This window comes from Ruditapes philippinarum, unplaced genomic scaffold (assembly GCF_026571515.1).
Source record: "Ruditapes philippinarum isolate M1 unplaced genomic scaffold, ASM2657151v2 ctg1150_1_1_1_1, whole genome shotgun sequence".
Taxonomy (NCBI): Eukaryota; Metazoa; Mollusca; class Bivalvia; order Venerida; family Veneridae; genus Ruditapes; species Ruditapes philippinarum.
Window position 1 is genome coordinate 61,400 of NW_026860971.1, and position 144,179 is coordinate 205,578.

Below are 144,179 nucleotides of genomic sequence, written 5' to 3' on the forward strand. Positions count from 1 at the left end.
TATTTACGATGATTTAGTAGGCGGGGAAATGGGCGGAGCTTATTTTATCTCCTATTGAAAAATGTGTAAAGCTGGGTTATGCTGATCTGAATCATGATGGTTCGACAGTGTAAAGCTAAGAATGTAACTTCTGTTTTGAGTATTCGAACACTTGGTATTGCTACTATCACTTAATGTTTTGTCGTTTAACAAAATGTATTTTGTTGAAATGCATGTTTACAATGTTAAATCGGCAAACTCAATCCAAGTATGCAACATTGGAGTTTACATACAAAGAAATACAATTGTATTTTTTCCATTAACAAACTGTTCAACTCAGATCAACAAGGCTGGATTTTTGGCAACGAATAGCCTCCATATTATATGCCCGTAAGTACTTTATCTGTAGGTTGATTAATGCTTGAATTATTGAGCGAAAACTGTTTCCAGTTTAAAGGTGATAGTAACCTTGATCTTTGACCTTGTGACCCCAAAATCAATAGGGGACTTCTACCCAATATGGACAATCATCCTATGAAGTTTGAATTCTGTGGACCAAATGGAACTTAAGTTATGCTGCGGAAACCATTTTCAGTTTTAGGGTTACAGTGACCTTGACCTTTGACTTTGTGACCCCAAAATCAATAGGGCTCTTCTACCTAATATGGACAATCATCCTATGAAGTTTGAAAACTGTGGGCCAAATGGAACATAAGTTATGCTCCGGAAATCATTTTCAGTTTTACGGTAATAGTGACCTTGACCATTGGCCTTGTGACCGGTCTTCTACCCAATATGGACAATCATCCCATGAAGTTTGAAAACTGTGGACCATATGGAACTTAAGTTATGCTGCGGAAAACATTTTCAGTTTTACGGTAATAGTGACCTTGACCTTTGACCTTTTGACCCCAAATTCAATAGGGTTTTTTTACCTAATATGGGCAATTATCCTATGAAGTTTGAAAACTGTGGGCCAAATGGAACTTAAGTTATATTCCGGAAACCATTTTCAGTTTTACGGTAATAGTGACCTTGACCTTTGACCTTGTGACCCCAAAAACAATAGGGGTCTTCTACCAAATATGGGCAATCATCCTATGAAGTTTGAATACTGTGGGCCAAATGGAACTTAAGTTATGCTCCGGAAACCAAATTGCTAACGGACGGACGGACGTACGGACGGACGGACGGACGCCAGGGGGTATAACATAATATGCCCGAAATTCTTTCGGGCATATAAAAAGTGGGGAAATATATTTAATATAAAAAAATGCTTTCACTGATGCCTACCTGGTAAGGAAGTAATTCCATTGAATACAAACAAGACTTACAAGACTTGTAAATGTTATGTGACATGACTGTACTGTGTTCTGTTTGTGTCACTACTGTAGTCAGTAACATAAGATGATAAAATTTATCAAAGTCTGTTATTATTATAATTGTAACAAATATACAAATAGTAACAAAAGAGACTAATATTATAATACAGTAATATAACAAACTCGTGCTGCCCCCTATCGGAAGTTATTGTATAATATGTAAAGTTTTTGTCGAATAGAGTGATGTATGTGTTTTTTCTTTGATCTTAATTTGGTATTTTTCCCCATGAACCAGTAAAATAACTACATAAACCAGTCGGTTAATGGGATTTTCTTAACTAAATTATGGACGGAATGAAGCTCATAGACCATTGGATGTTCGCCCGGATGGACGGACAGACGGACGGAGCCTATTTCTATATCCCCTTTTTTTCTTCTTAAAGGCGGGGGACAAAATACATAAATATACATGTTAACATTTGTTCAACTAACAAATTCGCAGTAAATATAAAAATACATGTAATAATAATAATAATGTTCACAATGCAAACATGAATTGTTGAAAAAGTTGTGGGTCCGAAGCATATAAATGCTTTGTTTTTAAGTATTCTAGCCCCACTTAAAAACCCAATCAACGATGAACTTGTTTTTTTTATTTAAAATTGAAATCTGACACCTGTTGATAGTGTCCTTAAATGAGTAAAGAAAGAGTTATTGTTCTTGTGCTCTGCACTTTCTCTCAATATACTTGACCATTGTATGAAATTGTTTTGAATTCCAACTAGTAGTTTTCAAGTTATGCTCTGGACAAGAAAAAAGCAATTGAAAAGTAACAAAGGGCAATAACTCTATACAAAGGACAATAACTCTATAATTACTCTGGACAGAGTTATAGTTCTTGTGCACTGCACTTCCTCTTATTGTGCTTGACCATTGTATGAAGTTGTTTTGAATTCCAACAAGAAGTTTTCAAGTTATGCTCTGGACAAGGAAAAGTATCAAAGGACAATTACTCTGTAATTAGTCAAGATAGAGTTATGGTTCTTATGCACTGCACTTTCTCTTAATGTGCTTGTTGACTGTATGAAGTTGTATTGAATTCCAACTGGAAGTTTTCAAGTTATGCTCCGGACAAGGAAAAGTAACAAAGGGCAATAACTTTGTAATTAGTCAAGATGGTGTTATGGTTCTTGTGCATTGCACTTCCTCTGAATGTGCTTGATCATTGTATGAAGTTGTATTGAATTCCAACAATCAGTCATTAAATTATGGTCCGGACAAAAAAAGCAATGGAAAATAACAAAGAGCAATAACTCTGTAATTAATTTAGTAAGAAATATGGTTCTTGTGCACTGCACTTCCTCTAAAAGACTTATTGTGTTTGATCATTGTATGAAGTTGTTTTGCATTCCAGCCAGTAGTTTTCAAGTTCTGTTCCGGACAAGGAAAAGTAACAAAGGGCAATTACTCTGTAATTAGTCTATATGGAGTTATAGTTCTTGTGCACTGCACTTCCTCTCAATGTGCTTGATCATTGTATGAAGTTATATTGAATTCCAACCGTTAGTCTTCAAGTTATGGTCCGGACAAAAGAAAAGCAATGGAAAAATTATAAAGGGCAATAAATCTGTAATTACTTTAGATAGAGTTATGGTTCTTGTGCACTGCACTTCTTCTTATTGTGCCTGACCATTGTATAAAGTTGTAATGAATTCCAAGCATTAGTCTTGAAGTTATGCTCCGGACAAGGAAAATGCAACGGACCGCTTGACCGACCCAATCTGATTTTTATAGGTGATGATGAAAGGCTTAAAATAGTTCACTCTATGCGACCTCATATCTAATAATAACTGAGCTTTGCCAATGACCTGGACTGTTAAGTAAAGAAATTTTGGCCAGATATACAATAATAAAAAGTGCTTCTTTTCAAATTTAACAGAATTGTAGCTATTATAATGTTTACTGTCATTTCTTTTTTTCGAATTCGCTTTTCACATAACAATAATTAGATTTATTCGGACATTCACAATGTTAAGGTCTTCTAGTTATTTATAGCTTTCGAATTCATGTACACATCAATACTATTTTCCGGTTCTCATTCACTTATATGACATGCTGCGAATCACCGAAGGGGAAACCAATATATGACTTTACATAATAGAAATTGAAAGGAGTTCGTGAATCCGAATTTATTTTTAGCTGTAAATCGAAGGGATTAATTGTTAAAAACCGGGCCCAGCGACAAAAAAGGTAAACACAAATAGCTCCGCGCCTGTAGGCGCGGAGCAATTATGTCCACTTAATTGATGAGTTCACGCTAGTACCATGGTGTATCATTACACTTAACAGTCACTAAATTCACACTGACCTAAAAATGATAATATTTGTAGTTTTCAGGACGTACTGCAGAAATATTTGCAATACTTCGTGTAGATATTCACTGTCTGCATTTTCAAACAGGGGTGATTGATGTTTAACAGGTGAGGTTTGTTTTGGTGTATGGGGCTGTAAGACAACTGGGGTTTTTGAGAATTGGCGTCTTGACCTCACCTGGTGTCAACATTTTATTGGCAGGGTCATTTGTACTATGAACTTTTGTGTTAAATGATTTAATTTCTAAAGGTGGTTGATGTAATGCAAAATTTGAACTGTTTTCAGTTTCAGAAAATGGTAGTTCATTTGATTTAAGTAGATGGTATCTATTTCGTCTATATATTGCACCATCTTTTGTTCTAACATCAAACGATCTGTCTTGAACTTCATGTATAACTTCTGCAGGTAACCAACATTTTCCTAACATTCTCCAATTTCTAGAGGTTTAAGGGATTTAGTTGACCTGTCATTATAATATTTTGACCTTTGTTTAGCATTAAATATGCTGTCTCTAATAACCTGTGAGTCAGGAACTTTGGGATTAAGTTGCTATGACATTAATGGCAATGTTGACCTTAACTGTCTGCTCATAAGCAGCTATGCTGGGGATTTTCCACAGGGTAATGGGACATTGCGATAATTATTCCAGTATTACAAGATAAGGATCTTTTACAGCTAAACAGAGTTTTGACAGTGATTTCTGCCAAACCATTGCCTGATGAATGACCTGGGGATGATGCAACATGAGAAAAATAATACAGTTTTGCGAAATGTAAGAAACTTTGGGCACTGTAACATGGGCCATTATCTGAGTATAATAATTCAAGTATTCCATGTCTCCTAAAAGATTTTCAATTTGTTAATGACTGTACAAAATTTTATACTTGAGATTTGACTAACTTCAAAGTACTTACTGTAAGCGTCAACTAATAACACATAATCTAAATTATTCCAATGAAAGAGATCTGTAGCACAAATTTGCCACGACCTATCAGGTATTTTATTTGGTCTCAAGGGTTCCTTTGGGGTTGAACACCTATGCTCTATACATATAGGGCATTCCAGGACTTTTTTCTTTATATCTGTGGCCAAGTTTGGCCTTTCGAGCTCTATTTAAGCATTTTTCTACACCCAAGTGTGCATCATGAACAATGTCAAGCATGAGTGATTTGAGCTCAATTGGAACTAGAATTTTAGTATTCTTTAAGATGAAACCATTTATAACTGATAGTTCATCTCTGAAATTCCAGAATTCCAGGATGCTTTGTGGCAAATCTGATCTATAATCAGGATAAGTGATGAAAGAATTTTCATTTGTGGGTCAGATTTGGTTGATAACCTAATTTGTTCCATTTTTTGGTCACACACTGGTAATTTTGAGTACATGTGTTTCTAGATTAGCCGATTCGGCAATTTCGGGGCATGAGTCTGATAAGAATTTCCATGACAAGTATCTGCTAGGGGTATATCTTTCCCGGGGATGAAAACTACATCAATATCGTACTGCTGAAAATGCAGTAATATGCGCTGCAGTCGCGGAGGTACTGAGTTCAAGCCTTTTTTCCATATAGCTTGCAGAGGTTTATGATCACTTTGACATTTTTTACTTTTAACGTAAATATACTGGAGAAATTTATTACATCCGAAAAGGATAGTGTACAATTCCTTGAAGATTTGGGCATAATTGACCTCTGTAGGTGTAAGTGTCTTAAATGGAAACCAACTGATTTACCCTCTTGCACGAGTATTGCAGCTAAACCATACTTTGACGAGTCGACTTGAAGAGTAATTTACTAATTTGGGTTAAAGTAAGAGAGTATTGGATCAGGGCTTTGTGTAATAATGCTTTTAACCTGTTGTAGGGCATTTTCCTTGGGTGCATTCCAGCTAAAATCTACATCTATAGATAGAAGCTGTCTCATGGGTGCAGTGCTCAATTTCTGAGAGTCTGGGTGCAAATCTCTGTAAGTATGTGACCATGCCTAGAACTGTTTGCAATTCCTGTTTAGAAGTTGAAGATAACTTATCTGCTGTAGCCTTGACCTTTGTAGGATCTATTTTGTAAACTTTGATCAGAAATAAAGTGGCCAAAGGAAGGTAACTCAGTTTTCCCTATTTACGTTTTGTCGAGATTGAGCTTGATGCCTGTTAATCGACATCTTCTCAAGATTCTGTCCAGATTTTTGTCATGTTCTGCCCTTTCTTTGCCGTAAATAACAATGTCATCGACAATTGTTCTTACTCCTGGCAAATTTTTCCAGACACTTCTCCATTTTATGCACAAAATGCATCATTTGCATTCTTTAGGCCATATAGACAATATGTCGTCGAAGGTCCTATTAGGGTAATGAGGTCTTTTGATGGCATTGTTTAGATTTTTCGGATCAAAGCATAACAGTAAAGAGCCATTATGTTTTTTTTTACTACAACTAGACTATATACCCAGTCTGTAGGTTCTGCGACTTTCTTAATAATACCATTTCCATTCTTTCAAGCTCTATTTTAAGTTTGTCACAAATGGCAATTGGAACTCTGCGCGGAGGGTGAACTATTGGTGTGACATTGTCACGCAAGTGATTTTCAAATTTCCCTGGCAGTTTTCCTATTCCGTTGAAAACATCTAATGGCCCTTGATTCGTTATGCATTATGTATAGAGCAAAACTCGTTTCCGCGCTACTTCTCTGTAACTACTGGCTGGAATTTAACGAAACTTTATGGGAACCTTTAATACCAAGAGGGTATGTGCATATCGTAGGCTTGTTCCAGTCAGACATTATAACTCAGAGTTACGGCCCTTGATAAGTTATGCAGTATGCATATAGTGCAAAAATCCGTTTCCGCGCTACTTCTCTGCAACTACTGCCTGGAATTCAATTAAACTTTATAGGAACCTTTAATACAAAGAGGAGATGCGCAAAGCGTTGTCTTATTCCGATCAGGCACTTTAATTGTGAGTTATGGCCCTTGATTAGTTATGCAATATGCATATATAACAATAATATCTGCAACCACTGGCTGGAATTCAATGAAACTTTATGGGAAGCTTTAATACCAAGAGAAGATGTGCATATCTTCTGCTTGTTCCGGTCAGTTACTATAACTCAGAGTTATGGCCCTTGATTAGTTAAGCAGTATGCATATAGCGCAATAATCGTTTACGCGTTGCTTCTCTGCAACTACTGGCTTGAATTCAACGCAACTTAATGGGAACCTTCAATACCAGGAGGAGATGCGCATATTGTTGCCTTTTTTCGGTCAGACACTTAAACTCAGAGTTATGGCCCTTGATTAGTTATGCAGTATACATCTAGCGCAATAAACGTTTTCGTGCTTCTTCTCTGCAACTACTTTCTGGAATTCAACGAAACTTTATGGGAATCATCAAAATCAAGAGGGGATGCTCATATCGTCGGCTTGTTCCAGTCAGACGTTTTAACTCAAGTTATGGCCCTTGATTAGTTATGCATTATGTATATAGAGAAGAAAACCTTTCTGCGCTACTTCTCTGCAACTACTTGCCTGAATTCTACGAAACTTAATGGGAACCTTCAATACCTAGAGGAGATGCGCATATCATTGCCTTTTTTCCGGTCAGACACTTACTCAGAGTTATGGCCCTTGATTAGTTATGCAGTATGCATCAAGCGCAAGTATCGTTTTTGTGCTTCTTCTCTGCAACTACTCTCTGGAATTCAACGAAACTTTATGGGAATCAACAATATCAAGAGGAGGTGCTCATATCGTTGCCTTGTTCCGGTCAGACTTTATGGGAACCATTAATACCAAGATGTGATGTTCATAATTTGTTGCCTTGTTCAGACAAGATCCTTCATTACAGAGTTATGGCTGTATTTGCTGACATCTGTCCTCCTGCTTTGCGTCCAAAACTGCTTTAATGATGGTGCTGTTGCTGCCGAGGATTTCTTGACTGCATTGATGGATTGGCTTGGCCGCTTTTATCCCCTGACTGTGTCTGACTAAATGCATAAGTGCAAGAGAAGTCAATACAATTTTCAAGAGTCAAGTTCGATTCTTCATTTATAAGACTCTCTCTTATCTGGTGGGAACATACACTAAATATAGTGTGATCACGGATCATCTCACTTTGTATGTCGTCTGGATAGCCACCGTCCTTAAAAATAATTTCAACTGACAAATTCTTCAAAGGTTTGTCCTTCAGCTTGTATGCATGATATAAACTTATATCTGGAGTATATGTGGTTGGCTTTTGGCGCACAATATGTTTCAAAACCTTCATAGTACGTCTGATGTAGTTTTCATTGATCAGCAGTAACTGTCCCGGTTGAAAAAAATTGGCGACCCTTCTCACCAACCAATGGCATTAAGTAGTTGCACTTACCTTCCTCTGTTTTCTTTTCTAGCGGCCCTCCAAACATTAACTCACAATGTTTGTTAAATTTCTTAAAGGCGTTTGGTAAGTCTCTAGCTTCCCTGTCCAAATTTTTGATTTGTTCGTGAATCCGTATTTTATCAATGATAATAAATCCAACAAGCAACTTCGTTGAATTTATATCCCCCTCAGAGAAGTGGTAATAACTCACACAACAACTGGAGACATAGACATAAGGCTTTATGTAAAGTCATTATGGCATGCAAAGTTCCTTTCGTATTAATGATTCTCATTAAGTGTTGTTCAATCCAGTAATAAAAAGAAACAGCAGTTTTGCTCTATATGCATACTGAAAAACTATAAATCTGTCTTGAAGGCTCTGACTGGAACTAGGCAATGACATGCACATCTTCACTTGGTATTTATTGTTCCAATAAAGTTTCATTGAATTCCAGCCAGTAGTTGCAGAGAAGTAGCGCGGAAACGATTATTGTTCTATATAAATACTGCATAACTAATCAAGGGCTATAACTCTGTGTTGAAGAGTTTGAGCGGCACAAGGCAACATACACATCTCTTGGTATTGATGGTTCCCATAAAGTTTTGTTGAATTCCAGCCAGTAGTTGCAGAGAAAAAGTGGGAAAACGATTATTGCTCAATATGCATAAGTTACATAACTAACAAATGGCCATAATTCGTCTTGAAGGGTCCGACCAGGACAAGGCAATGATATGCCAATCTCCTTTTGGTATTGATGGTTCCCATTAAGTTTAATTGAATTCCAGCCAGTACTTTCACAGAAATGACACAGAAACGATTATTGCTCTATATGCATACTGCAAATCAAGGGCCATTTCTCGAAGTTCAAGGGTCCGAATAAGGGGATAATATGCGCCTCTCCTCTTAGTATATTGATTGTTTCCATAGTTTTGTTGAATTCCAGCCAGTGCTTGCAGAGACATAACACGGAAACGATTGCCCTATATGCATGCTGCATAACTTATCAAGACCAAAAGTCTGAGTTAAAGGGTCTGGCCAGAACAAGGCAAAGATATGTGCATCTCCTCCTGATATTGAGGTTCCCATAAAGTTTCATTGAATTCCAGCCATTAGTTGCGGAAACAATTATATACATGTAGCTCTATATGCATTCTTCATAACTAATCAAAGGCTATATATCTGACTGGAACCAGGCGATGATATGCGCATCACCTGTTGATACTTATGATTCCCATAAGTTTCGTTGAATTCCAGCAAGTAGTTGCAGAGAAGTTGCGCGGAAACGTTTTTTGTTCTATCTGCATATTGCATAACTAATCAAGGGCCATAACGTCTGACCAAAACATGGCAAAGATATGCGCATCTCCTTTTGGTATTGAAGGTTCCCATAAAGTTTTGTTGAATTCCAGCCAGTAGTAGCAGAGAAGTAGCACGGAAACAACTATTGCTCTATATGCATACTGCATAACTAATCAAACTAATCACTCTGAGTTAAAGGGTCTGACTGGAAGGAACAAGCCAATGATATGCGCATATCCTTTTGATATTGAAGGTTCCCATAAAGTTTTGTTGAATTCCAGCCAGTTGTTGCTGAGAACTAGCGCGGAAACGAAATTCGGATGGACGGAAGGACGGACGGATGTACAACGCCAAAAAAATATCGCCCTCCCGATTCCATCGGCGGGGTATAAAAAAAATATTTTTATTATTCTAATTATTATTATCAATAATTTTATCCTTTTATTCTGATACCATGTTTTATGCTTGTTTATTTGACGTGGATGCAGAGAATACGAGATGTTGATACTATTGAGTTTATTTCTAAGACAGTATAACAATATGAAGTCAAATGGTCAGTACACTAAGTAGGCGGAGCCTAACAATCAAGTTTAAAGGTACTGCATGCAATTTATATTTAATGTAGAATTAAATAAGAAACATGGACAAAACGCCACACAGTTTTTTATTACAAAAATCATTAAGGCAAAATATCATATCAGTGTATCAAAAATATATAAAATAAAATTGCAAATGAAATATATAACATACATAATTAAACAACTTCTGATATGTTATGTAATATAAAAAACATGGGTGAAAATATTGCTCCCAAACACTGGCTCGATAAATCAATACGGTTCATCTTCTAAACATGATCCACCTGAACACCAAACTTAAGGACTAAATTCTTGACCTATGAGTTGGACAAGACTAACATTGACCTGTGACAGAATGTCCTCAAAATCATCAGGGGTCATGACTAGCCATTACAAACTTCCACATTAAAAATTTTGACTTTCGGATATTTCTCAGCCTTTACTGTGTATATTAAGGTAAAATTCAGGACCCCCTGGAAAGGACCAATGTTAACCCCAGGGCCAGAATTTGAAAAATCTTGATTTATGCTACATATCTAAACTCTAGCCCGTAGGGTTATAGAGAAGATGATTTTGAAGGATACATCACTAAAGTGATTGAAAACAATGCCCCCCCAGGTAAGGTCAAACATTGACCTCAATAATTCAAACAATCTTGGTAAAGGTTCACTACAAGATGTCTCATACCAAATTTCTAAGGGCTAGCCCTGCAATTTCATAAGAAATTATATTGTTACGTTTTTATTATGCATACACATAAAAAGAAAAATCCATGATTTCGAACTTGAAAGTCTTGGGAAAAGCATTGTGTCTAAGTTAAAAGACAATCAATCAACAAATAAAATATGGGTCAAAGACAGAAAAGGCCGGGTTGCATTTGTAAACCAGATATCATGATTTCAAAAGGCTATGATAAGTCTTTGCTGAGAAAACTGTTGCGAAAATTTCCTACCAATGACCATTAATGACGAAAATTTCACAAAGTCAATTAACAGAAAGTGGATGAGCGCTAGACCTGAAATTGAATCCCACGGTATGGGACCACATGTCAATGCTGTATGCCAAATATCAAGAGGCTGTGATTAGTAGTTGCTGAGAAAACTGTTACGAAAATGTCCTACCATTAACCATTAATGTCAAAAAATGAGCAACAGACCTGAAATCGAATCCCATGGTATGGGACCATGTGTCAATGCTGTATGCCAAATAGAAGAGGCGATGATTAGTAGTTGCTGAGGAAATGTGACGAAAAATTCCTACCATTGACCATTAATGTCGAAAATTTAACGAAGTGGATGAACAGGAAGTGGATGAGCAACAGACATGAAATCTAATCCAACGTTATGGGACCACTTGTCCATGCTGTATGCCAAATATGAAGAGGCTGTGATAAGTAGTTGCTAGGAAAACTGTTACAAAAAGTTTTCCCTGCCCGTCCACCGCCCGCCACCCGACATTCACCATACTATAACCTAGGTTTGCACCAGTGCAACCCAGCCAAAAATTAAATTCACTGTTATAAGTTTTCAGCCAGCAAAAGGAAAGGACGAAATGACTAGCAATACCTTGAATTTTGTTTTAAAAAATTTGAGCTAAAACACCAGGAACATATCTATCGGAGTTCATCTACTTTTCCGGGAGTATATGTTAAAGCAGGTGAATCAAGATTGTCGTTTATGACGGCTTCTCCAAATCGATCATCATTTTTGTCAGGGTTATCTTGTTCTTCATTTCTTCCTTCATTATAAGATATCTGTAAAAAGAGGAATTTTGCAATATATACATATAATTTGTCCACTTGATGTGATTACCTAAATGGATTTTGTAAAACTACAGCTCATAATAATGCTGCATTCAAACTTGGAAAAGGATTGGTTTCAAGATCTATAAAACTTGCTAAATAACACTAGAACTCCGTGAGTCGGATGTGTCGCCTTGTGAACAATATAGTTTAAAGCTACATTAAATAAATATATTAAAATATTTTTGCCGTCGGCCTAAAAACCAAGCATTCTACAGTTTCATTAACCTTTTTAACAGTATCGTTGTAAATCTCATCAAATTTTGTTCATAACATAGGATTTTAAATGGAAAACCCCACGGTAACACTAAAGTTCGTATACGAATTTTAACATGCAAATGAAGTCTATAATCAGCTCGTGTATGCGCTACGTCACGGTGTTATAGTTGCCATCCAGAACACAGCAAATATAAGATTTTCTTGTGCAAACACACTTTTACCGTTTAAGCTTCACGGTGCACGAGGCCTGTGGTTCAGAAAAAATAATCATCTCATAAAAAAGATTAAATTTGTATGAAAATATCCGTTACAATGCGGAAATATACCGTTAAATTAGGACTGCTACTTATAGTCATGTTTGTTGATTTAATATTGATGTACGGATGATCCGAAGGCGGAGTTTCTCATGCAAACAGAAATTGTACTACCGAATTCGCCACAATGAGGTTGCACATTTGTATGCTCATTAAACTCATTTTGGTTGTCTGGACACCAAAATAAGATCTGGAGTCGATATGAAACCCAATTTATTAATGAAATGTCGCTATTTCTTTTTTATGAAATTTATTTAATGTAACTTTAAGAGAAATGGCTAGGAAAAAATGAAATATGAAAATAAACAAAGGGCAATGACTCAAAAAATAACAAGCAATTATCATAGTATTGCAAGCAATCCATAAGTCCCCTACCGGTTAGAACCCCAGCAACATTCTGAAGGGCCATTGGCCATTCATTTATGTTTCTATTTGAAGTAAATTTGTTGAAAAATTTCTTTAAAAATGAACACAGGAAACAGTTTTTTTGTACAGACAGACAGACGGACTGAAGGACACTCTAAAGTTATTTTTTAAACATCCCTGTTATCAAAATATAACATTTTTAAAACAAGAGGGCCATGATTGCCCTGAAGTCGCTCACCTGTATATAGGCCCCCAGAACGGGGCCAGTTTAAACCCCAGGTCTTTTATTTGAACAAACTTGGTAGACACCCATTAGAAGATATTTCATGCTAAACATCTAAGGTCCAGTTCGTTGAGTATTTAAAAAAGAAGTTTTAACTATAAACATATAGTTAAAAGCAATGACACCCCTGGGGGGCAGTTTTGACCCCAGGGCTTTTATTTGATCAAACTTTGAAGACACTCACTAGAAGATGTTTCATGCTTAATATCTATACTCTAGCTATTTGTTTTTTTTTTAAATAAGATTTTTAAGTTTTTGCTATACACATATAAGGAAAATCAATGTCCCCTGGGGCAGGGCCAATTTTGACCCTAGGGCTTTCATTTGAACAAAATTTGAAGACACTAACTGGAAGATGTTTCATGCTTAATATCTTAACTCAGGCTATTTGGGTTTTTTCAAAGAAGATTTTTTTTAAGTTCTTGCTATACAATTAAATAAAATCAATGACCCCTAGGGCGGGGCCAATTTTGAACAAGGGCTTTTATCTGAACAAACTTTGTAGACACTCACTAGAAGATGTTTCATGCTTAGTATCTAAACTCTAGTTATTTGTTTTTTTCAAAGAAGATTTTTTTAAAGTTTTTGCTTTACACATATAAGGAACATCAATGACCCCCGGGGCAGGGCAAATATTGACTCCAGGGCTCTTATTTGAACAAATTTGGTAGACACCCATTAGAACATGTTTCATGCTAAATATCTTAGCTCTAGCTCTTTGGGTTCTTTAAAAGAAGATTTTATTAGTTTTTTCTATATGCATATAGGGAAAATCCATGACCCCCTGGGGCGGGGCCAATTTGATCCCAGGGCTTTTATTTGAACAAACTTGATAGACACTCATTAGAAGATGTTTCATGCTAAATATCTTAGCTCTAGCTCTTTGGGTTCTTTGAAAGAAGATTATATAAGTTTTTACTATATGCATATAGAGAAAATCAATGACCCCCTGGGGCCGGGCCAATTTTGACCCAGGGCTTTTATTTGAACAAACTTGGTAGACACCCATTAGAAGATGTTTCATGCTAAATATCTTAGCTCTAGCGTTTTGGGTTCTTTAAAAGAAGATATTTTAAGTTTTTTCTATTGGTTGCCATGGCAACATGGCAACCAGAGTTCTACATGGAATTCAATTCTTTGAACAAATTTTAAAGGTGACCACCAAAGGAACATTCCTGTGAAGTTTGGATGAAACTGGCTCAGCGGTTTATGAGGAGATGTCATTTAAAGTAAAAGTGTACAGACGCCGGACAGACGCCGGACGAAAAGTGGTCACAAAAGCTCACCCTATCACTTTGTGACAGGTGAGCTAAAAAGGAGATAACTCTTGAAATAAAGATGTAAGACGTCATACATGATGTGAGTGTAACAAAGAACAATTAGTAATGAAGGTATGAATAATGAATGTTTATTTTGAATTTGAAGTAAAAGAAAGTTAAAAGAACAAATAAGAAAAATTAAATGTTTAAGGAGGAGATAATTCTGGAAATATGGATGCTAGATTTATAAACCTTGTCATATTATTATGATGTGGGAGTTTGAAGAAAATCCTATAATGATTGAAGAATTTGGAGTAAAAATTAGCAATTTCTCGAAAAAAAAGTTCAAAAGGGGCATAATTCTGGAAAAAGTGTTGCTAGAGTATTGAACTTTCTCACAAATGTTGAGTGATAATAAGAAAGATATATATGAAGTTTGAAGTAGATACATTCAGAAAAAAAGAAGTTATTAAAAAAAAACAATATTTTTTTCATGAAAGTTTTAAGTTCAAGGGAGGTAATTCTGATAAATTTTTGTGCTAGAGTTGTAAACCTTGTCACATATGATGTGATTAATGACTAGCAACTTATATTTAAAGTTTGAAGAAAATACCTTAAGGAATAAAGAACTTATAATGAAAAAACTTAAAAACTAGAATCAGAAATCTTGAAATTCAGTCTATTTTTTGCCATAGCAACCAGAATTTTCAAAAAAGGAAGATAAGAAAAGGATGTGCATAATTTCCAGACTGCCATCTACCCATATGTCAAGTTTCATAAAAGTATTTTCAGTACTTTTTGCGTTATCACTGGATCTAGGTTATGTGTAAAATTTGCCATATTTTCAGTCTATTTGTTGCCGTAGCAACCAGAATTTTCAACATAGGAAGAAAAGAAAAAGACGTGCATAATCTCCATACTGCCATCTATCCATATATCAAGTTTCATAAAAATATTTTCAGTACTTTTAGCGTTATCGCGGGATCCAGTTTTGTGGACGGATGGACTGACGGACGGACAAACGGACGGACGAACTGACGGACAGACGGACGGAGGGTAAACCTAAAGTCCCCTCCGGTAAACCCGTAGGGGATTAAAAAGTGCAGAGCAGCAATTCTTGTGCACTGCACTTCTTATCAATAAGATCTATCATCCTATGAAGTTTCAAGTCCATAGCTTTTATAATTTATGAGAAATGGCCTGGACAAAAATAAAGTACGAAAATTAACAAAGGGCAATTATTCAAAATTAAGAAATGCAGAGTACTAGTTTATGTGCACTGCACTTCTGTTTAATGAGATCTATCTTCCCATGAAGTTACAAATCCATAGCTTTTATACTTGAATGTCTATATGAAAACTCCCGAAAACATCTTTAAACCAGAAACCTAGATCGCTCACCTGACCTATAAAACTCAGCAGATACTTAAACAAGCATTCTGACCAAGTTTGATGACAATTGATTCAAAAATGTGACCACTAGAGTGTTAACAAGGTTTTTCCATATTTGGGCAGTGTGACCTAGTTTTCTTACCCCCCAGGTAACCCATATTGGAACTTGACCTAGAAATCATCAAAACAAAATTTCAGATCAATTTCAAGGATACTTTTATCAAAACAGTAGCAACTAAAATGTTAACAAGATTTTTCTATATTTAGCTCCTGTGACCAAGTTTTTCATCCAAAATTACCAATGTACGAACTCATCCAAGCAATTACCTAGAAAGGCATCCTGACCAGGGTTGATGATGATTGACCACTGAAGTGTAAACAACGTTTTTCCATATTTTGGCGGGGTGACCTAGTTTTTGACGCCAGATGACCCATATCGGAATACTTTCAGACAAATGTCCAGGATATTTAGATGAAAACAGTAGCCAGTAGTGTTAAATAGATTTTTTATTTTTTGCTCCTGTGACCTAGTTTTTCATCCAAGATGACCCATGTTCAAACTCACTCGAGCAACTTCCTAGACAAGCATCCTAACCAAGTTTGATGATGATCGAGTCAAAAATGTGACCACTAGTGAGTAAAGCTCCAACGTTTACAATTTCAGGGCTCATCATGATTGAGTCAGCACACATTTTCTGCATTGTATGCCCATTTCACACTTTTGAAAGAACAAAGAAAAATCAACTTTACCAAAAATGTATTATTTCACGAGCGATTTTTTGCACGGAAATGTTGTGTCAAGGGTTGAAAACACTCATTTTCTGTTTCTTACTTTGAAATAAATCATTTAGAATTGATAGAATTCATGAGGACAGGTAATGATTAAGATACTTTGTAAGACAATATGGTCACTTAGATTGAATGGTAAAAATCGTAAACATTAACTAATGAAAATCGATAAGAATCTGTTTAAAAGTATAACCGCGGGGGCCTTACTAGAAATTTAAAAAGGTTTTACCATGATTACCAGTTGTTGAAACTCATCCAAGCTACAAGTATTTCCTAAACAAGCATCCTGACAAAGTTTGATGATGATTCTGGCAAAAATGTGAACACTAGAGTGTAAATAAACAAATGTGGACGGATGACTGACAAAGGACATTCAACATCATTAAAGCTCACCATGAGAGCTTATAAACACTATAAACTAATGATAACATGAGCTTTCACGTAACTGACAAATGCCCCCGAAATGGTGTCTTAAGCATGCAGGTATTATGAAAAGAAAAGATAATGAAAGTACCTAATTGCTTAATTTTGTTCTTGAGAAATGAAGTGCTATTTAAAGCAAACTAGACACCTTTGGACAAGGGTCTTGGATGCGATACAACATCTTGATTTGGTGACATTAATGCCAGGTTATTTTAAAATCCTTCAATGCATGACAATGTTACAGTTTGGAAACTATTTGGCATCTTCAAATTCTTCTTATGAGCATAAGTACCTTCAAACTATTAGAGTGACCTTGACCTTGGTGGTAGGAACATAGGTCTTACACACAACAATTCTCCTTGATGTGGTAGGCATTTGTGCCAAGTTATTTTAAATTCCTTCAATGCATGACAAAGTTATAGACACAAATGTGTGTACCTATAATCTCTAATTGTGATAGCGTGAACCTTAAAAATATAAGTGTGACCTTGACCATTGAAAAGGGACGTGGTTCTTGGACACAACACAAAAATGACATGTGATAGACATTTGTACATAGTTATTTCAAAATTCCTCAATGTAGGACAAAGTTACAGTCTGGACATGATTGTTGTGTAAGTGTGGACAAACAGACAGACATGAGCCTTAGCCACAACACATCGTCCTGATGTGGTAGACATTAGTGCCAAGTTATTTTAAAATCATTCCATGCATGACAAAGTTAGAGTCTGGACATGAATGTGTTCCTTCAAATTATAAGTGTGAATTTGAACTTGAAGCTAGGGACAGGGGTCTTGAATGCCACATGCCCTCTTAATGTGGTTGACATTAATGCAGTTATTTAAAAATTCTTCAATGCATGACAAAGTTAAAGTCCAGACACAAATGTGTGTATCAATAAACTCTAACTGTGATAAAGTGAACTTCAAATTGGTAGTGTGACCTTGACCTTTGAGGTAGGTATGTGATTCATAGACGCGACACATCCTCTTGATGTGGTAGACATTTATGCCAAGTTATTCTAAAATCCTTAAATGCATGACAAAGTTACAGTCAGGACACAAATGTGTGAACCTATAAACTCTTATTGTGATAATGTGAAACTTCAAAATGTTAGTATGACCTTGACCTTTGAGGTAGGACATGATTCTTAGACGCGACACATTGTCTTGATGCGTCAGACATTTGTGCCAAGCTATTTCAAAATCCCTCAATGTATGACAAAGATACAGTCCAGACATGAATAAATTTGGGACACACAGACAGACAGACTGACAGACAGACAGATGGTGCGATTTTAATATGCCTCCCTTTGAGGGCATAAAAATAATTGCACCCTCAAACTTTTCAAATACAACATAACTTTCATGAAATCCTCTACTGAATGTTGATTTATTTCAAAAATAGTTTTCTTTTGAAGGCTATTTTTGGCAGTCCACAAAGAAAACAAATAGTAAATCTCTTCAAAAGGTGTGTCATTATGAGAGCATATAAATACCTGTTTTTCTTGTTTTTGTATTTCTTTTTGTCTCTCCAGTTCTTCTTCTCTCTTTTTCTCTTCAATACGTTGTTGATGTTCCTCTTCAATTTTCCTTTTTTCTTCCTCAGCACATAATCTTTCTTCCTCTTTTTTCTAAAAAACAATAGAAAAATAAGGCTTAACTTTGACACCTATGGAATAGTTGCAGTTACTACCATACCAGCTTACTATGAGGTGAAAGCCTACAAGCTCATCATGAGATGCAAACCTATGAGCTCACCATGAGATGTAAACTTACTACCATATATAATCCTACAAGCTAATGATAAGATGTAAGCCTACAAGCTTACCATGAGATGAAAGCATACAAGTTCACTATGATTTGTAAGCCTAGCAAGCACAATCGGTGATCACATGTGTCCCCAACATGCTGATGATATGCACAACTAGACTTGGTATTGATCACTTCTGTAAAGTGAGGATGAAATTGTATCAGTTGTTTCTGAGGAGTAGTGCAGACAAGCTTCTGTGCAGCTGACACCACAAAACAAGATGCTGTTTAACCGGGTGATCAATCCTGTGAAGTTTCACTGAAATTCCCCCAGCAGTTATGGAGATGAAGCTCAGACAAGATTACAGGACAGATGGACGGAAGGACGGACAGTACAATTACTATATGCCCCCCTTCTTGGATAAATATTATTTTATCAGGATACCTACCCTACGAAAACTTGCATGGGTTGTGGAAGGGCAAACAATGTCAACTTAAAGCTGGCCTTTTATGATAATCCATCTATGTATGTAGAAGTTTTACTCCAGACAAGCATTTTTCTCTTCTTTTTAGTATGATCTTGACCTTTGACCTAGAGTCCTGTTTCATGTGTGCAATACTACATCCCATAATGATGAACATTTGTGCCTAGTAATACTAAGATCCCTCCATACATGTAATAGATATGCTTTGGATTTTAGTATATCTGGTACCCTTAACCTTGCAGATATTGACATGGATTTTTCTGGCATGATTGCGAACATTTTTCAAATAATTCCTCAATTTAAAACTACTCACTTATCTATTTTATATTTAAATCTGGCCTTTAAATATACTTTGGACAAAACCAAAGCTGTCTGAACACCAGTCATGGGTGATTCCATTATACCGTAAAATCCCGTTTTAATGCCCCCTGGGGGTGTAACATTTTTCAGTATAAAAAAAATTATCTCTCTTCAAATGATGTAAAAAACAAGAACATGTTTGTTAAACACAAATGCCCCCGGCTCAGATTCTTGTCAGTAGCAATATTTCAAAAAATGTTTACCCATTCACTCAATTATGGACAGAAAAATTGCCAAAAAATTGTAAACAAGTTATATAGCTTGACAAAGTCATGGCATTTTGTAATTGTGAAAAATATAAGTTGCTCTGACTTGTGAAGTTGAAAAATATTCAACTTCATGCAAGTTATCTTCCTACCAAATATGAAATACATCATTCTGTCTTTAACCTTTTACCCCATGAGCATATTGCGAAAAATGGCCGTTTTCATTGAAAAGCCTCCTGTAACAAGTTCAAACTGCTATGAAACTATGAAAAATGCTTTAATACTAATGAAACTTGGCACAAATGTTGACTACACCATAGCCTCTGTAACAGCATGCTCAATGGTAAATTTCCTGTTACCATGGCAACGGGGGGACGTCTCAAAATTGCCAAAAAATCACTGTTTTGCATTGTTTTTTTCCATCAAAACTGATTTCAAAGTGCTGCAACTTCTCAATAAATTGACATAGAGTAAAAGCCTTTTCAGCGTAGGTTACTTGTTACCCTAAGATCAACCTGAGGCCATTTTTAGCCTGTCACATGTCCAAAATTTTCTTGGCGATGAGGGGGACTCCGCCCCCCTTCAAACCATCCAAACAGAAGGGGGCACATCCCCCTTCTGGCAACCACCTGATGTAATATTTGGATGGGGGACGGCGCCGAAAAAGTGGTCACTTTTTTTGAACAACATTTTCAAACGAAAAACAGTGTTTGGGACCTAAATAGGGCATTATTTCACTGTTTTAGGCCTCAAAAAGGGGGGGGGAAAGCTGTCGAAACACGCTTATATAAGGTAAAAGGTTAAATAAAGGCTGTATGGGCAAAAGTGTAAAAATCTATTTTGAGCACTTGTGACCCTGACCAAACTGACCCCTAACTCTATCCAAAAGAAGAATACCATGTAAGTCATCTTCCTACCAAAAATGAAATAAATATGTCAATAAATAAAGGCTGTATGGGCAAAAGTGTAAAAATCTATTTTTAGCACTGGTGACCTTGACCCAACTGACCTCTTACTCCTCCAAAAGAAGAATACCATGTAAGTTATCTTCCTCCCAAATATGAAATACATCTGTCAATAAAGGCTGTATGGGCAAAAGTGTAAAAATCTATTTTTAGCACTGGTGACCTTGACCCAACTGACCTCTTACTCCATCCAAAGGAAGAATACCATGCAAGTTATACACCTGTAAAAATGTAAAAATCTATTTTTAACATTGGTGACCTTGACATTGGTAACATTGACCTTGACCCAAATGACCCCTTACTACACCCAAAGAAGGAGGACCTCCCTCGGCATGTTTGTATTAAACTAAGACATCAACTAAGAAATAAAGGCTGTATGAGCAAAAATGTTTATATTTCTTTTTTAAACCAATGACCTTGACCTTGACCTTAGAGATCGCTTAATCCAAAAACAAGAACTGTCGGAGGACAGTATTGGCTCAACTATTCAAAAATTGTCACAAGGGTGTTTTATTGAGTGTAATAATGCTACCTATGAATTCATAAAATTGACCAAAAAGGTACAAAGGCTTGTTATTAAGATGTTTTATCAAGTAAATCACTGCTTTATTATTATGAATGCATAAAAATGTCCCAAAAAAGGCACACACTCTTCAGCTTAGTTATGGAGATAACAGCTTACAAGCAAAACTTTTTACCATGAATTTCTAAGCTTTAAAAAAGGGTCGTGAAAAATCAGCCTAAATGCAAGATAGAATTATGGATCTTGGTCAGTGACCTACAATTATGATTCTAATGCATTATGTGAAGTTTTAAATAAAGTATCCTACTTTAATAGTTATTGGATATGTAAAACTTGCATGTAAACATTAACAAGAGACTAAGTTAGGAAAAGGGAGATGAATCAGCCTAAATGGTAAGTAGAGTTATGGAACTTGGTCAGCTGATATACAATTTATGACTTCCAATTATGACCCCAAGTACATGTGTAAAGTTTCAAATAAATATCTTGAAGACCTTTAACCTTTAACCAAAATTTCTAAGTTTTCCAAAGGGGCAAATAATTCTGCAAATATTGCAGGCCCAGAGTTATGCAATTTTGCAAACTGATTACATTGTTACTATAAAAAAGTAATGTAAATTTCAATTGAATATCTCAAGCAATAATTGAGATATTTGATTTTACAAAAAAACTTTTAAAAAAAATTTCTAAGTTAAAAGGGGCATAATTTCTGTAAATATTATAGGCAGAGTTTAATGTAAACTTGTCAATCTGATGTACAATTGTTACTATAAATAAGTTTTGTAAGTTTCAATTGAATATCTCAAGCAATAATTGAGATATTTGACTTTACAAAAAACTTTAACCAAAATTCTAAGTTAAAAAGGGGCATAATTCTGTAAATATTGTAGGCAAAGTTATCCAACTTGTCAATCTGATGTACATTGTTACTATAAACAAGAGCTGTCGGTAGGACAGCAACGCTCGACTATTCTTAGTGCTTGATAGTAAAAAAAAATCCTTGATACAATTACCTCCTCCTGTTTACAGGTTGGGGTAATGATGGTGTACAAGTGTGCAAAGTTTTCAAAGCCATATGTCAATGGACTTTTGAAAATATTTGAACTATTACAAAAACTTTTTTAAAGTAAATTCTAAGTCGAAAAAAGGGGCATAATTCTGTCAAAATGCTTGATACAGTTACCTCCTCCTGTTTATAGGTTGGGATAATGGATGGTGAACAAGTGTGCAATGTTTTTCAAAGCCATTATGTCAATGGACTTTTGAAAATATTTTTGAACTATTACAAAAACTTTACCGTAAATTCTAAGTCGAAAAAGGGGCATAATTCTGTCAAAATGCTTGATACAGTTTACCTCCTCCTGTCTTACAGGTTTTGGGTCATGATGGTGAACAAGTGTGCCAAGTTTCAAAGCCATATGTCAATGGACTTTGAAAATATTTGAACTATTACAAAAACTTTAACATAAGTGGTTACGCCGACACGGACACCAACGCCGACGCTGACGCTTGGGTGACTACAATAGCTCTACTTATTCTTATCGAATAGTCGAGCTAATAAGTATTGTAAGTTTCAATTGAATACCTCAAGCAATAATTGAGATATTTGACTTTACAAAAAACTTAAACCAAAATTTCTAAGTTAAAAAGGGGCATAATTCTGTGAATATTGTAGGCAGAGTTATCCAATTTGTCAATCTGATGAACATTGTTACTATAAATAAGTATTGTAAGTTTCAATTGAATATCTCAAGCAATAATTGAGATATTTGAATTTACAAAAAAACTTTAACCAACGCAGACACCAAAGTGGACGCTGACCCTCACGCCGGGGCGACTACAATAGCTCTCATATTCTTCGAATAGTTGAGCTAAAAATTAGAGGACCATCAAAGGTATCCACCTACTAAATATGAAAGATATCATTAAAGAAATTAAGCAATTAGGATAAATTTAAGATAAATTCAACTTGCCAAAATAGGTTAACCAGACAAGGCCCTATTTTCAGAGTGAAAAAAGGGAAATAACTGGGAAATATGGATGACACAGTTATATAACTTGGCAATATCATGTACTTTGTATTGATAAGTAAGTGTGGAAATTATAAAGCCATTAGTATAGATAGAACTTAAGATATTTCCAACATGCCGTTTTAGGTTAACCATTATTCATTTTCTAAGTGCTGAAAAGGGCAATAACTTGGTAAATATGAAAGTTAGAGTTATGTAACTTGCCCAGATCATGGACTTTGTATTGATAAGTGAGTGTGTAAACTTAGAAGCCATTGGTACAGGTAGAACTTAAGAAAAATCCAACTTGCCGTTCTAGGCTAACTTCGTACGGACAGACGGACGTTCTTACCTGAGCTACATTATGGGGTTTTCTTTTGTTATTTCTTTTGTTCTTTTTAACCCCACAATGCAGAAAATAACCCCACAAGAAAAACGGAATGAATGACATCAAAGACATCTATTGTTATGAAAACAATAGACCAAACACCATAATGTAGCTCTGGTTTGTACGGACGGACGGACGGTTCAATTACTATATGCCCGGGGGCATAAAAAATTCACACAAGTCCTGTGTGAAAACATCATCATCCTGTCAACCCATGACACCTTTTATCTTCACCGAGAGCTCTCTCGATTTTTCATCCATACAGCTGCAGTGGACATCTTTTATCTTGCCGACAATCTGACGTCATCAATGCTTTTTGCCTTATTTACAATGTGTCAACACGCCCTACTTCTAGATCTGTGTATTTGTCCATGCTAGAGGGCAATGCTCTTTCAATGCTAAAATTAATTAACCAATCATGCAGCATTACACATTATCAGTTTTTGTACTGAACTGTCACCTTGTGTAAAACTAAAGTGTCATTCTTTCTCAGTCTCTCATTATGGATATGAAAAATAAAACGCATAAAACGTATAATGTAAACTTTTAATTTAATAGTCATACAGTTTGCAGAGGCACACAGCAAATATAAAGCTGCAAAGCTTTTCTGGTTGACAGAAAAATGGGTTCGAGAATGGTGCCAAAAGAAGGACAGTTTGAACATCTTAAGCAAAACACGCAAACAGGCTCCGGGGGCAGGAAGGCCAGTGTGGTTTGCAGATATTGAAGAAAAACTGATCAAGTGGTTTACCGATTGTCGTGAGGCAGGGGTGCGAGTTACAGGCAAGTCCCTCAAATATGAAGCACTAAGACTGCATAAGGAGAGTGGTACTCAAAGTTTCAAAGCATCGTGTGGTTGGTTCACACGTTTTAAACGCCATCATTACATATCATTTCGCCGTACTACACACATCTTTCAAACAAGAGGGCCATGATGGCCCTGAAGTCGCTCACCTGTATATAGGCCCCCGGAGCGGGGCCAGTTTAAACCCCAGGGCTTTTATTTGAACAAACTTGGTAGACACCCATAAGAAAATGTTTCATGCTAAACATCTAAGCTGTAGCTCATTGGGTTTTTTAAAAGAAGATTTTTTAAGTTTTTACTATACACATATAGTTAAAAACAATGACACCCCTGGGGCGGGGCCAGCTATGACCCAAGGGCTTTTATTTGAATAAACTTTGTAGACACTTACTAGAACATGTTACATGCTTAATATCTAAACTCTAGCTATTTGGGTTTTTTTCAAAGAAGATTTTTAAGTTTTTGCTATACACATATAAGGAAAATCAATGACCCCCGGGGTAGGGCCAATTTTGACCGCAGGGCTTTTATCTGAACAAACTTTGTAGACACTCACTAGAAGATGTTTCATGCTTAATATCTAAGCTCTAGCTATTAAGGTTTTTTCAAAGAAGATTTTTTAAGTTTTTGCTTTACACATATAAGGAAAATCAATGACCCCCGGGGCGGGGCCAATTTTGACCCCAGGGCTTTTATTTGAACAAACTTGGTAGACACCCATTAGAACATGTTTCATGCTAAATATCTTAGCTCTAGCTCTTTGGGTTCTTTAAAAGAAGATTTTTTAAGTTTTTACTATATGCATAAAGGGAAACATCAATGACCCCCTGGGGCGGGGCCAATTTTGACCCCAGGGCTTTTATTTGAACAGTCTTAGTAGACACTCACTAGAAGATGTTTCATGCCAAATATCTAAGCTCTAGCTCTTTGGGTTTTTTCAAAGAAGATTTTAAGTTTTTTCAGGGTTCTGACGGAATGGAATTCTTTGAACAACATTGTTAAGGCTTCACACAAGGAACATCCCTGTGAAGTTTCATTATGATCTGCCTTATGGTTTCAGAGGAGATGTCGTTTGAAAAGTGTGAACGGACAACGGACGACGTACGACGGACGAAGAGTGATCCTAATAGCTCACCCTGAGCATATGCTCAGGTGAGCTAAAAACTAGAGTATAAAATACTGATAAATATGTTCATGTAATGTATACCTCAAATGTTCTTTCTATTTCAACGATGCATTCTGTAGGCCTTGTTGTTGTATGATGATCTTTGTCGCATTTACTACCTGCCACATTCTCTCCTGGAGATGTATTTTGAGTGGAAATTGAATGATTACATGATGGATTTAAGGATAGTGAGACAGTATTCTCTGGTGATCTGAAAATAAATACTTTAACCTTTCTCAACAGTTTCTTTTCAGACTGACTCTACCAATTTCAACAATCTTTTAAAAAATTAATGTATATTATAATTTTCATACATGAGTTTAATATATCAAACTTTAATATAGTAATGGCAGTTGAGTTGAGAGGGAAGCAGCCAAACAGTTGGCTCATAAACAAGAGCTGTCAGAGGACAACCACACTCGACAATTTGAGTTGTCACACATTGAGTATAAAAATGCTTACCTATATGAATGCATAAAATTGTCCACAACTGGAAGAAAGTCTTGTTATCAAGATGTTTTATCGAGTAAATCACTGCTTGATTATTATAAATGCATAAAATTGTCACAAAAAAATTCAAAGTCTAAAAATGAACAAAGGAAAATAACTCCAAAATTAGAGAAGGGAGGGTTACTGTTTTTTTTTCTGCACTGCACTTCTACTCAGTGAAATGTGTGAACCTATAAACTCTTATTGTGATAAAATGAAACTTCAAAATGTTAATGTGACCTTGACCTTTGAGGTAGGGACGTAATTCTTGGAAGCGAACATTGTCTTGATGTAGTAGACATTTTTGCAAAGTTATTTTAAAATCATTCAATGCTGGATAAAGTTACAGTCATGACACGAAGGTGTGTCACATTTTACTCTTATTGTGATAATGTGAAACTTCAAAATGATAGTTGGATGTATGGACGTGGTTCTTGGATGCGACACATTGTCTTGATGTGGTACACATTTGTGCCAAGTAATATTTCAAAATCCCTCAATGTATGACAAAGTTACAGTCCAGACTTGAATGAAGTGGGGACGGACAGACAGACGGATGTTCTAATGTGACAGTAATAATGTGGCTACTCTATTGTTCTCTCTATTGCGTTTTTTAGCCACACAAAAGAAATTGGCCACATAAAAGCATTACAGAATGAATGACATCAAAGAGAAAGAACAGTTACCTATTGTCCCTCTAGCCACATTATTAGTGTCCTGTGAGAACAGACGGACAGCGTACGATGCGAATGCCTCCCTTTTGGGGCATAAAAATATTTTAATGCACCAAAACTTAAATCTGAAATCTGAACGCGGATGCCGGGGCGAGTAGGACAGCTCACCATATACTTTGTAAAGTAGGGCTAAAAATGTGGCAAAAAAGAGTTACGGTTCTTTGGCACTGCACTCTTAACTAAATGCCCCCTACCACTCCAACAAGGGGCATAGCATGAAATAGTTGCACACTTGGTTCATGCGAGAAAATTGGTTGCAAACTTGACAAAATGGCTACAGAGTCATGAATGTTTACAACACCTGCACATATTTTCTACAGGTAAGTGGGTTTGTATGTTATTTTTAAAAAAATATGCCTATTCCTTCAAACAATGTTTATGAAACACTCGGTTTAAGGTATCAGCTTACATGCTTCTGATTTGATGAAGTTATTGAAGATATAAAATGGTCATGTACATATTTTGCAATTTAACAAGTGACAATACTGGTCAAATTTTCTATTCATATATTCACATTTTTAAATTTTGAAGTTCACCAAACAAGACAAAATATGTTTCCGCTGATACTGTGTAAATGCTTGAATTTGCATGTTCCAAATTAAATTTCAATACAAAAAATATCTTGTTAAAGTACATTTTGGTTGCAAAGTTCTACTTCAAGCATTTCTGGTTGCAAACTTATGCATCAGTATTATTGCTTATAATTTTGAGGATTATAGAACTATTTTTTATAGGAATAATTATTCGTAAAAGTACCAATAATAATCAAATACAAAACGGTAATCGAAGTATTTAAAATTTGTAGATTCTGGTTGGAATTTGAAGAAAGTTCCATGAAATGTTAAAAGTACATTTTGTGTCACTTAATTTTATCTAATTTGAATATAAAGTTACAAGATTTGACAAGATTTAAGAAAAGTAGTTCTGAAAATTGTTACTTCTTGGAAAATAAAAATAAACAAGAGCCATGTTAACATGGCCATTACCCGCCGAATTTGTTTGCTCATTGGAAGAATTTATCATGCAACTGCTATGGTAACTGCCCGATAACACTTGCCTGATAATTATTTTTGATATCAGGTCATTAACCTGATATCAAAAATAAGCCCCGCCCATTTTAAATGACTTTTTCCAATTGCTTATATTCTCATTTTCATCAGCATGTGAATTCTACAATGTAATCTCATACCCTTACAAGTCTTTGATCAAGATGCGATATTTATTTATTTATTATTTTGATTTCAAATAGCAATTACTTAAGCACCAACTAAATGAAGTGACATCATAATTTATATTGCAAATGACATCATCGTCGATGTTCATGTCATACTAGACATGTAATCATAACAAACAGGCTAGATGATTTTCTTTGAGAATTTGTAAATGTTTACTTTATTCCGCTGGATTATTATTTAATAAATGAACACATTGTTTCGTTTAAAAAAATAAAACGCATATTTGTGTAGCTTGTGTTTGATTGCCGATTTGACTTTTGAAGTTTTGTTTGATTGAAATTATTGTGAAATTTTGAATTTGACAATTCAAGACAAAAAGTGCAGTAAAGTTTATGTGATTCTTAGGAATTTTAGAATGATTTTTAAAGGTAAGAATTTTATCTTGTTACATTCTGTTGTGTTTTTTATCACAGGAAATAATCTCGAGTCGAAAGAAAAATTGCCGCCATTTACAAATTCTAAGTTTCAGGGGCTGGGGAATTTGTTTTCAATAATTATTTCTTTTAACAACAAGAGCGATCAGTGATCACATGTGGTGCCTCATGATGGCCAATTTCATGTTGGGACAAGTTTTGTGACAGACAGAGAAGTGATCGGAGTAGTGGCGACATAAATTCCTGTAAAGTTAGGATGAAATTGCCCCAGTAGTTTATGAGGAGTAGTGGGGACAAGTTTTGTGACAGACGGACAGACAGACAGTGCACAACTAGACTTTGTACTGATCATGCCTGTAAAGTTTGGATAAAATTGCACCAGTAGTTTATGAGGAGTAGTCCGGACAAGCTTTTGTGTATCGGGCAACACACAGAAAAAAAAACCTTTTTATCAAAGGGCCATAACTCTGCAAAAAATCATTCAACCGGAAAACCTGTGCAATATGCGCAAGGACCTGAGCTACAGATCAATCCTGTAAATTTTCATTGAAATTGCACTAGTGGTATAAGAGAAGTAGTTAGGACAAACTTTAAAAATAAAAATTATTAAAGGGCCATTATACTCTAACAAAAATCATTGAACCCAAAAATGCTGACAATATGCACAACTAGACTTGGTACTGATCATTCCTGTAAAGTTTGGATGAAAATGCACTTGTTGTTTATGAGGAGTAGTCCGGACAAGTTTTGTGACGGACGGACAGACAGACGACGGAGAAGTAATCCGTAGAGGCGACACAAAATGCCCCTTTCTACGAAATTCGCTATTAAACAGTAGATTATTTTGTAATTTTGACAGTTTTTATGTGTTACATGATAAATAGAAAAACATGCTACTGTCTTTTGATATCAATTTTATCATGCTCGGCTGATATGGACAGAAAGGGCTGGGCAAGCCTAGCCTGATAAAATTGATATCAAAAGACAGTAGCATGTTATTCTCTATATATATATATATAAATGTAGTGGAGCAGAATAATTTAATATTAAGACGTCTTTTGATAATGAAAACTAATGCCGAAGTCAGATAACAGAAACCTATTTGACTACTGATGGCTGAAAAAAACAAAGGGCAATAACTGAAAAATAATGCAGGGTAGGCTATCATTCTTGTGTAATGACATTTATCCACCTATGAAGTTTCAAGTTGATACCTCTAACACTTTTTAAGACAAGAATTTGTAACAGAGTTACCAACGTCCTCGCCCCGGGAGTTTTACATGAAGCATAAAATTGTGCTATTTCAAAAGATTGAGGTATGGATCTCAGGACATTCAGTCCAAAATTATGATCAATGCTAGATCTGCAAATGTAACAATAAATTTGTTAAAAAAATAAAACGGAACACAGAATTTAAAAATCTATCATGTAAAGCGTTGACCTCTAAGTGTGACCTTGACCTTGGAGGTAGGGGAGCAGGTGTTGTGCATGACATAACGTCTTATTATTGAGACTATTTGTGCCAAGTATTTTCAAAATCCCTTGAACTATGAAGAAGTTATAGATTGGACACAAAATATACCCTATAACAGACTATGTAAATCTTTGACCTCTAAGTGTGACCTTAACCTTGGAGGTAGGGACACAGATGTTACGCATGACATATCATCTAATCATTGTGACTATTTGTGCCAAGTATTTTCAAAATCCCTTAATCTATGAAGAAGTAATGGACAGGACAAAAAATATACCAAATAACAGACTCTGTTAACCTTTGACCTCAAGGTGTGACCTTGACCTTAAGAGGTAGGGGTGCAGGTGTTGTACCTGACATATCGGCTTATTATTGTGACTATTTGTGCCAAGTTTTTTCAAAATCCCTTGAATTATGAAGAAGTTCTAGATTCGACACAAAATATACCCTATAACAGACTAAGTTAATTTTTGACCTCTAAGTGTGACCTTGACCTTGGAGGTAGGGATGCAGGTGTTGCGCATGACACATCCTCTTATTATAGTGACTATTTGTGCTAAGTATTTTCAAAATCCTTTGATCTATTGAAAAAAAGTTATAGAACTGACACAAAATATACCCTGTAACAGACTATGTAAGTATTTGACCTCCAAGTGTGACCTTGACCTTGGAGGTAGGTGACCGGTTTTTGCGCATGACACATCATCTGATTATTGTGAACAATTATGGCAAGTATTTACAAAATCCCTTCATAGATAAGAAAGTTATGGACCGGACACGACATATACCCTCAAATAGACAATGTTGACCTTGAATGAGCAAGTACGACCTTGACCCTGAAGGTTACGGGTCTGGTTGTTGCGCATGACAACATTGTCTTTATTATAACAAACATTTGTGCCAAGTTATCTCAAATTCCTTTGATAAATGACAAAGTTATGGACCGGACACGAAATATACCCTGTAACAGACTATGTTAATATTTGACCTCCAAGTGTGACCTTGACCTTGAAGGTAGGTGACTGGTTTTTGCGCAAGACACATCGTCTGATTATTGTGAACAATTATGGCAAGTATTTACAAAATCCCTTCATAGATAAGAAAGTTATGGACCGGACACGACATATACCCTCAAATAGACAATGTTAACCTTGAATGAGCAAGTACGACCTTGACCCTGAAGACACTGGTCTGGTTGTTGCGCATGACACATCGTCTTATTATAACAAACATTTGTGCAAAGTAATTTCAAATTCCTTTGATAAATGACAAAGTTATGGACGGGACACGAAATATACCCTGTAACAGACTATGTTAATATTTGACCCCCAAGTGTGGCCTTGACCTTGAAGGTAGGTGACTGGTTTTTGCGCATGACACATCGTCTTATTATTGTGAACAATTATGGCAAGTATTTACAAAATCCCTTCATAGATAAGAAAGTTATGGACCGGACACGACATATACCCTCAAATAGACAATGTTGACCTTGAATGAGCAATAGTGACCTTGACCCTGGAGGTAGGGGTCTGGTTGTTGCGCATGACACATTGTCTTATTATAATAAACATTTGTGCCAAGTTATTTCAAATTCCTTTCATAAATGACAAAGTTATGGACCGGACACGAAAGTGTGACGGACGGACGGACGGACGAGCCAACATTTGATTATTATGAGCTTCATTCCGTAGTTAAATAAAGAACATAAACTCATAAAATTCAAATTAAGAGCTATTTTTTTGCTTTTATGAGCTTATTTTGCTTATGGACGTTGGTCCAGGTGGTGTTTATGAGCTCATTTGCCTCATAAACATCAAATTTTGGTATGTCCGGACAGACGGACGGAGCCTATTTCTATATCCCCCTTTTTTCTTCGAAAAGGCGGGGGACAATAAGCTCTGGAAAAAAGTATGAAAAATAACACAGGGAATTAACTCAAAATATTATAAAGAGTAGAGTTATCATTCTTGCGCACAGCATTCCTCCTCAATAAGATAAATCCACCTATGACGTTTCCATGCTGACATCTCAAAGACTTTTTCAGTTATGCTCCACTCAGGTGAAAAATTAAGTATGAAGAATAACAAAGGACAATAACTCACAAATTATGAAGGTTGAGTTATCGTTCTTGTGCACTGCGCACCTACTGAGTGAGATCTATCCACCTGTTTCATGTTGATATCTCAAAGGCTTTTTTAGTTATGCTCTGGACGAAAATTAAGCATGAAAAATTACAAAGGGCAATAGCTGAAAAATAATGCAGGGTAACTTATCATTCTTGTGTGCTGAACACCTCCTCAATGAGATCTATCCACCTTTGAAGTTTCAAGTTGATACCTCTTACACTTTTTGAGATAAGCTCCCGACAAAAAGTATGAAAAATAACAAAGGGCAATAACTCAAAAATTATACAAGGAAGAGTTATCATTCTTGCCCATAGGATTCTACTTAATAAGATCTATCCACCTATGAAGTTTCATGTTGACATCTTAAAGACTTCGAGTTATGCTCCACTCAGGTGAAAAATTAAGTATAAAAAAATAAAGGGCAATTACTCAAAAATTATGAAGAGTAGAGTTATCATTCTTGTGCACTGCACACCTTCTGAGAGAGATCTATCCACCTATGAAGTTTCATGTTGATATCTCAAAGGCTTTTTGAATTATGCTCTGGACAAAAAATTAGTTTGAAAAATATCAAAGGGAAATAACTAAAAAATTATGCAGGGTAGAGTTATCATTCTTGTGTGCTGCACTCCTCCTCAATATGATCTATCCACTTATAAGTTTCAAGTTGACACCTCAAATAATTTTTGAGATATGCTCCGGACAAAAATGTGAGACGGAAGGATGGACAGACAGAAGACCGGAAGGACGGACAGAGGGAGACCATTTCTATATCCCCCGCCGCCTTTCAGCAGGGGATAGTAATGGGAAAAACAACTGTCAAGATTACTGCATTTGAATATCCGTCAAAGATAATTACTCATGTGCTAAAATATAATTGATAATGGCAAATTCTGTCTGTTTTAAATTTGTATTTTCAGTCTTCCCTCAAAAAATGACCCAAAACATTGTACATAAAGTTACAGGGTTATTTGTTTTGTATCGGTGCTAGATCAAGCGTTGGTAAATGTTGAATGAATAGCAAATGCATTGTTTTCAATTTCAAGTGACGCATAGCCCAGAATGAAAACAAGCAAAATTGTTGAGATTTTCACAAAGTAGCTTAATCTAAAGCTAATCCCAAATCTTCCAGCATAAAATGTCGTCCTAATAGACCACACCCCACCTAACTTTGTTTCACCTTTTGCGATGACAAGTTTTCAATGAAATCAAATACAAAAGTGTTATGATGTCCTTGTTACAGCATCATAGCATACACTTCAACCAAATATGCTCAGTACTTTCGTGCTTGCATTTAATTTATGTCTTTGTTACAAGCCATTATGTCACCTGTGGCACAAAAGCTCAACTGAATTGTATTAAAAATCTCGTATCTGGCTTAACTAATTGATTTTTGTTATAATTTTTAATTATAAGATAATATTATTTTCATCTTTTCGAGACAGTAATGGTATCAGTAACTTAAGATGTCTAATAAAAGCTTTTACTTGTATGATTTATATGCATGACACAAATATGAAGTGCCTGTGCACTGAAAAATTATATTATTAAAAAAAAAAAAAAGAGGAATTTCTGGGATGTAAACCCGCACCAGTATGATGTAAAGACTAGCGCACTACCACTACACTATAAAGCCTCATTGAAAATACTCATTGTGGTCAATAAGTATTACTGTATTATCCATACACACATGACTTATCTATCCTGAAGTGCAATGATCCATGTTATATTTACAACGGTTCCGAAATAAATAAACTTCAACAGTACATGATAACTAGAACTGTGTCCAAAGGACACGGATGCCCCCACTGACAACATATATATGGTATATAGTGAAAAAATCAACAAAGGGCCATAATTCTGTTAAATTTGGTAGCAGCAAAAATTCCTTCCTTTACTACCATCTACACATTAAGGTTGTTCATCCCTGGAAGTTTAAGCAAACTCTGCCATCTGGTTTAAGAGGAGTTGCGTTCACAAAATTTCTACATAGTATATAGTTAAAAAAATCAACAAAGGGCCATAATTCTATTAAATTTGGTCGCAGCAAAAATTCCTTCCTTTACTACCATCTACACATTAAGGTTGTTCATCCCTGGATGTTTAAGCAAAATCTGCCATCCAGTTTAAGAGGAGTTGCGTTCACAAGATTTCGGGACGTACGTACGACGGACAGACGTACGTACGGACGGAAGGAAGTGTGGACAGACAGAGGGACGGACAAGTGCAACGCTATATGCACCCCACTTTGTGGGGGCATAAAAATTCAGGTCAATATTAGAGGCTATAATGTGTCAAAGAGTACTATCTGGACATGCCAATTAGATGCAAATTGCCTTTTTTGTATTGATGGTTCCCACACTTTTGTTGAAATCAATCCAGCAGTTGCAAAGAAATAGCAATATTGCTCTATATGCATACTACATAACTAATCAAGGGCCATAACTCTGTGATAAAGGGTCAGACCGAAACAAGGCAACAATATGCCCATCACCTCTTGGTATTTATGGTTCCATTAAAGTTTCATTGAATTTCTGCCAGTAGTTGCAGAGAAATAGAACGGAAACAATTATTGCTCTAAATAAATACTTCATAACTAATCAAGACAATATGTGCAGCTCCTCTTGGTATTGATGGTTACCATAAAGTTTCATTGAATTCCTGCCAGCAGTTGTAGAGAAGTAGCGCAGAAGTGATTATTGCTCTTTTTGCACAATGAAGGGCCATAACTCTGTGTTGAAGAGTCTGACCAGAACAAGGCAATGATATGCGCATCTCCTCTTGGTATTGATGGTTCCCATATAGTTTTGTGAATTCCAACCAATAGTTGCAGAGAACTACCACAGAAACGAAATTCTGACTGATGGACAGAAAGACAGATGGAAGGACGGACAAGGCCAAAACATATTTTCCTCATGATTCCATCTACAGGGGGATAATAAACAAGAGCTGTCACAGGAGACAACGAAGCTCAACTAATAAAATACTGGACGCAGTAAGAAGATAAAACTATGAAAAATAATCAATTATGATATAAATATTTTCCTACTTATGACAAGAAGTTATAGTTGTAAACATAAATTCCAATTTCAAGGGGAAAAAAATCTGGAAATAGTCACACTAGAGTAATGGACCTTGTCACACAACATGTGTGTAATAATAAGAAATATATATTTAAAATAAAAAAATCTAAGTAAAAGGGGAGATAATTCTTGCAATATTGGTGCTAGAGTTATGAAGCTTGTCACTTGGTTAATGATAAGGAACATATATTTGAAGTAATAAGTTGATTCATTAAGAAATAAAGAAGTAGCAGTAAAAAATAATGTTTTTTAAGGAAAATTCTCAGTTCAAAGGGAGATACATGTATATCTGAAAATATTGGTGCTAGAGTTATGAACCTTGTCACATAAGATGTGGTTAATGATAAGGAACATATATTTGAAATATAAAGATGATTCCTTAAGAAATAAAGAAGTAACAGTAAAATTTAATATTTTTTAAGAAAAATTCTAAGTTCAAGGGGAGATAAATCTGAAAATATTGGTGCTAAAGTTATGAACCTTGTCACATAAGATACGGTTGATAATAAGGAACATTATAATATTTGAAGTTTGAAGTTGATATCTTAAGAAATCAAAAAGTTAAAGTAAAAAATATTTTACTGCACCAAAACTTTAATCTGAAATCTGGACGCGGACGCAGGGGCGAGTAGGACAGCTCTCCATATACTTCGTATAGTCAAGCTAAAAAGGAACTACTGACTAGCGGAAGGAACAAATATATATTTTTTGTGGACAAGATTTTTTATACTTCACAACAGCAGGTGTCACTTGCTGTGTGGCAAATGTAAACAAGAGGGCCATGATGGCCCTGAGGTCGCTCACCTGTATAAAGGCACCCGGAGCGGGGCCAGTTTAAACCCACGGGCTTTTATTTGAACAAACTTGGAAGACACCCATTAGAAGATATTTCACGATGTTAAGTTTTTACTACACACATATAATGAAAAACAACAATCTACCCCCCTCCTTCCATACCCCCCCCCCCCCTCTGGCAGGGCCAATTTTAACCCCAGGGCTTTTATTTGAACAAACTTGGTAGACACCCATAAGAAGATGTTTCATGCTAAACATCTAAGCTCTAGCTCATTGGGTTTTTTTTAAAAGAAGATTTTTTAAGTTTTTTCTATACACATATAGTTTAAACCAATGACACCCCTGGGGCGGGGCCAATTTTGACTCCAGGGCTTTTATTTGAACAAACTTTGTAGACACTCACTAGAAGATGTTTCATGCTTAATATCTAAACTCCAGCTATTTGGGTTTTTTCAAAGAAGATTTTTTAACTTTTTGCTATACACATATAAGGAAAATCAAGGACCCCCTGGCCGGGCCAATTTTGACCCCAGGGCTTTTATTTGAACAAACTTTGTAGACACCAATTAGAAGATGTTTCATGCTAAATATCTTAGCTGTAGCTCTTTGAGTTCTTTAAAAGAAGATTTTTTAAGTTTTTACTATATGCATATAGAGAAAATCAATGACCCCCTGGGGCGGGCCAATTTTTACCCCAGGGCTTTCATTTGAACAAACTTGGTAGACACTCATTAAGAGAAATTTCATGCTAAATATCTTAGCCCTAGCTCTTTGGGTTCTTTAAAAGAAGATATTTTAAGTTTTTACTATATGCATATAGGGAAAATCAAAGACCCCCTGGGGCGGGGCCAATTTTGACCCAAGGGCTTTTATTTGAACAAACTTGGTAGACACTCACTAGAAGATGTTTCATGCTAAAGATCTTAGCTCAAGCTCTTTGAGTTCTTTAAAAGAAGACTTTTTAAGTTTTTACTATATGCATATAGGGAAAATCAATGACCCCCTGGGGCAGGGCCAATTTTTACCCCAGGGCTTTTATTTGAACAAACTTTGTAGACACTCATTAGAAGATGTTTCATGCTAAATATCTTAGCCCCAGCTCTTTGGGTTCTTTAAAAGAAGATATTTTAAGTTTTTACTATATGCATATAGGGAAAATCAAAGACCCCCTGGGGCGGGGCCAATTTTGACCCCAGGGCTTTTATTTGAACAAACTTGGTAGACACTCATTAGAAGATGTTTCATGCCAAATATCTAAGCTCTAGCTCTTAGGGTTTTTTTAAAGAAGATATTTAAAGTTTTTTCTTTCGGTTGCCATGGCAACCAGAGTTCTGCATGGAATTAAATTCTTTGAACAATTTTTAAAGGTGACCACCAAATATTCCTGTGAAGTTTGGATGAAATTGGCTTAGTGGTTTATGAGGAGATGTCATTTAAAGTAAAAGTTTACGGACGGACGGACGACAGACGGACGCCGGACGAAAAGCGATCACAAAAGCTCACCCTGTCACTTTGTGACAGGTGAGCTAAAAAGTTGCCCCATATTTCACTTCATAGTTGTTATATATTTCTGGTCCTTTGGGACCATTGATTCCAGCATTTTAAGTGACGAATAGAGTACCGATTAAGCTGGTGGTAGGGGATGCGAGGGTTGTTGCACTTTTTCATTATCCATCATGTACAGACTCAATCAAACCAAATCTACAATTTTCATGTTATTAAAGCTTCTAAGGGATCACCCTTTCCAGTGTTTCATACATTTTTACTGTTTTTGCTAATTGCATCAGAAGCTCTTACTCATAATGCAGCAATGTCCTTCCCAATGCAATGTTCATGATGAAAGTTTTATTTATGATGGTTTCATTTCTAATTTATATTATTCTTCTTGCAACTTCAGTTAAGCTATTTTTATAACTTCCGATTATATTCCAAATTGCTTTTTCATTAATGAAGTGAGAAACATGCAGTTCAAAGAAATACGCAGGTGTATTATGGATGTGAAACAAGAAAATATAACAAAGATCAACAATAGAAAGCGACATTTAGAGAATGCAGCTCCCGATAAAATCCAGTCACACTGGACAATCACAAAGGCACTCAGGAGGACACCAAACAAAAGGCCATGAAGTGGTCATACCAATGAATGATAACAATTGACAGCTGAATAAAGAAACACTAAAAATGTCAAAGCTATATGAAAACATTTTTAAAAGAGAAAGAGAATTGTATAATATTGTCAAAGAAATATCTGTGAATAATAAATATGATCTTCGCTGAGCCCTTTTGCATTTTTATAGTTGACTCATAAATAATACGATTTAGTTTGCAACAAAAAATGCTTGAAGTACAAGTTTGCAACAAAAATGCGCTTGAAAAACATATTTTATTCCAGTAAAACTTTTTTTGGAACATGCAAATTTAAACTTTTACGCAGTATTGACAGAATCATATTTTGTCTTGTTTGGTGAACTTACAAACGTTAATAAATCAGCAAAAAATCCCTCCAGAATTATCACTAACATAAAGATGAGTTGTTATAGCCAGAAAATAACAATTAAGCATGTTTGAAAAATGGTTATTAGCCCTTATAAGTTGATTACAATAAAAATTTAACACTAACCTCATAAACATTGGTTGTTGTTGAACTTGTGGATGAGTAGATTGTTGTATTTGCTCTTGCTGTATTTGCTCCTGCTGTTGTTGTTGTTGAGATATATCAGGACTACTATCATTCTATGAAGGCAAATTGTTCTTGTTAAAATTAAGTTTACAGGTAATTTTATTCTATTTCAAATCAAATTTTGATACTATGTAAAATTCATCAATAAGCAGATGTAAGGTATAACAAGAGCAATCAGTAATCACATGTGTCGCCTCATGATGGCCAATTTCATGTTGGGACAAATGTTGTGACAGCCAGACTTGGGACAAATTTTGTGACAGACGGACAGACAGACGGACAGTGCACAACTAGACTTGGTACTGATCATTCCTGTAAAGTTTGGATAAAATTTCACCAGTAATTTATGAGGAGTAGTCCGCACAAGCTTTTGCGTATCTGGCAACACACAGAAAAAAACACCTTTTTATCAAAGGGCCATAACTCAGCCAAAAATCATTCAACCGGAAAACCCGTGCAATATGCGCAAGGACTTGAGCTACAGATCAATCCTGTAAAGTTTCATTGAAATTGCATTAGTGGTATAAGAGAAGTAGTCCGGACAAACTTTAAAATTAAAAATTATTAAAGGGCCATAACTCTGACAAAAATCATTGAACCTGAAATGCTGACAATATGCACAACTAGACTTGGTACTGATCATTCCTGTAAAGTTTGGATGAAATTGCACCAGTAGTTTATGAGGAGTAGTCCGGACAAGTTTTGTGACGGACGGATGGACAGACGGACAGACAGACAACGGAGAAGTGATCCCTATATGTCGCCACTACTCCGTAGAGGCAACACAAAAACAATTATTTCATTAAGAAATATCAAACATTATAGCTACCAACAATGAAAAGTGTAAACAAGCTTTTTGTTATGACAACATTTTATAATACATTTTTATACAAATTTACAGGTATATAAAAACAAGAGCTGTCCGTAAGACAGCGCGCTCGACTTTTTTATTGCTTGCCAATAAAAAAAGTTTTTGCAGTAAAAGGCAATACAAGAATCTCTGTATTTTTAAAGTGAACTAGTTGTTTGATACCCTTGAATATTACAGCAATGTTTATATGACATAATTTATGGTAAAGTGAACAAGTGGATAGGAATGAATTTTTTTAGATTTTTTAAGTTTTTTAGTGCTTGCCTATAATACAAAACATTGACAGTTAAGGGCCATAATTCAAATAAAATCTTTGACAGAATTACCTTCTCCTGGACATGTTTGGGAATCATGATTGTAAACAAGTATTCCAACTTTCAAATTAATATCTCAAACAGTTCAGTCAAAAAGTGGACTGGTACTAAAAACTTAACCAAGATTCTAAGTCGATAAAAGGCCTTAATTTTTAAAACAAATCCTTGACAGAGTTACCTTCTCTTGCGTACAGATGGGGGTAATGATGTGAAATAGCATTAAAAGTTTCAAAGCAATATCTCAAAGGGTTAAGGCAATAAGTGGATTTTACCCATATTCAATGTATTTTCTAAGTCAAAAAGGGGCATAATTCTGTCAAAAACCTTGACAGAGTTATGTCCTCTTGTCTGTTGATGAAGGTCGTGATGGTAAACAAGTATGGTCAGTTTCAAAGCAATACCTCCAATGGTTTTGAAATAAAGTGAGGTGGTACAAAAAACTTAACCAAGCTCAATACACTTTCTAAGTCAAAAAAGGGCCATAATTCTGTCAAAAACCTTGACAGAGTTATGTACTCTTGTCTGTAGATGGAGGTTATGATGGTGAACAAGTATGGTAAGTTTCAAAGCCATACTTGTAATACTTCTGAAATAAAGTGGGGTGGTACGAAAAACTTAACCAAGGTGTGACGCCAACGCTAACGCCGACGCCGACGCCGGGGCGAGTAGGATAGCTCCCCTTTTCATAGAAAAGTCGAGCTAATTATTGTTTATTGTTACATGAACCATATGTTTTGACCCCTTAAAATCACATTCATTGCTCATCAAGAGAGAGCAAACAGTACTCTTAAGCATTTAGTTCCATTACAAAAATAAAAGCAATATCTTTAACCAATGTTTATGTGGGTAATTAGAAATATATCAGATTACCATAAGTGGTGCAGGAGAAGGACCTGGTAGAAAAGGTACTCGTCCCCATCTCTGTATTAGTTCACCTGTAAACAGTGAAACAAATGATGAATCAAAACCAGGTGTGTAGAGAAGATCCTAGAGACACTTTACAATGATATACATGTAGCTGGTGTAAGTGATATCGTGGATCAAAACCAAACTTGCATAAGGTCTAATAAATGACACACCTAGGTAACAAATATGGCATGATAATCTATCATTAAAAAACAACTGTCAAAGTTATGTGATATAGTTTCCCGAAAAATAATGTTTTAGTTAAAACAAATTTACAGTTGAAAGACCCTACTTTAAGATGGAAATTATATAGGAAAGCAATTTATCTTATTCACATCAGACTGTAAAGCATATCCTAATAACTTTTCATGAGCAAATCTCCTACTCAAATAGGACTCTATACCATAGTAAAGCAGGTCAAAATATTTGAAACCATGTGTAAACTATGAAGTCTAAAATGTATATAACACTGATTATTCTACAAAAGGAATTTATAATTAAACATAAAGTGTAAATGTGTGTAAAATTTACCAAGTTGTGAAAATTGCTCATCACAGCCTCTGCGAATAGATAAGTTCATGGTAAAATATCCTGCATCGAACCACTCTGCCATTGCAGCTGATAAATAAGGACCTGAAATTTTTATTAACAATTAATATTGACTTGTGTATTTCAATTAACATTTGTTTTTACAGACTACAAGGTAGTACATTGAAATGAGATTATTCTTCTCTTTTACTTCACAAAGTATTTTTGTTCACTGTTTTGAACAGGCAAAACACATATATTTAAGAGATTATTGTTTATCTTTTATCAATCACATTTTTTTTTCTCACTTTTATATTTTTGGATTCTAACAATTATAATGATAAATTCCTGAAATCTCATCTAATAGATTATCTCAGCAACACCCAGTAAACAAAACAATGGTTACTTAACTAAAAGACCTGTTTGATTAGTTGTACTAAAATCAATAAGAACTATGCTCTTGTAAATTCTAAGAGGCTTACTGCCATAATCTTGTGAGTAAACTTCAAAAACAACCACAACCTAAAATACTGATTTATAACTAAATACTTTTATTTTACCTTGCAGGCCCCCTTGTAGGTCTCTGTAGTACCATTCATTGTTGTTTTTATGGTCTGGGGGTTGAGCACTTGGTGGTTCATCATCCTACATACATTATGAACAAATTAATGTACAAATCTTTATTCATTTCATAATAATCATAAAATATATTTAATTTTCAAGTCTTATGGAATCATATATGTAAATTTCTAAATAGAATGTATGAAAATCCAAATAATTTGAGAGGTATTCAAATCTCATACAAAAATTCATGACAATGTTTATAAATGATGCTAATAAATGACACAACTAGGTAATAAATATAGCATGTTAATCCATCATTTAAAAACAACTGACAAAGTTATGTGATATAGTTTCCTGAAAAATGTTTTAGTTAAAACAAATTTACAGTTGAAAGACCCTACTTTAAGATGGAAATTATATAGGAGAAGAATTTATCTTATTCACTTCGGACTGTAAAGCATATCCTAATAACTTTTCCCAAGCAAATCTCCTACACACATGAAGGAATTTTAATTTTTGTTTTGTTTTGGGTTTTACGTCACATCGACACAGTATAGGTCATATCGCGACGTTCCAGCTTTACTGGTGGAGGAAGACCTCAGGTGCCCTTCCGTGCATTATTTCAGGCACGAACGGGCACCTGAGTAGAACCACCAACGTTCCGTAAGCTAGCTGGATAGCTTCCTCACATGAAAGAATCCAAAGTCCCTGTCGGGATTCGAACCCACAGCGGTGAGGGGCAAGTGGTTTGAAGTCAACGACCTTAACCAGTCGGCCACTGACGCCCCATAGGAATTTTAATGAAACCTTACAGAAATGTTCACCACTATGAGAAGCCGTATGGGGCGCATGAACCAGGTCTCTAGGTCAAGGTCACACATAGGTGTCAAAGTTCAAATAAATATATGTTACCAAAACTTTCAGTCATCATTTATTGAGGGATTAAAACACAAATGTTCAATATCATGACTATTGATGTGAAACAAGTGATTTATGTTAAAATATGCAAGGTCAAGGTCACTAAATATGACATTTGTTCCTTAACAAAAATAAAAGCCATATCTTTAACCAATGTTTATGTGAGTAATTAGAAATATATCAGATTACCATAAGTGGTGCAGGAGAAGGACCTGGTAGAAAAGGTACTCGTCCCCATCTCTGTATTAGTTCACCTGTAAACAGTGAAACAAATGATGAATCAAAACCAGGTGTGTAGAGAAGATCCTAGAGACACTTTACAATGATATACAGTGTAACTTCTGAAAACCGAACACCCCTGGGACTTGTCAAAAAGTTCGGATTTCAGAGGTTTCCGGAATTCAGAGGTTTAGGATAATGTGGACAAGACTAAGCCACTAAATGTCCAGGAAAATGTGGCCATTACTGTAATATCATATATAATAGTCTTTAATCAACTTGAAGATAAAGATGTGAATAAAAATAATACATTTATATTTAACACTTTATTTAATACTATATAATAATGATACTTATATAAACAAGCAATTATCATAGTATTGCAAGCAATCCATAAGTCCCCTACCGGTTAGAACCCCAGCAACATTCTGAAGGGCCATTGGCCATTCACTTATGTCTCTATTTTAAGTAAATTTGTTGAAAAAGTTCTTAAAAAGTGATCACAGGAAACAGTTTTTATGTACAAACAGACAGATGTTACACTATAATGTACAGTCTCTTAACATCTTAAAGTCTCTTACAACAACATTCATATTTATGCATCTGACTTTTTAAAGAAGAAATCAATTGTAGACTGTTTCTGCACACACTTTGCTTGACAATTTTGCATTCAGTTAGCATCTGGAGTTCCTGCACAGTATTGAGATAATCACTTGCTTTTTCAGTTGCAAAATTTTCAATCTTAATCAACATTTCAAGCACTTCACTATGAGTAAGTTCACTCCCAGGTAAATGTTGCTGTACATCATCTGTTTCAGTATCAAAGACATCACATGTGGTTTAAGAGGATTCCTTAAATGACTGCACAAGATTGCACTCCCATTCGTCTGAATTATCCTCCATTGGAATTATGATCAAAGTTTTATAAGTCCTCACAAGTGTATCTGAAATATTGAACAAGCACATTAAGGGGTACATCATCATCATCAAACTCATCATCATCAACAAGATTATCAGAAGACATCTCAAAGTGTGTGGAGCTAAATCCCACTGACTTAAAACACTTCACTACTGTGTCAGTCTTAACACTGTCCCATGCTTTTACAACCCAACCGATAGCATCAAGAAGAGACACGGTTTTACAAAGTTCAGTCACTGACTCAGCACTATCCATTTTACTCAACAGTGATCTCAACATTGACTTCCTGTAGTAAGCTTTGAATGTTCGGATTATACCTTGATCCAATGGTTGTAGTTGTGATGTCGTGTTGGCTGGCAAGAACTTGATTTCTACGTTTGATAAAGTATAATCTTCTTGTTTTCCATGTGATGAAGCATTGTCTAACAGCATGAGAATTTGGGACCTTGTCTGCGCATGTCAGAGTTTAAATCCACAAGCCAGTCAGTAAACACCTTATTGTTCATCCATGCTTTTTTTTAGCCACATACTTAACACCAAGTTCTGTTTTTTTGACATTCTTAAAACACCTTGGATTTTCAACTTTTGTAATACCTAATGGTCTCAATTTTTCACCAGACGCGCCACAAGCAAACATTACCGTAATCCTATCTTTTGACACTTTAGTTCCTTTTGATGCTGTCCCTTTCACAGATAATGTTTTATCTGGCAAAGCTCTAAAATACAATCCAGTCTCATCACACTTGAATACCTCATCCAAAGAATAGTCACCAATGATTTCAGGAATTCGCGATTTGAAATTTTCATTAAAAGCTTTGTATTCAGTGATTCCAAGTTCTTGAGCAAACTGAAGTGCTTTCTCTTTAATAATTGGACCAGAGAGTGGCATATTTTTAGCACATACAACACAGAACCATTGCCACACAAGATCATTCAAGTGTTCATACTTTGCATCATAACCAATACGCATCTTACTTGGGGAAGTATTACACTCCCAATGTTTCTTTTAGGTTTCTTTCTTTTTCAACATGTCTGCTACTGTTGACTTTCCTATGCCATACTTTTCAGAGAGTACCTGAAAACTAGAACTCCGCGAGTCGGATGTGTCGCCTGGTGAACAATGTAGTTTAGGAGAAATGGCCAGGACAAAAATGAAATATGAAAAATAACAATGGGCAATAACTAAAAAAATAATAAGTGCATAGCAGAAGTTTCTGTGCACTGCACTTCTTATCAATAAGATCTATCATTCTATGATGTTTCAAGTCCATAGCCTTCATACTTGAGGAGAAATGACCAGGACAAAAATAAAGTAAGAAAATCAACAAAGGGCAATAACTCAAAAAATAAGTTATGCAGAGTATCAGTTCTTATGCACTGCACTTTTTCTTCATGAGATCTATCATCCTATGAAGTTTCAAGTCCATAACTTTTATACTTTCGGAGAAATGGCCTGGACAAAAATTAAGTATGAAAATTAACAAAGGGCCATAACTCAAAAATTAGGAAGTGCAGAGTACCGGTTCTTGTGCACTGCACTTCTTCTTAATGAGATCTATCATCCTATGAAGTTTCAAGTCCATAGCTTTTTTAGTTGAAGAGAAATGGCCCGGACAAAATTAAAGTATGAAAATTAACAAAGGGCAATAACTCAAAAAATAAGAACTGCAGAGTACTGGTCCTTGTGCACTGCACTTCGGGTTATTGAAAGAAGCATGCATACCAAGTTTGAAGTCAATCAGACTTATAGTGACTGAGTTATGCTCCGCACAAGCTTTAGGGGACGACGACAACGACGCCGACAACGAAGCCGACACAGACACCGCCGCCGCCGACAAAAGTAACCCCTATATGTCACCTTTTCAAGGCAACACAAAAAGAAGAAAATATTGAAATAGTGCAATTTTTGTTTGCAAACAGAAATTCAGTAAAACACAAACATTGGTATTTCATTTCAACAGAAAATAAAACATTTCATGCAGATCATTCATTCAAAAAGAAAACAATCTTCACAAACCTTCAATGTTGGTTTGGGAACCATTTCAGACTCACAAATTACCTTAATTTTGTCCTCAAGGGACAGCTCAGTTCTACGACATTTAGAAGGTGTTTCGTTCATTATGACTATGAAACTAATGCAAATTCATGAAAAGACCATTATTTAAAGATTGTTCTGTCTTCATTTTAATCATTTAAAGTTTGCTCATTTTAATCTTACCTGCAAATGCCTTTGAATTTCTATCAGTTTGTAGAAATGTTGTTAATTGCATAAACTTACATATTGTCCGATGCTAGTTAATAATTATTACATCAAATGCAATAAAATCCCTAAAGTGATGCATACATTGTCCCAATTAATTGTCATTTAATCCGCTAATAAACACTTCAAATTAACTGACCTCCGTAAATTACTTCAATTAACCGCATCACTTCAAACATACCATTTCACAGTTTGTGATTTTAATGCGTGTCAAATTACACGATCACCGCTAATTAGTAAACAATCGACAGGGAGATTAAATCTTCCTGCAGGGTAAACCTTCTCGATTTACAATGTATTTCACACCTTTGGATATTTCCGGTTTTTGGAGGTAAAATTGCATTGATTTGACTCTAATTTTACGAAAATATCTACCGGAATTCAGAATTTCCGGAATTCAGAAGTATTATATTTATAGAAAATAGAAGGGAAAAAATCGGGACCGAAAAAATTGTTCGGTTTTTAGAAGTTTCCGGATTTCAGAAGTTCCGGAATTCGGAAGTTACACTGTAGCTGGTGTAAGTGATATCGTGGATCAAAACCAAACTTGCATGATAGCCTACTCAAATAAGACTATATACCATAAGTATAGCAGGTCAAAATATTTTAAACCAATTGTGTAAACTATGAAGTCTAAAATGTATATAACACTGATTCTACAAAAGGAATTTATAATTAAACATAATGTGTAAATGTGTGTAAAATTTACCAAGTTGTGAAAATTGCTCATCACAGCCTCTGCGAATAGATAAGTTCATGGTAAAATATCCTGCATCGAACCACCCTGCCATTGCAGCTGATAAAAAAGGACCTGAAATTTTTATTAACAATTAATATTGACTTGTGTATTTCAATTAACATTTGTTTTTTACAGACTACAAGGCAGTACATTGAAATGAGATTATTCTTCTCTTTTACTTCACAAAGTATTTTTGTTCACTGTTTTGAACAGGCAAAACACATATATTTAAGAGATAATTGTTTATCTTTTATCAATCACATTTTTTTTCTCACTTTTATATTTTTGGATTCTTACAATTATAATGATTAATTCCTGAAATCTTATCTAATAGATAAACTTAACACCCAGTAAACAAAACAATGGTTACTTAACTAAAAGACCTGTTTGATTAGTTGTACTAAAATCAATAAGAACTATGCTCTTGTAAATTCTAAGAGGCTTACTGCCATAATCTTGTGAGTAAACTTCAAAAACAACCACAACCTAAAATACTGATTTATAACTAAATACTTTTATTTTACCTTGCAGGCCCCCTTGTAGGTCTCTGTAGTACCATTCATTGTTGTTTTTATGGTCTGGGGGTTGAGCACTTGGTGGTTCATCATCCTACATACATTATGAACAAATTAATGTACAAATCTTTATTCATTTCATAATAATCATAAAATATATTTAATTTTCAAGTCTTATGGAATCATATATGTAAATTTCTAAATAGAATGTATGAAAATCCAAATAATTTGAGAGGTATTCAAATCTCATACAAAAATTCATGACAATGTTTATAAATGATGCTAATAAATGACACAACTAGGTAATAAATATAGCATGTTAATCCATCATTTAACAAGGGTGCCAATGTCACAAAATACGCCCATTTACGAAAGCTTTAGATGGAGATGGGGGCATTATGGATAAGTGTTATCTAGCAAGCAAGTTTTTATTCTTGGCACCGCCTCCATGGTCGAGGGGTTAGAGTCGATGACTTCTAATCCAGTTACCTCTCTGGCGTGGGTTCGATCCCCGGGAGATGCTTTGGTAGTTTAGCGCGGAGGAAGGTAGTCTAGTACTGGTGTAACTCTCCAGGAACGATGGTTAGGAAACTACCCGCCTATATGACAGAAATACTGTTGAAAAAGGCGTAAAATGAAACAAACAAACAAAACTGTGTTGTTAAATGAACCTTAAAACAAATCAGTAGGGAAGATATGCACAGGATGTGTGACCTTGACCTTGGTCGCAGGGACCTGAATTTTATGCACGACATTCAGCCTCACAATGATGAACATTTGTGCCAAATTATATTGAAATCCCTCTATGCATGTAGAAGTTTTGCTCCAGACAAGCGTTTTTCTATGAGCTCTAACTGTGACCTTCACCTTTGACCTAGAGACTTGGTTCATGTGCAGGGCACTACGTCTCATGGTGGTGAACAATTCTATAAAGTAACATTAAAATTCCTCCATGCATGTAGAAAATATGCTCCGGACAACATCTGGATATTTAATCATCTCCAGTGACCTTGACCTTGCAAATATTAACCTAAATTAAATGTGTCACACCTGTAGTCATGATAGTTACCATTTGTGCTACAATCCATCAATAAATGATGACTAAATGGTCCCTATACACATCTTCAAATTTTTATCTGAACCTTGACCTCTATGTGTAACCTTGACTTTGGTCGCAGCGATCTGAATTTTGCGTGCGACACTCAGCCTCACAATGGTGAACATTTGTGCCAAGTTATATTGAAATCCCCCTATGAATGTAGAAGTTTTGCTCCGGACAAGCGTTTTTCAATGAACTCTAAGTGTGACCTTGACCTGGAGACCTGGATCATGCATGGAGCAATACATATCATAGTGGTGAACATTTCCATAAAGTACTATAAAAATTCTTCCATACATGTAGCAGAATATGCTCCAGACAAAATCTGGATATTTCACCATCTTTAGTGACCTTGACCTTGCATATATTGACCTAAAGTACATGTGTCACAGCCGTAGTCATGATAATGACCATTTGTGTTACAATCCCTCAATAAATGATGATTAAATCGTCCCTATACACATCTTCATATTTTTATCTAAACTTTGACCTCTATGTGTGACCTTGACCTTGGCTGCATGGACCTGAATTTTGTGCGCGACACTCCGCCTCACAATGGTGAACATTTGTGCCAAGTTATATTGAAATCCCTCTATGCATGTGGAAGTTTTGCTCCGGACAAGCGTTTTTCAAATGAGCTCTAAGTGTGACCTTGACCTTTGACCTAGAGACCTAGTTCATGGGCGTGACATGGCTTCTCATAATGGTGAACATTTCTATGAAATTTCATAAAACTCCCTCCATGCGTGTAGGAGATATGCTCCGGACAAAATCTGGATATTTCATCATCTTTAGTGACCTTGACCTTGTATATATTGACCTAAATTATATGTAATCACAGCCATAGTCTTGATAATGACCATTTGTGTTACAATCCCTCAATAAATGATGACTAAATGGTCCATATACACATCTTCATATTTTTATCTGAACTTTGACCTCTATGTGTGACCTTGACCTTGGCCTCAAGAACCTGAATCTTGCGCGCGACACTCTGCCTCACAATGGTGAACATTTGTGCCAAGTAATATTGAAATCCCTCTATACATGTGGAAGTTTGCTCCGGACAAGCATTTTTCAATGAGCTCTAAGTGTGACCTTGACCTTTGACCTAGAGACCTGGTTCATGTGCGCGACACTGCTCCTCATAGTGGTGAACATTTCTATGAAGTTTCATTAAAATCCCACATACATGTAGGAGATATGCTCCGGACAAAATTGGACGCCGCCCGCCCACCCGACCGTCCGTCCGCCCGCCCGCCAGGGACGTTCCCATAATACGTCCCGTTTTTCAAACGGGTGTATAAAAACAACTGTCAAAGTTATGTGATATAGTTTCCTGAAAAATGTTTTAGTTAAAACAAATTTACAGTTTAAAGACCCTACTTTAAGATGGAAATTATATAGGAAAGGAATTTATCTTATTCACATCAGACTGTAAAGCATATCCTTAATTTGGTAAGCCTAATTAACCTAACATATAGTGATAAACCTAGATTATTCATATCTATTTTGAAATCAACTAATATACCCATATTCCTCCTTATGAACTACAGAATCTGCTGATGTAAACACAGATTATGAATTCTATATTGTAACAAGAGATGATTATTTGTGGTGGCTAGTAATGAAAATAGCAAACACTCTAAAATAATATAAAATATAAGACAGGTGAAAAAGAAATTAAACAAGAGCTTTCAATAGGATGGATTTACAGACAAGGATTTTTCTAAAAATAGAATCACTGATAAGAAATACACATAGAAACAGTTGCTGGTCGGACAATCATTTTGTCCGACCTGTGACCAGTCCTATAGAACTTATATTACTTTCAGTGTGGAGTCAATGAAAAATTAAAAGTTTAAACAAATTTTACAATATTAATGTATGAAATGTTAATTCCAGATACGAAGCTAAAACATATTACATGTATTAATGCTTTGGGTGGGTTATGCCCATTATTGAGAGATCATTATAATTTATGTGACTTAAAAGAGTATTTTAAACTGTCATCTAGAAATGTGTCCATAGGACATGGGTACCCCCACACTCCACTGTTCTGTCAATCTTATGACTGTAGGTCAAATATTTTTTGGACTATATGTGCCACAAGTTGAAAACTAAACATTTTTTACTAAGTAAAGGGCAAGAACTTTACAAATACTGTGTAAATCCACAAGCAATTTATACTACTGTAAATCAAGGGCAATAACTCTAACAAAACTGAAACAAGAGCCGGTTAACCCGGATGATGCTCTCTGACTAGGTTTTGGACACAGAAAAGTATATCTTTTGTAGTTTCAGACTTATGTCCCAGATAAAGTTCAAAGTGTGATAATTCCAAACTTAGGCAAGGCAGAGTTACTGTTCTTTGCACTGCACATCTACTCAATGAGATCTAAAAAGTTGTAAATACGACTTCAAATAACAAAAATGTGGGCCTGACACGATTTTGCTGCAAGGTCATGCTGTGACCTTGACCTTCAAGGTAGCCACCCAAATGTTGCTCGCAACACATCGTCTCAATATGGTGATCATTTCTGTAAAATAGTTGTATAATGCAACTGCAAATAACGAAGTTAAGGGTCAGACACAATTTTGCTGCAAGGTCATGCTGTGACCTTGACCTTCAAGGTAGTGACCAAAATGTGGTGAGCAATACATCGTCTCAATATGTGATCATTTCTATGAAATACTTTAAAAATCCGACTTCAAATAACAAAGTCATGGGCTGGACACGATTTTGCTGTAAGGTCATGCTGTGACCTTGACCTTCAAGGTAGCGACCCAAAAGTTGCGTCTGACACATTGTCTCAATATGGTGATCATTTCTGTGAAATAGTTTAAAAATCCGACTTCAAATAACCAAGTTATGGGCCGGACATGATTTTGCAGCAAGATCATGCTGTGACCTTGACCTTAAAAGTAGCGACCCAAATGTTGCAAGCGACATGTCATCTCAATATGGTGATCATTTCTGTGAAATAGTTTAAAAATCCGTCTTCAAATATAGAAGTTATGGGCCTGACTCGAATTTCGGGACATACGTACCAATGGACTGATTACCCGACGGCTATATGCTCCCCCGAAATTTTTCATTCATAAGGTCATAACTCTAAGTCAAATCCTTTTTGAGTAAGATGCGACACAAGTTGAAAATTGCAAAATTTTACTAAGTCAAGGGCAATAACTCAAAAAATACTATATAAATGCACACAAATATACCCAGGTGCACAACTACACATGCTGTTTAACATTCCTGTAGAGTTTCATGATTCTATGTCAAATCCTTTTTGAGTTACATGCGACACAAGTTTATAATTGCAAAATTTTACTAAGTCATGGGCAATAACTCAAAAATACTATATAAATGCACATGAAAATACCAAGGTGCACAACAACACATACTAATTAACATTCCTGTAAAGTTTCATGACTCTAGGTCAAATCTATTTTGAGTTACATACAACACAAGTTGAAAATTGCAAATTTTTACGAAGTCAAGGGCAATAACTCTAACTAGAACTATCACTAAATGTGATTAATACCCCCACAAGACTGCTTCGGAAATGAGGATGTTACTAGTAACAGAATACCTTGTAAAATAATTGAAATATAGAGTTATGGTTGTGGGCAATTAAAGATAGTTGTGGTTCTTGTATGTTGCATTTTCTTTCATTGTGGTTGGCCATTGATGAAGTTTTCTTGAATTACTCTAATAAGTCCAGAAAGACAAGGAAAAGGAACAAAGGGCAATAACTCTATAAATACTGAAGATGGAGTTATAGTTCTTGTGCACTGCACTTCCTCTTATTGTGCTTGACAACTGTATGAAGTTGTATTGAATTCCTAACAGTAGTTTTCAAGTTATGTTCTGGACAAGGAAAAGTAACAAAGGGCAATAACTCTGTAATTAGTCAAGATGGAGTTATGGTTCTTGTGCACTGCACTTCAGCTTATTGTGTTTGACAATTGTATGAAGTTGTTTTTAATTCCAACCAGTAGTTTTCAAGTTATGCCCTGGACAAGGAAAAGTAACAAAGGGCAATAACTCTGTAATAAGTCAAGATAGAGTTATGGTTCTTGTGCACTGCACTTCCTCTCAATGTGCTTGAGCATTGTATGAAGTTATAATGAATTCCAATAATTAGTCTTCAAGTTATGGTCCGGACAAAAGAAAGCAATGGAAAAGTAACAAAGGGCAATAACTCTGTAATTACTTTAGATAGAGTTATGGTTCTTGTGCACTGCACTTCAGCTTATTGTGTTTGACAATTGTATGAAGTTGTTTTTAATTCCAACCAGTAGTTTTCAAGTTATGCCCTGGACAAGGAAAAGTAGCAAAGGGCAATAACTCTGTAATTAGTCAAGATAGAGTTATGGTTCTTGTGCACTGCACTTCCTCTCAATGTGCTTGAGCATTGTATGAAGTTAAAATGAATTCCATCAATTAGTCTTCAAGTTATGGTCCGGACAAAAGAAAGCAATGGAAAAATAACAAAGGGCAATAACTCTGTAATTACTTTAGATAGAGTTATGGTTCTTGTGCACTGTACTTCAGCTTATTGTGTTTGACAATTGTATGAAGTTGTTTTTAATTCCAACCAGTTGTTTTCAAGTTATGCCCTGGACAAGGAAAAGTAACAAAGGGCAATAACTCTGTAATTATTCAAGATAGAGTTATGGTTCTTGTGCACTGCACTTCCTCTCAATGTGCTTGACCATTGTATGTAGATATATTGAATTCCAACAATAAGTCTTGTATAAAAATACTGAATAAATCCACATGAAAATACCCAGGTGCACAACTGCACATGCTGATCAACATTTTTGTAAAGTTTCTTGACTCTAGGTCAAATCCTTTTCGAGTTACATGCGACACAAAAGAGAACGGATGGACGGATGGAAGGACGGACAGACTGACGGATGTTCAAACAAGAGAGTTTTAATGTGGCTACTCTATTGTTCTCTCTATTGTTCTTTTTAGCCACACAAAAGAAAATAGCCACATAAAAGCATTACGGAATGAATGACATCAAAGAGAAAGAACAGTTACCTATTGTCCCTCTAGCCACATAATTACTGTCCGTACTGGGAGTGCGGACTGACTGACAGACAGACAGACGGACAGACAACCCCGACGACTATATTGCATTATCACTGGATCCAGTTTATGTGTAAAATTTGCCATATTTTGAGATTATTTGTTGCCATAGCAACCAGAATTTTCAACATAGGAAGAAAAGAAAAAGAGGTGCATAATCTCCATTATCTACCAGCTATCCATATATCAACTTCCATCAAAATATTTTCAGTACTTAATGCGTTATCAAGGGATCCAATTTTGTGGACGGACGGACTGAAGGACATAAAGCATTACTGAATGAATGACATCAAAGAGAAAGAACAGTTACCTATTGTCCCTCTAGCCACATAATAACTGTCATGTGAGTGCTGACTGACAGACGGCCGGACTGACAGACGGACGGACTGACGGACGGTCAGACCCTGACCCTCTCGGAGGGTAAACCTAAAGTCCTGACCGGTAAACCGGTAGGGGACTAATTATAAAGTAATAAGAATTTGTACCAAAACTCAAGCAAAATTAAAACAAGTGACACTGAAGGTCAGTATCATTCATGAGTCAAGGTCAACTTCAGTCTGGCCTTCTTAGTGGTCTTGTCCAAAAAGTTGTGTCCAAATATGAAGACAATATGAACGAAAACTGAAAATTTCTTATTTTTTTCAAAGTTAAAGGGGCATAACTGTGCAAAAAATCATTGAACAATGACCAAATTCTAACCTTATCCGCACATTTCTATGACGTATAATTTGAGGTGAGTGTGTACAACTGTTGGGGAGATACTAAACAGAAACTGAATATTTTATATTTTTTTATAAGTTAAGGGGCATTATTTTGTCAAAAATCATCGAACCATAACCAAATACAAAATTGACCTACATTTTTCAATGATATATCCATATGAGCTGATGGGGAGTTAATGAACAGAATCTAAAAATTTCTTTTTTTTCAAAGTAAAAGGGGCATTACTCTATTAAAAATCAGTAAAACAACAACCAAATTCAAACATGCCCTTACCAAAATGACTTTAAGTGACTTATATGTTTCTTATATGCAACTTATACTTGACTTATAAGAGAACTATAAGTTGCATATAAGTCACTTATAAATCACCTAAAAACCTGTCTAAGTCAGTTATAGGTATATGCTACATATAAGTCACTTTCGGCCATTTTTCCCCCAACATACAAGTCACATATAAGTCACCTATAAGTGCCTTATACTGGTCAAGTTTGAGGTAACCAGTTTCTATGTTAGGTATAAGTGAAAACTTAGAACTTTTGCGAGACTTTTTATTACTGAGCAAAGCTGAAAAAATTACTAAGTACAAAAACATGAGAAAAATTGATAAAATTTATTGAAGTTGATTTGTAATTCTTTGCTTTAACACAATGGGTATCAAAATACTCAGAATTTAAAATACTATAATCTAAGACCTTAATCACAAACAATTAAGATTTTTTTTAAATGTTGCTTATTAATTTTTGAACACAGCTGGGGTTTTTTAAATAAGACAATAGGAAAAATGATTATCAATTAAGTATATTACCTGTAAAAAATTTTGGCACAGATTCTGTGCTAAATTGGGACAGAAATGGCATTCAATCAGAGATTTCTAGGCTACCATGGACAGAAATGAAATTCCATGTCATTTCTTCTCAGAAGGAAAATATTTCATATAAAAGTCACCCAAGGCATAATTCTACTCTTGTTTTTTTTCTAACTTGAAACAGACATTGAAATCTATACTTTTATAACTCTCTTGTTTGAACATCCGTCAGTCCGTCCGTCCTTCCATCCGTCCATCCGTTCTCTTTTGTGTCGCATGTAACTCAAAAAGGATTTGACCTAGAGTCAAGAAACTTTACAAAAATGTTGATCAGCATGTGCAGTTGTGCACCTGGGTATTTTCATGTGGATTTATTCAGTATTTTTATACAAAGTTTGGGGGGTATATAGGAGTCACCCGGTGGTCAGTTGGTCGGTCGGTCGGTCGGTCCAGACGTCCGTTGCATTTTCCTTTTCCAGAGCATAACTTGAAGACTTATTGTTGGAATTCAATATATCTACATACAATGGTCAAGCACATTGAGAGGAAGTGCAGTGCACAAGAACCATAACTCTATCTTGACTAATTACAGAGTTATTGCCCTTTGTTACTTTTCCTTGTCCGGGGCATAACTTGAAAACTACTGGTTGGAATTAAAAACAACTTCATACAATTGTCAAACACAATAAGCTGAAGTGCAGTGCACAAGAACCATAACTCCATCTTGACTAATTACAGAGTTATTGCCCTTTGTTACTTTTCCTTGTCCAGAACATAACTTGAAAACTACTGTTGGGAATTCAATACAACTTCATACAGTTGTCAAGGACATTAAAAGGAAGTGCAGTGCACAAGAGCCATAACTCCATTTTGACAAAGTACAAAGTTACTGCCCTTTGATACTTTTCCTTGTCCGGAGCATAACTTGAAACATACTGGTTGGTATTCAAAACAACTTCATACAATGGTCAAGCACAATAAGAGGAAGTGTAAGTTAAGGGGCATTACTTTGTCAAAAATCATCGAACCATAACCAAATACAAAATTGACCTACATTTTTCAATGATATATCCATATGAGCTGATGGGGAGTTAATGAACAGAATCTAAAAATTTCTTTTTTTTCAAAATAAAAGGGGCATTACTCTATTAAAAATCAGTAAAACAACAACCAAATTCAAACACATATATGACCTGCATATTCCTTTGATGTATCTATATCTCAAATTTCAGGTGAATGTTTACAACTGTTGGGGGATTTAATGAATGGAAACTGAAAATTTCATCATCGGACCATAACTAAATTCCAATTTGACCTGCATTTTTCATTAATATATCCATATGTCAAATTTGAGCTGAATGTGTGCAACCTTTACCAAGATATTGATCGGAAACTGATGATGATAGAATGATGGAACTTCAGAATGACAGAACTAATAGGAATGACTGAACAGGGTAACACTTTATGCCCAAGCCATTTTATAGTTTCATTTTCATTCATATTTAAAATGAATGAAAAAACATTTTTTCTGTTTACTAGTTAATGGATAAAAATCAAACAACTCTCATTTAAGTATTATCTATGTTAAAAAAACTCACCTGTGCTATTGGTAACAATCCTTTGAAATAATATACTTTTTTCCTCAAAAAATCTCTCAGGTTTTTCAATTGGTTGAAAATTACATTCCTTATGAATATTATTATCAACCCTATTAGAGTTGTGTTGATAATGATAAGGATATCTATATCACTCCAGGAACGATCCTTTAGCAGGTTATCATCATGCAATTTGAGACGTTTAAAATCTGAAAATACAATTACAGTAAACTTCACATATAGCGAACACGGTTATAGCGAACTTCCGGTTATAAGGAACAAATTTTTTGGGCCCGAATTTTGCCCTTCTTTATTTAATGTAAAAAATTACGGTTACAGCGAACACGGTTATAAGGAATTATCGCTTATAAGGAACTCATTTTTCAGTCCCAATGCCATAAAAAGTACAGAAAATTACACTTTTATAACGAACTACAAATATTGGCTATCCGTAAACAGATCAAGCATTTTCTACTTTCGTTTTCATCGGCACAGATTACAACTTGGCCGAATGTAGCGGATATATTAGGAACAAATAATGACGATGACAGTCAATCTTCCGAAGACGAGATCTATTTAGATTATCTGCCGGTTGTGTCAAAAAATGAAGCTATTGATTGTTTGCACTAGATTAGGTTATACTTTGAGTGTAATGCACATGTTTGAAAAACAGTTTTTAAAAGTTTATTGAATATTGAATTTAACCTGAAGAGTTGTAAACATTCCCACACTAAAATTAGCGACTTCTTCAAAGCAAAGTGATTATTTTTGTGCATGATACTGTATCGTTAATAAATAACAATATTGCATATATGGTACATATCATATAATTATCTTATAGATATATTTATACATACAAATTATATTAAAAAGAAACAACATTGCAATTATTCCTTAATCAATATAAGGGAGACAACAATGACGAACTCAAGAGTTATTTCTCTTAATCAAATGCTCTTCTAAATGGAGGACGATGGTAAACAATTAGTTCGTTATATGTAAAACTGTTCGCTATAAAAACTTCTGATACAAGGAACTAATTCGCTATATGCTTACAAGGAACTCCGGATATAAGGAACAGATTTTGAATGTCCCAGTGAGTTCGTTATAAGCGGAGTTTACTGTATATGATAACATTTGCATATGCATCATCCAGAAGGAATGGATGTTATTAACTATACATTGAAAATTTACTATAAGCTGGCATTGCCAGAAATTTAACCTGGATGTCTGGATTACTAACCATTACATCACAACAGTGTCAGAAGATATGTTCAAGGAAAAATAGCTTTTATGTTACACTTATATCAAAACAAACTAGAACTGCCACTGTCATGGTGTGAATACCCCCACATACCACTCTGTCAGAATTAATAGTGGTCATTTAGAGCTCAAAGACAACATCCTGGTAGTTAACCAGTGCCTTGCTATTTTATTTATTCTACATGTTTTTAGTGGCAAAGATAAAACTGACTTTTACCTTTGACCTACTGACCTCAAAACCGAAGCTGCCACTGCATTACTTGAAACCCTTCCTCCCCCCATTCATGCAGCTTTGCCTGGGGTGTTTTATGATGAATATATGAGAAATTAAATTAATTATATGTTTCAAATGTCAAAATGTCAAAATCAATACACTGTGGACATGCATTCTTAAGCATTTGAGCAGACAAGCTTATTGTAGTAAAAACCCCTGTGACCTTGACCTTTAACACAGTCACCAAATATCAATAGGGGTCATCTACTAGTGACAGTCATAACCAACCTCAATACCAAATATGAAGACTGTTGGCCAAAGCATTCTTAAACAGTTGAGCAGACAAGCTTTTTGAACTAAAGGCCCCTGTGACCTTGACCTTTGACTGATTGACTTCAAAATCAAAAGGGGTCATTTAATGGTCATGATCAACCTGAATGCCAAATATTATGACTGTGGGTCAAAGATGGGTGGACAAGCTTTTGATAGTCAAGGTCCTACTGACCTTGACCTTTGACATAGTGACCTCAAAATCAATAGGGTTACCTACTAGTCATAACAAACCTCAATTACAAATATGTAGACTGTTGACCAAAGCATTCTTAAGTTTGTTTGTTTGTTTGTTTGGATTTTTTAGGCACATCAACACATAACTGGCCATATCGTGCCCAATGCTATAGTAATTGAGTGGACAAGCTTTTTTGTCAAAGGATTCTAAAAGTTATTGGGTGGACTAACTTTTTGAAATCAAGGCCCCTGTGACCTTGACCTTTGAGCAAGTGACCTCATAATCAAAACATGTCAGCTACTTGTCGTAACCAACCTCAGTAACAAATATAATTACTGTTGACCAAAGCATTCTTTAGTAATTGAGCAGAAAAGCTTTTTGGTCAAAGGATTCAAAAGTAATTGGGCAGACAAACTTTTTAAGTCAAGGCCCTCCTCACCTAGTGACCTAAAATCAACAGGGATCATCTACAAATCATAACCAACCTCAATACCAAATATGAAGACTGTTGGCCAAAGCAATTGAGCAGAAAAGCTTTTTGAAATAAAGACTTTTTTTAAACTTGACCTTTGACCCAGTGAACTCTTAAGCAAAAGGGGTCATCTAATGGTCATGACCAATGTCTTTGCCAAATATGAAGACTGGGTCTAAGGAATCTAAAGTTATTGGGTGGACAAGTTTTTTTCTAGTCAAGGCCCCTGTGACCTTGCCCTTTGAGCCAGTGACCTCAAAATCAATAGGGAACATCTTATAATCATGACGGACCGCAATGCCAAATATGAAGACTGTGGATCAAAGGTTTCTTAAATTATTGGGCGGACAAGCTTTTTTAGGCAAGGCACCTGTGACCTTGACCTTTGACCTCAAAATCAATAGGGGTCATCTACTAATTATGACCAATCTCAATACCAAATATGACGACTTCGGGTCAAAGGATTCTTAAGTTATCGTGCTTTTAGTCAAGGCCCCTGTGACTTTTGAACTTAAAATCAATAGGGGTCATCTACTTATCACGACCTATCTCAATACCAAATATGAAGACTGGGTCAAAGGAATCTTATGTAATTGGGCAGACAAGAAAAAAACAAACTGACAGCCAGATGCCCGATGGCCAGACAGACAAGCTGATTCCACTATACCCTCCTAACAACTTTGTTGTGCGGGGGTATAACAAACAAATTACAAGCAGTATGATGAATTTCCACTTTAAAGAACATTTAAACAAGAGGGCCAAGATGGCCCTAGATCACTCACCAGACCCATCAAACTCATCCAAACAATTATCTAGACAATATTCTGACCAAGTTTCTTGACAGGTGAGTCAAAAATGTGACCACTACAGTGTTAACAAGGATTATCCATATTTGAGCAGTGTGACTTAGTTTTTGACCCCAGGTGACCCATATTCAAACTTGACATAAAAATCATCAAAACAAACTTTCATACAATTTTCCAGGATATTTGGATCAAAACAGTAGCCTCTAGAGTGTTAACAAGATTTTTCTATTTTTAGCTCCTGTGACCAAGTTTTTCATCCCAGATCATGTTCAGACCTATTCAAGCAATTACCTAGACAAGCATCCTGAGCAAGTTTGATGTCAATTGAGTCAAAAATGTGACCACTAGAGTGTTAACAAGGTTTTTCAATTTTTGGGCAGTGTGACCTAGTTTTTGATCACAGGTGACCCATATTCAATCTTAACCTAGAAATATTCAAAACAAACTTTCAAACCAATTTCCAGGATATTTGGATCAAAACAGTAGCCACTTGAGTACTAACAAGATTTTTCTATTTTCAGCTCCTGTGACCTAGTTTTTTATCCGAGATGACCTATGTTCATTCACATCCAAGCAATTACCAATACAAGCATTCTGACTAAGTTTACTGACAAATGAGTCAAAAATGTGACCACTAGAGTGTTAACAAGGTTTTTCCATATTTGGGCAGTGTGACCTATTTTTGACACCAGGTGACACATATTTAAACTTTAACCTAGAAATCATCAAAACAAACTTTCAGACCAATTTCCAGGATATATGGATCAAAACAGTAGCCACTAGAGTGTTAACAAGGTTTTTCTTTTTTTAGCTCCTGTGTCCTAGTTTTTCATCGGAGATGACCCATGTTCGAACTCATGCGAGCTATTTTCTAGACAAGCATCCTGACAAAGTTTGATGATAATTGAGGCAAAAATGTGACAACTAGAGTATTAACAAACAAGTGTGGACGACAGAAGAGGGACATTCAACGATCCTAATGTTTATTTCTTAATTCAATTTAAGCAATCTATTAGCAAAATGTAATCATTCAACAAGAAGGGCTTTTTATCACAAAAACAAATGTCTCCCAAAATTAGGTATGGTACTGATCTGTGAAGTTTTGTCCAAATCCCGCCAGAAGTTTGGACAAGCTTTTTCTATTTATAGCCAACAAGCAGCTGTTTTGCGCAACAAAGTAGAACATGTTGACAATATGTACAACAAGGTATGGTACTGATCACTTCTATGAAGTAATGTTGAAATCCCGCAAGCGGTTTGACCTGTGAAAGCAAGACAAGATTTTTTATTGATAGCTCTTGTGGCAATCTTGTTAAAAGAAGTGGAACATGCAGGTGATATGCACAACTCAAAGGGATGGAAATGATCACTCCTATGAAGTTTCATTGAAATCCCACCAGGTGAAAGACCTGTGAAATCCGGACAAGAATTTTCTGTTTAAGCTCTGGTGACCATTTTGTGCAGCAAAGCAAAAATAAACGGCAATTTGTCAACAAGGGAATTAGTACTGATCACTCCTGTGCAGTTTGATTAAAATCCAACCACCAGTTTGACCTTTGAAAGCCAGACCAGATTTTTCAATTTTTAGCTCTGGCGCCCATTTTATGCAGCAAAGCGGAACGTGCAGGAGATATGCACAAATAAGGATGGCAATGATCACTCCTGTAAAGTTTGGTAAAAATCCAACCAGCAGTTTGAATTGTGAAAGCCAGACTACCTTAATTTTTGGGAGACATGATTACATATACAAGAAAATTAATCACGATAGACATAACTTTTCTGAATTAAATTTCAACAAAATTTTCATTAAAAACTTGTGATGGCAGTGGTCTGTGTATCGAAGCAGAGGGGACCAATGCTGTCACAATTGCATTGAAACTGAAGATTGTGGGTCCAAATCTTAATAGTGTCAATTATATTTGTTTCCCTTTTTTTTTCTTTTAACATTACTTATGAATCTCTCAGACCATTTAACAAACCTATTGTTATTGATTGTACAAAGAGTTCACATGTCAATTTGACACCTTGACTTAATCATTTATGATCTCAAAATCGAAGGGTCCATCAAGGGCAGTAACTCTACAACACATCTGCGGATCATGATGGCATTTTAAGATTCACCATGCCTTTCTCAATATAATTATATGAAAACATACTTGTGTGTGCTTTTGAAGCAAAAAGACTCACATGGACATTTACGGCTACAGTATTCGGAGTCCATATTTCTAAACTTAGAACAAATATAGGAACATCTGTAACATCTTTGCTCTTTTTCTTCTGTCAGGTATTGATCAACGTTACACACATGTTGGGAGTCTAAATAGCAATAACATAAAACTGTATTTGCAGATATTACACATTTACATAAATGGGAAACAGCAATCAAAATGAGTGAGAAGTTGTTGTGGTTTTTTTTTCACCTGAAAACAATAGCTTATAGTTAACAAAACTGAGAAAATTACTTTGAAAAAATAACTATTTGACTGCAAGAGCATGTGAACAACCAGGTTAAATTTTGAATAAGGTCTAGTAATATCATTTGTAACATCAATTTATCATCAAGTAACATATTTGTACAATTAAAAGTTATAGGTTTAAATCCTGCCAGGAGCTTTGGACTCTTCCATGTGAGGAAGCTGGTCAGATTGGGAGGGGGGCAATTTTGAAAACAAGAGCTGTCGAAAGGACAGCAACGCTCGACTATTCTTAGTGCTTGATAGAGAGTCCTAGTATACTCTCATATGAGAGTATACAATTTCAACTTGTTTCAAAGCCATATGTCAATAGAATATGAATATTTCTGAGGTGGTAAGCAAACTTTAATATAAATTCTAAGTAGAAAAAGGGGCATAATTCTGTCAAAATGCTTGATACAGTTACCTCCTCCTGTCTACAGGTTGGGGTCATGATGGTGAACAAGTATGCAAAGTTCCAAAGCCATATGTCAATGGACTTTGAAAATATTTGAGGTATTACAAAAACTTTAACATAAGTGGTTACGCCAACGGGACACCAACGCCGACACTCGCAATAGCTCCACTTATTCTTATCGAATAGTCGAGCTAAAAACTTGGTAAACACCATTGAAATTGATCAATTTCCACTATCTTGTTTTACATAACCGAATTGTTTTATATTTTTCACCAATTACTGAAAATAACTTACATATTCTCAATCTTTCAAATTGCATTTTTACATTTTTAGAACTTCTTTTTTGTTATTTCTTTTAAGTTTATAATGTCATAGCTTCCTCTCCATTTAATATGGCAACAAGAATATAGCATGAAATGAAATTCTTTTAATAATTTTTAAAGAGAATCATGCCAGAAACATTCCTGCTTAATTTGAACAATATTGGCCTATATTGGTATAGGATGAGATTTTGTTTTAAGAAAAAGTTTATTTAAGTCTATTTGTTGCCATAGCAACCTAAGTTTTTAACATAGGAGGAAATAAAAAGATATGCATAATCTCTAGACTGTCATCTACCCATCTATCATGTTTCATAAAAATATTTTCAGTACTTTTTGCATTGTTACAGGATCCAGTTTCTGTAATATATTTGCTATATTTTAAGTCGATTTGTTTCCATAGCAACCAAAATTTTTCAATATAGGAAGAAAATAAAAAGATCAAACCTGAAGGGGACTAATCACTGACTTGTTGATCTTTATGCCAAGCAGTGTAAGGTCAAGATTTCAACAGGATCAATAAATGCTTTTCCACAGAAGTTTGACCACACCCATCAATATACAATGTACTCTTACATAAGTTTAAGAGCACATTTGAGAATATCGGCATCGTAAGTTTGTAATGAAACAAGAGCTGTCACTGAAAAGTGACTTATGCCCCCGAAAGGAAGCTTTGACATAAAATTTGCAGTATATGCCAAAATACCGGTAATATATGCCCAACAGCCATAAATAATATCATCCTTAAATTTTATTTAATCCAGTAAAAGTGTATATATTAAAAGAGATATATTTTAAAAAAACTTTACTAAGATATTACCATTTTTAGCTCTGGAGCCATTCTGTACAGCTTAGCTGAAGGTGCCGGCGATATGCACAACAAGGGATGGTACGGGCCGGCTTCTGTAAAGTTTCATTTAAATCCAACTAGCAGTTTAACCTATGGAAGCCAGCAAAATTTTTCTATTTTTAGCTCTGGTGGCCATTTTGTGCAGCATACCGGAACTTGCCAGCGAAATGCACAACTAACAGATAGTACTGATTACTTCTGTGAATTTTCAGTGAAATCACACCAGCAGTTTGACCTGTGACTGCCAGTCGGACAATAATTTTCTATTTAAAGCTCTGGGGTCATTTTCTGCAGCCAAGTGGAATGTATGGGTGTTATGCACAATTAAGAATGATAAGAAGTTTCATTGAAATCCCGCAAGCTAACTTTGACCTGTGAAAGTCTGACAAAATTTGTCTAATTATAACTCTAGTGGCCATTTCGTGCAGCAGAGTACGACATGCTGGTGACATGCACAACTACGGATGGTACTGATCACTTCTGTGAAGTTTCATTGAAATCCAACCAGCAGTTTGACCTGTGAAATCCGGACAATATTTTTCCATTTAAAGCTCTGGTGGCCATTTGTGCAGACAAGCGGAACAAACTGTGGGCGATAATGCACAACTAGGGATTGTACAGATCACTCCTGTGACACCCCCCCCCACCCCACCCTGCGGTTTTGGAATTGAAGCACACAATAATCAAAACTAGGTATGATACTGATCACTCCTGTGAAGTTTCACTGAAATCCTCCCAGCGGTTTTGGACATGAAGCGCGGACAAGATTTTTTTACTGATAGCTTTGGAGGCTATTTTGGGCAGCTGAGCAGAACAAGCTGGCAATATGCACAAGTAGGGATGGTACTGATCACTCCTGTGAAGTATCACTGAATTCCCTCCAGTGATTTTGGAGATGAAATGCGGTCCAGATAACCAGATGGATGGACAGTGTGATTACTATATGCCACCCTAAAACCTACAAAGTTCTTCTTTTTTTAATTTGTGTGTGTGTATGTGTTTAATGCAGTGTTGCATCTAGGCCGTGCGATTTGCGCATTTTTTAGACAGATCGCGCATTTTATTGAAGTCAGTGCGCGCCGAGTCGCGCATCTGACAATCTTTTCAACTTAATTCAGTTTATCTTCATCATATCTTAACGCTTCAGCCATGTTTGTTTTCACTTGTGGTTATGACTAAAATACGTACTAAATCGCGTGTAGCAGCCGATTAAGTCATCTCGCGTGTGTTTTGTAGTATTCGTTAATATTTTATTTTTTCTAGTTTTTCTTGTCAAAAATGCCTGAATGTAAAATAAATGAACTCTATTCGGTATGTCATATTGTAAGGTCAATGTATGTCCCCCACATTTTTTTCAAATCCCCCACATTTTTCAATTGAGTGGGGGACAATCCCCCATAATTTTGAAATTCTAGATGCAACACTGTTAATGTTACACCAATGCAATAAAGGTCATATGGAAACTTTCTAGCTTTCTTGGCACAGGGAGCGCAAGCATTATTTCACTGACATATCGTATTAGAGCTAGCTGGATAGCTTCCTCACATGAAAAAATCCCAAGTCCCTGTCAGGATTCAAACCCACAGCAGTGAGGGGCAAGTGATTTTAGGTCAACAACCTTAACCAAATGGCAACGGATGCCCCATTTGAATAAACTTATTGACTTTTTTTTCCATAATAGCTGAGCAAATGAGTTGACTTTTGATTAACCCTTACCAATCTGAAATTTTATAATGAACCTTTCCTGCTTTGAGTTTGCTATCATTCATTGTATATATGAAGGAATTTAATGCACTGACAAGCTTAAATTAAGCAGCTATTAATTGAATAAAATCTGGCCAGATCTCAAAGACAAGGAGGTTACCTTTGCATGACTGTTTCTTCACAGAGTTTACAGCCAATTTAATATCATTGTTATTCTCTCCAAGCACCTGTATATGTTCTTTATCCAGAGCAAGAGAAGTCCATACATCTCCATAATGTTTCCCATACATCACCACATACCTCTTCTTCTTTTTCGTAGCTTCCTGAACCTTTGCTATATCGTTTATGTTTGTGTTTTCATTTGCTATAAAGAAAACTTGTTCTGATAACTTTGGGCTTTCATTTCGGTCAAAGAAATGAAACATTGCATCACTGACTGTTTTATAATTAACTTCATTGTTCATAGAAGTTTTCGAGAAAAGACTTGTAATGTTATGTAAATAACTTATATCTGCTGGTGTTTTCTTAAACTTTAACTCTGACTTCTTATTGCCAACAAATATCACAGATATATGTGATCCATCCGGGGTTGCTTTTATAAAGTCCACAACAAAACGTTTTTGTTGTAACCGGGATATATCAAATTTTTTGTCAACCGAAGTATTCGCAGACCAAATAATCAAAGCCTTAAATGGTGAACACAATGTCATGTTGCCGTCATCTACAATTGATAAAAAATACGATAAAAATAAATTTTGTAAATTATGCAATGACACCACATTGTTAAGCATGAACAAAAGTAGTTTATCATTAAAGTTTGCTTGTATACATCAACTTACAGTTATCAATGTAGAATAGAACTCACAGTAAATGTTTCAGGTATTGCTAAGGCATAATGGATGTACATTAGAGCTGTCCCAAAATTCTGAGACAAATTTTATAAACATATTATTTTCAAAACAAGTAAATTATAATTCACATATTGTAAATATAAATTTATTAATTTACATTACATAAATAATTTAAAGAATACATGTATGGTTATAAATTTATTTGAGATCAAATAGCAAAACTGCATGAAAGTGTGATTTGTTTTTATATTCCTTGTGAGAAGTGTAAGGATATTTTGTTTTTCTAACAGTTAATTATGAGAGGTACACTGGGTGAATGCAGTAGAAGGTGCAAATGTAAATAAACATTTGTATGGACACCTTATTGATAGAGTTATTATTAGACTTGAGTTTCTGAGAAACCAATGTGGCAATTACTTGAAAATCAAAATTGAAAAATCCCACAAATTGCTTTGTTCGTAATTTCAAATATGGTTCCAATCAAATGAATCATTTTTATATGCTTTGGACAAAGTTTTTCTCTTTTGTTTATTTATCATACATAATTTAAACATGTCACTTTAAGCTAACTGAGAACACGTAGGTAAGACAAAAGTCAAATTTTACTTACCTCTATCAGATACAATTATAGCTGTAAAGGTAAGTATCAGCCATGCGATTGTATATAATTTTGCCATTTTCCTAAAAGAGAACAATAAAAAATTTGTATTCATATGAATGATCAAAATACTTTTATTTTTCCTCATTTAGGTCAATTAAATGCAATGGTTGTGTTTGAATAGTTCAATATGCATGTTCTTTTGTTCAAGTTTAATCAATAGTGAAAAGAAAAAAGAACGTGCTTGCTAAACACAAATGCCCCTAGCTCTGATTCCTTCAGAAAAGAAGAATTTTTAAGTTTTTACTATAAGTAAAAAACGAAATTAATGACTCAACCCCCCCCCCAGCCCCCATCCTCGGACGAGACCAATTTTGACCCCACGGCTATAATTTGAGCAATCTTGGTAGAAGTCCACTACTCAATTATTTATGCCAAATTTCTGACCTCTTGCCATTGTCAATTCAGAGAACAAGATTTTTTATGTTTTTAATATAATATTATATACATATAAGGAAAACCTATAACCCCCAGGGCCAATTTTGATACTAGGGGCAAAATTTGAACAGCTTTGGTAGAGAACCTTTGGATGATATTATATACCAAATATCTAAGCTCTAAGCCTTGTACCTCAAGACAAGAGTATCTTTTAAGGTTTTACTATATGTGCATAATAAAAATCAATGACCGCTGGGGCAGGGCCAATTTCCACCCCAAGGCTATAATTTGAACAATCACAGTACAGGTCCACAACACAATGTTTCATGCCAAATATCTAGCATTTGTCAATTTAGAGAAGATTTTTTAAGCTTTTACTATATACATATAAGGAAAACCTATTACACCTCAGGATGGGGCCAATTTTGACACAATTTTGGTAGAGGACCTATAGATGATATTGTATACCAAATATAAAAACTCTTGTACCTTCAGACAAGAAGATTTTTTAAGTCTTTACTATCATGTACATAATGAAAATCAATGACCCCTGGGACAGCCCAGTTTTTGACCCCAGGGCTATAATTTGAACAATCTTGGTATAGGTCCACTACACATTGTTTCATGCCAAATTTCTAACCACTATTACCTTGGTCAATTCATTCATTTTTTTTAAGCTTGTAGTATATACATATGTATAAGGAAAGCATATGACCCCCTGGGGTCAGGCAAATTTGCACACTATTGCATACTACTTCAGACAAGTAGATTTGTTTAAGTTTTTACTATATGAATATAATGAAAATCAATGACCCCTGGGCCGGGCCTTTTTTGACTCCAGGGCTATAATTTGAACAATCTTGTTAGAGGTACACCAGGCAATACCTTACGCAAAATATTTAAGCTTTTAGGCTTTGTGGGTCTTAAGAAGAAGATTTATTTATTTTTTTCTTTCTTTTGGTTCCTGCACGGAATCAAATTTTTTGAACAACTTTGAAAACTCTTTCATTCATGGATCAATCCTGCCAAGTTTGGTTGAAGTTGGACTTACAATTTTTGAGGATAAAATGTTTTAAGTTCACTATATAATCTATAGAACACACAAATACACAAACACACACACATTATATGCCACCACACCACAGATGTTGTGTGGCATAAAAACACAAATGTCCATTTCAAGAATTTATGTCTGCTAGGGTGTGTGTTTTTTTTTAACTTGCATTTATTGGAATACCCTACGTTTTTGCAGAGGTTGAGGTCTGGCAACTGAATTTGAGCAAATCAAAGTTATGGGACTTGTGCCAATCAATGAGATAATCACAGAGAATAAGTGTGTGAATTTTCAATCCATTCCCTTCAGCAGTTATGGAGATACCAGCTTACACGCAAAAACTTAAATTGGGTCAATTTTGACCCAAGGGCTTATATTTGAACAATCTTGGTAGACATCCAATAGATGATGTTTCATGCTAAATATTTAAGCTCAAACTCTTTGGGTTTTTAAAAAGAAGATTTTTTTTTGTTTTTACTATATACATATATAGAAAATAAATGACCCCCTGGGGTAAAGAGCCAGTTTTAACCCCAAGACTTTTATTTAAACAAACTTGGTAGACATCCATTAGAAGATGTTCTTGCTTAATATCTAAGCTCTACCTCTTTGGGTTTTTTAAATGAAGATTTTGTAAGTTTTTACTATAGACATACAAGTAAAATCAATGACCACCTGGGGCCAGGCCAATTTTAACCCTGGGGCTTTTATTTGAACAAATTTTGTAGACACACACTAGAAGATATTTCATGCTAAATACATGTATCTAAGCTCTAAAATGCTCTTTGGGTTTTTAAAAAAGAAGATTAATAAGATTTTACTATATATATAGAGAGAGAAAATCAATGACCCCCAGGGGCTGGGCTAATTTTGACCCCAGGGCTTTTATTTGAACAAACTTGGTAGACACTCACTGCCAAATATCAAAGCTCTAGCTCTTCAGGTTCTTTAAAAGAAGATATTTTAAGTTTTTTTTCTTTTAGTTGCCATGGCAACCAGAGTTCTGCATGGAACAAGCAAATTCGTTGAATTTATATCCCCCGCCGAGTACTGGTTACTGTAACCCAATTTATATTCGCGAATACAAATTTTCGCGTTTTGCCAAGGTAGGACATATTAGCGAATATTAATTTCCGCGTTTTCTTGATTTCCGAAAAAAAAAATTTGCGGATTTAAAAGTCCGATGGGGCCGTAAAATCCATTAGCCGACTATTAATCTTCAATAATTGAGGTCATTATTGGTGTCTTAAATGGGATTTACAATACGCTAGCCTTATATTGTATTGATAAGTGAATTGTGATCACAATTCAGCAAAACATTTTCTCTATATATCTACATGTACGCATCGTCTTCATTTTCTAAACATGTCGTTAAAATAGTAGTAGTTTACTTAGTTTGTGTTTTTATTGCTTTATGACAATATTCATAACAATTCATTACTTCCTAACAGGCGCCCGTAAAATTCGAATATATCCGCATGAACAACGTCTAAAATAACAAGAGCCACCGCCGGGCGGGGGCAACGCTCGACTTTTTACTTTTTCTAAACGCAAACATAGAAAGGTTTGAACATATATTGATGTTTCCTTTTTATAAATTTAGTTGGTCTGTCTTGTCACATTAGTTTTGTTTATATATTTTGTATATATATGAATAGAAACATAAAGCATATTTCTAAAAATAGCAACAGTACGCAATTTCTAAAAATAGCAACAATGACGCAATTTCTAAAAATAGCAACAATGACGCAATTTCTAAAAATAGAAAAAATGACGCAATTTCTAAAAATAGAAAAAAATGACGCAATTTCTAAAAATAGAAACAATGACGCAATTTCTAAATATAGAAAAAAAATGACGCAATTTCTAAAAATAGAAACAATGACGCAATTTCTAAAAATAGAAAAAAATGACGCAATTACTAAAAATAGCAACAATGACGCAATTTCTAAAAATAGAAAAAAATGACGCAATTTCTAAAAATAGAAAAAAATGACGCAATTACTAAAAATAGCAACAATGACGCAATTTCTAAAAATAGAAAAAATGACGCAATTTCTAAAAATAGAACAAAAATGACGCAATTTCTAAAAATAGCAACAATGACACAATTTCTAAAAATAGAAAAAATGACGCAATTTCTAAAAATAGGAAAAAATGACGCAAATTCTAAAAAATAGCAACAATGACGCAATTTCTAAAAATAGAAAAACATGACGCAATTTCTAAAAACAGAAAAAAATGAAGCAATTTCTAAAAATAGAAAAAAAATGACGCAATTTCTAAAAATAGAAAAACATGACGCAATTTCTAAAAATAGAAAAACATGACGCAATTTCTAAAAATAGAAAAAAAAATGACGCAATTTCTAAAAATAGAAAAACATGACGCAATTTCTAAAAATAAAAACAATGACGCAATTTCTAAAAATAGAACAAAAATGACGAAATTTCTAAAAATAGAAAAAAATGACGCAATTTCTAAAAATAGCAACAATGATGCAATTTCTAAAAATAGAAAAAAAAATGATGCAAAATTCTAAAAATAGCAACAATGACGCAATTTCTAAAAATAGAAAAAATGACGCAATTTCTAAAAATAGAAAAACATGACGCAATTATATACATGTATATATATGTATATATATATATATATATATATATATATATATATATATATATATATATATTTGATATATATATACCTGCATATATGTATATATATACACACACACATTTATATATATATTTATATATAATACATATACTATACATACACACACACCGATAAATGCACAATCTTCAGTAATATAACCTTCAAGGTCAAGGTCATTAAAGAGCCCAAGCAAATTTGGGTTTGATAAACAACAAGGTCTGGTCCTTAAGAATGTTCTGTTATAATATGAAGTTTATCCCTTCAAAAATAGCAAAGTTACAGTCAGTTACTGCCAAAACAATGAAAATTTCAATAATTTGACCTTCAAAGGCAATGTCATTAATGAGTGAAGGTCAAAGTCTTTCGGTATATTTTTAACAGTTATCTTTGAAGATTATTATGTTCAAGTTTGAAGACAATCCATTCAAAAAATAACAAAGTTACAGCCAATAATAGCCAAAAAAATGAAAATTTCAATAATTTGACCTTCAAAGTCAAGGTCATTGATGAGTGAATGTCAAGGTCTGACTGGTTATTTTTAAGGGATATCCTTGAAGATTATTATGTTCAAGTTTGAAGACAATCCATTCAAAAATAACAAAGTAACAGCCAATAACAGCATGAACAAGCAAAAATTGGACTTTTAACCTTGAAGGTCAAGGTCATTTATGGATGAAGGTCAAGGTTAGTGTGGTCTACTGAAAGGTCTTGTCCCAAGGGTTGTTGTGGCCAAGTATGAAGACAATACACCAAGAAATAAAAAAGTTATGATCCAGGTACAAGTTTTCGGACGGCAACGGCAACGGCAACGGCAACGGAGACGGCAACGGCAACGGCAACGGCAACGGCAACGCCGACCTGACTATAACAATACCTCTACTTTTTTTTTCAAAAAAAAAAAAGTCGAGCTAAAAATGTCTCTCCAATTTATTCGCGAAATCGTCCTGACTAATTCGCGCAAACAAATATTCGCACTTCGTGGCCATCCGCAAATAAAGCGAACATTAATTGGTCACGAATATTCGTTGGGTTACAGTATTATTAACACAACAACTGAAGACATAAGGCTTTATTTATATATTAATCATGGCATAAACAGTAATATTCTTTGAACTTGATAAATATTCAGGGCAATAAAAGAGCCATAACTTTGTGTTAAATAGTAATATCTGGAAATGCCAATGAGATGTATGCAAACTACATAACTAATCAAGGGCCATAAATCTGAGTTATAAGTATCTGACCGGAACAAGGTGACTATATGCACATCTCCTCTTAGTATCCCATAATGTTTCATTGAATTCCAGCCAGTAGTTACAGAGAAGTAGCACGGAAACGATTATTGCTCTGGTTGTATACTGCCTAAGTTATCAAGGGTCATAACTCTAAGTTAAAATGTCTGACCCGAACAAGGCGACAATATGCGCATGTCCTCTTCGTATTGAAGGTTCAAATAAAGTGTCATTGAATTCCAGCCAGTAGTTGCAGAGAAGTAATGAGAAAACGAATATTTTTCTATATGGATACTGCATAACTAATCAAGGGTCATAACTCTGAGTTAAAGTGTCTGACCCCAACAAGGCAATGATATGCGCATCTTCTCTTGGTATTGAAGGTTCCCATAAAGTTTCATTGAATTCCAGCCAGTAGTTGCAGAGAAGTAGCGCAGTAACGATTTTTTCTCTATATGCATACTGCATATCTAATCAAGGGCCATAACTCTGAGTTTAAAGGGTCTGACCGGAACAAGCCGACGATATGCGCATCTACTCTTGATATTGATGATTCCCATAAAGTTTCGTTGAATTCCAGCCAGTAGTTGCAGAGAACTACTCCGGAAACGAAATTCGGACGGACAACGCCAAAACTATATCCCCCTCCCCATTCCATCGGCGGGGGATAATTAAATTCCTTGACAATTTTTAAAGATGACCACACAGTAGAAAATCTATTTGGCATGCACCATGTTCATATAGGTTTATGTGTAAAGTCAAAATCAAAGAGACAAAGCATTTGTCAGGGCCTTCACAGCATTGTAGACATCACAATGTGGGACTCCTAGGGAAACGAAAATCACCAAGTGACAGTGCAAAAACCAAATTTTCTGACTACTTGATCTTGCTTGCTCAGATTTAAAATGGTAACAATTTAACCAGAAAACCTAGATTTTACATACACTTGCCCCTAAAAATGAATTCCAGCAAAAAATTTCCCTCCATGCAAGGATTTCACATCATTCGAAACACTTCGGATGGCCATATTTCACACATAGTCAGCTGAAATTCATTAAATGCATGCCTTTTTCCTAATTAAAGTCATAAAAAGCAGGAAAATATCATCTTATTTAACCTTCATAGCTCTATATGTGAAAATTAGCATTCTTCAATAGCTGTATCTCCTAGAATAAGTAGGCATTATCACTTGAAGCACCACAGCAGAACACAGCACCTTTAATACATTTCACAAAGAATTTTCTGGTATTTTGAGTTACCTCCCCTTTTTATAGCTGACTTTCTGGCACTGTGTTTTATTATTTTTATGAAATTCCATTCATCACTGTAGTCAGTGTGTATTATAGAGCATTTACACAAAGTTCAATGAGAAAAAACAAGCATTGAAAAAATTTCATTTTACCTTAAGGTAGCACTCCACACTTAATTTCAAGTTTCTGCCGTCAATGTCCTACAAGCAATATGTCTGATAAATCTGATCCCAAACTACACAACCTGGAAAAAGAAAACACATTTTGTTAAGAACATATATGTCATAACATTGCAAATCTATAATGAAATCATCCCATGTGCAACAGTCAGGCAGTTAAAAAAATTCCAATTCATTCCGTAAAAGCCAAAAATCTAGTGGTCCGAGACCCAAAACAACATATTTCGTCCCTCTGGCAAAAAATACCTGCAAATATACAGGCTGCAGAAACTCTGTCACTGCTTTAGCAATTCCCTATACATGCAAAATATCACTTTACAGACAACCAGTCATTTAAATCCACAATAGTCACTATATCCATGAAGTTCTCCCTCGCCATTCAAAGCTGTGGCTTTAATTAGTGTGATGTGCTGCCTTAAGGAGCACCTTGACAATGATTGCTAAACTTTATACAGACTTTTTCTTCAAATTTATGCATATTTCAATAAATAAAATGATTTTATTTTGCTAGGAATTGTTTGCTTTTCTTTATATGTGCCTTTAATGAACTATACCGTTTGCCCCATTTTCAGCCCTTGGCACGCTTTTTTTAGTACATGTAGAAAAAGAAAGAATTCCCGATGTAAGGTGTACACAAACTGGGTTTATACTATATATACAACTGATTTGCACAAATATATTCTTATGCCATATGATATGGAAGAAATATTCAACAAATTGCCATACAGTTTAAGAATAAACTGGCTTCATGTGACACTATGGGGCACAAAATACATCAGAATGATATGTTCCTGCCAGACACTAATATATGCTATGTTTTTTTCAGTCCTACACAGTAGAAAATCTATTTGGCATGCACAATGTTCATATAGATTAATGTGTAAAGTCAAGATCAAAGAGACAAAGCATTTGTCAGGGCCTTCACAGCATTGTAGACATCACAATGTGGGACTCCTAGGGAATCAAAATTCACCAAGCGACAGTGCAAAAACCAAATTTTCTGACTACTCGATCTTGCTCGCTCAGCTTTAAAATGGTCACAATTTAACCAGAAAACCTAGATTTTACATACACTTGCCCCTAAAAATGAATTCCAGCAAAAAATTTCCCTCCATGCAAGGATTTCACATCATTCGAAACACTTCGGATGGCCATATTTCACACATAGTCAGCTGAAATTCATTAAATGCATGCCTTTTTCCTAATTAAAGTCATAAAAAGCAGGAAAATATCATCTAACTTAACCTTCATAGCTCTATATGTGAAAATTAGCATTCTTCAATAGCTGTATCTCCTAGAATCATAAAGTAGGCATTATCACTTGAAGCACACAGCAGACACAGCACCTTTAATACATTTCACAAAGAATTTCTGGTATTTGAGTTACCTCCCCTTTTTATAGCTGACTTTCTGGCACTGTGTTTAATATTTTTATGAAATTCCATCATCACTGTAGTCAGTGTGTATTATAGAGCATTTACACAAAGTTTAATGAGAAAAAACAAGCATTGAAAAAATTTTATTTTACCTTAAGGTAGCACTCCACACTAAATTTCAAGTTTCTGCCGTCAATGTCCTACAAGCAATATGTCTGATAAATCTGATCCCAAACTACACAACCTGGAAAAAGAAAACACATTTTGTTAAGAACATATATGTCATAACATTGCAAATCTATAATGAAATCATCCCATGTGCAACAGTCAGGCAGTTAAAAAAATTCCAATTAATTCCGTAAAAGCCAAAAATCTAGTGGTCCGAGACCCAAAACAACATATTTCGTCCCTCTGGCAAAAAATACCAGCAAATATACAGGCTGCAGAAACTCTGTCACTGCTTTAGCAATTCCCTATACATGCAAAATATCACAAAGAAATAGGTGCTTGGCCTTGTAGATTTTTTGCTATTGCTGAAAGTTTGTACCCCCCTGTAAAATTACTTGTTTTCACCGAGCATGCTGTTTAAAAGCAATGTTTACAAACAAAATGGCGGCCTTGACATCTATAATTAACAGCATGTGATTTCTAACCATGTTTTCGAATTTGCCATATCACAAAAACAAATTTCAGGCTGAAAATGCACTTTACAGACAACCAGTCATTTAAATCCACAATAGTCACTATATCCATGAAATTCTCCCTGGCCATTCAAAGCTGTGGCTTTAATTAGTGTGATGTGCTGCCTTAAGGAGCACCTTGACATTGATTGCTAAACTTTATACAGACTTTTTCTGCAAATTTATGCATATTTCAATAAATAAAATGATTTTATTTTGCTAGGAATTGTTTGCTTTTCTTTATATGTGCCTTTAATGAACTATACCCTTTGCCCCATTTTCAGCCCTTGGCACGCTTTTTTTAGTACATGTAGAACTAGAAATGTGTCCATAGGACACGGGTGCCCCCACCGCGCCACTGTTCTGTCAATCTTTTTACTAATTCAAGGGAAATAACTCTGCAAATACTGGATAAATCCACAAGCAAAACCCCAGGTGCAAATCTAAAATATGCTGAGCAACCTGCCCATAAGGTTTAATGACTATGTCAAATCCTTTTTGAGAAACTTGCGACACAAGTTGAAAATTGCAAAAAAAATTTAAAAGTGAAGGGCAATAACTCTAAAAAATACTAAATAAATCCAGACGAAAAATACCTGGTGCACAACTGCACATGCTGATCAATATTCCTGTAAAGTTACATGACTGTAGGTCAAATACTTTTGAGTTACGTGCGACACATGTTGAAAATTGCCAAATTTTACTAACTCAAGGGCAATAAGTCTGAAAATACTAAAAATATCCAGAAGGAAATACCCAGGTGCACAACTACACATGCTGATCAACATTCCTGTAAAGTTTCATGACTCTAGGTGAAAAACTTTTTGAGTTACGTGCGACACAAGTTGAAAATTGCAAAATTTTACTAAGTCAAGGGCAATAACTCTGAAAATACTAAAAATATCCAGACGAAAATACTCAGGTGCACAACTACACATGCTGATCAACATTCCTGTAAAGTTTCATGACTCTAGGTCAAATACTTTTTGAGTTACATGCGACACAAGTTGAAAATTGCAAAATTTTACTAAGTCAAGGGCAATAACTCTAAAAATACTAAAAATATCCAGACGAAAATACCCAGGTGCACAACTACACATGCTGATCAACATTTGTGTAAAGTTTCATGACTCTAGGTCAAATACTTTTTGAGTTACATGCGACACAAGTTGAAAATTGCAAAATTTAACTAAGTCAAGGGCACTAACTCTGAAAATACTAAAAATATCCAGACGAAAATACCCAGGTGCACAACTGCACATGCTGATCAACATTCCTATAAAGTTTCATGACTCTAGGTCAAATACTTTTTGAGTTACGTGCAACACAAAAGTGAACGGACGGACGGACGGAAGGACGGACGGACAGACGGACAAGGGTAAATCTAAATGCCCGCCACTAACATGGGGGCACAAAAAGAAATAATTCCCAATGTAAGGTGTACACAAACTGCGTTTATACTATCTATACAACTGATTTGCACAAATATATCCTTATGCCATATGATATTGAAGAAATATTCAACAAATTGCCATACAGTTTAAGAATAAACTGGCTTCATGTGACACTATGGGGCACAAAATACATCAGAATGATATGTTCCTGCCAGACACTAATATATGCTATGTTTTTTTCAGTCCTACACAGTAGAAAATCTATTTGGCATGCACAATGTTCATATAGGTTTATGTGTAAAGTCAAAATCAAAGAGACAAAGCATTTGTCAGGGCCTTCACAGCATTGTAGACATCACAATGTGGGACTCCTAGGGAATCGAAATTCACCAAGTGGCAGTGCAAAAACCAAATTTTCTGACTACTCGATCTTGCTCGCCCAGCCTTAAAATGGTCACAATCTAACCAGAAAACCTAGATTTTACATACACTTGCCACTAAAAATGAATTCCAGCAAAAAATTTCCCTCCATGCAAGGATTTCACATCATTCGAAACACTTCAGATGGCCATATTTCACACATACAGCTGAAATTCATTTAAATGCATGCCTTTTTCCTAATTAAAAGTCATAACAAGAAGCGCCGCAATGCGACGAAAACCAGGTTTTCAACGACCTAGTTTTGATGTGACAGCAATCAATAGGTCAAAATGCACTGAAGTTATTGAGTAGATACTGAAAATTCTATTGTAAGCAAATTACCTTGACCTTGCTCCCAGATATCTGAGTGGCAATCCAAAGCTGCCACTCAGCAAGTTCGGTGTCAAAAGGTCAAAGCAAACTCAAGTTATAACATGAAAACTAAATGCATTAACCTTGATCACAGACACTTGGGTAGCAATCCCAAGCTGCCTCTTGATATAAAGCTACCCATTCATCAAGTTTGGTGTCAATAGGCCAAAGCAAACTCAAGTTATTGAGCAGAAACTGAATTTCTATTTTTAGTCACAGTGACCTTGACCTTGATCAAAGACACCTGGGTAGCAATCCCAAGCTGCCTCTTGATATAACCTATCCATACACCAAGTTTGGTGTCAATAGGCCAAAGCAATCTCAAGTTATTGAGCGGAAACTGAATTTCTATTTTTAGTAAAAAGTGACCTTGACCTTGATCACAGACACCTGGGTAGCAATCCCAAGCTGCCTCTTGATATAAGCTATCCATACACCAAGTTTGGATGTCAATAGGTCAAAGCAAACTCAAGTTATTGAGCGGAAACTGAATTTCTATTTTTAGTAACAGTGACCTTGACCTAGATCACAGACACCTGGGTAGCAATCCCAAGCTGCCTCTTGATATAAGCTATCCATACACCAAGTTTGGTGTGAATAGGCCAAAGCAAACTCAAGTTATTGAGCGGAAACTGAATTTCTATTTTTAGTAACAGTGACCTTGACCTAGATCACAGACACCTGGGTAGCAATCCCAAGCTGCCTCTTGATATAAGCTATCCATACACCAAGTTTGGTGTCAATAGGCCAAAGCAAACTCAAGTTATTGAGCGGAAACTGAATTTCTATTTTTAGTAACAGTGACCTTGACCTAGATCACAGACACCTGGGTAGCAATCCCAAGCTGCCTCTTGATATAAGCTATCCATACACCAAGTTTGGTGTCAATAGGTCAAAGCAAACTCAAGTTATTGAGCGGAAACTGAATTTCTATTTTTAGTAACAGTGACCTTGACCTAGATCACAGACACCTGGGTAGCAATCCCAAGCTGCCTCTTGATATAAGCTATCCATACACCAAGTTTGGTGTGAATAGGCCAAAGCAAACTCAAGTTATTGAGCGGAAACTGAATTTCTATTTTTAGTAACAGTGACCTTGACCTAGATCACAGACACCTGGGTAGCAATCCCAAGCTGCCTCTTGATATAACCTATCCATACACCAAGTTTGGTGTCAATAGGCCAAAGCAAACTCAAGTTTTTGAGCGGAAACTGAATTTCTATTTTTAGTAACAGTGACCTTGACCTTGATCACAGACACCTGGGTAGCAATCCCAAGCTGCCTCTTGATATAAGCTATCCATACACCAAGTTTGGTGTCAATAGGCCAAAGCAAACTCAAGTTATTGAGCAAAAACTGAATTTCTATTTTTAGTAACAGTGACCTTGACCTAGATCACAGACACCTGGGTAGCAATCCCAAGCTGCCTCTTGATATAACCTATCCATACACCAAGTTTGGTGTCAATAGGCCAAAGCAAACTCACGTTATTGAGCGGAAACTGAATTTCTTTTTTTAGTAACAGTGACCTTGACCTTGATCACAGACACCTGGGTAGCAATCCCAAGCTGCCTCTTGATATAACCTATCCATACACCAAGTTTGGTGTGAATAGGCCAAAGCAAACTCAAGTTTTTGAGCGGAAACTAAATATCTATTTTTAGTAACAGTGACCTTGACCTTGATCACAGACACCTGGGTAGCAATCCCAAGCTGCCTCTTGATATAAGCTATCCATACACCAAGTTTGGTGTCAATAGGTCAAAGCAAAGTCAAGTTATTGAGCGGAAACTGAATTTCTATTTTTAGTAACAGTGACCTTGACCTTGATCACAGACACCTGGGTAGCAATCACAAGCTGCCTCTTGATATAAGCTACCTACACACCAAGTTTGGTGTCAATAGGACAAAGCAAACTAAAGTTATTGAGCAGAAACCAAAAGTTGACCGCCCCCCCGCCCGGGCCTTGGGCCCCCCCCCCCCGCCGGGCTTCGGCAAATTTCAAAAAACCCCGGTTTTTTTGTTGAAAACCCGGTTAATAATTAGAAACAGATTGCTAGATTGTATTCCTCAGAGCTGGCATGATAATGTAAATTTGTTATCAACTTAGAATGATTTACCTCTTCGAAAGTTAGCTACATATGTCTTTCATCTTATGCATTGTATAAAATGTAAGCAGATAATGAAATATAAATAGTACTATTATATTGACATGACCATTTATAAATGTTTGATATATATTTTGGATCAAAGGCCTTTAACTATCAAATAAATAGTTGAGAATGAGTTGTAAAGAAAGATAACTCAATCATCATTTAATACATTTAGAGCTAATTTATGTCCCTTACAACTTTAAATACACCAATAAATCAGTTACGGTTGTACCTAGGAATTTTATTTCCTGCGACCTCCTTCGATAACAAATGAAAGAAAGTTACAGTGCATACCATGAACATTGCTGTAGAGAATAATTGTAAATTGCTGTAGAGAATAATTGTAAATAACATAACTAAAGTAATCACGCTACAAAAAGAGATACTTAAGATCAATAAGGCATGCCGAAGTTCACAAAACAGAACGTCACCTCCAACATAAACGGAACTAAAATGGTACAGGGTACAAGGGTGGAGTGAGGAGGTGACGCAAATGCCAATGTAACAAACTTTTTGCTAGCCTGATATATTTCTCAAATCAAGGAATCCGATGAACTTGCTGGCACCGCTTGAACCTAGAACGGTTGGGGCAAGTGATTTCAATTTGACAACATTAAACACTCGGCCATGGACAACAATCTGTCATTTGAACAAGATGAGCTATTGTGTAACAAAAGAAAAATTATGCCATAAGAGATTGATGTGATAATCTGCTATAATCGTCAGACCATTATCACTGGACCAAGTAGGATTTTACTGATAACTGCTCTTTCTAGATGTATAGTTTAGAGATAAAGTATAGTGAACAAATAATTATAAAATAGAGAACAACAGAATGCCTAGAGAAAGCCCAACACGGCAAGATTGAAAATGTTGCAAGTTCGGTTTGATTTAGCCTGTTCATGGACGGTACTTGAAAGTACAAATTACCGTTCACGCCGCCCCCCCCCCCCCCCGCTAGGATCAGTATTCACAAAAGAATCAACATTTAAACACAAAAAATGGTGGAATATTTGAAATTGGAAAGATCCGTAGATGTGTTCATACGGCGGTTGTCATGGAATTTTCAATGTGTCACACTAGTGTCATTTCAATGAAAATGTAATAAACAAGATCAACAAGGAAGGTGGCGCGAAACTAAAGAATAGATAAATACAGAATCCCATAAGAAAGCCCAACACGGCAAAATTGAAAATGTTTGAGGCTAGATTTGATGGACGGTACTGGAAAGTGCATGTTACCGTCCCCGCCCCCTAGCACCGGCTTAAGCAGAATTCAATATTTAAACATGAAATAGTAAAATTTTGAATTTAAAAACATCAGCAGATGTGTTCAAAACTGGAACCACACTACTTGAAAAATTCCAAAATAGAAGAAATAAAAAATATCACATTACATGTGTACACAACAACAATAACAATATGCGATACGATCTTCAAGGATCGAAAATATAACATAATTATTTGATAAATTGTACTGGGCACAAATAACACTGATATGATAATAACAAAGAGAAAAACACAATCCCTTAAGAAAATATTAAAATATTAATATTAAAATTTTAAAACGTCCGCAGATGTGTTCATATGGCAGTTAAAATGGAACCTTTAATAGAGTGAAACAAGAATCCCTAAAGAAAGCCCAGCGCGGCAAAATTGAAAATGTTGCAGGCTCGGTTTGATTGAGCCTGTTCATGAACGGTACTGTCAAGTGCAAAATACAGTCCACGCCCTCTAGCACCGGCTAAGCAGAATTCCACATTTACCATGACCTGGCTAAATTTTGAATTTTGAAACATCCGCAGATGTGTTCATATGTATCACGATAGTGCCATTTATGATAAGCGACACATGGTCCCCAAGTAAAGATGCGCGTGCCTTTAGGATGAAATAGATAAATACAGAATCCCTAAAGACAGCCCAACACGGCAAAATTGAAAATGTTGCAGGCTCGGTTTGATTGAGCCTGTTCATGGACGGTACTGGAAAGTGCAAGTTACCGTCCACGCCCCCTAGCACCGGCTTAAGCAGAATTCAACATTTAAACATGAAATAGTAAAATTTTGAATTTAGAAACATCCGCAGATGTGTTCATACGGCTGTTATCATGGAACCTTCAATGTGACACTTCTGTGCCATTCTATGAAAAGCGGCGTATGGTCCCCAGAAGGCGCCTTTCCTTGTTGATCTTGTTTATCATATTTTAGCAGAAAACAGTGGGCGGAACTAAATAAAATAGAAATTAAAAGGGGGTCAGATGTAATGTAGCCTGAATATAGCAGATAAGACGTCGATAGACAAGTTAAAAAGCAGGTTATATATCCTTAGGCCGCTATTCCATTTATACGTGATCAGTGTCCGCGTCAGTGATCCGTGTCCGGGCATGTCCGTGGGTATTATTCCATAGGTACGTTATTTTCTATAAACTTTTAATTGAAGTATAGCGAACAGAGGATAATTATTTGTAGAATATGATATAATTTCATTCTAATACCAAAAACAGTTGTAACATCAAAGAATTAGGTAACAAACATTGAATATCAGTTAGGTTTTCAAATAACATCTCTTTAGCAACCGATGACCAGATGTTGTTTTTTTTTTAATCTGTCATTGCTGCATCATAAACTTATATGTTCTCCTACACTATTTTGGTGACTTCTTTAGTATTTTCTTTCGAAATCGATAAAGTATTTTAATTTCGTTCGAGGCATTTTGTAGGGATGAGACATGTCAGTGATTGTCCGCGTCCGTAAAAAATCGCTCATCCTGCGAAACGTCGCGGATGCCGTCGCGGAAGCGGATGGTAAACGGACAAAAGGAATAGATTCAACGTATTCTTTGATTAGCGAATCGGTAACGGATGCGGATGACGGACGCGGACCACTGATCACGTATAAATGGAATAGCGGCCTTAGAGTGATTATACAGTACGTTAGTCGGAAACCTAGAACTACACAGCTTGAAAAATGTCAAATAGATAAAGCTAAACTACCACATAACTTGTATACACAACAATAATGTCGTGCAGAGTAATCTTCAAGGATAAAGAATATAACATCTTTGATTATATGTATGGGGTGACATGTTACGGCCTCTACACGGCACAAATAACGATGATGTGGCAATAAAATAGAGAAAAACGGAATCCCCAAAGAACGTCGCAAGCAACAGAATTGAAAAGGTTGCGTCCTGTGAACGTTGCCTTTGCCTTGTTATTTTATTTAGTGATTTTCATGTCCGTGCTTTGTCTTTGCCCTGTCCTGTTTTTGTTTGGGGTCCGCCTGGGCTCCTTGCCACTGGTTCTTGTTGCCGGGTCATTGGGAGTTGCGTTCATTGAACGCCGCCTTTCCTTGTTGATCTTGTTTATCATATTGAATTATAAACAATAACAGTCATTTTCAACAGACACGAAGTTCTTAGAAATCATATAAAGATATATCTATAAATCAAATAGGTTATTAATAAACCGTGAAAAAACTAAAAATGTGTCCATATGACACGGGTGCCCCCACCGCGCCACTGTTCTGTCAATCTTTTTACTAAGTCAAGGGAAATAACTCTACAAATACTGGATAAATCCACAAGCGAAACCCCAGGTGCAAATCTAAAATATGCTGAGCAACCTGCCCATAAGGTTTAATGACTATGTCAAATCCTTTTTGAGAAACTTGCGACACAAGTTGAAAATTGCAAAAAATTTCTAAGTGAAAGGCAATAACTCTAAAAATACTAAATAAATCCAGACGAAAATACCTGGTGCACAACTGCACATGCTGATCAATATTCCTGTAAAGTTACATGACTCTTGGTCAAATACTTTTTGAGTTACGTGGCGACACATGTTGAAAATTGGCAAATTTTACTAAGTCAAGGGCAATAACTCTGAAAATACTAATAATAAATCCAGACGAAAATACCCCAGGTGCACAACTAACACATGCTGATCAACATTCCTGTAAAGTTTCATGACTCTGACCAAATACTTTTTGAGTTACATGCGACACAAGTTGAAAAATTGCAAAATTTTTACTAAGTCAAAGGGCAATAACTCTGAAAATACTAAAACTATCCAGACGAAAATACCCAGGTGCACAACTTCACATGCTGATCAACATTCCTGTAAACTTTCATGACTCTAGGTCAAATACATTTTGAGTTACGTGCGACACAAAAGTGAACGGACGGAAGGACGGACAGATGGACGGACAGACAAGGGTAAATCTAAATGCACGTCACTAACGTGGGGGCACAATAAACGTTCGTACAATCCAAAGTACTTTCAGTGTATAATGCCTTCATCATGGGTATATTATATGCATAATGTGCACGCAATAGAGCACAACATCTATACCTCCTCTTTTGCAGTGTAGCAATACCACGTGACATTGACGTCATTTTCGGCATCATTTCCAAGACAAATGTTGCTCGATTCGGAAAAGAAAACAGCCGTAAATATTTTATTTCTGTACCAATTTCTTTGGGATATGCACCAGTCTACGGGAAAAAAATATAAGCTTTCCACAGAATATTGGATCTTCGTTAGTTTATAAGCCGTTTTATCAAAACTTTGCATAACCTTTGAAGTGCTTGTATTAGAGCGGGCTTCAGTTGCAAGCTATTTAGTATTCTGACATTATTTGGTTTACGCCATTATTAATAGGTCAGGTTTACATCAAACCGGGGTACAGACAGCAAAATCCTACCTTAATATGTTTATATGTTTATTATTTATGGCGTAAATCTTGCCTTTTTCTTCAATTGTCATTTCTGGCACCAGTTCCAAGTCGAAAAAAAGGACTAACAGTTTAAAGCAGATTTTAGAATCAGTTGCAATTGCAATGCAACATGCCTACTGTTCTCTTTTCTATAATTATGGTTAACCATGAAAAACATTTTATTTATTATACGATTTACATAAACACAAATAAATATTAAAATGATGTTGACTCGCTGCGCTATAAGTGATTTTCAAAGTCGTAATATTGTTGTTTGTATTTGTAAAGAAATTGATTTGCTCTTTAATAATTGTTCTTTCACGGTAATGATTATGAACAATCTATTACTGTCATGTAGCAATACTAAACGTGGAATTAAACGTGGAATATTCAAAATAGAGAGAAAACAGAAAAACCCTACATATCGCCCAAAATGGCAAAAATTGAAAATGTTGCAGTCTCGGTTTGACTTAGCTAGCCTGTGCAATGAACGTGCAAATTCAGGATCACTTCCATTTGTATGCTGTGAAAAGGGTTACGCCTCAAAGCGGCAATTTTAAAGTCAAAGTAAAGAGTTATTTTATACGTATAACCATATATATGCTTGGTAAAGAACATGTAGCAATTTTTAACACAGTGGCACTATTTTTACATCCTGTTTTTCATACCCACGATAACCGTTTTTCGTGAACTGGATATAACTTTGTTCACTTAAGAACACTAAACACTATTTATTTCATTATTGCATTTATTTCTGTTGATAAACTGCATATCTGACAAATTTAGTGAATAATATCAGCCAACCCATCTTTATCAGAGAGCTCACCAATACACATTGTAACGAGAGGAAGGGAAACAGAATATTTATGGTTTGAAAACATTTAAATCGAGTAGAATTTTTTTAACAATAATGTCTCTTCAACTGAATAAAAAAACAATAGGGCTATTTGTGACTATTTCTTATCGATGTGGTCATTGGCTGTAAAAACATGGATTATTTCAACCGGCATGACCTGCAGATGTCCTCAACCAGGACTTTTTGGTAGCATTTTAAGATTTAAAAAAAAAGGATCACAACTTTAAATCTAAAAACATGATAAACAATGATGCATTATGCCAAATAAGTTAATTATTGAATGTAAATATTTATAATAATTATTGATAATCATTGTTATTTCCGTCTTTATGAATGTTTTGGTTCAAGAAATTTTGACTGTGATTGATGGCTGTTGGTTTGTAAAATCATCTTTATCTGTTTTACTATTTTTCTACTTTTGTTTACTCCACATGGCGTCCATTCACGTTCTTTTTTTGGCGACTTATGGCTATTTTGGGCCTTTTTGATAAATAGAGAAACTGTAGTAATGCAACTAAGTAACAATACTATTCAGGTTTACACGGCAAATTCCAAGTTATATGCAATGATATTTTTAAATTTTTTAAAACAAAGAACCCAAAACTGACTCATTTATGGGAAAATGCTTATTGGGTTTAAAAAGGCCCTAAAAATTTAACGTGATGTTTAAAAGCATGAAAAGTTTGATTTATGATTTAAAAACCCATAAATGTGGGATAGTAATTAAATTTTTTATTTTTGTTTTTCAAAAATCTATAGAAATTTACCGTTTGACCCATTTTCATGGAATAAGTCACGTATAAATGCCTGTAATACGAGTCCCGCCTTAACTAGTATAGATTGACAGGCCAAAACATGGTCGTAGTGTTTTGACCTGTCAATGAAAGTCTTGCAGTTTTTATGTATTTTTACATCATTAGTCATCATGGAGCAATCCTGCGATGTTTGATATAATGAATATAGATGATGACTTTTACAAGAATCATATTTTTGAATCATTTCCTATCGAATGTGCTGATGTGGTCACGATTGCTTAATATTGATACGCAGGATTTAGATGCACACACAAGCAGAGGCAATAGCTCAGGTAAATATTTTATAAAAAAAATTAACTCGAATTCTCGCAATATCTAACTGCATCATTATTTTGAATGAAATACAAATTGTAAATTAAACCAGGGCGCGCAGCTTTTCTACGCCCAACAAGCACCGAACCTCAAAGTAGATGACGGTAATATATTCAAAATCTGCCTAAATTGCCATTACAATTATTTAAAAAAAATTGAAAATCACATTTAAGTGATTTCTTTGATATTTGCAGGCCGATTTGAAAATATTTTGTCGTCTGGATGACGTTAAGAAGAAACAGAAATACAGTGCCCTATAATACAACGAAAAACAACAACTGGGCAGTGAACGTGTGCAGGGAGTTGGCTGAAAACCGCAACCTACAACTGGAGACTAAGCAAGAGCCTGGTTATCCTATTCCCGATGATTTAGAGCAGTTCCGTTCATGTGCAGAAATGAATTTTTGGTCGCAACGATTCATCTGTGAAATTGAAAGGAAAAAATTGAGAATTCTATCCTCCAACAACTTTACTAAACATTGCTGCAAAGCTACAACGGTATCTTCAACATGAACTATCCATGAAAGTGGGTCAATCGGTAAGCCAGTTATAGTCCGTATGTTAAAAAATATAGAACATATCTTAAAAAATGTAGAACTTATTGCTGCGCTCCGTTACGCTACGCTTGCAATAAATTCCATATTTTGTAATATCTGAACTATAACTATTACTTATAATACGGCAATTCCAGAAAATATTTATACCTTTTTAAAGTCTCTTTTGATCACAGAAGAACCTATTCGTCACATCGTTACTCCGTTACAAAAAAATACTGAAAAAAAATAACCTTCAGCTTTACAACACTCGCGTTAAAGTGTAACCTTTTCCGTAGCATACAAAAGTTTTTTTGTTTTTTTTTATTTAAACACTTTCTCTCACTGAGGGCACATATGTTTCTTATCAATTTCTCCATTTTGAAATAGAATAAAACACATTTTTACTTTCATAGGAGAATTATGAGCAATACTTTAAACATCTTCCAAAACGAAACCCCAAAATATTTTTTCAACAGGAACTAAATCTACGTGATTTGACAGCACTGTTTGCGATACAAGTAAGTGTTATTTACTTTAAGGAACAATTAGTTTTTCACAATCTCTCTGTGAAAGATCAACAATGAAAAACTAAATTGTAGAAAGAGAACGGTAGGCATTTTGCTTCGCATTTGCAACGGATTCTAAAATCTTCTTTAAACTTTAGTCCTTTTTTTTCGACTTGGAACTGGTGCCAGAATTGACAATTAAAGAAAAATGTAAGATTTATGTCATTCATAATAAAATTATGAACATATTTGGGTAGAGTTTTGCAGTCCGTACTTTCGGTTGATGTAAACCTGACTTTTAAATCCTGACGCAGACCAGTTTACGCCAGAAAACGAAATAGCTTGCAACTGAAGCCCGCTTTAATACAAGCAACTTCCAAGGTTATGCAAAACGGCTTAAAAACTGACAAAGATCCAATATTCTTTGGAAAGCTTAATATATTTTTCCCCGTAGACTGGTGCATATCCCAAAGAAAATGGTACATAATAAAATATTTACGGCTATTTTCTTTTCCGAATCGAGCAAAATTTGTCTTGGAAATGATGCCGAAAATGACGTCAATGTCACGTGGTATTGCTACACTTTTTGGTGAGGAGGAGTAACATATGTCCGTTATGGTGGTGCGCTGCTGTGCACCTGTATGACGGACACATTGCTAACACCCAGACTGCCTGTTTGCCGTAGGCAGCGTCCCGTAACCTAGAAAAGGGGGTCCTGGTAGTTGAAGGATACCCAGGGATCTCCAGTACTCCTAAATCACTGCTTTTGCATCTGATTTAGGGTATACTTGTGACCAAGTGAGCCAGGCTCAATCGGCTGGTCATGCCTTGCACTTGGATTTATATTTCTCAAAAATTCGAAGATTTCATTGAACTTACAAGGTCCCGAAATGAAAACAATTCAATGCACATAAATTATTAAAAAATAAAGTTTAAATGTTGATTCATACTTGTGACTCTAGTATTCCTTTAATGCCTACTGAAACTGTAATGCTGGGTGTCGTTATGTTAAAGAATCTTTCATATATGCATTATAAATACAGTATAACATATCCAAGAAGGCGATGGCTTATGAGCTAATTGTGTAGGTTGTAAATATTTGCAATTTATACGAGTATTTTGGTATCCTTGTTGTGCGGTGACTTGATATCCATCTCCATCGCACATCTCCATGTTCTATAGAGTCCGAGGTGGCTGGGGAACCCAAGAGACGAATTTTGATATTTATATCATGGATACACAAACAAAATAAACGAAAAGCGCAAGAAGATTCAAGTTGTAACATTTCAGTTGATGGAAGTTTTCCCCGTTTTCTGATAATCAAATCAAATAGCTCCCAATCACTAACTGAACTTAGCCCCTTGTTATAGAAAAATAACTTTCGGCTTTAATTGGTACGCTTAAAACTTTTTCTGAAATGCACAAGCTTTTTTAACATTGATGCAACTGCCACACCACACCAGTCTCTAAACTCCAGCAAGGGCGTTATCAAATGTTCTGACCTTGCTGGAATGCTAGAGACAGATATTGCTGAAGAGTTAAAATCACAGCAGGTGTCAAATGTCAAGCGCATTCATTCTACAAGAGATGGTAAACGAGTGCCAACGAATAGCCTAATTGTAACATTCTTTACACCCATTCTCCAATCTTCGATTCGAGTAAGTTACCTTAATGTTCGCGTTGAGGTATACATTCCAAACCAAATGCAATGTTTGGTCACCATGAATCAAATTGCGTAAGGTAGACTATTTGCCGCAGATGCAGCTCAACAATGACATAAATGAGACTTGTAACGTTCCTGTTAATGTGCAAACTGCGGAGGAGAGCATTACGCCACTCCCGGTCATGCCCCTTGTGGTTAAAGGAAAAAGGAAATTCTTTGTCAGAAGTATACGCTAAATATTTCCTTTCAAGATGCACGAAAACTTGTTGAAGTACCAAAACAAATGTCGTATTCAGCTGCAGTTAAATGGTGATTCTGCAGTACAAACAATCTGGTAACAAAGTGATCCCTCGAAAGCATTAATCACAACATGATTACAAGAGAATTGCAGACTCGGTTTAATTGAGTCTGTACATGAGGGATAATGAATACGTGCAACATCCCTCACGCCCCCTAGCATCGGCTTGAGCGGCACTCAATAATCAGCACTTAATAGTGCTGGCATCAACAATCCCGAATGACCAGAAAATATAACGACACTGAAGTGAAGTACGGGGCAACCTTTTTACAGCTGCCACATAGCAATTGACACCTGCTGTTGTGAAGTATAAAAATTCTTGTAAAAAAATTTTTCCTTGGAGATTAATCACAAAAAAATTAAAGAAAATTTGCAGACTGGGTTTGTTTGAGTCTGACAGATGGTTTAATGAATATTTAAATGCCAAATGCCACCATTTAAAGGGTTTTTTAAACCATTCCCAAAAAAGCATACGGGGCTTCAAAAAAGAAAACGTCAAACCTCTGTGAAAGATTTAAACCACCAAAAATTTTGCCCCAAAAAAAGCAAACTGCAAAAACCCAAATTTAACATCGCCTGAGAAATTTTTATAAAAAACAAATCGTTTAAAGAGCAAATTTGGTGATCACAGAGGGGTTAAAAGAAAAAGGGGCCCCAACCCCCCTAAACCCCAGAAATCCCCGGTTCGCCCCCCTTTTTAAAACGAAAAACCGGGGAAAATTGAGGGAGGTTTAGGATTTTAACTTCTCCCCTCCTGGAACTCCGAATGATAGAAGTCCAATAAAGTTTCCTACTTAATATTAATATTCCTCAAAATGGATAATAGAAGTCATTCTATCCTGCCATGGAAAGTCAAATTATAATGATCTACTTCTACTTATATCGAAATTCTCTCCAAATTTGTTATGTCTTCATGAGACTATGTTATCTCCTAAAGATAATATCTCTATAAAAGATTTTACACTTTATAACTATAAATCCACTAGTAACGCCAGAACACCAGGTGGTACAATCATTGCTATCGCAAATTGCGTTCTTAAAAAAGAATTTAAACTTAACAAAAGATTACAAGCTATAGCTGTGCAGGTGACCTTACATCGACCACTTACGATTTGGTCTCTATACCTTCCTCCAAATATAACGGTAACAAGACTTGATCACTTAGTGATGAACTTGAGAGAATTGTTCGACAATTACTCTCACCTTTCCTTTTGTTAAGCGACTTTAATGCTCATAATCTTATGTGGGGCAGTATATCTAAAAATAATAAGGGTACATAACTGAAAAGTTGATAGATAACTTTCAGCTTTGTTTATTAAACAATCTGTCACCTACATATTAACATCCAGCTACAGGTTCGATTTCTTGCATCGACCTCTCGATTGTCCACTGCTATATACTTGGACCTCAATTGGAAAGTTTTAGATGACTAGTACGGCAGCCATCATTATCCATTGTTACTAACATCATATGACTCTATACCAGATTAAAGACGTCAAATTTTTAAATTTAAGAAAGCAGATTTGGAAACATTTACTAGGCTCTGTTCCATTGATCTAACAAAAATGAATTTGATTTCACTTCTGATGATATAGCTGAAGAGTTCTCTTCAGCATTACATACGATTGCCTGCAAAGTTATTCCATTAACAAAAAAAAATAAAAGTAACACAATCAAAAAACATAGTTTAACGATAAATGTAAAAAAAGTCGTTCGTATACGTAAAGCTTCATTTAAAAAGTTTAAACATCGCCCTACAACAGAAAAACTTGAAATTTAGCGCCAAAGCTAGAAAATCTATGCGTCAATCTTAACGCAAATCATGGCATTCATATGTTTCAAATATTAATTCAAATACTCCTATTAGGAAAGTCTTGGATGCAGTACGAAAAATAAGTGGTAAGTATAAAAAGAGCCCAACTGTTCAATTAAAAACTAGTGATGGCCAATATGCCAACACAAAAACGGATATTGCACAAAACTTTGGCTAAAACTTTTGAAAAGAACCATTCTTCAAACAATTATTCAAATGCATTTCAACAACATAAATGTAAAGCTGAGAAACAGCATGCTAATTTTACCTCAACAAACGATGAAGACTATAATTCCCTTTTCTCTACTGATGACTTAATTTAATCAATCAAAACTGCAAAAGATAGTGCTGCGGGCCCGGACGAAATTTACTACCAGTTTCTAAAACATTTACCACCCAAATCTCTTGACATGCTTCTTGACTTTTTTAAACAAAATTTGGGTTTCTGGTAAATTTCCCAACACTTGGAAAAATGCGTTGGTTATTCCTATCCCTAAACCTTGAAAAGATACAACTGACCCATACAAATTATCGTCCAATTTCACTAGCAAGTGGCCTCTGCAAAGCATTCGAGAGAATGATAAATAATCGGTTAGTTTGGTTTCTAGACAATAATGGAAATATCACTCATTTTCAGTCAGGTTTTCGTAAACATCGAAGTACAAACGATCATCTTGTACGACTTGAAACTTTTATTAGAGAAGCCTTTGTAAATAAACAACACCTGGAATCCATTTTCTTAGATTTTGAGAAGGCGTACGATACTACTTGGAAATATGGTATCTTAAAAGATCTAAATGATGCTGGACTTAAAGACAGACTTCCTCTTTTCATTTCTGGATTTCTAATCAATAGGCACTTTAAAGCAGCACGCCTCCAGATTCATGTTCAATTTCATAAAAATTTGATAAAGTATTTGACAGTAAAATATTGTGAGGTGAACAAATAAAGTTATTTACGTATTGCAATTGGCACTTACAATCCATGCAAATAACCAAAAAGAGGTCAAAATGTGCAAAAAAGCCCTTACTGCGTTAGTAACGCAGTAGAAATATGGTGATAAAATACTACAAAATCAGTCTCAAATCGCAAATAACATGTAATCTTTAACATTGACCTTGATTGTTTTTACCTTTCTTGAAATATTAGTACATTTTTCTCAATTTTCATTTTCTTGAAATATATTGGCTCATCTGGGGGCGTGCAGCTTTAAAGTAAGACTTGGTTCAACTTTTTCTGAAGACCATCAACAAGAACAAGGTGTTCCTCAAGGAAGCATACTTTCTGTTTCACTTTTTGGCCTTAAAATAAATAATGTTGCTAGCGCTCTTACACCAGGCATAGACTGTTCACTATATGTAAACGATTTTCTCATCTGCTATCGATCGAAAAGTATTAGAACAATTACTGCAACTTCAACAAAATTTAGATAAAACTCAAAAGTGGGCAATAGAAAATGGTTTTAAATTTTCAATGTCAAAAACTCAATGTGTTCATTTTTGTCGATTTCGGAATCGCCATTATGACCATGAACTTTACATATCTGGTTCTAAAATTCAAGTAGTTGATGAAGCTAAGTTTTTACGAATTATATTTGATAAAAAAACTTTCTTTTATACCACATATTTAACATTTGAAAACTAAATGCATAAAAGCTTTAAGTTTACTAAAGGTTTTATCAAGTACAAATTGGGGATCAAATCCTTCCATATTACTGAAATTATACAGAATTCTTTTCCAGTCAAAATTAGATTACGGTTCTGTAGTATATGGATCTGCAAGAAAATCATATCTTCAGATGATAGGTACCATACATCACCAGGGTTTACGCTTAGCTTTAGTAGCTTTTTTCACCTCACCTGAAGAAAGTCTATATACTTTCATCAATAGCAAAAATCAAGCTAAAAATATTATTTTCAAACCAAGTTATACTGAAAAATTTGTTAACAAAACCACAGGAAATTAAACCAGTAGGCCTTCGTTTAACAGATGATTTAGATAAACTTAAAATTAATCCAGACAGTATCATTCAAAACGATTATGATGTTCCACCTTGGACTAATAACTCCCCAAAAATAAATATTAACCTTTCAATTATAAATAAGTCATCAAATTCACCTAAACATTTCAAAAAGAAGTTTCTGGCAATTAAGGAAGAAACATGTAAATTTTATACATATTTAACTGACCCGGTTTCAAAAGAAGGTTGCAAGGTTAGGTGCGGCTTGCTGTTTTGAAAATTTAATTTTAACATCTATGTATTGAGGTTTTACCAGATTAATGCCATATCATTTTAAAAAAGCTATAGATTTAGCATTGTCATACATAGAACAGCATACCCATGATAAATTTGTGATATTTTCTGACTCGCTTTCTGTTTTAATATCCATTAAAAATAAAAAAATCTGACAATATCATGATTAAAGAAACTTCTTGTACGATTTCATGATATACTTAAAACAAATTATGTTAACTATATTGGATCCCAAGTCATGTAGGTATACGTGGAAATGAAAAAGTAGATGCTTTAGCTAAACAATCATTAAATTAAAAAAAAACGACTTATTGTTACCTGCTTGAGATTTCCGACCGGCTATAACTCATATCATCTGAATGGAAAGCAAATTGGGACAATGCCGATTTTAATAAACTTCACGATATAAACCAATCTCTTGATGTGTCACCATCTCTATCTCTGTCTAACCGCCATGATCTAACAGTTCTTCTTCGATGCCGAATTGGACACACTTAAATTACCCACTCTTATCTCCTCACGAATGGCAATGCCCCTTTCTGTGTAGGTTGTAATGAAAATTTTACTGTCAAGCATTTTCTTCTTGAATGTCATGATTTTTCACAGGCCCGTAATATATTTTTTGTGTAAATTCACTCAAAGAACTCTTTTATACAATTCCATCGAATATCATCGATTATTTGAAAGAGATAAACTTGTATTCTACGATCTAATTGGCAAATTTTCATGGTCATTTACAACATTTAACATGACATTTTAAGCCTTTTATAGAATTCGGCACGATATGTCCAAATATGTGTTGATGTGCCGTAAAAATCCAAACAACCAAACAAAATCTCTATACGTCTGTACTGTATAGTAACCAAAATTGATTGAAATACAGTCGCCAAAAAGGTGATAAAATGGCATCGATTATGAACAGACCGTTATTGAATGGTCATTGTTGCTATACTTTATAAAAAATAGCCTGCGGACAATTAGGTGTATAAGTTTTTAACAAAAATGAAAATGTTATGTAAAGGGCGTTTTGTGTTTGTTATAAAAAGTATAATATCAAATATTGCAAGTTTCATCAGGTAGGATATTTAATAAAGTAAAATTAAATGCTTTCAACATCAATGAAAATAAGAGAAAGAGTGCCCTCCCTGAAATCACCTGATCATTAAATGAACGTTTAAAGCAATATGTCAAAAATGGGCGAAAAAATAGGGTACGAATTAGTCTATTTTATTGTTCCCTGATGCGTATTCAGTCGGCGAATCCAGTCAGTAAGTAAGTAAGGACTTTATTAAAAAATGTGGCCATACCACGTAGCTTTTTCGGGTACGGAGCACGCCGATATTTCACCCGATTCAGGTATGTTTTTTATCTAATAACTTATTTATTACTGAATCGATTTTGCCCAGATAAGGCGCAGAGTACCCGTAATTATATCAGCTATTTGTATAGTGCCACCAATACTGTTTCTAGTGTCATAACTGTAGTTAATAGGCTAAAAGTCTTAATTTTATTACTGATATTCATTTCAATGTTTATTTGGCTTAAAACAATTAAAATAAACACAAGAGTTGCCTTAACTGGGATTTGAACGCAGGACATATCTCTTCCTAAACGAGCGTGTTACCCCTCGACCACGGGGAAGTTATAAGATAATAACCTGAAGAAAAACCATATTCTAAATTAGGGTTTGTAACTTTTAAATAAATTCGTTTTACACTGATGTAAATAATCATGGAGCTTAATAGTACATGTACAGCTGTAAAGAAGAACATAATATTTGAAATCTTTGAATTTCGCTACTTTTGTTTGTTTGGTCTGGCGACCCAAACAAATAAAACTGTAGTCGCCAATGCTTAAATTTATAATGTATAAAGGCATAATGCTTTAAAAATAACTTTTAATTCATGCAATTAGGTCATTTTCAATTTGGTTTCAAGATTCACCAAAACTGACATGATCATGTGGCGATTTTCGAGTTTTACAAGTGCCCCTTTGGGTATAAATATAGGAACGAACGGGCACCTGAGTAGAACGACCGACGTTCTGTACGGAAGTTTGAAAACTTTCTCACATAAAAAATCGAAATATCGAAGTCACTTGTGGTCTCATACCTACTTCATGTAGAATATAAAACAGAACGCAGCCTCCAAAATCCATAGCATTTGATTGACAAAATGGGTATTATTAAAATATCATTTTATTTTTACCACAAACACATATATCCATAAACTCATGTTTTTAAGCATCTTGAAATGAAAGTCCAAGATAGGCATAATTTTACCAAAACTTCTTACATGTATTCGTATCAAGGTTACCTTTGATAAACTACGTTACGTTATATAACAGGCCTTGTTCCCAAATGGGTTCTTCAAATTATCCGGCTTTTAATTTTGATTGCTCGTAAAACTGCGGAATATATTTGTCCATATGTAGATAATTTGATAATTTAAATACATGCAGTTAGTTTGGGACCCCGGCAGATGATTCATACCAAATATCATGTGGCCGAAAAATAAGCTTTAAACTTTCCGTGATTTAAAAAATCCACTTGCATCAAAACCAGCGTTTTTTTCTCCAATTCATTTTGCAAGGAACATATATTTCCAGCTTACCCTTAACTTCTTGTTTGTTCTTATATTCATACTAGGTTAAGGCAGTCTTTAATATATTTGAAGAAACAATTAAATGAAAGAATAATCGCAGATAACAGAAGTAAATCGTTTTCTAATCCAAAAACATATACATAATTATTTCAAATGAAAAACAAAACAAAATTTTGAATGCCTTCCGTATCCCTCCCTAAAATATTAACATTTTATAGCCAAATATTAATTGCTCAACATTTAAAATCGTATTTTGCGTGACGTACTCTTAAAATCTCTTTTATTTTCTAAAAAATCCTGTTTACATCAAACTGTAGGCATCATGATACACTGCAAAACAGGTCCAGGGTTCTTGTTTAAATTAATAAAATGTATAACTATGACAAAAAATCACTCACAACATAATTTGTTTATTATTTGTTTATATATTATAAGCCTATTATAGCATTCGGCACGATATGGCCATTTATGTGTTGACGTGCCGTAAAATCCAAACAAACAAACATAATTTTGAATTATTTCAAAGACAGAAAAAACTGTGTATGTACCTTATCTTTTGAAATAGCAGTTTGTTCCGTACCATTTCAACATAACTTTATAAAAATATGCTAAAACATCACTGCATTCACTCGATTTATTGGACATAGTAAATATATCCGATTTAACATGTACGAGTATTCTTATTTGAAATAGCGACAAAAATTAATGACTTGCTAGAAATCGCTTGTTATGACAAATGAGTGTGAACCGTTCTCCTCGGCCTCGGCTATGAAAACAAACTGTACTCGGATGTTCTCAAAAACCATTCAGGGGCTTTCAGCATTTTGATATACCGTGGAAAGCTGATATAATTACGGGTACCCTGCGCCTTATCTGATCCAAATCGGTTCAGATATATGTAATTTATGAAGAAAAAACATACTGAAACGGGTGAAAAATCTGCGTGCTCTGTACCCGAAAAGTCACGAGTTATGGCCACATTGTTAATGAGGCTAGCACATTCGGTTTCCCGATCTTCCAAGTGGGCCTCAGCATATACATAAAATGTTACATAACAACATATTAATACAATGTAACATAAATTATAAACAGTCAACATTTACAAAACATCATTTAAGAAAGAAACTGTTAATTTTTACACTTGTGGCATTTTCAAAACCTTCAATATTGAAAAATACTAGCAAAGTAAAAATAAATAAAAAAAATACAACTAATGTGAAAAACAACACAGATATATAGAAGTTATAGTCATCTTGGTATCATATTTAGAAAACTATGTACACAATAAAAATGAAAATTGCCATACATAATGTAAAATGAAAATTGCCAATGAATATAGTTGGCTTATAATCTTTTAAAAGTTTCAGAATTTCTAACATGTATTGGAATGTCATTCCATATTGTAGGCCCAGAGTAATTAAATGTTTTCCTAAAACACTCTGTTTTTTGGTTTAGGTACAATTAGTTTTTCATTTTAGACAGATCTCAAATTAATGTTGTGTCTATCATTTACTGTTTGAAATTTATTTTTCATTTACTTAGGATATGTCTCTCGCAGGAATATATGAATACTGTTCGATTTCTATTTCGCTGACTTTTAGACACTTCTTTGAAACGTTTTGGATAAATTGTTTTTAGATGTATGTAAAGTAAAAGTCAATGTAGACCAGTATTAGCATAGACTGTGTGAAAGTATGCTTGTACCGTGGGATTAATGATGACACGGAAATAAATTATGTAAAATAATGTGTTTTTATGATTTATTCTTGGACCTTTCCAGTGATGCCATTTCATTATATATTTAATTTGTGTAAAACTTCTTACATAATATTCATCTTGATAAAGATTGCTTATAATCAGCTTCTAAATTATATAAATGTATGCAAGTTTTAATTTCAAAAAGTTATCGGATTTTTATTATGAATTTAATTGTTCAAAATTATAGTGTCTGCAAAACAATTAAAGCATTACTTATAACCTAAACTGAACATTTATAAGTTCGTCTTGAAATGTTTTTATTGCTTGCGCGACGTTTATGTGTTAATTTGCACTAAAACGTTGCTTCAAACGCCACATTACATTTTCATTTATGCCAATCACTGTCGTAATAACTACGCATATCAAAGTGCAGAGTTGGTGTCAGATATTCAAATTTCCTAAAATATGCAACATCAAAACTAAAGATCTTACAAAGCATTTGTTTGCTGGGTTTGTATATTATTTAAAAGGAAGAAAAATCCATTAATCTTCATTCTAGAATACTCGTTAATTATCTGGCCTGCGTATTACTTGATATTGTGTTAATATAAATAACGTAAAATATATGCAAATTGACTGACATTGTAGGTGTGTAAGTAATTAGAACAATATAGGAGACATTACAAACTAGTAAAAAGTCATTCATTTATGCCAGACACCCGCTAACAAACCACCTACAAATTAAAATGAAAACAAGGTGGTCTATGTAAAATCGAACTGTAGTTGCTTCTTTTTTATTTTTTCAACGTAAATCATTTGAATGATTACAAATGATGTCAGTTGCAAACAGAAAAGTATAAAGGCCCTTTGGAGAAGTTTGGGTTTGGAACCAGATATTCAATCTTGTGAATTAGACCTTGATGATTAGAAATAAATAATACAAAATTTTCTAAACAGCGCTATCATTAATGACAAGAAAGGTATAAATCCTACATATGTTTATACTTTGCTGTGCATCTATTTTTAAACGCACACTTATAAACGCTTGCATTATCGATGTCCTGTAATTTTTGTAAGCCTTTCTGTCTGCTTTCAGGCCGCTGTTCCGAAGCGTAATATCATGACGACATTTATAACAGCAGATTGGTTAAGACTTCAATTTTTGAAAAGACTGTTATTCAATGATCAGCATATGCTTAACCAATGGTGATCGCTTATGATATTATATCATAATTGTTGTATGTTGTGCCGGACCGCTTTATTGAGAAACACACTTATGAATTTAATCGTGAAAGGTTCACTGAAGAAGTTACAACACAAACCAATGATGTAACGTAGGTCATAATTATTGGAAAAGCATTTGGAAATTTGAATTACTCACTTATATAATATTTGCTACTTTAAACTTATAGATACGCAAAAAGTTATTCTACTACACTGTATCACAGGAACTTGAAATTATGTCAATATTTATTATAATATCCAAATTATATCCCCTATACAGTATAAATAAACACAAGGAATGAAACGCCTTTTCCCCACCCCAACATAATTTACGCCGAACAAATCAATAAAACAACGGATAAAAATAATCTATCGGGCCATTCCGATAAACAATACATATATGCATCAAATACCACCGATAACTTTTTAATTGCGTAGTTGTTAGGAATAATTCAACAACTTCTGATTATTTACCGCTATCTGAGTTTGACGCAGATTCCATTTCGTGACGTCACTGGATTTTGATTCGAGAAGAATAACATTTATTAATATTATTTTGAAGAAGTTTTAAAAAAATAACAGGTACGTATTAAACTTTTACAAATTATTCTATGCAAATAGAATTAAACATCTTTATGTAAAACTTTTTAACAAATTACTTTTATAAATACATTTGAAAGGGATACCCCAAAAAGGAACGGCAAATCTTTAAAATAGTACTTTCGTTTAAAAAAAGAAGATATTTTAGTACTCTATTTGATAATAATTATGGTCCAGTAAATAAATTCAGCCATGTCGTAAGAAAGAAAAAAGTCATTTGTTCTAGTTTGACTGTATTGTACTTGCAAACTTGTTATTTTTGGAACTTGTTAAAAATTATTATTGAATATAATAATCTGATATAAATATTTTCTTTATTTATGTAAGTATCAGTAGTCTTTCAAATATTTAAATATTCACGAACTATAACGGTTTGACAATTTAAGTGCAGTGACCGAATGAGCATAGTAAAACCTGACTTCTTACATTATGCAGAACCTTTTATAAGGAAACATATGAATAAACAATAAAAAATTGTACCATTACGTTCTAGGTAAGCACGGATAAGTATAAGAAATATACACAGTACTTCGGACCTCATACATGTAGCATAATAGGGACTTCTCAGTCAGCCCCAAACGTTAAACGGACGGTCCGTTGAATGTTTACCGGCTTACTGATCGGTCACTTTAAAATACAATCAGCGTTGTGTACTATTTCCTTGATGGTACATGAATCTAAATAAAATGTATATTTTGGTTTACATGTTGGCTTGTTTTTGTTATGGAATAATTTGCGACATTGACACATAAATGGTCTGTACCCGCTGTAAACACTACACTATAATAAAAGTATGCCGTCTCAATCTACATGAAAAATGAACAACTTGATCTTGACGGTTAAGCAGAGATAGAGGTGATGATTTATCAAGACAAGGATTGATTCTATGAAATTGTCAAATTCAGCTTTTGTCAGCAACCAATTTGATTTCCATTCAGAAGAAATTAGTGTCACCAACTGTCACCATTTGTTTTCAATAAATCTTCTGGTTTAAAATTGAAGGGTTCTATTGCCAAAGCATCTACTTTTTCATGTTTTCGCATTCCTTTGTAGCTGTCTTATTTAAAATAATTTGACTGACTTATTTCTAAAATTGCAAACTTTCATGAAATCAAAAAAAGGAGTTTCTTAATCTTTATTTTACTTAAGATTTTGAATTAATAATACCACAAGAAGTCAATCTAAAAAATCAATTGTATTACCATTATGCCGTTATATGTATCAATTCATTTCACTTCACTTCTGCAGTAAATACCGATGCGTTATCAGGTTGTCTTAGTGCAATTGTAAAATTATTTTCAAAGGCGGCTGCAGCTACTTTGCAATGATTCTTTGTGCCGTCTGTGTGAATGTTGATAAGAACGCCTTGTTAGTTGGTTTAATATCTTCGATTGTTTAATGTCATTATTTCAAATGCACATGATGAATATTCATTCTGCATATACTAGTTTACGATTATGCATATTAACTTTTTGTGTTTTGACCGACAAAGAAATATCTTATTTTTTTTCCATATGAAAAAGCAGTCAGGTATACATTAACAGAAAAGAATATATGTATGAACGGATGAAATTACGTGCCGATATTGTACGTTTTATAATATGTCTGAGTCGTGGTGCCATGTTAAAAGAGCTTACTTAAATGACGACCCCTTAAATTTCAATATAAATTCATAAATGTCAAATTGGATCGAACTAGCAAAACAAAAAGCGTGACAAAATTGTTTCTTCATGTAAAAAAGCTATCACAGAAGTAAACGTATATTTTTATGCACAAAATGTGTCAATTCATCTTCGTTTCTGCAGATGCTGTCGGCCTTATTACTTATTAGATCCATCGCTCTAATGGCTAGTGGTTTAATGCGTCTTTTTTTCGACAGGTGTTAATACACAACAATATGCAATAATACTCTAATATTTAAAGAAAATAGGTAGTGACATTTGTAAAACGTAGACCTTCATCATGTTAATAATCAAGGGAATATTTTTTTTTTCAATACAAGCAAAACATCTAATAAGTTAACTATTCCAAGTAATCTTTGAGACCTGCTTACAAGTGTTTAGGTTCTCTTTAAGTTCAAATGTAAATGAAAGAAACATTTAAGAAGGTAAACTTTGTTATACCTTAAAATATATCTTTCGACATAACACGTGAACTGGCCGTTAAACAAGTAATATGTTTGAAAGGGATATCCAGACAAGTTTAAATGTTTAAAGTACTCATATATCACATTTTTGGATTGTTAAGAATTTATTTCTTTCCGTTACAACTTCATTTCATAGATAGTCTAAGCTATCGCTCAGATCCCAAAACACGGGCAACATTTAAACATGACAATTGGTTATATTTTGAATTAAGAAGCAACAGCAGTTGTGATTATATGCTGGTTATTATGGAATATTATCTTCAATGTGACGAGTTCATGCCATTCTAAGAAACCCGGCATTTAGATTTTACAATATTTGTCTAGAAATACTAAGAACAACCACCAAAAAAAAAAAAAAAAAAAAAAGAACATACAAACAAACAAACATATACAAAATACCACAAGTACATAAGTTTTGTCCTAATGAAATACCTCTGAGGATCGAAAATAAATTACGGAATGACATTTCAAAATCTAGTTTACTTAGAGTCATAGCATAGCCAACCAAATTTCTCAATATTCGAGAAAAAAATGTGCAATACATGTATATCCGTGTTACGATGTTTCAATGTTTCTAAATGAATTATTAGATATTTAAAAAATAAAGTCTTTGCAGTAAAAACGGCGTAAAAACCCTTAAATGTTTTGTTCTATTTTCACTAACAGAACCTGATTGTTCAAAATACTGAATAAGATAGAATTACACGTCACGTTATTGTCTTGACCCGTTTATGTTCGCAATCTGCATCAGAATATAGAAAGCCAATACACGTTGAAATCAGCAAGGAATTAGATACAAAATAAACACAATCATGACAATGGCTATGTAAACAAGAATAAATGCATGGAGCGGTCCTGTTACGTGTATGGGAATTGCCTTTTAAGTAATGTTTACCAGTTGAAACTTAATAATTATGATAATGCATTATGAAATATTTATACAGACGCCATTCTATATTATGTTCCTAATGATTATCACCAAAATACTTGTTGTAATGTAATTACATGTAAAGTTTATGTTATCACTCCTTCAATATTTACTCTCTCAACATTAAAATACATTTATCTTATATTGCAACAGTTTCCAAATCACAAGTTAATGTAAAAAGTCACATTTTGTTTACTATATCGGTCAGATTCCACAATGTGTAAGACGATAAATTCACTTTATCATGAAAATTATGATGCTTTATAACAGATTAACCAAATTTATGGGAAGCAGAAAATAAGGTTCACGTTTTTTTTTTTTTTTTTTTTTTGACGTTGATTTTTTTTGAGTGTTTAAACAGCGAAAAGGCACGATAAAGTCTCAAAGGTTTAATTTAACATGTTATTAATTATAAGCCTGCAATCTTATATGAAAGGAAAATATGATTGCCCTTGGTACCATACATTGCTTTCATTTTAAATTATTTATAAAGGGCATACGTTTTGAATGGTAAGTGTCGCAGAAATAACAATTACGTCTGCAAGGAAAGGAAAACGACTGGCTTACTTTTAGAATGGATTATTATTATTATAATAAACAGTTAACCAGACAACCGGATACATAAAAAACATCTTCGCATGAGAAACCACAAACATTGATACTTGTACTGCTGATGTGGTCGGAGTTATGGGATATAAAAGCAATATGAAAACAAGCAGAAACTATATCACCAACGGTAAAGCAGGCTTTTAAGATATCAACATTGGAAGGAAGAAATATATCGTATTAATGGAGATAAAGCAGACAATGAGTAAAGATAATGACATCACATATACAGATAAAACCCTCCCAGTGGTTACTCGCTCTCATCGTGGAGTTACAGGCGATGACTCCTTTGTTAAGGAGCTGACCAGCATAACAAAAGGTCTGAAAAATCTCTTTAGCAAGACAGGGAGCATGACAGAACTGGTAAGTTATTTCTGATTTTTTTTCCCTTCTTGTTTTACATTTAATATATCATTTTTTATTTAACATCGTGTCAAGGTGTCTCATCTTTGTAATAAATGTAAGTATTATTAATAAAATTGTTTAAAATGTATCATACATAATGAGGATATTCAAAAATGGATGTTAGCATTAGAAACATTTGATTGCAGTATGAACGGTACAATATTTTATTTTACTTATTTGTTAAAAAAATGTTTAAGTTTGTTTGTTAGTTTATGTAGAGGATATTTAAGAGAGGACGCATAGAACGGTAAAAAAGACTTAAGACTTCACAAGTTTATGACGAATGATTATTAAACTTCCTGTGGTTGGCATTGGAAAACTGGCAAAAGAAATATTTATTTTGTAATTAACTAAAAATGATATAGATTAAGTCAATCTGAGAACACTGGAATTCTCATTGAAAGCATTTGCTTGAGACATGTCGTAAACAAAATTATATATAAAAAAGAGAAATTTATATGCATCGCAAAATCGCAAAATGTTTTAATTTTCATGGAATGTTTTATATTAATAGTTAGAGAATAAGGACATTTTCTCATATTTCCTTAGTTAATTCCTTCAAATGTTTCTATTTTAACTAGAAAATGATAAATAAAAAAATGATTTTTTTAGTTACTCTTACCATTGAATTTCTATTTAATTGGCAACTTAAAAATAAAAAAAAGACCTGAATCAAAATTAGTTGTCTCCGTATTCATTATCATTCTCACTATACATATTTTTCTTCAATTAAATACATAAAATTTCATTAAGCCATTTCAGAATCAAATTAGTCTCAACATAATAATCTGTCATTTTACACAATAATAATTTCCAGATATAGTAACTTTAAATTAACTGTAGCATTGCATTATCCTTTAATTTCATTATTATTAAGATGTTAGGAAATGCTAAATACTTTTTTGGTAAACCAATTATGAAGACACTTGCAAAATAAATGCACGAGTAATTCTGCGATGTAAACTTAATAACTAACGAATACATCTAACCAAATATGTCCTAATTATATTTAAAAGGACTCAACTGAGGTTTTTTGAAATGAATAGACGAACATATTTTTTCAAGTCCGAAGTAAAACTAGATGTATGTCTAGACAAATAACTCATGTATAAAATGTTACATCATTCGCTCACTCTCTTTTCAAGAAATGATCAATTCTATTGTGCAAATTGGCTCATTTAATAAAAACCGTTTAAATGCTTTTCACTCAAATCGGCCAAAAATCGCATAAAAATTTTGTTTTGCTTGTTTGTTTTGGTTTTTACGTCATACCGACACAGCATAGGTAATTTGTCGACGTTTCAGTTTACTGGTGGGGGGAAACCTCAGGTGCATTATTTCAAGCACAAAAGCGGCACCTGAGTAGAATCACCGACGTTCCGTATGCTAGCTGGATAGCTTACTCACATGAAATAATCCAAAGTCCCTGTCGAGATTTGAACCTACAGCGGTGAGGTGTAAGTGGTTTGAAGTCAACGACTTTAACCACTCGGCTACAGACGCCCCTTCATTATCAATTTAATACCTTGTATATTTATATATCATGTATTGCTTGGTTTCAAATTTAAATGTACCGGTTGATTTAAAAAAGAATTCCAAAATTTATTCTTTTAGGCTATTAGACCTATATAGTAAGTGGAATTCCTAAAAATTAAAATTTCGTTACGGGTCAGCGTAACAACCGCATTGTGGGACAATTGACATATAATTAATGTTAAAAAGATAACAACTCGTTCTTGACAGTGTATTTTTTGAATAAATGACTTCTTTATTTAATTTTTTCAAGAACATTTACTGCATCAAATTTTATACGCGACACATCTGTGTTAGTAGCTCATTAACTATTTATTCTCTAAATGCATTAATTAGCCTACCAGAGTACGTATTGTGCCAAGGAGAGTAAACAACTTAAAACAAATGCAAATTCTACTAGAAAAAAACAGAAACAAAAAAATTATTCAATCATTACCATTTTTCAAAAGCGAAATTTTTTTATGAAGACAATAAACTGCCATAACTTTATTGCTAGTTGAATGGTAGTTGAATGGTGGTCTTTATTTACAATTACAAAACGTCAAGACATGTTTCATTTACCAATTTGTTTTTCACTTCTAGTAACTTATGTGCGGAGAAACATAATGTCTTTACTCTAAAAAAAATTGATTGGTTATTTTGTTAGATTCTAGCATGCAACCATTTATTCATTCAGAATACCTTTATCTGCTCATAAAGTATGACCCCTTATATTTATATTTTTTATTCTTTTGTTTCATTTATTTATTGTTATTTTATCATTATCTATATTTATTTATGTTTTATATTTTATTTTATGAAGGGGGATTACAAAGCAGTAAATGACGACTTTTTTTAAAAGGAAATGATAATACATTATTGTATACTTTATTTTATGCTTTTTGGTAGATAACTGATGTATCCGTGAAAATTATATTTGATAAATTCACAGTGAAAATTATCAAAATGTAATCTCATACTTTTCAATGACGAGACTACTTTTCCCCATCTGGTACCTCAACTTTACTTTTATTGACACTTCTGCCATCATGGGGCTGTTAAGAAAAACACAGAGCTGAAATTGATAAATATCTTAGACAGCAGTTATAAAATGAAGAAACTTTCAATTAATTCAAATCACCAAATATCGTCTTCAATATATTTTTCAGTTTTACAGACTGAAAAGTACACTTCCTTCGATAAGCAATGATAGTCATTTGCCCGAAAATTAAGTAAAAAACACAGCATTCGTAAGGCAGCCTTTCAACAATTCCATGTTTACCAATTTCATAGGCGTTTTTGAACGTTTACACATCTGTCAACACTTATTCATTGTCTATAATAATCCTCAAATAAGTTTTCGTTCTTATAAAAAGATGTATGACTAACAAGTCTATATAATATCCATCGGAATCAATCACAATAATTGTCCTCATGTGAAATACACAGCTTTTAAAATGGTGTCCAACAACATGACACAAAGCCTTGCCTTATATTACTTCTCCGTAAGTAACGGAAATAAGGTCGGATGGTGTGACTTTTATTCTACTAAAATTGTTTGTTTTTATTATTAGAACAAGTGATCATTCACATTTCTTAAATAAAATGAAAAATAACATAACATTGATTGTCAAACTTATTTTTTAGCTCAAAACGTCTTGTATTTTATGAGAAATTCGACTCAAATGAGGGAACTAGTGGGGCTAAACAAATTTAAATATTAAGTAAATTTCATAAACTGATTTAAGGATAACATAAAAACGTGATTTGTTTGTTTGTTGTTTAAGTTGTATTTTTTTCATCTCTTGAATTCTAAAAACGCTACACCACTCGTGAGAATTGAGAATTTTGTTTTGAAGCTCACTAAATGAAATAGAATTTCACCTTTCACACAAACACTCAAATATCCTCTATTTATTTACCGAGTGTATATCGGTTGATAGCAAGACAAAAGTTTCGTCAATCTTTAAAATTACTGTATATTACAAAAAATAAACTAACACAAAGAATATTGTCAAGCTAACTTTCAATCTGACATAAGTTCATATCTACTTATTTTTTAGATCTTAGTTATAAAAATATTCAAATTGAAAGTTAATTGAGATTGTTTATTTTTTATTCAATCTCAGTGTTAGACAAAACAAAACAGCCTAAATAATTATGTATATATCAAATTTATTTTGTTTGTCACTGCCTTATCCTATGTCAAATTGTAATTTCTTTAATATAATCTACCACTATTGAAGAATTTGCCTCAGTAATAAAAAACGTATGAAAGGGGACACAACTACTTTCTAGTGGACTATTGAAAATATTTGTTTGTTGTCAGGTGTATTATATCTGAAATTCAAAGTTATATTCGGAGCAATGTTAACCAAATAGCTAAAAATACATTGAAATTAAAGTGACATTATGCTCATATTTTCATAGTCAAGTTGAGTTGAATTGACTTTATATCTCAATAGACTGACTGTTAAAATGTTGTAATAGACTGACTGTTAACATGTTGTTTGACCAACAGTTGATATTGGTAAATGTTCAGGATAAAATTATAAATCTGCCTAAGATATAAAAAGACCCACTCTTTTTATAAACTGAGCGTTATAGGTAAATTCTAATAGATATTTACATAAATTTTATTTGGATCTGTGCGCTATTTACTGTTTATGGGAAGTAAATTATCAAATTAAAAAGAATTATGGCAAAATGAAAACTTATTTCTATATTCACCTGCTCACTCACTAGATACCCTTGGATGGCATAATGTCACTTAAAGTCTTGTTTATTCAGGTAGAACGTGACGTCCTGAACAATGGCATGTAAAAGTTGACAGTATTTATGATATGTCATTCTAAACGATAATTTGCATGTAATATAAGGAAGCCAGTATGCTAATATACGAGAGACCGGTTGGGCCATTTCAACTGCATGTATTCCCGATTAAAGCTTCACAAAATCTCTATTTCAACAATCACGATTTCAACTTCATGAATTCATGATTTCAAATTCACGAATTCACCTTTAAACGTCATAAATTCACTATTTCAACTTCACGAATTCTATTCGTGAACTCACGAATTCATCTTCTTGAATTCGCGATTTCAACTTCATGAATTCATACTTTTAACTTCACGAATTCACCTTTTCAACTTTATGAATTCACGATTACAACTTCACGAATTCGACTTCGTGATTTCACGAATTCAACTTCACGAATTCACGATCTCAACTTCACGAATTAACGATTTAAGCTTCACGAATTCACGATTTCAACTTCAAGAATTCACGATTTCAACTTAATTATTATATGTAATTTGTCCATTTAAAACATTTTTTTTCCGTCATTTGAAATGGTATATTGAATAAAAGTTGAATTGACTTTTCTAAGGATTTAAAAACACAATATCTTATATTGTTTTATTTTGTAATTCTAAATTAAATGTAAGTACAGTCAATAAAGCTACATCATATCTCAAGAAAATAAATTATTTTCAGATAAAAGCTGGTTTCAATGATGTTGATGAATCACCTGAGAAGAATTGCAAAGAAAATGGTAGGGTGCTAAAAATTATTGAGCCAAATTCAAAATTATAAACTAGCAATTATAACAATTACTTTATATTTGTTTAAATCTGAGCAAGTTCCTTCTTTTGTTAGTAACAATGCATTTAATAGTAAATTACAAGTTAATATAAAGCATTAACATTTTGTATTATAGTCTGTTGGATTGATTTTTTAAAATAATTGAATAGTTTCTACAGAACGGAGTCAGAAGTTCGTAAGTGACAGAATCTCCGAACTGGAGTCACTTCTTCCGCTTCATGAAAACATTCAGTATGTAAACTTTCATTATCTTAATCAAATTTATATGCTTCATTATTCATTTTCAAATAATCAGCATAAACCAAGATTAAAAATTACATATTAACAAGTCCTACGAAATTGCACATATTGCAATTTCCTTTTTTTTTAAAAATTACTTTGCTAAAAGTTGATGTCAATTTTTGGTTCCAAAAATGATATTGAATATATAAAGGAAATTCAAGTTTCTTTTATTTATTTTATAGAGTGGTATGAAAAAGACGAAAATAAGTCCTGTAGTAATAGAAAAGAGAACTTGAATATTCTGTTTATTATATACATTTTATCTTTTTAAACCTTATAAATAGGTAGAATTCCTTTTTGATATTTTTATATTGGATGAATTTAGAAGAAAGTAGTCCGATTAATCACAAGTGAAAATACGGAAAATATGTTTCACTGCAGTGAAAACTATTTTTTACAGTGAAAGTACAGAAAATAAAAATTCGCATTTCATTTCATCAATATTTCTCAATATTTCATTTATAAGTATATAATAAACACAAATTCTCAAATGTTTCAAAACTGTTTATACTCTATTCTTTTTTATAGTTTGTCCGGTCAGACGACAATCGAGATCTTGAGTGAAACAATAAACTATATCAAACTGCTCAAAAAGGAATGTGATCAGAGTCAAGCGGTTAGGGAAAAAATCAAAAATCTCTGTATGCAATGCGTGACTATGACGATAAGACTAAAAGTAATAATGTTATCATAATTTCTAAACATGTTTAATAACTTTTAACTGAAGAAGCCATATTTCCTTTACACTAGTACACTATCTAAGAAATAACATAATTTATTATATAGAATAGTTAAGGAGCTTCAAATATGTTATAGTACCTACAATTTTCAAGAGAACATATTAAACCTTAGAAAACAATGAGAAAATAAGAAAATAAAAAACCTTAAATAATTGTTTTACTTTTACAGCATCTCCAGGACATGAACAAGAAGGAGAATGTTCCGGTTGATGCAGACAAATAACAAAAAATAAATATCAACATCAGGAAAACAGAATGCACATAAACACATAAATTAATTCGATGCCATATCAAAACATTATGTTGATTTGAATTTATATTTTCTTGCAAATAAATATGCGTTAATAAAGACAATGCCTTATGTAGTCAATTTCAATATCATTCTGGTAGTTGATCTTGATGGAAGATGAAAGTTTTATTTAGAAGCCATCATAATTTCCCTCATCGATAATAATTTTGAAAATTGTTCAATATCTTTTTATTCGAATGAGTTTCACTTGCATCAATTGTGTTTTGTATGAGTTTTCTTTCAATTTCTATATATGATCGAGATAAAATATGATATTTTAAAAAGAAAACAATTGTGCGTTTCATGTTTATTCCTTATTATCATAAACACATCGACAATATGTCACAACAATTCATATTTTCTATGATGCCACAATTTTTTTACGAAATTGCTAATCAATATGAGATTTTATTTGCTCAATTGTAAACCTTTAATAAATTCAAATTTCATTTTACTAATAAGAATTATAAGACTAACAGAAAATCATGTCGTATATAGTTTTTTGCTAACATTTGTCTTGTGACACAGATACAGGATTTAACGTTATGTAATTCTAAATAAAGATGCCTAGTACACTCGGCATTCGTAGTTTCAGAACCTTTGCCTTCCACAAGGAAATAAATAGTAAACTAAATAACTGAGTGTACAGGATGATTCGACAATATGTTAAAATTTTAATACAGCTCTAGTTCCAGTTTGCCCATCCATAATACCCACCTTTTGACAGAATTATAGCCTCTTTTCTACATACATCATATATAATGTAAAGGGAAAACTTTTCTATATGCAACTGCTTCTACATTTTCAAGAAGTTTGAACCAAACGATTACAGAACTATCATCGCCAAAATAATGCTACATAGCAATAACTCATATCTTGTCTGTGTCACAGACTGACTATTTTTTTTACCTTTTTATACACGTGATATTTCAGAGAAACATGTTTGTAAACAAATTATTTTGGATACCTATTACAATTCAACAGAGTCAACCAAGAATACATCAACAGAGAAAGTATGATGAGAAAATACATAAAAATGATGAACAAAAATCGGGGTTCATTCATCATCGGATGATAATCTATCATAATGACTTAAATATAATGTAAATAATATACGTTTTCTATTTTTGAAAAGTGGAATACATCATGGTTGGATAATGTGTGATATATAGTACGATTGTGAAATAACTACAACCTACAATATCAAGGAGAGTAATACAAAATTGTGCTGAGCTACTTTAATATCATTTTATATTCATACAGACAGACTTAAAGCAAGGGGAATAATCACAGATATCCTGAAGAGAATTTCAAAATTTGTTTCCTCCCTCTCTTAGAGACATCTTTGTAAATTTATTACAGGCATACACTTTCTAAAAAAGTAACTAAGATGTATATACAAATTCTGGTATACTCGAAAGATAAGTTGTGGAATTGTGTAACGCAAATGTGACTTTAAATAGTGTTAAGGCAAGTGAATCAAGAGAAGGAGAAAACACAATGAAACATCAGGATGGTATGTAAACTGGTTTATTCAAGGATCTCCCGGTACCTTCATCAGGATATATTTCAATGATACATGATTGATGAGGTACAAAAAACGGCAACAAAATTTGACGTATGTTACTATAAATAGACATATAAATACATTTTTTTTCTGGACAAGATGCAAAGTTATTGTTAAGTGTGTATATATAAATGTAAAAGTCCATACATCTTGTTGAAATACATAAGGGGAATAATCATGATAGTCTTAAGAATGCATTTGAATCTTCTTATGTCATTTCTTCTTAATAACACATAATTGTTTCATATATTCTCTGGCAATACACAATTCCTCGCCAATTGGTGCATGACGTTTTGCTTAAAAGAACAAATTATAATATTTGAATTGCTCCCATTTTGATAAAGCAGGACAAATCCGGAGAGTGAATTATGAAAAGAAAATAAAGCTTCTCAATGACGTATGAAATATATAATACGTGATATTCATATGAGTTAACATCCATAATTTGATTTATTATATCTTCTGTATATAAAACTTTGGATGTCTCAGTCAAAACGTGTTTTTATATTATTTTTTAATTATTGTTGGTATTTGTATTTTTTACCTCTTTTATCAATTGTTAGAATATTTTATTATATTGATTTTATCGAAATGTTTTTCATTGTTCAGCATTTGTTTTAAAAGAAGTAACAAAGGATAAGACCAATTCGTCCGATTATGAATACTTACAGAGAATATTTATCTTTATCTATTTTTTAGCTGACTTCTTACAAAATTGTCTCCCGCAATTTTTATGTAAAATAGAGAGAGAAGAAAAAAACACTTAGCAACATACAAAACAGCTAATAGATGACAAGCTATATACTGATTCCAGCTTTATGCTGTTACACTGTGCTCAGTGCTTATTTCTAACATAACTATATTGCGGACAATGCAATGAGATTTACAAAAATGCTATGCATTGTGACATAAATAAATATGAAATTGTTTGAACAAAACATTTTAAAGGGCAACAAAAGAAAAGACAGTAAACAACACTTTTGTTGTTCAATAGTATAGGTTTGACATAAATCACAAAGACAATTGATTGAAAACTAAAATAAAAATGAGTTGGAGAAGCCACAGAGCGTAAAGCTATTGTTCGTGCAGTCAGGTACACACAGCTATGGCCAAAATAGATGTGTTACGTATAAGCAGAGTGTGAGTTGTTTGGAAGATATGATATTATTGGATTTGCAGAAGATCAATACAATAAGGTAGAACTGTTAAAAATGATGGAACAATATAGTACATCAATATTTTATCTTAACGTGGCTTTACAACAAAACAACGACACCATCTTTGACTTGCACAATATAAATTTAAGGAAAGGTGGGGAAATAGAACGACTTTCGTCGATCCTGATACAACTGATGTGGAATTGCTCGCCAAGTTCATTACAGGTTTGTTATGTGTATTTGATTATCTTTTTTAAAATTTACATTCACTTTTGAATGTTCGGTATGAATTCAATCTCACATATCTTATTTTCAAGTGATAACGAAGACACAACGAGATTGGAATTGCAAAATCGAATAATTTTGTTAATATTTTGTTCTTCTATTATTACGACTTTAGACAACAAAAAGTTAACAGAGATTATCTAACCGGCATCGTACTTGTCGTATTAAGTCAAAACACTAAATATATGTATATTAATACAATTGTTACGCACAATATTTAACATAACCTTTTAAAGCCATTTAATAAAAACGATATCACACTAGTGTAATAACACTTTAACGTGACGTTATTTGCGCTATATATAAACATATGAAAAATGACTCTTTTTAACAGTTTACCGTTTTTATTTTATATATGTGATAAAAAGAATATTATATTCGTGTAGTTTCAATACTAAATTTATAGAACTCGTTGAAGGAAACAATATTATGCTCACCAGAAGCTCGTATAATATGATTTTAATAAATCAATAAATTTAGTATTAAACCTACACTCATTCAATATAAGAGTTAAGTGAATTATGGAATATATTTTCACGAAACATTTTAAATGCCACATATTTTCACGAGCCGAAAAACGAAAAAATAACTTTTTTATTTAATTCAATTGGTTTGCAACATTGAAAAAGCGGTCTTTTTCTGACTGATTTCTCAATGCCGCAATTTGGCGCTACATTGTGATGTCACGTTAACAAATCTTTAAAGGTCTTCACAGAGTTTATGACTTGATTATACTCGTAGATATTGGTGTTCGAGTTTATTTTCTTACACCATTTTCTATCATTCTTGATAATTTTCAAAACGAAATTCAACAAACAGTTTTTTTGTATTTACCAGATTTTTCAAACAAAAAAAATGACCAAAGAAGTCCCTGAAAATAAATATGAGTTCTTACTCCGCCCACTTTCATATTTATATTTCATAATTGTTTTAAACAAATATGAAATATATTTGACTGATATAGCACCCTTTTTCATAGGTGAAACTAAATAAAAGTATAAATTAAAAATAAATACTCGTACAACAATATTAATCATGGATTTAAATGGTCACTTTATCAGACTCATTACAAATAAATTTGTCACTTTTGGGCATTCTTGAAAGCTGTGTTTTATAAAATTCATAAAAACAGAAATAGCTTTATTTGTTTAATAAAAGGGGTTTCATATCGAGTCCCGTTCTGGGTTTGGGTCCAGACGGCCAAAATGAGCTTTAGAAGTCTAAAAGTCAGCAACCTAGTTTCTAACGACATTGAGAGTTTTTTTTCCTATTTACATGTGAAACTTCGCCTTTTGGTGATCCGAACATCCAACAGAAAATTAACAAACATATCTTTAAGTAGCAGTCAGAATTTAACAGTTTATATCCGGATTATATTGAAGGCTGTTTTTATAATTTTAACAGTTGATAAATTTTGTATAAACGACAGATCTAATTTACCGCAAAGTCAAAACGGGTAAAGTTGATTAGATGCAAAAATCCTACATTTGCCGTTTACAACAGTAAATATTGAGTTTTTAAAGTCTAACACTGTGACGTAGAGCATACACACAATCTTCATTTGCATGTTATAATTCGTGCATTTCTACGAACCGTTGTGTTACCGTGGGGTTTTCCTTTTAAAATCATAGCTTCTGAATAGTTTTACAACAAATTAGTTTATTTCTTTTATAAAAGAGTAGACTGCTTGGTTTTTTGACCTACGGCAAACTATTTCTACATGTTTATAAAATGCAGCTTTAAGTCTGTCATTTGTCCGTTTTTTTATTCTGACAAAAGCGTTGTTTGTGCCTTGAGAGGCATTAAAAGTTGGCACTCCATTAAATCCTTTGTCACTTAGCACAATATTTGTTTGCGTATGTAGTTTTTTTAAGCTGGATCGAATGTGACCCGTTTTCAAGAAATACATCAAGTTTAGTCATGCCCATTGTTTAATATACACACCTTTTTAGGGTAGCATATGACACTTTTCATGGAATGCCACACTAGCGTGTAAACACATTTGCTAATGACCCTAAATTAAACAATCATCCTTATCATGTCTCAATGAAGCCTTTGCTAGGATCGTGGACACAATTCCGCGTTTGTATCAAACGTATTCAAACAGAATTGATCAAACAGATCCTTCAAAATGTTTCCTTGTGCCCTTTATGTGTTCGTTAAAGTGGCATTATGTCCGTCCATGTGACAACGGTAGATTTTCAGGTCAAAGTATAATAAACCACTTTTGTTTGTAATATTATAGTATAGTTCGTGTGCATAATCGATAACACACATAACGCAAAGACAATTCTAAACACACCCCTCGGAATGTACCGTTTACACAGGGTGGGATGGGTGATATTTTAATATTAAAGCAAAAACTATTTATTTTTCTAACAATTTTTTTCCAATTATTCATCAATAAACATAATGATAGTCATTCCTTTTAAATATATAGCCGATTCAGTTCAAAATGACAACTTAAAAATTACCATTATGACACATTAATGTGTTTCCTTTTCTAGTAACAATGTTCTAAAGTGGCATTATGATTAGTTTTTAACAAACTTATAAATCAAGCTATATAATTATGCATATGATTATAAACCATTTACCACGCTGCCATATTTGTTGCTTAAACGATGTTTCATCGAAATCTATAAATAATTGTACATTTCAAAATAAGAACGCTACACTTAATTGTCATTTCAACCCTTTTTATAAATAAGCTTTAATCCAGAACATTTATGTTTTATGCAATTTATATATTATATGTAAATTTTGCATCTATTACAGACTTCGATTACAAGTAAGAATGTCGCCATGAAGCATCTCATGACCACAAACTGAAACATTTTTCTATAATTAGAAAGTAGGCAGGAAAGGACTGCAAAACTGTGAACGAAACGTTTTTAGACGGAAACTTTGAATACATGACTTGTATAAAAGTTACTTGTTTTGTCTAAACATAAAACAATTCATTTTGATAACATGCATACGTGCATAAATGTACTGTTATATCTGTTATATATATATTTCTAATATATATAATGACATGCTTACATGCATTTAACATATATTCGGGTATTTTTCTTTTAATCTTGCATATATAAAAACAATTTGACGAATATTGAAACAAAAAAAATTTAAATTAAATTTTAAAATGTGTTTTGTTCTTTTGGCGGTAAAGAAAATGTACTGTATTTTCATGCATGTCCATTTCCTAAGTCAGTTCATAGTCCAACATATTATTAATAATTGCAATTTCATTTTTAATAGTAATTCTGTGTTTCAATTCATTATAATAGAAAATGTTATTTTTGTCTATGTTTGGTGAAAAATAAAGGATTTTAAATAATGAATTTTTTTATGCTTTTCAGTGTATTACTGAATTTTCCGTGAAAATTATATTTGATAAATTCACAGTGAAAAATATCAAAATATAATTTCACACTTTTCAATGACCAAACTACTGTGTTGCCTCAATTTTATTTATTTTTTGCTGACATTTCTGACAATGTCAGGATGTTTAGAGAAACGCAAAGCTTGCTTGATAAATTACCTAAATGTTAAAAGTAATAAAAAGAAGAAAACTTACTTCTATTCATTGAAATAACCAATCAACAAATATCATCTCCTATTTCCCCCACCTTTTCGAAGAAATAAGGGGGTATATAGACATATGCTCCGTCTGCCTGTGCGTCTGTCTGTCCGTCCGTCCGCCCGTCACACTTAAGTGTCCGGTCCTTAACTTTGTCATTTATAATAACTTGGCACAAATATGTGTTATAACAAAACTATATGTCATGCACAACAGCCAGACCCCTACCTCCAGGATCAAGGCCGCACTTGCTCATTCAATGTCAACATTGTCTATTCAAGGGTATTTGTTGTGTCCGGTTCATACCTTTCTAATCTTTAAAGGGATTTTGAAAATACTTGCCACAATTGTTTACAATGATAAGACAATATGTCATGCGCAAAAAACGGTCAACCTACCTCCAAGTTCAAGGTCAAACTTGGAGGTCAAATATTAACATATTAGTAATTTTCTTCTTACTTATCTTTTCTAGTATATTTTGTGTCTGGTCCATAATTTTTATATACTTGGCACATATAGTCACTATAATAAGATGATGTGTCATGCGCAACACCTGCGTCCCTTCTACAAGGCCAAGGTCACACTTAGAGGTCAAAGAATTACAAAGTCTTTTATACAGTTTCCGATCTAGAACTTCTTCATAGTTCAAGGGATTTTAAAATAACACAAATAGTCACAAAAATAGGAAAATATGTCAAGTACAACACCTGTCACACTTGGAGGTCAAAGGTTTACAGAGTCTATTATATCGTATATTTTGTGTCCCGTCATGTCAACTTCTTTAGAGATCAAGAGATTTAAAAAAAATACATATACAGAAATAGACACTATAATAAGATGATACGCCATGCGTAACACCTGTTTGTCTATCTCAAACGTCAAGGTCACACTTAGAGGTCAAAGATTTACATAGTCTGTTATAGGTTATATTTTGTTTCCAGTCCATAACTTTTTCATAGTAAAGGCATTTATTAAAATACTTTGCACAAATAATCATGATAAAAATACGATATGTCAGGCCCAAACATGAGTCCCTACCTCGAAGGTCACACTTACAGATCAAAGATAAAAATAGTCTATTATAGAGTACATTTTGTGTCCGATCTTTACCTTCTCCGTAGTGTTAGGGATTTTGGAAATACTTGGCTCAAATATTTGCAATAATAACGATATAACGATATGTCATGCACAACACCTGCACCCCTACCTCCAAGGTCAAGGTCAAAGCTGAACAGGTTAGATTTTTAAATTCCGTGTTTCATTTTTATTATTTTATAAATTTATTGCTGCATTTGCAGATCTAGCATTGGTCATAATTTTGGACTGAAAGTCCTAAGATCCATACCTCAATCTTTTGAAATAGCACAATTTAATGCTCCATATAAAACTTCCCCGAGGCGAGGGACGTTGGAAACTCTGTGACAAATTCTTGTTGTTTCATTTCTACAGTCTAGAAAATACATTCCTTCCAAGTGCAAAACTGCTCTTGATGGCATTTTGGCATATTCCTTGAAAAAGCAATGTCAGCTATCAGCCTAAATAATAAGTAACCAACCAAGCGTTCGTAAGGCATCCTTTCACAATGTTTCAACAATTCCAAGTTTTCCAATTCACTAGCCGCTTTTTGAATGATTACACATCTGTCAACACTGATTTATTGTCTGTTACAATCATCAATTAATTTTTACTTTCTTTTTAAAAGTTGTATGACTAACAAATCCAACTATTATCCCTCTGAATCAACACAATCATTTTCCTCCCGTGAAATACACAACTTTTAAAAATGGCGGCCGCTTACATTTAATGAAGCCAGGTCTAATATAAATTCGCAGTAAGTAACAGATATATTAATGGATGGTTGGACTTTTTCTCCTACTAGAATTGTCTGTTTTTATTATTAAAACAGGCGATTATTCATATTTTTTTATAAAATGAAAATATCACCACCATTTAACTTATTTCTCAGCATAAAAATGATTGTATTTATCGAGAAATTCTACTAAATGAGGCTCTCAATGGGACAACAGATTTTAATGTTAACCTTAATTTTAAGGAAATTTCTTTTTAACTTGTATTTAAGCATTAAATGCGAGTAAAACGAAAAGTTGTTTTTGTTTGTTGTGTAAGATTTAATTTCATTTCATCTCGTGAACCTTAAAAACAGTATTCTCACTCGTGGTTAGGCCACTCGTGAGAATACTGTCTTAAAAGCCTACTCGATGAAATAAGATTTCATTTTACACCCAAAAAAAATATCTTCTATATATTACATCATTGTTGTGCAAAATACCCAAACTTTATGTTTTTAAGTTAAATATGTCTAGAGATGTTGAACAAAATTAAGACGCCAATAGAATCACCAAATAGTTTTAAAACAAGTCAGGTGACTTGAACAAATTCTTGAAATTACAATAAAGGTTATTGTGTATATTGTATGATTGAAGCAAGCCTAAGTTATTCATTTGACATGTTCTTTAACGTTTCCAGAGTTCACTTTGACAACTATTGTGAAATGCTAGGGCTCTAGCCTGACTCACGCGGGTCAGTATGGAAACTACCATTTTATTCTGTATGAAAAAAATATGGAGAAAAATTTTGTTCCTTTGACTGTCTAATATATTTATTTTGATGGCATTTACAGAATTATGAATGAAAATTCAAAACTAAGAAATGAAAATTTTGCCTGTGTCTTTAATTTGATTGTGAATCGATATTTAGTAGTAAGAATTATATAAATTTGTTTTTGTTTTTGGGTATCATTGTGCTTATATGTTTTTAAGTTCCCTATTATATCAATATTTTCCAAAATATATTCTCATATTTTTTTTCTGATTCAATTTCTGACTGATTGTACCCTCATTTGTTACGTATATACATGTAGTTTATACATGTAGTTATTTATTTTGGTCTTTACTTCCATTGATTTTATTTACTGAGGTCTTCATTGAAGTATATTAAATATCTTTACCTTCAAAATATGTTGCTTCTTTATGCTATATCGGTAAACATCTTTAAATATGCATTATTTTAGATACTCACCGATCTATGATAAACACTACCATACCCCTGTTATCGAATATGTTTCGTATTTCAAGTAATATGATGTGGAAATTTTGCCGGATCCTCTAACGGTTATGCTATACCGAAAATAGTTTAAAAAACACATTATTTAACAATTATAGCTCATCAGGTTTGCAGGAAGTAATTCATTGATTTTACAGAGGCTACGGGACGCGTATCGACGAAAAGGGCGGTATGCATTATCGATAAAGAGGTCCTCCGTGTTTTCTAGATGTTTATGGATAATGTCTTGAACGATCTTTGGGCAGTCTTCCGGTCTATCAGCCGGAACTTCCGGTATACCATAGAACACAAGGTTGTCCTTCATTGATTTCATTTCAAGATCAAGCAACTTTTTCTCTGTGTTTGATTTGTTGTCGGCCATTGTTTTGAGTTTTTCTTCAAAGGATGAACAAGACTGTTTAAGTGTTTTAATCTGCTTTTTTGCTTCTATCAAAGCATTATTATTTTCTTCGAACTTATCCCCGATATACGAGGTTGCGTTTAATTTTAATTAAGTTTAATTTTCTTTTTTATATTTTTTGTCTGTCTTTTTTTGTTAGTTTGCCGTCGCCTACAGTCCCCTTATGCATTTATCCAATGACGCTTTTTACGTCCGCCATGTTTATATTTGCTATTTATTTATATCCCCATGGGTAATGATCTAATGTCGTGGCGGTCATTTAACAATCGTAGACAGTTGACTTACATGAATACAAATCTAAACAAAAACTTAGCATGTCTTTTTGCAAAAATTCATCAATTTGAATTAATATTAAATTGATCAGCATTTTATTTTTGCGTTGACATGACTAAATACAATATATTAACTTTGCAGAGAACATAAAATGAATAATAATTTCACGGCAAGATATCATTTTTCTCTATATATCTTAATAGTCAGCCTTTTCTCGCTTGCATGTAAAGAGCGTTAAACTTGCCGAACATATAGAATAAGAAGTTTTACGGCCTTAAATAAAATTGAATTAATATCTAGCTGATCAGCAGTTTTTCACAAATTTATGTGGTCGGCATGATTTTATAAAATATGTTTTCCTGAATGTAAAGAGCGTTAAATTAATTAATTAATGAACTAAACAAAGAAACAATCTTTTTAGAGCTAATTCTTAATAAACTGTATGTAAAATTTACGGCTAAATGATCCACATTTTATTTATTTTTTGTGTGATATATCCAAAGAGGGTCATTTGTGTTTTTCACACCATGCAATGGAATCTCAATCTGATTAAAGGGTAATAAAACTTAATTGATCGAACTGAACTTCTGTTATGTAACATGTTAAGTAATTTATGACCAGTGATCATAATGTTTTCACAAGATTTTGGGGTGTGAACATACATTTGGGGCCAATCAGATATATGTTATTGATTCATTTTTTATTCCAATCAATTTATTAGCCGAATGAGAATTCCTTTATTCATTGGTAATTGAAAATAAGAACTGCATAAGCCAAACCCCGCCCAATTTTACAGCTAAATGATTATGGTACGGTCTAAGAAATTTAAAGTAATCATCCAATGAATGAATGAATGAATGAATGAATGAATGAATGAATGAATGAATGAATAGAATGAATGAATGAATGAAAAAATGAGTGAGTGAGTGAATGAATGAATGAATGAAAAAATGAATGAATGAAAAAATGAATGAATGAAAAAATGAGTGCACTCACTCACTCACTCACTCATTCACCAACTCACTCACTCACTCACTCACTCACCATCTCACTCACTCACTAACTCACTCATTCATTTCATATATTTTCCGGAATATGATATTCTTTTATATGTAAGATCATCATATTATGAGTACATTTTCTAAATTTTATCCAATATATATCACATAGAAGACATTTCATTAACATACTGAAATAAAATCATTTAACAATAGAAATTGAGAAATATATCAATTATTTTTTATATATCAATATTTGTTATTTGTAATAGTGTCATCTTGAAAATACGGCTTATCAAGCATCTCTCGACCTCGCCTAGAATAACACTAATAGCTAGTTGACACCTAATTGACATCTTCAATGTTTTTCCTTCTTTATCTAACATGTCAGCAGTTTTCGATAACGCTTCTTTATTTAAACTAGTCAGCAGTTTCTTATATAAATTATAATATATATCATCATTCGTCAGCAGTTTAGTATTACATCAAATCGGCCCGTGCAAAAATCGGCTCTAACACGTTTCGGCCCATATTTTGTCTTTATTTAGTCCGGGAAGAACATAAAACTACCTTAAATATTAATATATATTACCTTCCAATTGGATTAATTTCCATTCCTTTTAAATTGGAATTAATTCCAATAGGATTTATTTCCGATAAAAAGTATTGGAAAAAACTCCAACTGGAATAATGTCCAGTTGGGTTTTATTGCAATCGGATTTTTTTCCAGTTAAATTTAATGGAAAAAAATCCGATCGGATTTTCCGAAAAATGCTTAAATAGACGTTATTTTAACAAGAAAATGCATACAAATACATATTAAGCATGTGTTTATGTATTTCGACAATTTCATAAAAATTGAAATTCCCGTTGGAATAAATAATAATGTTGGAATAAATTCCAATTGGAATTTAAATAATTCCGCCCGACAGCATAATTCCGATCGGAATACATGAAATTCCGCCCGGACATTTTTTTTAAAATACAATTTTTGATAAGAAAAAAATTAAAAATAGCTTTAAATGAAGTCAATTATTAATAATTAACATTAAATCTATCGGATGAAATGATTTTTGAGTGTTTAGGGCAAGTATAAATGGTAGTGAAGTTTGCCACTATCCCGGTGGTGCAAAGATTTTCCGGTGGCTGTTAATAGCTCATCAGGTTTGCGGGAAGTATTTCATTGATTTTACAGAGGCTATGAGCATGCGGAATATTATATAATGCCGCCCACTAATTAGCATATAACGGCCTAGTAGTGGTTATGGGAATGCCGAGGTATTTCACGATTATTGTGTAAATTTAAAGCCGAAATACGATGGTTTTTTTACTGATTCAGTTTGTCAAAATATATGTACCTAACATCTTGTTATGTACGTAATTCACCTACCAAAAACACGTGAAGAGGCTTTAAGTTTACATTTTGACGTAGTCTTTTATAGGCACATTTAATATGCTATTTTTTTTTGAATTTCATATATTAAATTAACTCTGTCATGAATGTTCCAGAATGTATTCGAAAACAAATCATTTGAGGCATAATTTTCTTTTATTCAAATGCACGAGACGACAGCCAATTATTTTATTTATAAATGTTCTTATACCTACAAATCATTAAATCTTATTACAAACTCGTGACGATCATAAACAACTATTATAACAATTAAAATGCTTCATTACCGGAATATAATGATGATTATAATCCTTATCGTCAACATATATTTTGTGTATATGACCTTTATAATTTATGTGTCTCCTTTTCAATAAATTTAATTTAATTGTTATATAAACACGTGAACGGATGTCATCAAATAACATTTAATTTTTAAGATAAAAGTTTGGGAGATAGGTTATATGACAATGTTCTTAAATTTTCAATAATATTTGAAGCTTAGACTATTAAGAATTATACGAATAAGACTTTTATTTATTGTTTTAAGAATCAATTATACAATATTAACATGTACATAGTATAATGTTATTCCTTTTAATAAAAGTCAAAGTAAGAGCATATAGTCATTGCCTAGTACGTCATTCCGTGCGTGTATGAGACCCCTGATGGGTTGCAAGAAACCTAACTATAGTTAGAAGATATTTCAAAATATAGTTTTATTGATTCTGTCAGTATTATTGGGTACATTCATTGTCTCATTTGTTTAAACCCAATAAATAACATTCGCCCGTCCGTTACACTCTTGTTATTTAAGTTGTAAAATACTTATATCAAAAGGATAATCGGATATAGGTCAACACTAGTAAAGGTCATAGTTTTCGTGTATGTGATATAGTATTTAATAATGCTCATTATTTTATCCTATGTTATATTGTCAACTATGTATATGCTTCCTTTGCCGAAATAAATCCATCTATCTAAGGTCAAGGAATAAGGCTGTTATATTGAACTGGGACAAACACACACAATCAAAATAAACAAACCAAATTTCAGACGGGGATGCAAAGAAACACACAAGAAGTGACTTTTAACAGTTTCTTTCCAGATGTTTAGTAGTAAAAGTGAGAGTGAAGGTAGCATAAATAAAACCCCTGAAAAGTGTCAAGGAAAATATCAAAAACACAATGGAAAAGACAAATGTGAAAAAATGAAGGGATGACAGAATTTCAGTCCGAATTGAAAACAGATAAATAAAGAGCTTCAAGGTGTGATGAAAAAGACCGATATCAAAGTCTTTATTTAAGATACAATATATGATATGAACAAAGAACTGTCATCCTTTACAGATTCTTGAGTTTAAAATGAAACATAAAGCTAAAGAAATATCTTCAATAGAGAAAAAATGTGAAGTGTTAGAAAACCAATTGTTTCAGAAAGATAGAGAATAAGACATCCTGAAAAATGATATAAGCAGACTGAACAAGGTGACTTCAGACCAGAATGAAAAACAATGACTTCGAGTGATCAATGATCAAAAGACAGATGATTATCTTAACGATAATGAACAATACTACAAACGAAACAATATCCGCATAACCGATACAACAGACAAAATGTTTCAAAATCTAGATATAAGGAATACCAGGGATAATGAAAATAACACTTCCTTAAGAGAAAAAGCAGGTTTAGTTTAAGATTGATAACAAGAGGGCCATGATGGCCCTGAGGTCGCTCACCTGTATATAGACCCCCCTCACACCCATAAGAAGATGTTTCATGCTAAACATCTAAGCTCTAGCTCATTGGGCTTTTTAAAAGAAGATTTTTTTTAAGTTTTTACTATTAACATATAATTAAAAACAATGACAGCCCTGGGGCAGGGCCAGTTTTGACCCCAGGGCTTTTATTTGAACAAACTTTGTAGACACTTACTAGAAAATGTTTCATGCTTAATATCTAAACTCTAGCTATTTGGGTTTTTTCAAAGAAGATTTTTAGTTTTTGCAATACACATTTAAGGAAAATCAATGACCCCCTGGACGGGGCAAATTTTGACCCCAGGGCTTTTACTTGAACAAACTTTGTAGACACTCACTAGAAGATGTTTCATGCTTAATATCTAAACCCTAGCTATTTGGGTTTTTTCAAAGAAGATTTCTTTAAGTTTTTACTATACACATATAAGGAAAATCAATGACCCCTGGGGCGGGGCAAATTTTGACCCCAGGGCTTTTATTTGAACAAACTTGGTAGACACCTATTAGAACATGTTTGATGCTAAATATCTTAGCTCTAGCTCTTTGAGTTCTTTAAAAGAAGATTTTTTTAAGATTTTACTATATGCATATAGGGAAAATCAATGACCCCCTGTGGCGGGGCCAATTTTGACCCTATGGCTTTTATTTGAACAAACTTAGTAGACAATCACTAGAACATGTTTCATGCTAAATATCTAAGCTCTAGCTCTTTGGGATCTCTAAAAGAAGATTTTTAAGTTTTACTAAATGCATATAGGGTTTTGACCCAAGGGCTTTTATTTGAACAAACTTGGTAGACACTAATTAGAAGATGTGTCATGCCAAATATCTAAGCTCTAGCTCTTAGGGTTTTTTAAAAGAAGACATTTGAAGTTTTTTCTTTCGGTTGCCATGGCATTATGAAGGGTAGAGTTATTATTATTGTACATTGCACACCTCATGAGTAAGATCTATCCACCTTTGAAGTTTCATATTTATATCTCAAAGGCGTTTTGAGTTATGCTCTGGACAAACATTAAGTTTGAAAATTAACAAACCCTTTCTACTTCCTTATTCATCATATGTTATCAACATTTAACAATCAGAATTGTAAAAGATAATGACGTAAATGGATTTATAATAAATAATAAAGAAATAAAATGAAATTTAACTGTTACAGACCCCAAAACCACATAATCTAGACATATTATTGTGCATATACAGACACAGAAAAGAAAACGATCTTCAATTCTTATCCCCTTAAAGTATATTCCTTACATTTTAATGTCGCCTTTACGGAGTAGTGGCGACATGTAGGGATCACTTCTCCGTCGTTTGTCTGTCCGTCTGTCTGTCCGTCTGTCCGTCCGTCACAAAACTTGTCCGGACTACTCATAAACTACTGGTGCAATTTCATCCAAATTTTACAGGAATGACCAGTACCAAGTTTGGTTGTGCATATTGTCAGCATTTTCCGGTTCAATGATTTTTGTCAGATGGCCCTTTAATAATTTTTATTTTCAAAGTTTGTCCGGACTACTTCTCTAATACCAATAATGCAATTTCAATGAAACTTTACATGATTGATCTGTAGCTCAAGTCCTTGCGCATATTGCAGGTTTTCCGCTTGAATGATTTTTGGCCGAGTTATGGCCCTTTGATAAAAAGGTGTTTTTTCTGTGTGTTGCGACGCACAAAAGCTTGTCCGGACTACTCCTCATAAACTACTGTTGCAATTTTATCCAGTCTTTACAGGAATGATCAGTAGCAAGTCTAGTAGTGCACTGTCTGTCTATCTGTCTGTCCGTCAGTCACAAAACTTGTCCCCACTAATCCTCATAAACAACTTGGGCAATTTCATCCTAACTTTACAGGAATTCATGTCGCCACTACTCCGATCACTTCTCCATACATAACATGTTTTGCCCTGTTTATCATTTTTGTGTCTACCACTATACTGAAGCTGCAACATGAAATTGGCCATTATGAGGCGACACATTTTATCACTGATCGCTCTGGTTTTTAAAATATAATTCTTTTTTTTTTAAGTTTAAGCTTATTTAGAATTATAACATGTTCTTATAGAAAAACTTAAAGAAAAAAAACAAAAAAAAAACAAAAAACAAAAAAAAAACAAACAAACTCACCAATTCAGCTGTTGTATAAATTTCTAATGAATGCAATCAATTTCGAGAAGCCAACTGCAATCATCAAATGGGAAAACATAAGCAATGACAGCGAACTATATTGGAAACCAATATTTACCTTTTACGTCTACTATCGACATCAATCAAAGTTTTGATGCGTTTAATCGCAACAAATAAATATCTTTTTCAGTGCATGTTTATCATCTTGCAATTTGTGTGTTATTGTTCTATGGAGAGAGAGTCTTTTTATAATAATAATTATTATTATTATAATAACTATGATATGAATGTTTGTATACTATGGTTGATTTGTAAATGACAAAAATAGTAGGGTAGGAAAGGCATTTTCATTATCTTAAAATCTTAACCTTTATAGTTGTATTTTTCAACCAAGATTTAATAAAAATATTTTTTTAATTTTATAAGTAAGTATAAAATTCATTTCAATAAGATTTATCCCTTAAAGTGCAGTTGTTGAAATTTTATAATAGTGACATCATGAAAAATGAAAGATGTTTGTAAAATTGAGAGTTTTGAACTTTTTTATAATGAAAATACTTTAAATCTCTACACATAAAGGTCGTTTTATAAAAAATCAAAACTTTATTTCAGGATTCTTTTTAAAATGCTGCTTTGAAGCCAAAAAAACAATGCGGCTTAACTGAACGTCAAATTTTACACAAAATTGACAATTTTCTTCCCATCGTTCAATTATTTTTCGACGTAAAGCGATAAGGTTTATTTTAGCTTAAAGGTAAAATAATGTCCGTCGAAGACTGTAGAATTTAATATATTTTGTCTGCCTATGGCATGGTGATACCGGAAACAGTTGCCAAGTATACACAACAAAACGGGCTTTGATGGTCAACTTTGACGTCGTGTGGAAATTGTTGGATGGAACTATTGGAATGGAATAAACGGAATCTAATCAGACTTATATAATATAAATATATATATATTTTACTTGCCAATTTTCGATACAATACTCGCAAAATATCGCGTTCTACTTAAACGAAATGAACACGTATAAACCTATTACAGACTAAGATGTGTTTCGCAATTACAATAAAATTGCAATGCAAAAATTAGGTTTTAGATTTCTAATGTATATAAATACACCTGCTAGCATTAATTAAATTAATGAAGTACGTTTTATGCATTTATAATTGATATTAAACTTAACTTGTATTTTAATGATAACGGAGTAAGTATAATGTCTTTAATAAAAACAGTGTTAGACGTTCACTTTTGCAAACAATGGTAAAATATCACTTTCCAGGCGTCTATAAAAGTTTAAACGATATTCATTGTGCAAAATACACAATTTATGGTACATTTTGATATGATTTTAATGAGTCTGCGACGTTTAAGGACTTGTAAGGTGCTAAAATATTGTTACTACCGTCATATTACATTTACAAATATTCATTTATGTGCCAATCACTGTCATAATAAACGCATATTTTCAAAACACAGAGTTGATGATATGTAATAAAATTAGCATTACTTAATGACATTAGTTTTGTATGCCCACATGATCAATGAATGTATTCAAACCACTTTTATCAAAACACATTTGTAATCTAGACAACCCAGGAGCACTTTCCTTGTTATGATAGTTAATAATTTAAAATATATGCAAATAACTAAAGAACGTCAGTAAGATAACAGAAACAATACATATTGATAATAAAACATCTTCAAATCCATTTGTTATAGCTAGACACCAACGTCTTAACCGCCATCTTCTATGGCTGAGAAACAAACGAAGCAAGGTGGTCCATTTATTAAGATATATCTTGTATAAACCATTAAATATTTTTACAATATTAAGATATGACCATCCTAATGCATTACCTCAACTTTGAATAGTATTCAAATAAGCTAGAACTACTGTTACATAAATTGAAACAAAGGGTCGTTTGTTCAAACCCTGGATGTGTCAACTTTTTTTTCTTTTTGTTTTCTTTTTACATTATTTATGTATTCTTAATATCCCTTTTGGGTTTGAAAAGTGTTTAATTTCAATTATTTGATAAATATAGGTATAAATTGGCTAATTAATGCTAAATCTAATAAGAAATATGGAATACGATATTTTCAAAGTGCAATAAAATCAAAAACTAGACGGTAGAAGTACTTGATATTTGACAAGATCAACTAGAACACTTTTGATAAAATTTAAGGAAAACATTTGAAGAGTAAATTTTAGAGTTGTTTTTTTTAATTAGGCTCTCAAATTAGAAAATTGGTCAAACAAGTCGGATGATATTGTAGCTTATTTTAAAGGTTCATTATTTCTGAAAAAGGGCTTTTTTACATCTAAGATTAAATTCAGAAAGTGGACATAACTTGATTTCAGCACGATAATGTTTGTTTTTATTTTGCATGTAGGTGTTCTTGAAGGTATATAACTTGACGTATGTTGTCAAATTATTGCCCGTTAGGATGGTCATGCCCTTACACTACTTTCTGAAATGACGAGAAATAAAAAGATATCATCGTTCATTAGTCATCTTGTATTATTTCATACAACTTGGTTGCATGGTGAATCTTGCATCATCTTAACGTTATTTTGATATGTGTGTTGGGTAAATAAACCCCCTTTTACAGTCACAGCAACAAAAATTAAAGCTTTAATACAAGATAACTTAAGTACAATCTATAACAATTTGCATTTGAGACTATAGCAAAATTTGCAAATTTTTACAAATTATTATAATGTTATTAAGATGATCTCACTTAAAATAAACGTACGGCGTTAATAGACACCTTAACAATAGTTCTATCAGATACTGTCATGTGCGTGACATTATTTCCTGTAATGTTGTCATGTGTTAGGTCATTCTTTCATTCTAATCTGTCATAATATAGAAGCTCTGTCGTAAATGAATTTGATATTGAATATTGTTGTCACATTTGAGTCTTTACATAAGAAATAATCATGCAAAACCTAAGGTTATACCTAATACTAAAAGGATCAAGGTCTCTTAGCTAAAGGCACAACTCTTGAATATTCAAGCTAGTTTTTTAATTCAATATTTGATCAGACTTTCTTCGACCTTCTACGTTATCTTTACAATTCAGTTATGTTGATACTTTTTGCCGAATATTGTTATTTGCATTTCAATATCGAAATAAATTAAGAGAAACATTGATTATTGTCTGCATTTATCCGCAGATAGCACATGGCCAAATTCGATTGATTGATTGATTTGTATTCAAGTACAAATACACACATACATATAATACATATACTTACACATTTTTATAATAAGTAAAATAATTTGTCTAAAGACCCTTAATTTTATCACAAATATCACAGGATGTTCATTTAAAATAATAAAATCAACAACTCAAACAAAAAGACTAGATTTAAAGAACATTCAATTTGAGTTTTATTAGACATAAAATACGTATGGAACATGTAATTATGTATAGAGTAGTGTGCAAAAAGCTCAGATCGCCCACGAAGGCCTGACAAGGTCCGTGGACATATGCTTTCTAGTAGATTCAATACAATCAAACAAACATTTAAAGAATGTAAACAAAGAGGTTATTTTGGAAATAGGAAATTCACACACAATATGGTATATATATTCTTTATATATCATTTTAACTATTTTGTTCGTAACACAGGTTTTAAGTAAACAAAAACAAAAATGGACACCGATTTGACCTACTTGTCAAAAGTTGGCGATAAATGTAATTTCGCCGCACGATCGGAGGCAGAGATATTTTGTATCATCGACAAAATTAATGAATGGCCTTGTCCCCAATATGTTATCAAATAAAAACATACTGGAAAGGTGTTGAGGGATTTTCGTCATCAACTGTTCCGCCCACAGACGCCGGAGCGACTGATGCAACAAGGTAGTATTTAAGTATTATATCAATAATTTCTTTACCGTTAGGTTAACGTTTTTCATGTATTTAATATATGCATTCGTATAAATTATTTGTTGAGTCTATTCATGTGAATCTATTTCTAAAAAGTTGAAGTATTACAATCTGGCCAGCAAAATAAGTAAACAACGCAACGTGCATTTTCGGTACTTTCCGTATGACCTCGTTTTCTTTCGTGATGTTTACTTCATTAAGTAATTACATTTAAATGAAATCTATTACCCTGGTACTTGTTTTGATTTCTACACATACTTTTTATATAATTTTATTTTTCCAGTCACATCGAACCCTTCTGCAACTGAGCTGTTTTTAGATGAAATAGAGCCAAATGTGCTGCACCAAATCTTAAATGATGCTTTTGGTATGTAATAGTAAATTAAACTGAACAATAGTGCTAAAAGAATATAATAGAATAGAATAACTTTTATTTCCAATCAAGGGTCATGTTAAATGACATGTGAATCACAATAATGATAATGAGATCAAATATCAAATAAAGACATTAAAGAAACTAAAACTTGATTTGTATCATAGAAGTAACAATAAACTTAAAGAAAGAAATAAACAAAACAAACAAACACAGTAAATAACCAGCTAACAATAAAGTTATTGAAATAATATACATGTACTGTATCTTTTAAGTATTAATAAGCCTGTTACATTTTGTACTTTGCTTCTTTCTTAATTTGACATGCTTGGTAACCATGAAAATAAAGCATAGATTTTTGCTTAGTCCTATTTATTCCAGTGTGTACACTTCTAGAACTAATAAAATATAAGAAAAATCTTTTAAGTCCAAGCCGGGATTCAACACTGGTCTCTCAAATTTCAGTGAACACACAAACCATGTCACTAAATAGCTGTCCCTACAATAAGGCTGTTAGAAATTTTCAATATAATAATAAGCATCTTATAAACTTTCACAGATAATTGGTCTGATGACAATGTAAATAGTTAAAAAGACAATACCTCTGATTTGGATGAGGAAGAGCTTGACAGGCTAGATATAGAGGCAAAGTGTGCTAACACAGAGCAATCTGAAAGATGGGCATTCAAGAAATGGACAGGTATTAAAGTCAAACTAAAAAAGAATACCTTGACAAAGAATAATACTATATAAATTCTCAATTAAAGTAACAGAAAAGTTTAAGAATGTTAGTCCACAATTGAAAACTTTTAATATTGAGTGTATAAGACATGTTATATACAGAGTGTATAAGACATGTTATATATATGCAGAATAAACATTTTTAAATGAAATATGATCATTTTCATACTAAAATTATTTCATATTTAAAGCCAAATCTTGAATTTACTGTACATTATAGACATTTTTTATTTTCCTGACATAATTTGAAAGATTTCCATTTGAATTGTGTGCACAAGCTATATTCAGAAGTACCGTAAGTAGTCAACCAAGAAACCAGTGAAAATACAGAAAATATGTTTCACTACATTAAAAAATAACTTTTAACAGTGACAATACGGAAATATATTTCAATACAGTGTAAATTAATCCTTACAGTGACAATACGAAATTGTAAATGCATATTTTATTTCATGAATATTTTTCAACATTTTTTTTTAATATAAATATATATAATAAACTTTATCACTATTTAATATGTGACAAATAAAGGATGTTCAAGTATTTTCTATAAATACAAAAAATGTACAGGATTTATTTTCATAGGTAGTGTGAAATGAATACTAACAGCCACAAGTGATATATGATAATATACCACATGATGAAAATAAAAAAATAACAAAATTGAATTTTCTGTTTATTATATTCATTTATCCCTTTTTCAAATTACAATTTGAAAGACTTCCTTTTTAATTTTGTTTATAGGCTGAATTTAGAAGGAAGAAGTCCTTCAAGACACCAGTGAAAATATGGAAAATATGTTCACTGCAGTGAAATATAAATTTGTACTGTGTAAATATTTCATTTATAAATATATAACAAAATCGGGATTCAGGATTACATCAGGAAGAGAAACATAATTTTAGATTTTCACAATATTACACTTGAAGAGCTTTGTAAAACTCTAAGAAAATTATATGCTGAAATTAAAACAAAGGATGGAAAAAAGTTTGCCCCAGGCAGCCTACGTGGAATAAGAACAGGAATCCACCGAGCTCTGACTTCACCACCATTCAACAGAGACTTCAATATTTTAGTTGATAAAAATTTATTTTAGCAAATAAAATGATAGATAACATGTGTAAAACTTATAAATGCCAGAAGTGAAAAGCCAGCCCACTATCCGGCTATTGCAGAAGGTGACCTTTTTAAACGTTCAAGCTATCTTGCTAAATACCACGAATCCCCTGAAATTTTGTTCCACTCTTTTTGGTTTTTATTATGCTACTTGTTTGCCAGACGTGGGAGGGAAGGGTTTAGGGATATGACCAGGAATACCTTCTAAGTTTAAACCGGTGACCGTGGTTATGAGTATTTAGTTATGACAACTACAGAGAAAACCAAATATTGGCAAGGGGGCAGTAGTTCCAAAGCATGGGACTCTAGTGACGTAAGAGCATATGGGTTAGAGGTAAATAATTTTCATCTCAGAATTGATCAGGTGTACAAGTTTTATATTTCCAAATTGAATCCTAGAAATGAGGCCTTATTTCAACGGCCAATACTAAGTCCTAAATTTATAGAAAGTCCATACTGGTTCACTGAACAAGTTATAGGTAAAAACAAACTTGCTGAAGTAATGGAGACAATTTAAACAAGTGCTGGTCTTTCACAAATTTATACAAACCATTCTGTTCGTGCAACAGCCATAACAGTTCTGAGTGGTGTAGATACCAAGCAAATATGCAAATTAACAAAGCACAAAAATGAAGAAAGTCTGAAGCATTATATTGATGGTCAAACCTTTGACCAACAAAGGCAGTGTGCAAATGTTTTGTCCGGGGCACTTTCAAAATCAAATGTCAGTAACCAAGTTACCAAAACCAATTCTGTAGCTGTTCCAGATAATGAAACTGATGTACCACTACCAGTAGTTTCTAGTGTCTCAGGTCAGGATTCCAACATGTCTGAAAGAAAACAATCTACTGTTGCGCAAAGTTCGATTAATGTCAATGAAAATATGCAAAACATTATGATGCCTTTTGCTGGTCCCCAACAGTTTACATTCAATGTTTCAGGAGGAGCTTGTCATTTTCATTTTCATTACGACTCACAGAAACATGCAAGAAATTGATAAATTGTTAAAAAAATGTCAATTTATATGTAAGACACGATTCACATTTGTTTGTTGCAGCAGATATCAATTAAATTTTTTATTTTTAATTAAAAAGTCTGCATTTTTTGTGTTTAAAATAACTCTTGTTTCTTGTTTAAGTTACAATGTCTGCAGAGTTTTAAGAAATAGTTGGTAGCCTAGCCCGGTACGGCTTTAAAAGACAAGCACTTGTTGATATTAACTTCATTACTACATGTTTAATATATAGAGGATATTGAATGAGTGTAGTTTAATACTAAATTTATTGAACGTGTTGAATAAAATCCAATTATGCGAGCCTCTGGCGAGCATAATATTGTTTTATTCAACAAGTTCAATAAATTTAGTATTGAATCTACACGAATATAATATTCTATTTATCACATATATAAGACATAAGAACAGTACTGTAAAACTGTTAAAATGAGTATTTTCCAATGAGCGCCTATAGTATAACGCTAACATTAGCGCGCTTTAATAATTAATATATAGGGCAAATGATGTCACGTCAAAGTGATATTACACTAGTGTAATATCGTTTTTGATTAAATGGCTTTATTACACTCCTGTGCCAAGGTATATGTGATAAACACAAATGTCAAACCGTCATAAAAAGTTATAAACAAACTACATAGAAAATTATAAACAAACTTAAACAGTACAGGAAAAAGTGATTGTTAATATTTTCACTGCTCGAAGAGCGATTTCTCAATCTAACATTATCATATAAATTATCTCATTTGTGAGAGTGTCATTCAAGGTGTCCGTTTGACCCTTGAAATGACTTTTTGACCCTTATATTTCCAAAAAGCCTGATTTGACCCTCAGGATTTTAACTGGAGGGTCAAATTTTGTTAAAAATCATGGGGATTGGGCCTTGAAGTAAGAAAAACTTAGTCAAAATGACCCTCAGGATTGCATGGCTAGTGAAAACCCTGTCAGACATTATAAAACAAGTTTACTGTACTGTAAATATTTCACTTGAGACATGATATGCTAGATATTTAATGCCTTCTGGTTTGAAGAATCTGTTATGAATATGATAAATTATTACAGGTAATGTTTAGAACTTTAGAACTGTTAATAAGTTCACTTCAGACCTTATAAATGAATAAAGTTTTGTCATAACTGTATGTGAATAGTCAAGGAAAGAGAAAATGATAAATTGGACATATTCTTATTGCCAATATTGGAATGTAAAGTATAGTACTCAGCAAAATTAAATAAAAATACATTACATGTTTATTAAATTATTTATTGTGCCTTGAATTGTTAATTGATTTGTAAAAAAATTACATGTTGTAACGTTTAATGAAATAAAATTATACATGTAGTATGGATCTACTTACAGAACTGAAACTTCACTGTCTTCATTTGTTTTTTAACTCTTCATTATTTCAGTGTGTCCATCATTGTTTCCTTCACATAAATGGTTTCACCAACATAACAGTTTAACAGTCTTTTATTTTTTCTTCAGGTTTCAGTCAGAAAATACAAATGAAACATACATTTATTGCAGTGTGTCTCAAAGGAATCTACCGGTATAACCCTAATTTTTTCCACGAAATGAATAGTATTATCCCTTTATAAATCAACAGCTGCATCCATTTTGACTTTTTGTGCGGTACACAACGTGTGATGATACACGAGGCCTAAAAAAGGATACATTGTCCTTACGCCTATCAACTTTTTATCAATTTCAATACAAAACACTGCTTTAATTTCATCATAGTTGTTAAAAGTATGCCATGAGGCTGAGTTTTTTTTTCATAAATCTATTAAAACTCGACATTTCTTTCGGTGCCGACCTTTTCTATTTCCCAAGTTGTTTGCCCCGAAAAATTAAACGCATATGTAAAACTTGTTGCCAAAGCGACGTGCGAATTGGATAAATACCGTCGAAGCGCAACCGTGTTCCCGGTATTTATGAATTTGTTTTGAATTAAAAATATGAATCTGGTTAAAAATTTTATGCTATAATGGCGTCAACGCACGTTTTTCCGTGTTATAACGTCTGCAGAGTCCTTCGGAACCGGGCTCGGGCACCAACCGTTCCTCGGGACTCTGCAGACGTTATAACACGAAAAATGGCGTTAACCCATAGTGCAACATCCCTCACGCCTCCTAACACCGGTTAGCGTCACAATGTCATCAACTGTATTTGATATTCAATAACTTCAATACATACTGAAAATGTCATACTACCTTTTTCAAAACTTTTTTCACCATGTTTCAATAACGAACACATTTACCTTATAATACTTATGATATACGATTTACAATGATCATGTTATTATATAATATAGCTCTGGAATTACAACTGAAATGTCAACATGCATTTTCCCTTTCCCACTGTTATCAAAGAAGAATCACAGGTTTTCAAACATGTCGAGTGTGGCAACATAAATTGAACTATTCATGCCTCATTGCTTATAGAGTAGAATCTAGATGCCTACAAATAACTATTTTTACCCAAAACTCATTTTTGTATTTAATCGACATTATTAATTGGCACCATCTCTTGCAATATAGTGACTGCTATGATGACAGTAATGTTATTCATTTAAAACATAATCAGTTGTTATTTACAAATAACTAATATCACAAACAAGTAAGAGCAGACATCAAACGAATAGCTTTGTTATACGTATATGGCAACAGTCACACTGTCATAATGAATCAGCATTCTTGGTCGGTGTACAAAGTCTAAGCTAGTAGTAAATACTGTTATTAAAATCACAAAAATAGACTAGGTCGTCTTAAAATGCAAAATGGCTTATCAATAATTTTATTCACAATCATTAACAAGTTACTAATGAAAACAGTAAAGTATCATTCATTCTAAGCAAACATCATATAAAGTCATAAGATAATGACCAATATCTCAATATTAGATATTTAATTATGTATGTTGAGTCTTTTCGTGTATTGATAAGCATGGTACTGTGACTGAACAATGTTATGACTAGCTGGCGTTGATAGATTGGTAAATATTTGCTTAGACATAAAATGAGTTAGGAATACACTCGTACCTGATATTACACTAAAACATTTGCAAAACTACTGTTTAGGACGGGTGTCCATGCTCACAAATAAAATTGAAGACTATTCTTTTATTAGCAATTAAATGTTATTCGCCAACCTTTTCGATGAGGTCCTGCACGTAAATTAAAAAGAGGAGTCCTCTTCAAAGGCGGTGATGGCCGCGACAGAACACCAAGGGACCGGGGTATGTCAAACAGGCATACGAGTGGCAGGGTACTTGGGTGCTGTTTAAGGGGTAGAACAGGTAAATGATTGTTTTGAAGAAGAATAAATGGCAATTTTACCAAAATTTTATAAGTGATTTTCAAATTATAATAAGTGAAGCATTGTCACAATGTTTTGATTCTTCAGGTACATATTTTGTCTCACTTTTAGTATAATTTTAATATTTGTGAATGTAAAGTTAGTGATCCTGAAAAAAGAGCTTCTCAGACAGAAAGAAAAGGTTCCTTATGACAAAGAACAAAATATTGTTGTGGCAAAAACAGAAATTGAGATATTGATTGGTTTTAAATGAATTTGTTTCCAACAAACATTTTGAAATGGAGACAAGTTTTACATTTTATTTAGTAAAATGTTTTTGTTTCATTTGGTGGAAAGAAAATTACCTGTATACCTGCTAAGCCTAACTTACAAAACTCTTAACCTGATTGCGTTGTATTGTCTATATTAAAAATCATTCAATGACGATATTTTTTGTTGTAAGGCGAATGTTATAATTATGTGAAGAGAATATCAAAGCTACTGCAAACTTGAAGCCACTGATGAAGCAAGTAAGAAATCATGAAAAAGTGTGTGGTAATTCCTGCTACTGCATGCCTTTACTTGTACAACCTTAATGCTGACGACATGCTTCTCACATTGGCTTAAACAAGACAACTTGGTTTTAAATGTCAAAATGCGTGTTTCATATCTAAAGCATCAATAAGGCAGGTTGCAAAGGTTATTGGTTTGATAATAGTTCCTAGTATCCCTGCAGTTGACTATAGAAAATCGCATTATAAGCTATGATATTAAACTGATTAACATGCTCTTGGGGAACAATATCGGTAGTAGCCTTAGTTATTTTGGTTTGATTTCAATAATATGAATGAGAAATGAGTGAGGAAAAAGCTCACGCCCTCCTCCCTTTCAGTTTTTTAAGAATAGAAAATTTATTCTACATTGGTTACAAATGGAAAAAGGTGGCATGCACTACCGTATGATAGTTAGTTAAGCTCCTCCCTATATAAGTAATAAACAAATTGAAATTAAATTTCAATTTAACCATTTTATGTCTTGCTATGTTTTTATTATCAATTAAGTAGCTTTTGTGACAGGCAAAATCATTTTGTTATGCTATTTTTTGTTTTTGTTGCAGTTACATAATCAACTCCAGTAATAAAAAGAATAAAAATAGCCCAAACATATGATATTGACATTATTTTGTTTTAAAAAATCATAACAAGTGAAATTTGATTAAATTTTATTGTAGAGCTGATATACATAGTAAAATGAGCTTCAATTAGATTGTTTAACCAAAAAAAAAAACAAAAAAAACAACATACATATGTAAAGCACCTTGTTGCATGCATGGTATGCTGTGTCAATAAAGATAACAAGGTATTACAAAAAGGCATATTCAAGCCGTGTAGGTTTTGCATTGAATTACTAAAGATTTCGATTAAATTTGTCTTAGGTAATATCTACATGTAAGGTGTATGTAGCTTGCTTGTCATATACACGTAAATATACCAAAGTCAGCATACAATATGTGTATATCGTAAGCGGCGCGGTAGAGACACATCTGTATTATTTTAAAAACGGCTTTCAAAACGTAGGCGCTTCAAAATGTCTGATTACATTTTAAGATCGCATTGTTTAGAAAGAGAAGTTGGACAAACATCCGCAGAGGATAATCATGGTCAGTACCAAGACAGAAAATCGTTTTGCCAGCAAAATGTATGTGATCAACATAGTGATGAAACACAAAGTGTAATGCCTGAAAATGATGGTTCATCATACTTTGGGGAATTGGAAAAGATACTGTCTGCCCAAATACATATATTGAACATCGCAAGGAATAATGCTTTGCAGGTAAGTGATTTTGTAAGACAAATGTGATCTTATATGGCATTCCCATTAAAATTACGTAATACTATTAAGCTTATAATGATTTTGTGTTCCGTAGCAAGCAGTCCATTTAACCGCAAAGTGCATTGGTATAAATGATACAATCTTCACAAATACATAAAGATATCTGAATAAAGTATTTGAACAAATTTTCTGTACCTCTTTCCCTTACTTGTTCATTGTTTTGCCTTTTAAAGATTAATATATCCAAACAACCAGTTACATTCATTTAAGGCATTTTCAAGACGCAGAAAAAAAAACCCGAAAGCCAACATATTTTACTATTTATGACCATACAAATGTTCTTTTTAAATGTTAACTATCAATAACAGTTTAAATAATTACAAGCTTCATAGATTAATATCACGAAGCAATTTAAAACAGTGTTGAAATGTTGATTTATATTGTTTCCTCTCTTTTATTTTATTTTATTCTAAGTGATTAGTTTATTTACTTTAAATTATTTCGTTATCGTCGTGCCATTTGGTATTTGCATTCATAATTAATTAAATGTTTGGTTTTAATAAATATGGCTAAGCTTTTAATCTAAGTTTCAAATCGTTGGCATCATATGAGCCGCGAGATTAACGTATCGCGTTTGAAGTGAACATTTTATTTACTTTTTATGTTTCTTTTTTTATGTTCAAAATATGTAATAAAACAAGAGAGCTGCAAAATAAATAAATGATTGATCAACTAAAATAAAAACAAATAAACACCGACAATTAACGATGGGACGCATTTTTAAGCAGATTGCAGAAAATATAAGGTCTATGCATTTTATATGCTCATGACATATTTTTGAATACAAGATTATTTTTGCAGTCTGGAGAAAAAAGAAAACACACAATTCATCAGACATTTCTTAATTACACATAAATAAATAAATTGTCAATGTAATTATTATCTAGCTATAAATTTCCACATTGATTTTAATTAGTTTGTCTACATTATAGTGTAATTACGTACTGTCGCAAAAACAAATTTGAGTAAACTTATTATTTTCGGTTAATTTTTAGAATCAAACCTGCAAAGATACCTTAGAGAGCAGATTAAAAAATAAAAGAGAACATTTGAAAAATGATTAATTTATAGACATATTTAATGATAATTTCAAATTTCAAATTCATAAAACATATTATTATGTACTTTTATCTTTCAATTTTGATATTTTAGATTTCTTTAATGTTGTTTAGGTGTAACCTGACAAACCACTCTCAAAAATTTATTTATCGTTAACTTGAAATTAATTTTTATGACACAATGTATTTAAATATGCTTAAAAATCCAATTTAAACGAATATTACCTAAATTCTTATTATTTCTATTTTAATGAATTCATATTAAACTGAGTATCTTCTACCATATTGTACTATGTTATTTTAACAATTAAGTTATTGATAAACAGTTACCGGGAATTGCACTCATATATATTTGACGTTTAATAGCGTGATCTTAAAGTTCGTCACTTCTTTTGTGTTTAAGAACTATCTAAGTTTTAGTTAATAAAGTTTATAAATTATAAACAATTTATTATGTAACGCGTAAGACTGAATTGTATTATGATAGTATCGGTTCTCGACTTATTTTTTCCTACCCAGTCAGTTTAAAATAGCGGCCTTTTGACGAATTTTTGTTGGATAGAATAATAATTAAAAAAAAACAGCTGGATAAACATGTAGTCCTTAAACAGTGTTTATTGGCAGTTAAACACTGTTGGTTTTTTGTTTTTTGTTTTTTTCTTTGCGTATAGTGACAAAATCACGACCAATATTAGATTATATACTAAGTTTAAACAACGAGTTGGCCAAAAACAAATTAAGCAAGCCTCTTAGATTAACTGCATTGTATTAATGTTTCCCTTTGTACAATTTGACAGATATTTCTATTTTGATAAATTTAACCCTGAAGGATAAGCTTCTGTCTATCACAGGTATATCACTTGACTAGATTTCTGAATATGAGCCACGAGACCATTTATATTTACTTTTAAGTAATTGATTATAGTGAACGATTTTAGTCAGGTGATCGTGATTCACTTGCTTAAGCAGTCAAATTAACATACATTGGCTCAGGGATATTCATAATACAAAAATTTAAAATGCAATTTTATAACGATCTAACACCAGCTGTCGATAAAAACCGGAATATCTAGCACGATTTTAACCGTTTACGGCGGTAAAAAGGCTTTTCCGAGTTTTTCCAGAAAGCTAGAAATCCCTGTCTACGATGACAGCGGGTATTTGAATTTTTTTATTATTTTTCGGATATTTCATATTAATCATATGTTTGAAACAAAACTGAATTGTTTGTTGTATATTTATCCTATAGAAGCATTTAATTTAACAACTTCATTGATAACGTCAAAATGGCATCGTTCTTTGAATGAAAATAGTGCCTAAAAAGCATGCTAGAATGGTGTAAGTTTAAGAGAACGCGTTTTGTATTACGCAGTTGTGTAAAACACATTTGTCAAGCATTGGTGTAAAAATATTGATAATCCTCTTTATTTTTAATCACGAAACAAACTGCACAATTATTGTCTGCATTGTCATAACAGATTTTGATTCTACAAATGAAATAAATACATTGAAAAAAAAAACAACAACAACACATGCATACTTGTATGTTTAGTTTTATATGTATATCAAACAGGTAAGAGGATCATGTGGATTATCACAACGCCCTAATGATGTCCCTAGAGCGAAACCTGAGTTTCCAAGAGAAAATGCAAATCATCATTTCATGACTGGTATGTCCACAAGCGCTAGAATCAACAACTTTGAGCGCTGCAATATCATCAATGAGCCTAACAACAATATTCCAACGGAAATGAATTATGCTGAAACAACATTTCCTTTTGTAAGTCTTTGCGTTTACATTTTATCGCTGCATGGTGTTAATGGCAAATAATTAGGTCTATGACTCAGTGCATCATCATACCGAAACACGTAATGGACATCTAACCATTTGATTATATTTAAGTAAACATTACTGTATTGGTAAAAATTATTCAAATGTATACGACAAGATATTTAAACACTTTAGCACATTTGTACATTTTACAATAAAAACGTGAAAACTCTTTCCAGATGGAAGTATCGTCTTTTATTCCTGGACAGCAATGTGTTAACCGTACTGTTCAAGAACAAACGGAAAGAATTCAAACAGACATATCAACCTTTGACACAAAAGGGAGAAACGTTTGTCCTTTAAGTTTGACAATGATACCTTCTGAAGATGACACAGATCAAACTCATGTGTTCAGCGAAGTAACTGTGTTAAAAATATAACATCTGTTCGTTCAGCCATGTCGGTTCTATAGAAAATTAAAAATTTTAAAATTAAAAAATGTAAAAAAGTATTTATTATAACAATTTTAAAAAGTACTTTCTTTACCAAATGAATAATAATAATACCGCATTAATTTTTTTCAATAAGCCACATAAAATTAAAATAAATTATGCTCATAACCATTTTATATTTTTATAAACTATAAATAAACGTAGCTCTTTTAAAAAAATTTTTTTTTTTAGAAATTTTTGCCCAAGTTCCCCGTATCCCTTGCACACATGGTACAACCCCGCCTCCAAAAAAGGAAAACATTTTAAGCCACAAAGTTTTTCAAGTAAAAGGGAAAATTAGAAAAATATACAGAGAAGGGGACACATAACATAAAATATTTTAAACTTAGATTTGATTTTAAGTTTTTCTTTAAAAAATACCCACGTTTCTTTAATTCTTGATATTTTATTTAAACATTACAATTATTTTTCAGTTGAGAAGCGAAGAAGATCTTTTATTAACGACAGAATTGCTGAACTTCAAAGCCTTCTCCCAGAAGATGTCAATCGGTGAGCTAAATTGTTACATGCAATGTACATAAATTTTAAGCATGTATTATAATAAGCGTAATCTTTAAGTGAGTAATTTAGTAAGGCAATGCCTCAATCAAATAGGATACAACGTTCATTTAAAACATTTTTGGTACTGTTTCAAAAGATATCATTGTTACTTGACGTTGTACAACAACCAATCTCTGCTTAACATTTAGACGTTGGGCTGTTACATACAAACTAACCAATCTGAGTTTACACATTTCCGCCTCATTTAAATATAAACAGAACATTTATCGCAATCACATTCTTCCTTTGAACATTGATATTCACATTAAATGATAGGATGTTAATTTAAATTCAAATTAGCATAATCATCGCCGAACGAATTTCATGTAAGAATGACACATTTATATCTTTACTTTGACATTCACTTTGTCAATCAAGTCTTAAAACATATACTGTTTTTGACGGAAATATGTCTACCTAGTCCTTGGTATTACTTCGACTTCCATAAAAATGCACTTTTATATACTTTTTCTAGTAGTATCAAAATCACTTTTCATTGAAGAAATTTTGCATTTAATACTTTGGTTTTATCGACTAGCCTGTGTTTATAGTCAAACATAATTACTGAATATGTGTGTTTATTTTTCCGTGTTACCGAAACATGCCGAACGTTGAGGAAAACCTAAGGTTATTTATTTTTTGATCAGTCAATATCCCACAATATCGATGTTAATTCACTATAATAATAAATATACTTTTTAACATCAAAATAAAAAGCAAAGCACATTTTATGCTGTTAAGTAATACTCCAAACTAGCAACGGATTCATTGCCATCGTGTAAGAATAAGCAAATGTTGTCGCTTCTT

General features: G+C 33.6%; 4 protein-coding genes and 1 long non-coding RNA gene across 6 annotated transcripts in view; 3 read left to right on the forward strand and 2 right to left on the reverse strand.

The window, feature by feature from the left end:
* Positions 1-9,833: 9,833 nt before the first annotated feature.
* Positions 9,834-75,478, reverse strand: LOC132714066 (uncharacterized). The gene is made up of 16 exons (XM_060696800.1): positions 75,269-75,478; positions 73,714-73,805; positions 66,945-67,015; positions 65,644-66,204; positions 61,926-62,054; positions 56,479-56,684; positions 47,159-47,243; positions 46,605-46,706; positions 42,687-42,751; positions 41,576-41,660; positions 41,019-41,120; positions 40,452-40,516; positions 38,337-38,449; positions 25,449-25,617; positions 18,248-18,382; positions 9,834-11,657 (listed from the first exon to the last, which is right to left on the reverse strand). Exons 3-16 carry the CDS (start codon positions 67,009-67,011, stop codon positions 11,517-11,519), a joined length of 2,025 nt encoding a protein of 674 aa, XP_060552783.1. The 5' UTR covers positions 67,012-67,015; positions 73,714-73,805; positions 75,269-75,478; the 3' UTR covers positions 9,834-11,516.
* A 3,738-nt stretch (positions 75,479-79,216) lies between these two features.
* LOC132714069 (uncharacterized) lies at positions 79,217-79,902 on the reverse strand. The gene is made up of 2 exons (XR_009623517.1): positions 79,664-79,902; positions 79,217-79,512 (listed from the first exon to the last, which is right to left on the reverse strand). It is a non-coding gene; the product is annotated as an uncharacterized LOC132714069 (long non-coding RNA).
* A 23,841-nt stretch (positions 79,903-103,743) lies between these two features.
* Positions 103,744-110,713, forward strand: LOC132714070 (uncharacterized). Of its 2 annotated transcripts, none has more exons than XM_060696803.1 (5): positions 103,744-104,071; positions 109,121-109,178; positions 109,387-109,459; positions 110,039-110,186; positions 110,420-110,713. In XM_060696803.1, exons 1-5 carry the CDS (start codon positions 103,892-103,894, stop codon positions 110,471-110,473), a joined length of 513 nt encoding a protein of 170 aa, XP_060552786.1. In that variant the 5' UTR covers positions 103,744-103,891; the 3' UTR covers positions 110,474-110,713. The 2 variants fall into 2 exon arrangements, with proteins under 2 accessions (XP_060552786.1, XP_060552785.1); XM_060696802.1 differs by having other exon boundaries at positions 103,754-104,071; positions 109,378-109,459; positions 110,420-110,695.
* A 28,361-nt stretch (positions 110,714-139,074) lies between these two features.
* LOC132714071 (uncharacterized) lies at positions 139,075-142,434 on the forward strand. Its single transcript, XM_060696804.1, has 2 exons — positions 139,075-139,431; positions 142,123-142,434. The coding sequence occupies exons 1-2, from the start codon at positions 139,186-139,188 to the stop codon at positions 142,378-142,380; spliced, it is 504 nt and encodes a 167-aa protein (XP_060552787.1). The 5' UTR covers positions 139,075-139,185; the 3' UTR covers positions 142,381-142,434.
* Positions 142,435-142,707: 273 nt separating this feature from the next.
* Positions 142,708-144,179, forward strand: part of LOC132714074 (transcription factor E3-like) — a 3,073-nt gene continuing 1,601 nt past the window's right edge. Inside the window, exons 1-2 of the mRNA XM_060696807.1 lie at positions 142,708-142,739; positions 143,175-143,321. Coding sequence (XP_060552790.1) covers positions 142,708-142,739; positions 143,175-143,321 — 179 coding nt within the window. The remainder of the gene's footprint in view (positions 142,740-143,174; positions 143,322-144,179) is intronic.

Excerpts from the sequence above, each read along its gene's own strand:
- LOC132714066 (XM_060696800.1), bottom strand. The coding sequence starts at position 67,011 with ATGGCAAAATTATATACAATCGCATGGCTGATACTTACCTTTACAGCT. Across the intron at positions 25,618-38,336 it reads CAACAACCAATGTTTATGAG|ATCACCAGAGAATACTGTCT; the intron begins GTTAGTGTTAAA and ends ATTTATTTTCAG. Across the intron at positions 11,658-18,247 it reads TACAAAAACAAGAAAAACAG|ATATCTTATAATGAAGGAAG; the intron begins GTATTTATATGC and ends CTCTTTTTACAG.
- LOC132714071 (XM_060696804.1), top strand. The coding sequence starts at position 139,186 with ATGTCTGATTACATTTTAAGATCGCATTGTTTAGAAAGAGAAGTTGGA. Across the intron at positions 139,432-142,122 it reads CAAGGAATAATGCTTTGCAG|GTAAGAGGATCATGTGGATT; the intron begins GTAAGTGATTTT and ends TATATCAAACAG.
- LOC132714070 (XM_060696802.1), top strand. The coding sequence starts at position 103,892 with ATGGAGATAAAGCAGACAATGAGTAAAGATAATGACATCACATATACA. Across the intron at positions 109,179-109,377 it reads GAAGAATTGCAAAGAAAATG|TTTCTACAGAACGGAGTCAG; the intron begins GTAGGGTGCTAA and ends ATAATTGAATAG. Across the intron at positions 109,460-110,038 it reads CCGCTTCATGAAAACATTCA|TTTGTCCGGTCAGACGACAA; the intron begins GTATGTAAACTT and ends TCTTTTTTATAG.